General features: G+C 43.4%; 6 protein-coding genes across 13 annotated transcripts; 2 read left to right on the top strand and 4 right to left on the bottom strand.

The window, feature by feature from the left end:
- Positions 1–19,596: 19,596 nt before the first annotated feature.
- p2rx3b (purinergic receptor P2X, ligand-gated ion channel, 3b) lies at positions 19,597–30,401 on the top strand (the record flags this gene model as incomplete). The annotated part of the gene is made up of 12 exons (XM_079998528.1): positions 19,597–19,718; positions 23,663–23,798; positions 24,794–24,865; positions 25,484–25,553; positions 25,782–25,875; positions 26,236–26,313; positions 26,468–26,609; positions 27,097–27,233; positions 27,621–27,714; positions 28,530–28,595; positions 29,855–29,932; positions 30,282–30,401. 12 exons carry the CDS (start codon positions 19,597–19,599, stop codon positions 30,399–30,401), a joined length of 1,209 nt encoding a protein of 402 aa, XP_079854654.1.
- Positions 30,402–43,844: 13,443 nt separating this feature from the next.
- On the bottom strand, positions 43,845–53,632 carry LOC307229550 (uncharacterized protein; the record flags this gene model as incomplete). The annotated part of the gene is made up of 10 exons (XM_079999550.1): positions 43,845–44,054; positions 44,303–44,384; positions 45,986–46,141; positions 49,313–49,463; positions 50,046–50,171; positions 50,434–50,497; positions 51,803–51,939; positions 53,002–53,071; positions 53,169–53,252; positions 53,462–53,632. The coding sequence occupies 10 exons, from the start codon at positions 53,630–53,632 to the stop codon at positions 43,845–43,847; spliced, it is 1,251 nt and encodes a 416-aa protein (XP_079855676.1).
- Positions 53,633–60,220: 6,588 nt separating this feature from the next.
- Positions 60,221–67,131, top strand: ndufs8a (NADH:ubiquinone oxidoreductase core subunit S8a). Of its 2 annotated transcripts, XM_079999770.1 has the most exons (9): positions 60,264–60,300; positions 61,831–61,870; positions 63,134–63,190; positions 63,446–63,511; positions 63,650–63,739; positions 64,143–64,251; positions 64,459–64,522; positions 65,707–65,835; positions 66,060–67,131. In XM_079999770.1, exons 3-9 carry the CDS (start codon positions 63,145–63,147, stop codon positions 66,189–66,191), a joined length of 636 nt encoding a protein of 211 aa, XP_079855896.1. In that variant the 5' UTR covers positions 60,264–60,300; positions 61,831–61,870; positions 63,134–63,144; the 3' UTR covers positions 66,192–67,131. The 2 variants fall into 2 exon arrangements, with proteins under 2 accessions (XP_079855895.1, XP_079855896.1); XM_079999769.1 differs by lacking the exon at positions 61,831–61,870 and having other exon boundaries at positions 60,221–60,300.
- A 7,222-nt stretch (positions 67,132–74,353) lies between these two features.
- Positions 74,354–105,301, bottom strand: kdm2aa (lysine (K)-specific demethylase 2Aa). Of its 7 annotated transcripts, none has more exons than XM_079998388.1 (26): positions 105,185–105,301; positions 99,280–99,418; positions 97,227–97,305; positions 96,744–96,790; positions 96,469–96,647; positions 96,135–96,241; positions 95,413–95,506; positions 95,121–95,274; positions 93,346–93,461; positions 93,130–93,256; positions 92,666–92,925; positions 90,608–90,685; positions 89,910–90,037; positions 89,031–89,154; positions 87,998–88,126; positions 87,625–87,708; positions 86,952–87,203; positions 85,541–85,576; positions 83,851–84,010; positions 82,780–83,391; positions 80,714–80,885; positions 80,221–80,466; positions 78,746–78,918; positions 77,786–77,932; positions 75,807–76,025; positions 74,354–74,928 (listed from the first exon to the last, which is right to left on the bottom strand). In XM_079998388.1, exons 1-26 carry the CDS (start codon positions 105,188–105,190, stop codon positions 74,747–74,749), a joined length of 4,050 nt encoding a protein of 1,349 aa, XP_079854514.1. In that variant the 5' UTR covers positions 105,191–105,301; the 3' UTR covers positions 74,354–74,746. The 7 variants fall into 7 exon arrangements, with proteins under 7 accessions (XP_079854514.1, XP_079854512.1, XP_079854513.1 ...); XM_079998386.1 differs by lacking the exon at positions 105,185–105,301 and adding an exon at positions 104,345–104,853; XM_079998387.1 differs by lacking the exon at positions 105,185–105,301 and adding an exon at positions 104,345–104,853 and having other exon boundaries at positions 78,755–78,918.
- A 2,771-nt stretch (positions 105,302–108,072) lies between these two features.
- stx3a (syntaxin 3a) lies at positions 108,073–116,701 on the bottom strand (the record flags this gene model as incomplete). Its single annotated transcript, XM_079998677.1, has 10 exons — positions 108,073–108,150; positions 109,119–109,229; positions 110,084–110,218; positions 110,905–110,978; positions 112,930–113,038; positions 113,914–113,984; positions 114,201–114,275; positions 114,445–114,544; positions 115,384–115,458; positions 116,672–116,701. The coding sequence occupies 10 exons, from the start codon at positions 116,699–116,701 to the stop codon at positions 108,073–108,075; spliced, it is 858 nt and encodes a 285-aa protein (XP_079854803.1).
- Positions 116,702–125,814: 9,113 nt separating this feature from the next.
- LOC307229549 (V-type proton ATPase 116 kDa subunit a 3-like) lies at positions 125,815–143,728 on the bottom strand (the record flags this gene model as incomplete). The annotated part of the gene is made up of 22 exons (XM_079999549.1): positions 125,815–125,953; positions 126,675–126,846; positions 126,973–127,090; positions 128,394–128,495; positions 128,904–129,020; positions 129,199–129,406; positions 129,692–129,810; positions 129,954–130,044; positions 130,279–130,424; positions 132,318–132,460; positions 132,717–132,873; positions 135,457–135,597; positions 136,023–136,094; positions 136,475–136,568; positions 136,703–136,785; positions 136,972–137,098; positions 137,468–137,544; positions 137,938–138,387; positions 141,789–141,884; positions 142,023–142,171; positions 143,254–143,332; positions 143,612–143,728. The coding sequence occupies 22 exons, from the start codon at positions 143,726–143,728 to the stop codon at positions 125,869–125,871; spliced, it is 2,943 nt and encodes a 980-aa protein (XP_079855675.1). The 3' UTR covers positions 125,815–125,868.
- Positions 143,729–144,179: the final 451 nt, after the last annotated feature.

Genomic DNA, 144,179 nt, shown 5'->3' with positions numbered 1-144,179 from the left:
CCTGTCCTTTGCTCCCAGCTACCGTCTCCTGGGGGGGTATAACACTCTCTTCCTCCGCTCTCATAGATTCCGGGGCGGATGCAAGTTTTCTCAACCTGGGACTAGCACGCCAGCTAGGGCTGACACCCGTCCCTCTCCCCACACCGCTCGAGGTCAAGGGGCTGACCGGGTCACATCTGACCCGGATTACCCACCAGACAGCCCCCCTCGAGCTGCTACTCTCCGGCAACCACCGTGAGTCCTTGAGGTTCTTTCTCATAGATTCCCCACTGAACCCCCTGGTTCTGGGGTACCCCTGGCTCCAGACCCACAACCCTCAGATGGACTGGCGCTCGGGCAGCGTGAGCTCCTGGAGCACACCCTGCCATGCCCACTGCTTCCGCTCGGCCTCAACCCCGCCGCCGTACGCACCGCCGGGGGACCCCAAGAGCCCTGACCTGTCCTCGGTTCCTTGACAACATCTGGACCTGGCCCCTGTCTTCAGCAAGCAGGGCGCACTATCCCTACCACCTTATCGCCCCTACGACTGCGCAATCAACCTCCTGCCAGGCGCCCCCCTCCCCTGCAGTCACCTGTATAACGTCTCCCGGCCCGAACAGGAGGCCATGGAAACCTACATCCGCGACTCTCTCGCTGCCGGAATCATTCGCCCTTCGTCGTCTCCGCTGGGCGCAGGGTTCTTCTTTGTTGCCAAGAAGGACAAGACCCTCCGTCCCTGCATCGACTTCAGGGGACTCAATGACATCACAGTCAAGAACAAGTACCCTGCCCCTGATGGACTCAGTCTTTGTCCTCATCCGGGGTGCCACCAACTTCTCCAAACTCGACCACCGCGACGCCTACCATCTGGTCCGCATCCGTGAAGGGAACGAATGGAAGACTGCATTCAACACCCCACTCGGACACTTAGAGTATCTGGTAATGCCTTTTGGTCTGTCAAATGCCCCAGCGGTCTTCCAGGCCCTAATTAACGATGTCCTCCGGGACATGCTCAACCTGTTTGTCTTTGTGTACCTCGACGACATCTTGATTTTCTCCAAATCCCTCTCCGACCACGTAAAACACGTACGCCTGGTGCTGCAGCCGCTCCTGGAGAACCGTCTCTTCATTAAGGTCGAGAAGTGTGTCTTCCATGTTCGTTCCATTTCCTTCCTAGGATTCATCATTGGCCGAGGGATGCTGGAGATGGACCCCAAGAAGGTGGCCACCGTGATGGAGTGGCCAACCCCAACCCCCGGGGAAGCGGCTCAACTCCCGGCAGGCCAGGTGGGCGTTGTTCTTCGGCCGGTTTAACCTCTCTCTATCCTACCGCCCAGGCACCAAGAATACCAAATGCCCTGTCCCATGTGTTCGTGCCAGAGGAGAAGACAGGGGATCCAGAACCTATCCTTCCACCCCTGTGCCTTGCCACCATGCTCACCTGGGAGATCGAGTCCCTTGTTACCCAAGCACAGGAACACCAGCCCGACCCAGGTACCAGACCCCCTAACCGCCTGTTCGCTCCTGACTCCACAGGCTCCCAGGTTCTGCAGTGGGCCCATGACTCCCGCCTCAGCTGCCATCCCGGGATCACCCGCACCCTGGCCGTCGTCCGCCAGCGATTCTGGTGGCCAACCCTGCTCCCTGACACCCAGTCCTTCGTCTCTGCCTGTCCCACCCGCGCCCGGTCCAAGACCTCCACCCGACGCCGCTCCGGCCTCCTCCACCCGTTACCCATCCCGACTCGTCCTTGGTCCCACATCTCCTGGACTTTGTCACCGGTCTCTCACCATCCGGGGGCAACACTACCATCCTCACGGTGGTGGACTGCTTTTCTAAGGCGGCCCACTTCCTCGCCCTGCCCAAGCTACCATCGGCAAGGGGGACCAGACCTGCTGGTGGCCGAGGTGTTCCGCCGCCATGGCATCCCGGCAGACGTGGTGTCGGACAGAGGACCCCAGTTCACCTCCCAGGTCTGGCGTGCCTTCTGCTCGGCCCTGGGGGCACGGCTCAGTCTCTCCTCCGGTTTCCACCCCCAGACCAACGGCCAGACGGAGCGGGCAAACCAGGAGGTGGAGGCCATGCTCCGCTGCCTGACAACCACCAGCCCTACCTCCTGGAGCGACCAGCTGCCATGGGTCCAATACGCCCACAACACCCTGGTCAACGCCTCCTCTGGCCTGTCGCCCTTCCAATGCTCTCTAGGCTACCAACCCCCCTGTTCCCTGCCCAGGAGGTTGAGCTCGCCGTACCCTCCGTCCAGGCCCACATTGGCCGCTGCCGGAGGACGTGGAGGAGGGCCCGCTCTGCCCTACTCCAGGCCTCCACCAGGTCCCAGTGGCAGGCAAACCGGCACCGTGCGCCCATACCCACAAACGTCCCCGGACAGATGGTATGGCTCTCCACAAAGGACTTGCCCCTCAAGATGGACTCCCGAAAACTCGCTCCCCGGTATGTTGGTCCCTTCCCCATTGTGTCAATCATCAACCCCTGTGCCATACGCCTCCGTCTCCCTCCCTCCCTCCGTGTCCACCCCACCTTTCATGTGTCCCTGCTTAAGCTGGTGGTTTCCAGCCCTCTCTCCCTTCCCGCCAAGGCTCCACCACCCCCCCGCACCATCGACGGTCACCCGGCCTACACAGTGCGGCGCCTGCTGGATGTGCGGCGCCGGGGGAGGGGCCTCCAGTACCTCATGGACTGGGAGAGGTACGGTCCGGAGGAACACTCCTGGGTCCCCCGGAGACAGATCCTGGATGCCTCCCTCATCCGGGATTTCAATCTGACTCGCCCTTCCAGTTCCAGATGTCCGCCAAGGGGCGTCCGTAGAGGGGGGGGTACTGTTAGGCCCACGGCCTCCGAGCACCACTAGAGGCCGCTCTTGCCCCATCTGCAGCTCCCCCTTGAGCCAATTACACACACCTGGGATCAATTAAGTGCATCACTCCACACAGTATTTAGTCTCCAGCTTCCCAGTCATTCTTTGCCAGACCGTCAACTAGCTTACCTGAGTTGTACAGCTACTGGCTCCATTCCTAGTTCCAAGTTCCTAGTGCTTATTTCTAGTCTATGTCTCTTTGTTTCGTCTTCCCCTTACCTGCTTCTCTCCTCTCGTCGACCCAGTCTGTCCGCCCAAATCCAGCCAGCCAGGTTTACCTGCTTGTCTCCACTCATCGACTAAGGCTGTCCGGCCTTCTCCATCCAGCCCGGTTCCCCGTCTTTCCACCCGGAACCCGGACCCCTCCTCCCGGTCATCATCATCCCTGCCCAGCCCTGCTCCATCCCTACCTGACCGGGTCCCGCCGGCCAGCTCCACCGTGTGGGCTAATAAACATCCTTTGTCCGCCTCCCGTCTCCCTGTGTTGTGTGCTGTACCACTTTCATACACTTCTGCTCGGGTTGTTTGGTGCCCCAGCCACCTTTCAGAGACTCATGGAGCGTGTCCTGCGTCCGCATGTAGCATACACCGCAGCCTACCTAGAGCACGTAATCATTTGGTCTTGTGGCAGGAGGTGGAGGGGACCATGCAACAGGTTCTGTGCCTATGCCGCAAACTCTCAGAGCAGGAGTCGAGTTACAGCACAGTGGAGAAGGAGTGTTTAGCGATCAAGTGGGTAGTGGGTTCCCTCCACTATTACCTCCTGGGAGGGGCTTTCACCCTCTGTTCGAAACCACGCCCCGCTGCAGTCGCTCCATCGCGTGAAGGACACAACTGCCCGGATCACCCGGTGGTACCTGACTCTCCAGCCCTTTAACTTCCGGGTGGTTGCAGATGGTCGTGGCTGACTTTCTCGCCCGCTCTGCTGTCGGCCTGATGGCTTCCTGGCCTAAGTCGGGGGGTGGGGGTATGTGGCAGACCAAGGGGCATGGTCAAGCACCAGCTGCAGGCGACAGCATGGTTCTCATTCCTGCGGCCGCCAAGCTGCCTCGAATCAGCCTAATCAGTGCCTGCGTGGCTTCGAGGCAGGGAGATTTCTTAATGTTTGTCTGTCTTGCAGAAGGGATCGCCGCATGGGCTCCTCAGCCGACCAGGAGCCAGAGCGGAGCACCATTCCTCCTGCGCCTGAAACCACCACCACCATTATTATTATTATTATTATTATTATTAGTAGTAGTAGTATTTATACTTCTGGCCTGCAAGCTTCTTGTTGTTCTGTATAATAAAACTGTCGCCATGTTGGCCCACCACGGCAAAAAGGACTCCGTCTCCCTCCCTTAACTGTCACCTGTGGGCAGAGACTCCCACAGTATATTTTTTTCTAGTTTTGCTCTTTTGAACAATTGAAAATCTTCTTTCAATGCTTTTTACGTAGTTGTCGCTTGCCTTGTCACAAGAATTTCAATGTTCAGAATGACCCAGTGTAAATGGCATTACATACTTGTAGACCTGATACCAATAATAAAATAATTTTTTCACAATGTATTTAGACTATTCAAAACATGAGGTCTCAATCCTCGGACATAATGTGTGACTTCACTTAATCATTCTTCATTATGATTTTGTGCCGGCACTGATTGCTGGATTGCTGGTGACACTAATGAGTGATGCCCATAGGCTATGGACGCACGCACATGCACACGCACGCAAGCACACACACACACGCACACACACACACACACACACACACACACACACACACATCCACACACACACACACACACAGGCAGATTAAAACGACAGCAGGGGCTATGCAGATAAGCCCACATAGTCCGCTACCTGCATTCCATGTGCAAATTCAAGACTTTGGTGTGGGATACAGTGGTTTGATGTGATGTGATTTAGAGGAGGGTAATAATGATGATTTTAATTAATCATTTTATGAATCGTTCTGATTTATTCACGTCATTCAAAAATAAAATTGAGTGTTGATTTAAGTCCACATAATCACAACTAATCTTATTTTCAAAGGTTTGTCTAGATTACTATAAACCACCTATAACTGAGTGTGTGTGTGTGTGTGTGTGTGTTGTGTGTGTGTGTGTGTGTGTGTGTGTTTGTGTGCGTGTGTGTGTGTGTGCGTGCATGTGCTTGTGCGCCTGTGTGTGTGTGTTTGTGTAAAAGACAACCAGAGTTTGAGATAGACAGACAGACAGACAGTAACATCCTTACATTAATATAAATCCAGAAGGAAAAATGCATAAACTCTGTGTTTATGGGGCCCAGGGGCATTTCTCAGATAAAAAGACCTCTGAGAGAGTGTCCCCGTTACGCACAGTGCTTTCTTGGTTTTGTTCAATAAGGAAACAGAGTAAAATAAAATGCATATAAAATAAAAACACAATGTTTTGTTATTTGCTTTATTTAGAGGAACGGGCTACGCGGACGTGCAGCGGAGCGGAGATTTCTGGCGCAAAGTTGCACACTGATCGCTCCCTCTCAGCCCAGGCCAATAGGCCTATAGGAAGTGCCGGCTCTGCTGGTTGCCAAAATAACAAGCCCTGTAACCCCTGCTCTCTCTCTCTCTCTCTCTCTCTCTCTTTATGCTTCAATTGTTATGTCATATACTGCCTTCATACTGTTTGCTTCCATTGAAACAATCCACCACGCTCCCTAGTCATTTAAAGTTGTATTTGTGAGACAAGGCCTTTTTATTGAAGCATATAATATGTGTATAATAAGTGAATATCACAAATATCAGAATATACAAAGCCTTTTTATAGGTTTTTATTGTGCACATATGAGACTGAAACTGTGATATCAACGTCGGCAGATTCGGCCAGATTACAGTGTTTTTTACATTTGCTAACAAGGGTTTATCTATACTTATGATGTTCAGACTTTTTCTAAACTCTTAATACAGAAACACATCTACACAGTAACAGACCATTATACAATTCGCTAAATCGTAAATTTTCTGCTCAAAACCCCATTTTGTTTGTTTAAATACTCCACATTTCAAAATGCAAAAAAAACGTTCTCTAAATACACTAACTCTATCAAAACATGACAAGCCCTACTCAATATCAAATCATTCTTTAAAACACTAGCACATGTTTTCTATCCAAGAGGAACATGTAGTCAATCATAGTAGAACGAATTTGAAAACAGTTGATGGCATCACAAAAACTGCTTTACTTTTCATGTTTTAGTTGTACCTGCATACGAATAGGCAATATAACATCCATCCAATAAACCACTCTACATGTTTTGGTTGAGTGTCGAATATGTGCATTGTTTGGCAACATACTATCTAAATGTGAATAAGCCATCTTTACTTTATAGAATGTATAGTAGAAAAAAATGTAAGTGACAGAATTGCTGCAGTAAAAGCTCAATTAGCAACAGGAGATTGCTGCCAGTGATCAACAAAGAATCCCAAAACAAACTTCAGACATCAAAATGCAGCCATATAACCCTGCGTATTTTTTGACTTTTCACCAAGACATTCTTCTCCTCTTTGCAAATGAAATAGCAACGCAAATGTAATATCGGGGTAATATCAACTGCTTCGAATATTGACGCCAGGGAGTGCCATGGATGCAAATAACTTCCTCAATAGAAAAATATCCAACTCCTTCTATTTAGAGAGATATGTTTCCCAATGTATCAGGCCAACGTTACCTACTCATGTACAGTACATGAGTCAGTTTAGGACAACTGCAAGGGAAACCGTTTAACCGAAAGGCAGCAAGCCTTTCAGATCCCCCAAAACTTCAAGGTGACCCGTCAGGATACCCAGTGGTGAGACGCTTTGTCATTAAGATATCATACAAATTAAGTTGAAATATATGTGTCTGTATAGAGTTGTGAAACAATACTATTTCATGAATAAATAAATTCATGAATAATCTAGCCACACCAGCACAAGCCAGTGTATCATCAGTGCCAGTCCCAAGCCCGGATGGATAGAGAGGGTTGCGTCAGGAAGGGCATCCAGCGTAAAAACCATGCCAAATCAAACATGCGGACAACAAATCAGATTTCCATACCAGATCGGTCGAGGCCCGGGTTAAGAACGACCGCCACTGGTGCTGTTAGCCAACAGGGTGCCAGTGGAAATTGTGCTACTGCCGGCCGAAGAAGAAGAAGGCGGGGAAGACGTGTCCGTAGACAGCAGGAGAGGAAGAAGATTAGGAGAGTAGAGTTGAGACGAAGAACTTTGAACGTTGGCACTATGAAGGGTAAAGAGTGCGAGCTGGCTGACATGATGGAGAGAAGGAAGGTAGATGTACAATGTGTACGAGAGACCAGGTGGAAGGGGAGGAAGGCCAGGAGTATCAGCGCCGGGTACAAACTGTTCTACCATGGAGTGGATGGCAGGAGAAATGGGCTAGGGATAGTCTTGAAGGAAGACAAGACAAGTTGGGTGTGAGATGGAAGAGAAAGGAGAATTCTTAAGTGGTGAAATCCTAATTCTATGAACAACACTGACCAGAATGACTCTAATATCTTCGTGGGCTCAATTAAACTCATGTATTCAGCTGGATTTATACATAATAGTTGCATCTTCTTGTTTAGATCGGTTTGCTTTCTTTCATCGCACTACGAAATGCACTACTATTTCAGCATCTTTAAGCTTATATACATTTGTTTTTAATTATGTACGTTTCAAATTCGGTCATATCTTCCACGCATGCGCAATAGATGCACAGGGACAAGCTAAAGATTTGAGCGACAGGCACAATAAATACGCTTAGTAAGCCAGTAACTCTTAAATTCAAATATTGTACCGACGTTCAAATATTTATTGGTGGGAGAAATGGAAGGAAGGAATTAAAGTGACTTTTGGCCCTCATTCCATTTTGTTTTTCTCATGAGATATGTCACCAGCCGCTAGAGGGCATTAGACCCCTGTTTTAGTTTCACTGTCCTCAGTCCTTTTTTAAAGCTTTATTGAAATAAAGAACAATACAAAAGACAACGAATCACATAAATGGTAAAGTGAAGCCAAGAAAAAGACAGTAGGAAATATGTTGCACATCTTTAAGACTCAACAAACAGGCAAACAAAAAAATATTCAAGCAATACATAAAAAATATTTTGAAAACATTACAAAATATTTCTTGGTAATTGGCTAGAAATTAAAACAAGGTTGGTTATTAGTAATATTCCTTATGTGATGCATTATATTATACTGAGAAACAACCAACCAAAATTCCCTTAATCCCAATTGATATTATCCGTTACAATCCTTCACATGTATCTAATCAAGCCATCATTTGAAGGTATATTTGAGTAAATTTCTTAAATGAGTGGACCACTCTCTGATTTTGCGAAATACAGAAATGAATTGCCCAATAACTTATACCAAATGATTGTTTGCGCGAACCTAATTATGGCCAGAACTGTCACAGTTGTTACATGGTGGCCTGATCGTAGTAAATTGAGCTGCCCATGCTTACTTTGCAAAATTGTTCGATTCCACAATTGTTTCCATCCAATATGAAAGGCAATCTCAAATTGAAAACCAATTTGAGGAAGGCTGCAGTGAATAAAATGTTGGCGTGGGCTGATATTCGATAGTAATCAATATCGCTATATTTGCCACCATATGCGATATTTTCACAGTATCGAAATATCGGCATCGCCTCCACGCCCTTGTGTCCGTCCGTATGTATGTGGACATGTGCGTGGAACAGCGGGGAAGCAGATGGAGCGTTTGAATGTGGTGGCGCACGTGACGCGGACGGTCCGGATTTGCGGGTCCAGGTTATTACTGGCTTTGCTAAAATTATATTAAAAAAATGTTTTTTAATGATTGTTATGCAGAGTTGCCAAGTCTTACGCTTTAACCGTGAGACTCAGGCATCAACCAGTTCACATGCTCACATGCCACACCCCGTATTTCTCACACTGAGAAACCCAAAATAAGTAAAATTCCCATCTTTTTCATCTCATTCACGCGTGAATGAGATGCCCCCCAGAGGAAGGACAAGGCAGGATGGGTCAAAAGCCGGCACCTCATTTCACTGGCCACCATTCAAAGTGTGTGTCGGTGAGTGCATGTGTGTGACAAATAAATATTTTTCTTCTTTTGTGTGTCATGATGGTAAAATACATGACTCCATTTGAAATAAGAAAATCATTTGCTAAGCAACGATTGTGATCCTTCATGGTCTCAATTGATGACCCCACATCTGAAAATGAGTGTAATGTCTACCTTTTTTATTATTAAATGCATTTTTTGTATATCTACTTTCATTAGCTCATTCTTACCCTCTTTTTAATTTATTTACTTATTTTAATTATTTTATTATTCAATGCATTTAGTTTTGCTTGCTTTGCTTTTATTGTTGCTGGCCTTATTTGAGTGTAAAGCACTTTGTCGTGTTTGAAATGTGCTTTTTAAATAAAGGTTATTATTATTATTATTATTATTATTATTATTAATAATATTATTAATTAATAATAATTAATTATTAATAATAATAATCACTGAATAATCTACTGATCAAGAAGGATAGAAAAAAAAAAACACGAGGACACCCCCACCTCCTCCCCTCCTTCTTCCCATCTGCCTTGCCCTTCAGCTCTCAGACCCCTGAGATCTGTGGTAGTCAAGGAAAAAGTCGATACAAATGTCTTTGCTTCGCCAGTCGTTCAAATCTTTCTCTTCTCCGTTATCCATCCATCATGCAGGACCACTTACCACATAATATAATCTCATAGGTTTATAGTGGTTCTGGTGGTGGGGAGGGGAGGGTGGGCAGATGAGATGGCAAGTGAAACATAAAAATCTGCTACAAATCTTTTTAGCAAAGGTGCACTGAATGTAGGTATGCATGACTGAAAACTGTGAAACAAGGTGACAAAGCAAGACAAGGTGTATCTCTTAAATAACTCTTATGCTTTTAAAGCCTGCTTCACAACGAATCCGACTAACAGCAAGAACAAACCAGAAGTCTGTTCATCTCTTTGGAGAATTTGATTCCGGAATTTCTGCGGAATTTCATTCGATGCGTTCATATTTTTCACTTTTCAGTCAGACTCTACGGCCGGAAGTGAGTGATCAGTTAAGTCATTTTATAGTAACTGGGCTTAAAATCAAAATTAAATGTGTTCTGAGTTTGTCAGGCCATAGAACAATGTGTCATTAACCACCCAGCCAAATTTGACTGATTGAAAAAAATCCCAAGTATATAAAATTTGGTTTCAAACTCGTGGGGGAAAGAAAAGGCAGTTCCCTTTGCTCTGAGACGATGGGAGCATGTCTGGGAAGGCGCTGAAACCACACCCGATCGTGTTAATCATGTATAAACAGCAGAGCAGAGATCCCTTTTACTCCAGGTGTTTATTCCCAAAACAGTGTTTCATCCCAAACTCCGGGCCGTTAGCTTCGCTTATTTCACGACTGATGCTCAGATTTTGACCTAGTGTTTATATTGTGTTGGGTGCAAAGTCACCCAAAGGTCATGGTCATGCAAAGTATGACCTCATATACAGTATGTAATCTGGTCATTATTTATCCCCCCCAAAAAACTATGGACCACAAATGAGAAACAGTTTAACAGTCTAGCTCCACAATTCAGTACTACATCATTCAGTCTTTTCACACATTTTCAGCAATTACCAACTAACATGCATAATATGTGTAGAAACAAATCACTGAATTTACTTTACAGAGACTTCAAAACTAAGTGATAAGTCATGTATATAAAATGATGATGTTATTACTGTTAACCTTGGGTGTCACCATCTTCACTATCAATTAATCTCTTTTTATATAGGTGAATTGTGTGTATTTTTCTCTATTTTTGTTTGCACTTTTCAAACACTACACAAAGGGAATTTCTAACACTCATTTATAGAACATGGTAAATTTCCAGCTGAGCAGACTTGCTGTCAGCATGCAGCCCACACTACTGGACAAACAGTGATTAAATTGAAATTTACCTTCTCTTCTGAATCTGGATCGAGATAGTTTCTCTTTGAGCATCACATTGTGATTGAGACCATGAGATCGTGGAGTTGATTCATAGAAATGTAGAACTCTAGAAAGAAGTGCGACAAAAAAGGAATGTGCCCATTTTTGAGAGCAGTTGAAATCCATCGGGATTTTAACTGCTTTCAGCTTTGCTCACGCAGGATTTAACATGGACTACACACACAGACACTCAGGTGAGAAAGGTGAGGCAGCATCTTTACCACCTCAGGCAGCTAAAGAAATGTAGCGTCTCGGTGAGGATCCTCAAGTCCTTCTACTCTGGAGCAGTGGAGAGCATCCTGACAGGCAACATCACTGCCTGGTTTGGGAACTTTACTGCTCAGCACAGGCAGGCCCTGCAGAGGGTGGTGCGTTCAGCTGAACGTACCAATGGAACTACCCTCCCCCCATGCAGGACTTATACACCAGGAGGTGTAGTAGCAGGGCACGCAGGATCATGAAGGATCCTCATCTGTTCCCGCTGCTGCGGTCGGGCAAGCGCCTCTGCAGCCACACAGCGAGGACAGAAAGACTGAGACAGAGTTTCTTTCTGCAAGCCATAAGGACTGTCAATGCTGAACTCACAAGGGGTCCTAACAACAGCACTGAGTCACTCACACTGCCTTACTGTACTGTATGTAGCATACTGTACTGCAGACTGTATCACTGTTCTGAGTTACTGCATACTGCACTGTATTGCTGTTCTGTTTGGTGTTACTTTATTGCTATGTCATTTTGTTGTATACTGTACTGAATATCTCCATACTCACTTTATTCACATGCACTTTCCTGCACATATTTGTATATACAAATAGCCTATCCCTTATACATAACTCTATTCCCTTCTATTTTGTACCCCCACTTTGTATTGTCTTTTTTGAGTCTTATTTTATTCTATTTTAAATTGTATTGATATTATTCTATTCACTAACTGCATTTCATTTTAGGAACCAGTTTGTTTTAGTTAGACAATAGCCTTTTTTGTATCTTACGTAGCTTTTTTAAAACACATTGTCGTTTTGATGACTCACTCAGAGCTCATATTGAAGAGACACTGTTCTTTAATATAATACTGTATATTTGAGACCAAACCACATTCCCTCTTCACTCAACCTTGTGTGGAGATAAGAATAACCCCAGGGGGGCTTGACCCAGTATTGTGGCTTGTAAGATTGTTACTGTGACCGGAGTTTGACTGTTAAATCATTGTATGAGAGAAACACCAGGTGATGTGATTGGGGGGCATAGTCTTGTGAATGACTCCTTTGTGCCAATGGCACACAACCTCTCATGGTATATAGGCCTCTTCGGCAGAAGATAGGGTAGAATGGACAGCATCACTGTTTTGAAGTGCCTCTGTATCTTTCTATTTTTTTCTGTAGAATAAATATCTTTATTACTCCCAGTTTGTTTCCTGTAGCAAAACAGGAAAACGTGGTTTGACCACACAGTAAGAATTCTCCAACAGTATTCAATAACTTCAGATATCGGCGTAATGAGCCTCCAACTGCTTCTTCTTTTGTCAAGCGTGTCATCAGGCCGACTGGCCGCAGACGGAAATGAGGCTCCACTTATTCTGCTGTATCTCACTGTGTGTATAGCAATTCATAGCACAAACTAGTCACTTTTAAAAAGTTACTAGTACTTAATAACAGTTACTGGTCACTATTGCAATGATACTAGTAATATTTTGGACAAATCTGCCTGTGATGTGGGGAAGGTGTGGTTTGAGCAGCCACACTTGTCTTGGGTCTAGGTAATTGGGCCCAGGATCAGTGTAGCTGAGTTGTATTTTCAAATATTTTGTTTTAAAATATTTTCTTCATTTTTTGATTCATCAAAAAAATTGAAAGTGTTCAGAAATATAGGCTACTACTCAAATAATAAAATGGCACTCCAGTGTTTATCTATGTGCATATCAGAAGTTTTTTTTAATCTTTATTTATTAATCAATAATACACAGAAACACAGAGACACAGGCAATGGGGTTGAACACACATTAGGTTTATTACAGATGCTGGAACAAGCTCAGAGCAGATGGACAGCATGTCATGACAAAGACCCACAACAGTTGTGGCTGCTTAGACCACACCATACTGTCATTGATTGAATCCCATGGAGCTTCGTATTTGAGATATCAAATATTTGCCTCCAACCTGTTGCTCCCATTGTTACTAGTATCTATTTAAATGTTACTAGTCAATATTAGTGAGAACAAATACTCTTTCATTGGTGACTAGTGCCTTTTCCTGTTGTTTCTAGTATCATTTTAATTTTTGCTTTTACTGTAACATTTTAAATTCAAACATCAACAAGCTTTTTGGACTAGTAATTCCTCAAGAGAGGTAAAAATACATTGTTATTGGTTAAAATAAAAATGTACTAGTAACATTGCGATTGAAGTAGGCTAACAACACAATTGGAGTAGTTCCTATTATCTTAAAGTATAGGTTTATTGTATATGAGCATATTTTTTTTAAACATTTGTTTTGTTACATTTTAGGTTATATTGGTTGTTTATCCTTAGATTTATTGTATATCTATCTATCCATCTATCTATCTATCTATCTATCTATCTATCCAAAACCTGTTAGTTTAAAAAAAGGAGAATAGGGAGTATTAGTATAGGGAAATTTGCAAAAATGTATGTGAGAATGAGAGATAGGAAGTAGGAGAGGGAGCAGAGAGAGCAATCTTGCTCTTTAAAGTTGAGTGCCAGCGGGTCAGATTGAAGATATTTCACTCCATGGTTTCCGTTGCACTCCATCAATCTCCCCCCGACTTCGCCCCCTCGTCATGAAGCTACTGTGCTTTTGATGGAGGCCGACAGGGAGTCATTAGATTAGTACGAAACGCTATCCCTCCAATAGAGATAATGTGTGTGTGTGTGTGTGTGTGTGTGTGTGTGTTTGTAAAGCATGTGGACAACGTACAGTTGTATTTTGAGATAACTGGTGAAAGCCCAATTAGTGAACAAAGCAACAACATATTCCACCCTTAATTTACCCTTAATTCCACCTTAATTAGCAATAAAAATAGGGTGCAGGCGGGAACCCTATTGTTATTGCTGGGATTTTAAATAAATTGTAAACTGTATTTTACCGGAAGTAGAAGAACGTTGGCGCGATTGGATTAGTTTCAGGAGCGGGGCGCTTTGTGACACCATCATCTGAAGTTAAATAAGTCCAAGCTTCGTCTCTCGGAAGTCATTTGCATCCAGCGACTTGCACGTTGTGGACTGCATAGCGTTTGCTACACGTAGACAGACACCTTGAGCCGATGCTGCGTTTAAGGAAACTAAGTGAACTGTAACTTGTGCTGCAATTTCAACTATAATCGGTCCCAGAAGGCGTCTTTGCACTCTAGGAAGTTTGAAGAGCCTTTCTTTTGTGACCGCACTGTATGATCCAGGAACGATCTTAATTGTTTAAACACCATTCTCAAGATTCAAGAGGTTTATTCGTCACATACATATACATACTTTCATACTTTCATACATGTATGCAGTGAAATGTCTTTAGGGACATTTAAACTGAACGACACAAGAGGAACATTCAGGGACGTAAGTGCATGGTGATTGGTCTAGACGTAAGTCCCCAGTTACTGGAAAAAACACATGAAAAATAAGAATCTTCATTTAAGGTAAATATCTCCTTAATAAGGACAGGTTTACTTTAAATGAAGCATCTTATTTTTCAGGACAGGGACAGCTTGGACACGGAAGGGAGAAAGGCAGGTTAGCACGATGATTGCATACAAAAATTCTCATAACTTAGCCAGAGCGGTACTAACTGAGTTAGAAAAGCTGACGGTGTGGTGATGAGTGGATGGACGGCCGGGGAATAAATACTGCAGGCTTGATGAGTGATGAACCTCAGGTGTGTAGGACAGTTCAGGAGGAAGGAGTGGCAGTGGCAGTGAGACAAACGAAGACATCATTATGGAGGGGGCGTTTACCAACGTCTACGATCGCAGAAGAAATCCTGACGTCACTGACGTCACTCCGTAAACAAGACGAGGATCCGGTTTCACTTTTCTGTGAAAACTTTCGCCTCCTTGTTGATATGGATTGCGGGTGGAGGACCATTGCAATAGATCCAAGTCATTTTTTTTATTGGCTTGCAGGCCAATATACAAATAGTCCATGCGTTTCCCGCTGTTGTGTCGCCGTTATTATTTCCTTTTTTGGTATCGGACAAATCAGCGGAGTCCCTCCGTTGATTCACCCGATCCACAGCAGCTGAGCGGCCCTGGCATGGGAGCCTGCACAACCTGTCTGGAGTGGCGGCTTGAGCAAGGCCACTTTGTCTGCCACATACCCCCACCGTGGCACTTAGGCCAGGCACTGTCCGGCTGACGCACCTTTTCAAGTTAGGTCGGTCAACGCCTAACGCGGGGCATCAGGTAGGCATCAAACTTTAACATCATGCTCACCTTTCGCTAATCTACGCAGAACCGCACCAACCCCTCTGGCTTACCCTGGTTGACCATTCGCTCGTAGATTCCTCTTTTACGCCCAAATTCAGCCTGCACTATTTTTTCTTTGTTTTCAGGCAGGCGATAAGGCCAAGAGTGCACCTTCACCCCCGGGGTCGTCTCCACCTGTTGAAGTATGAGGGGTGTACAACCGGCCAGGGGAGAGAACATGTTGGCAAAGTGCTACTGTAGCGGCACGACGTCTGCACTCTGGCAGGGAGAGAGATGGTCACTTAAGAAGGGCGCGGTACATTCTACCAGCTTTGAAACCTCGAGCCCCAACTCGTCCCTCTAAATCATCGCTGTGGCCAGTGCTACTGGCACGCCTTCCCTCCATTCTTTTAAGACGGTAAATCTGTGCGTTCGACTTCATGATCGACCTCCCGCTCATGTCGTGTGACCACAAATAATCGCTTGAACTTGAACTTGAACTTCAAGGGCCCTTGCCACTTCGTCAGTAATTTCGAGCTGGACGTAGAAAGCAGTATTGACATCTTGTCTCCCGGTGAGAATTGTCTTAGCTGAGCCCCCCTGGCTTACAGACGCCACTGACGTTCCTGGGCCTGGAGCAAGTTCTCCCATGCTTCCTGCCCTAACACGTGTAGCTTTTCTCTCAGGTCCAGGACGTACTGGACCTCGTTTTTACTGGTGCTGGAACCCTCCTGCCAGTTTTCCTTAATCAGGTCGAGCACTACACGAGGTCTACTGCCGAACAGTAGCTCCAAGGGGGAAAACCCCGTGGAGGACTGGGGAACCTCCCGCACCGCAAACAACAGGGGGTTCAGCCATGTGTCCCAATTTCAGCTGTCATCGTAGACGAACTTCCGGATCATGTTTTTCAACATTTTGTTGAAGCGCTCGACCATGGCATCCGTCTGCAGGTGGTAAATGCTGGTCCGAATTGAGAGGATGCTCAGTAACCCATACAGTTTGCGCAGTGTGCGTGACATAAATAAAGTGCCCTGGTTGGGATATGACCTGAAAAAGCGCCTGCGCCACATTTTTGGCCGTAATACTGCACAATGGCACTACTTCTGGGCGCGTAGTCCACAAGGACTAACACAAATTGATAGCCCTGAGCACTGTGGTCTAATGACCTGATGAGATCCATAGTGATTCTCTCGAATGGAGTCTTGACTAAGGGGAGGGGCCTCAACGGCCCTCTGGGAATAGCCGCTGCACATCCTCCAAGATCCCGGGCCAATGGAAATGGGCCATTATCCACTCAAGTGTTTTCTCGTGTCCTAGGTGACCGGCCATCAGGTTATAATGAGCCGCCTCGAAGAATAATATAATAAATTTATCCTGACGGCTTTTAGGGACTAACAATTGGGTTACCTCGATTTTATCTACCCGCTCAAAGGCCCCGCAACGCCCGCGATTGTTCCAGAGGAAAGTCCTCCATGGGATGGACTGGGGGTTCCGGGGAAGTTCCCACCTGGGCTCTCCCTCCTCCGCTCTGGTGACCTCTGCCGGTGTGAACTTCACGTCGCCGTGCGCCACGCAACACTCACATATGCCTACAGACCGTGAGCGCAACCCCTCTGCTTCTTTCATTAAGACATCGAAATCCGGCCAATTTGTACCCAAAATCAAAGGGTGCGACAGGTGGGAACTAACCGCAGACTTGATATGCTTTGTTCCCTTATAGTGAATTTCAAACCGCAGATATGTGTGAATATCCCCATGCACACAACAAATATCCACCCAAGAGGCCTCTACCAAAGCCTTGGGTCGACCCAGATGTTGCTGAATCATCATCTGCGAACAGCCCGACTCCAGCAAGCCTGATGTTACCCCCTTGTAACCTTACCGGAACACAGTAGGCCCCTTCTTGACCAGGGGAGGGATCCGGCGGACCGGCGACCCAAATGACCTGGCCGACCTCCATGATTGGGCAGTCCTGGAAGTCGTGGTCAGGTCTCCCGCATCGCCAGCATACCTGCCCAGGCATCTGCCCAGCTTTCGGTTGTCCCGATGCCACGCCACCCAGAATCAGAAGAATCAGGGGGTTTGCAGCAGGGTAGGAGGTGGTCTCCCTCAGGTGGTCATCCTTCCTTTGGTAGGGGAAGGGGTGGGAGGTGGACACCTCCGGGGGCCCCTGAAGGGAGGAAGGGAGGATGGTGATGACCGCCAGGTCCGTGGGTCGCTGGTACCGGCCGGTCACTCGATGACTCCCGCGCTGGATACAGGCGCGGGCCCCTCGCCGATCCCTGACGGTCCCTCGGTGGGCCCCCCCTCTGGTCCGGTGTTGTAAGCGGTGGTGTGGCCTCGGCATGGTCCTATGCGAGGGCTATGGCGCTTGGAGTGAGGCTGCTCAGTGGCAATGTACCCAGCTAGCGGCGCAGGCCAGGAGATTGTCCACGAACTGTTCGGTGGCCACCGCCTCAGCGATCTGGAGCGGGGAACACTCCTCCGGTAGTGGCCACCTCTGGGCCGCGTCCAGGAGCTGCTGGGCGTGCAGGAACAGCCGGCCCACAGTGTCGTAGGGGAGTGACCGGAGGCGCAGGCGGTGGCCCTCAGGTGTCCCTCTGGCCTGTTCCATCACCCCCCTCCAGACGACAGCGGTAGGGCATGCATACTTATACACTTATTTTATTTCCAGAACATTAAATCTACAAACTGCATCCCTCTGGCCGACATCGCAGTGAACAAGGCAGACTCGGAGCGTCCCTCGATCACGACAGAGGTTGTCACACCCATATAAACGAAAAGACATAAATCAAGACACAAAAACGAAACAAATGTCAGAAAACCTTGAAAAAAGTTACGCAACGAGTGAAAAAAACAGTGCCGCGTTTAACGTAATTTTTGACTTGTGCTACGTTTCACAGAACCCGGAAAACTAATGTGTACCTTACATGATTAAACTTGACCCTGTGTATTTTTGCCTGCAGCTATATATTATTTCAATTGGGTTTTTTTTTGTCCACTTTTAGATATTTTATATGATCTTGTATTAAATGTTATGTCATATATATATCTTTGCATTACCATTCTTTCTCCTCTTTAGGCATTTCTGCTTCAATGTTAGATTTATTTAATTAGTTATTGCATATGGCCAAATTCTTCTCTATTTATTTTCTGCTTTTTTAAGGTTATTTTATTTATTATTTTTTAGTTTATCATAAGCTTTAGTGTATTTTATCATATTTTATTGAGTGCAGTTAACTTACTTTATTGTATATTTCCAAATCTTTCAGTATATTTCAATTTTCTTTTTGATAATTCTTATTCAATTGTTTTTTATTATTGGTTATTTTTTATGTGAGCTGTTGATGACACTGCAATCTATCTATCCAAAGGAGAAAACCCACCCCGTATAGGCCTACTATACCTTCACTTTCATCCTATCATATTTTATAATTCTCATTCAGTTTGCTACATGAGCGAGAGAGAGAGAGAGAGAGAGAGAGAGAGAGAGAGAGAGAGAGAGAGAGAGAGAGAGAGAGAGAGAGAGAGAGAGAGAGAGAGAGAGAGAGAGAGAGAGAGAGAGAGAGAGAGAGAGAGAGAGAGAGAGAGAGAGAGAGAGAGAGAGAGAGAGAGAGAGAGAGAGAGAGAGAGAGAGAGAGAGGGGCAATCAATCTCTACAATGAAATACAATTATACCCATTTTAAATAGAAAAAAAAATAGAAAATCAATATGTGGCGGTCAATGTTAATAATTTAAAAATCAACCTTAAAAATACATGAGAAAAAAAACCTGCAAATGCCTTGGCCCGACGGGGGGTGAACTTAAGAGAGAGAGAGAGAGAGAAAGAGAGAGAGAGAGAGAGAGAGAGCATGAGAGAGGAGGTTTGACCACTCAAACTAGGAGTTTGATCGGCAAGGATTAAACACCGACGTCAGCTCAAGTTTGGATCAAAGCAAGTGACGGAGGTTCAGAGATTTTATTTTATTTTTTCAAGAATTACCTTGGATATACTGTATATATATATATATATATATATATATACACGTTTTTATTAATAATAATTAAAAGAAAGAAGAAATTTGAAGATGGTTCACTGTGAAGAACAGAAGTCGGGCCAGCCATAATAAAGCCAGACAGGTGGGAAAAGATTGCTTCCAAACACAGACCCATTCACATTGGATTGCAAAACTATACATCAAATTCGCACCGACATCATGCAATTAATCGCAATTAATAACAATTGTTTGACGGTCCTACTTTAAACACATATATACACAAACAAATGCGTACAATTGCACATTGAGCAACTCGAAGGTTTGCTTTCATTCATCCACACATTCACACACACACATGCACGCACAGAGGATGTGGTCTTGCATAACGGACTTCTTCACCTACGAGACCACCAAGTCAGTGGTGGTGAAGAGCTGGACCATTGGCATCATCAACCGAGTTGTTCAGCTGCTGATCATCACCTATTTCATCGGGTCAGTATTGAGTCTATCTTGAGTAGGATGCATGATGTCACTAACGTTACATTTTTTGCTCCGCAGTCGAAGGGCTTAGTCATTCATATCAACAAGAAAGCCCTGAAATTCCCACTGTAATAGCTTAGGCATTTATTTTGGAGGTGTAACCATGGCATTTTCAAAGTGAGCGTTCCCCTCAGTTTATCTGTAGGACTTAAGCTGTAAAGCGCTGCATTATAGTCTAAGGCAGAGGTACCCAAACTTTTTCCCGTGAAGGCCACATAACTTTTCCATAACTTTGCCTAAACGTAAACATTTATTGTTTTCCAGAAAGCCACAGATAACCAAATATTGATAACCCTTTCCGGGATCTTTACAGAAAAAAAAGTCAGAAAATAAATAATAACACTATTAATGAAATAAATAACACTATTTATGAAATAAATAATAACCAAATAACCCTCTCTGAGATCTTCACAGAAAAAAGTCAGGAAATAAATAACACTATTTGTGAAATAAATAATAACCAAATAACCCTCTCTGGGTTCTTCACAGAAAAAAGTCCATTGATCATTAATCTCTGTTGTGCCGTGCACAATCTTAACAGGTAAAAGTTTAGCTTAGTTGTCAGAGCAGAATCTCTTACTCAAATGACTCATATGAGCAGTCTCTCAAAGTTCTTGAGTTCCTTCCTTATAATCCTTTTGTAGGTTCCAGTATGCTTGTAGACGCCGCTGTTTGCAGCTCTCTCTCATCAACTTCCCTGTGAAAACCACAAAGCAAGCAGGCTGAGAAACCAAACTAAGTGATACAGCACCTACAAAGCACAATACATTTCACTACCAGTATGGTTGTGGACATGGATTTTATCCCAGTAGATTTTATTATGATTAAATTTGTTTATACTGTGACTCATTGACTCATGGGAGACTCATTCAAGTCAGAAAAGTGAGCTTACCTATGTATGTTCATCAGTGTGAACTGTGGGCCTGCATCTGGCTGGTGAGAAGTTGAATGTCAGGTTCCATTCTAGTCACAGCACTGATGCAGATGTTCATCTGTCAATCTTGATCTCATCTGCGTTTTCAGGTGTTTCATGTGTGAAAAGGTTTGCTTGCAGATATACGTGCTGCCAAAAAGTGTAAACATCTTCATTGCGTGTTTTTCTATGTTAGGGTACGTGTCATTTGGGAGGGCGGCATAGAAGTCAATGAGACTGTTGGGCTTGAATGCGTCTTTCAGAACATCACAGTTCTGTAACTCGGCCAACTCAAACTGATAAGAAGGCTGGGCTTCATCGATGTCGGCAAGAAAGGGGTTCTGGAAAAGACGGATTTCTTTTGCATTAACAAGTAGTTGCCGGAATCGCACACCGAACTCCGCCTTCAGCATTTCCAGTGCTTCCACACACTTTTCAGCTGGGAACGGGACCGCTGGGTTCTCTGCAGAGAGGTTTTGGGTAGCAAGGAGATTGAAGTTGTGCTTTTTCACTTGTTCCAAAAGCAGCGCAAGTTTCACCTCAAATGCTTTTATGTGAGAATACATGTCGCAAATGAGTTTCCCCTGGCCTTGTAGCTGCAAGTTAAGGATGTTCAGCATTTCTGTCACGTCTATTAAAAATGCGAGGTGCCATTTCCATTCTGGGTCAATCAGCTCTGGGACCGTTTTGTCTTTTGAATGAAGAAATGCGTTAATTTCGGGTAGCAGCTCGTAAAAACACCTCAAAACTCTGCCCCGGCTCAACCATCGGACCTCTGTGTAGTAGAGCACATCGCCGTGCGCAGACTCCAGTTCAGACAGGAATTGTTGGAATTGCCTGTGTTTAAGTCCCTTTGACCTGATGAAGTTTATGCATGACACCACAACCTTCATGACAGAATCCCACTTCAACACTTTGCAGCACAGTGCTTGCTGGTGAATTAGGCAGTGGACTTGTAGCGGGGCAGTGAGACCCCGTTCTTCCATCTCCCGGTTCATGCGTCCTATTAGACCCCGAGACGCGCCCACCATACTAGGAGCCCTGTCAGTCGTGATGCTGGCAAGCTTTGACCAGTCTAGGTCCAACTCTTCCATGGTTTGGCATACTTTGCCGAAAATATCCTCCCCCGTTGTAGTCCCTTTGAGACTTTGGAGGGCTGCCAGCTCCTCGCACATCTCAAAGTTTGTGCTAACTCCACAAATAAAAATGAGCAGCTGCGCTGTGTCTTGCACGTCCGTGCTCTCATCCAGTGCTAATGAAAAAAAGTCAAATTCTTTCGTTTTCTGCTGCAGCTGGGCATATACATTACCCCCGATTTCTTCAATGCGTCTGGTGATTGTACTCGCCGACAGACTAACGGCATTAAAGACATCGTTCTTCTCGGGACACACCTCTTCCGCGACAGCATTCAAACATTTCTTGACAAACTCTCCATCAGTGATCCATAACCGCATCAGCCCCGTCGAATCCAAATCTAAACGAAACGCTTTCGTCCTCTCTCAGGTGAACCCAAACACACGTACCGAGTAATTAAATACTCACAATTTACTCACACAGCATATTAAAGCGAATTAAAACACAGAATAAAATAAATAGGGTGTGCTGCTTGCTATCAGATGAGCAACCCGAAAGCTGGCCCGAACGGATGACTGGTTCATGTGAGCTTGGCGTACAAATGTATTCTGCTGAGCTAACAGTCCGCTTTTTAGCTTTGAGAGTTTGTCTGCTCGCATTTGGCCTTGCAAGTTATCATACTTGTCTTTGTGACGGGATTCATGGTGTTTGCGCAGATTGTATTCTTTGAATACCGCCACCGCCTCTTAACAGATGAGACAAACAGCCTTTCCTTTGCATTGAACAAAAAAATTATCGTTTGACCACTGCAGGTTAAATACCCTGCATTCTGAATCAATTTTTCTCTTACCTAACCTTTTCGTCATTATTCCGTTCTATTTGACAGGGGCTAGTCTAGGATTCGCGTGGCCAGACTGAAAAAAAATCATAATGCGTCTCTGGTATTATTCAGGGGGCCGGGCCAAATGTGGAGGCGGGCCGTATCCGGCTCATGGGCCTTAGTTTGGGGACCACTGGTCTAAGGCCTCTAATGTAAAGTCATGATTCATGAAGATGCCAAAATGTTGTTTTCCACTCCTGATCTGTCTCAATAGGGCCCCCTGAGTCATGTAACATGGGCCTTCCTCCAGATCAACAACTGTGTGGCCATACTTTTGATTTTGGGACAGTCAGGCTGTTGATGTTTGATGGTTGATGTGTGATGATGTTGATGACTGTGTTTGATGACTGTGTCAATGATTTAAGAAGCTGGGATTAGACTTGGCAAACCACCACAGACAACCATATGACACTGCCAGTAATATGTCTGGAAAATATGATGGATGCAAGCTCATCTTAAGAAGAGGAAGTGATATAGAGCTTAATGCTGCAGTTAAGGCATTAAAATCCTTATGTGATTTTGTGGCTGCGCAGAGAGACCTATTTTAAAGCTTTGAGACGGAAGTTCTCCTGAGGTAAACCAGATTTATAGACATGACAACCATCAGAAAAAGAAACAAAACATTTGCTGATGAGCGTGGGAGGAGGAATTTGAGCTTGATGGAAGACGAAAGCTTCAGGAAGAGACATTTACTGTTGCCATTAACGTGACACACTTTGGGGTTACATAGGACTGAATAACCTTCATCTTCATCTCCTTAAAAAACGCTTAATGTGGCTTTAGTGCTGCTTAACATATTTGATACGGGCAACGCACACAATAATTATAAACCACAATACTACTGGTGAATCACTTAGAAACCACTAATGCCCTTTATTGGAACAATAATCAATCCCAGTCCCAGATCATAGAGTAGATGGGAAGTGGCAGAAAGCACCACTGGAACTCTGCAAACATTTATGTGTACATTTATAAGCGACTATATGTGTATACAGTATGTGTGTATATGTGTGTGTATATATGCATCAGCTGGGTGTTTGTCCATGAGAAGGCCTACCAGGTGCGGGACACAGCCATAGAGTCCTCCGTGATGACGAAGGTGAAAGGGTTCGGCATCTACAACAACCGGGTCATGGACGTCGCCGACTACGTCACTCCCACGCATGTACGTAGGTCATGTGAAAGGATGGAGATGCCGAATTTAGTAACGGCTGGCTTGACTGATAGACAATAAGGGAAGAAAGACTGCTGGGTGGAGGCCAGTGGAGGGAAGTATGGACAGGCGGATGATGCAAGAGATGGATTTAGAAACAAGGAATAAAGGAAAATTGGAAATAGGTTGGAATTTAGGAGATGAAGTCACAGGTGGATTCACACATCACCTGACACCTGAGTGACATCATTATTTTTATTTTATTCTATTAAATAGTATATTTAAAGTTTCACTTGACCCTCTACTATTATCGGAAAATAATAATGAATAAATAGATAAATAAATAAACAAATAATCATCATTGTGGTGTGGGGGTGGTGTGGTTTAAGCAGCCACACTTGTCTTTGGTCTGGGTAATTGGGATTCCCAATCTGGTTTCCCAAGTGTAGTGGCACAACTTCTGCAGCAAATGAGACAGAGTGCTTGCATGCATTTCATGCATTTGCAGTTGTTGTCTTTTATTCGGACAGTTAAGATGTAAAACTTTCTAGTGCCGCAAAGAAGACCATAACTACCTCCTTATTACTTCTCAACTTACTTATTTCTATTCCTAGAAGCAGCACATAATTTTTGTTTTTTCTTCTTCCCTGTTTTCAAACCAATAAAAATTCAAATACAGGCCAATGTAGATGACTTTCTGGCGATTGGGGGAAGTCACCCAAAGGGAGCATAAAATAAATAATACAAGAAAATTTGTAAAACTGCAAATGCAAACTGAATTTAAACCGGCACAAAAGACCCTATGTGCCCTCCCTATTCCCAATACAAATTTAAAAAGGCCCCGACAATATTTGTGTGATTAAAAGTTTTAATGATGGTTGTTAATGACCGATGTAAGCCTAACCTTCCCTTGTGAAGCCTCTGAATAAAGTTTGCAACTTTATTGAGGGGTATCTATTTCTTTATTAATTTTTATTGCTTTATATTTTCATGCTTTATCTCTGCAGGGGGGCTCCGTTTTCTGCATCATCACCAAGCTGATCACCACAGAGAACCAAGTGCAAGGCTACTGCCCTGAGGTCTTCCTACGTCCATCACTCACAAGCACACCATGAGCAGTATTGACATTTTTGTGACCACCATGATGGCGACGCTAACCCGTCTCTTCTTGCTGAGTCGCCGTTATTCTGACTACTATCATTCCTCCAAGCTAGTATCTCTATCTCTAGAATGAGTTATATCCATAGTACCGTAATAACACAGATAGTTGCACAGCGGTCCAAACTTTTAGCCAACTCTGACCATCTTCATGGGAGTGCTGTGAACTTCTAAGTGAGTGAGATCCTCTCCAGAAGGCTTTTGTCGAAAAATATTGCAATGTCAGCAAGGAAATCCCTTCAATATCATTTAACGCCCAGCCACGTCAATCTCCACTTTAACCCCTTCTTACATATCACCATCAACACCAAAACTAATAGTATTACCACTACTATTACTAACGTCAATAGAATTGATAAGTGCTCGCTTCTGCGAGAGCATGCATGAGAGTGTATGAATTTGCTTATATTTGTGTGAGTGTGTGTGTGTGTGTGTGTGTGTGTGTGTGTGTGTGTGTGTGTGTGTGTGTGTGTGTGTGTGTGTGTGTGTGTGCGTGTGTTAATCTCATGTCAGCAAACATGCGCTTGTGACTTGCCCAGAGTGAGCAAAAATACCGCTGCACCCATGACAACAACTGCACCAAGTACATCAACAAGCCAGGAGGATATGGTGAGACACACACACACACACACACACACACACACACACACACACACACACACACTGAGGAAGTTTTTTGCTTGTTGCAGCTGCATCTGAATTCCACCTTCATTCCAACCCATACTTCCTCTTCCATTCCTCTTTTTCCACATCACTTTCCAATCCCAATTACAAACCTACCCTCTTCTTTTCGCACCCATCTGACCCATATTTCCCCCTCTCCTCCCCCCTCCACAGGTATTCTGACGGGGAGGTGCCTTCGATTCAACGACACCATGAACACATGCGAGATGAGAGGCTGGTGCAATGCTGAGATAGACTACGTCAAGACGTGAGAGAGAGAGAGAGAGAGAGAGAGTGTGAGAGAGAGAGAGAGAAAGAGAGAGAGAGAGAGAGAGAGAGAGAGAAAGAGGGAAAGATCCTGATTGAGTTAAGTGTTAATCAATGGTACGTCTAGGTGTATGTTCTGTCCATGCATGAATTTGATTTGTTGAAACTTTTATTTCTACCTTTTATAAGTTTGTACCTAGATTTCCAACCAGATGCTAATTAGATTCAAACTTAAGATATATTTTTTTCTTACTGCCTGTCTTTGTAGTCTTTTCGTATCTCTCACTTACTCCTGTCTCTCTCATTTGACCTCTTTCCCGCAATCACATTTTCTACCGCTCTTTCTCCTGCTGTTTCTCAGTGAACCAATGGGGGAGGTGGAAAATTTCACCATCTTTATCAAGAACAGCATCCGTTTTCCACTCTTCAACTACAACAAGTAGGAACGGACTGTTAAAAAAACATCTTTTGTGTGTATTATCCCAAGCAAAATTGCGTATGTGTTAAAAAATTTTCCTGTGCAGGCATGCATGTATGAATGTACATTTTAGAATTTTATAGGCACGTTAATGTCTTTGTGTATGTGTGTGCAGGGGGAACTTCCTCCCCTCCATCACTCAGGAGTACATCCATACATGCAACTTTGACATGATCAACAACACCTACTGCCCCATCTTCAAGGTTGGGGACGTGGTCCGCTACGCAAAGCAAAACTTCACCGTACTCGCACAAAAAGTATGTATCTTCACATACTTTACTTGAATTTATTATGCAACGTTGAGTTTGCCATCTGGGCTGTACTGCTCAACACTCCCAATGAGGTGAACAGCAAACATAGGCATACTTAATGTTATATAAGAGTGATGAGTTTGAATCCCCCCCATTGGATAGAAGAGTACCAAGTAGATCCCACAGGTGGATGCAAGGGAGGTTGAGGGAGCGCAGCAACACAACAAGCAAAGTAGGCAGCAAAGCAGGTAGGGCAGGAGGGATTGGCTGCTTAAATAGGCTGGCTCATAAGGGCGTGTGGCGCCGTGAAGTTGTCTGACAGAACTAGCTCCGCAGGCTACGCATCATTATACTGTATATACAGGTACCATATGTATACACATAAACACAATACACACACACATGCATATATACACATATTTCGATTATTAAATAAACACATGGATGTGAAAGACTAATGATTTTTTGGTCTCTCACTCCCTCGCTCTCTCAGGGAGGAGTGATAGGCATAAAGATCGGATGGATGTGCGATCTGGACAAGGCAGATGACCACTGCAACCCCTCCTACTCTTTCACTCGCCTGGATGCCATGTCACAGAACAACGCCGTCTCACCTGGTTACAACTTCCGGTACCTGCTAACATAGCGTTGACAGGCCTGGCCTATTTTAGCTTTTGCTAGACAAGTAAAGGTACTGAGACAACTGACCTGCAGCCTGTCCATAGGAAACATTAAGTATAGTTGTCACTCTCTGGCTGACATTTTACTGACACATTGTTTAATTGTGGGGTATGTTTAATCAGGTTCTGCTTTGTTGCAGTACCTTAACAGACAATATCAAATATGTGAACAGTATATAATATGATATATAATACAATCCATATTGAATACAAATAAAACCCCTTTGCTTATAATTGGGGGATGGGGAGGGTTTGACCTGTTTTGAGAAAATAAATATGAAGAATTGGTCCTTCAACTCTTTAAGGACAATATTTGTACACATCTTTGTTTATAAAGGTTTGCCAAGTACTATAAGATGAAGAATGGAACTGACTACCGTACACTGGTCAAAGCGTATGCTATCAGATTTGATGTGCTGGTCAACGGAAATGTGAGTATGCTCTTGTTACGAATGCGGGGGGGGGGGGCCCAAATGCAGGACACAGGACTCAGAGACATAGGGAGAAGGTAAAAGCAGGTAAAAAGTGTATTTGTGGAGGAGGGTCTGACATGGAGGTGAGGTAGGGGAACGGGATGGATGTGGGAAGACGGGGAATGGAGGTGCGTAGGGAAAGGGAAAGAGCGGCAGGCAGGACGGCAGGGAGGAGGAAAGATCCACAATCTGGCGAAGAGTGGGTGAAAAGCCGAGGGTTTAAATGCTGTAGAGGAGAAGAGGCACCTATTGCCTGCAGGCGTGCCAGTGGAGAGGGGAGCCGGGAGAGTGGGGATGGGAAGCCACGTCCACGCCAACACACACACACACAGACATACAGGGGGAGACAGGAGACACAAGGGAACGCATTGAAACACAAGGGAAACCAACAACCGAAGGCACAGCCAGGGCCATGACAGCTCTAGTGGTTTATTTATTTATTTTTCAGGGTTCTTTTTTTTTAAATTTAATTATGATAAATCTTTAGTTTCAGTCATTTTAGTTCTGTTTTAGAACATCCGTTGAATGGTTAAAGTAGGCTTTTCCATATTAGTGGCCTACAAGTCAGAGGCGGGTACATAATCTGAAGTAATGTGAGGGACTAGACAAATATATATTCATATCTATATTTTTTAATAACAAGATCTTCTCTTGCAAAAAAGATTCAGGGAATTTTGTGGACACGCCGATTCTGACCAGGGCAACATTTTAGGTAATTTTGGAAAAATGTGACAAAACTACCCCAACTAAACCTACTATTTTGTCCTCTCCAGGCCGGGAAGTTTAACATGATCCCCACACTCATTAACATGGTGGCAGCCTTCACCTCCGTAGGAGTGGTGCGTTCTTCTCACTTTCATTTAAATTAGACCTCATATTATAATTTCACTCATCTGCCATCACTCTTGTCTAAAGCATCTTCAATTAAGTAGCTTGGTGCTATGCTTAATGATGCTTTAAAAGGAAGGCAACATTAAACTCAGATTAAGACAACTGCCATGCTATGGCCCGTGTAGGCTCAGCTCATAAACATGTACTTTTATGTCTCTGTGGGTAACCAACGGTATATACCTCTACCCTTGCTGAGTTCTGGTGGATGACTAGGATAATGGATAATGTCTGTGAAAGAGCAGAATAGAAGCTGAATTCCGGGCTACATACGAGAGCTGATTGAGAGCTAATTTTAGTCTGTAGGTAAGCAACTTTTTCAACTCATCTAGAGAGTTCTCCTTTGTCTCTGCATTTCTTTCTTTATCGAGAAAAGTGGATAAGAAATGACAAAGGCTTCACCACACTGTCTTAACCAACCCAAATTGTTCTTACCCTCTGTACATAGAATGTAATGACGCCAGACTCGCAAATGATTTGCTTGTTCTTAATTCATATTAAATGTGAGTGACAGAATTAAATGACTCAGAATTCCATTCACAACTCAGAGCAAACCAATTATTCCGATTCTCATTACACCATCTGAATCAAATGAACGTAGTGTCAGAAAATGGAAAAAATCTGTATACTGAGTCACTCATAAAGAGCTAAATCTCCAAAAAGGGCCAAACTAGTCAAAGGGTCATCACTAGTTCAATGATGTACCTACTCAACCTGGAAGGGCGGGGCCTACATTTCTCATTAGTCTTATTATATTGATGATAATTACTGTAGATCTTGATCCATATGCATCTCCTCCTCTGTTTAACTGAGCCAACAGGCCATAACATTCAAAGGTGGCAATTTGAAACGATTCATACATCAATTTCTGCAAATATAACTGCACAATCGTGATTTTTTGTGTTAAGACCCTTACACATAACAATCAAGTGCAGTGTTCAAAGCTAAGTGCAGCGCTGGCTTGCAAAGTTGCATTCTGATTGGAAGCATTTCAGAAGACAAACTCAAAGAGTTTGGAATGACCACAACTGGGGTAGTATTGCCTTCAGGTTGAGTGTCAGTCTTCTCAAAAGTGTTATTAAAATGGATTTCAGCATTTAAGGAGGGCTAATTTTTTTTTTTTAAGTAAGTGCAGGTTCAAAGTGAATGGTGCTTCCCTAATATTGAGTAAAACGCCTATTTGTCTGCATGCCTATTTGTCTTGTCCCAGGGAACGGTTATTTGTGACATCATCCTGCTCAACTTCCTGAAAGGGGCGGAGCAGTACAAAGCCAAGAAATTTGAAGAGGTAAAGTATCGTTCACTCAAGCGCTGCCACCTGTTTGCCTCCATCCTTGTTTAGCAATTATGACACCATACCAAGTATATCTTCACAGACAGAGAGACAGACAGATAGACAGACAGATCCAAAACAAAGTTAATCAGGAACAATTCCTCATTAATACAATCCATTGAGGCCAAACACAGAATATATAACTGAATGTATAGCCTTGTATGTTGTTTTTAAAACTAGACTTTGCTGTTGTCAGTCATAGGGTTAAGGGTCATAGTCATGGTTGTTGTGGATCCTGTAGATTCACATTTGAACTTGGGGTATTAAACATCACTTAACAGCAAAATGCCTGGCTCTTTTACAGGTATCAGACACCGAGTTGGACTTCCATGCCAACAGGTTGTGTCGCTCCCAGCTGTCATTCAAACATGACGAGGAACAATCCAACGACTCCGGCTCTTTCTCCTTTGGACATTATGGCTAAAAGATTGGGCTAACAGCAAATGAAAGGGCGGTCGTGCTTACATAATCACATTTGAATATATATAACTGGGACAATGACACTGTGGCCTGTGAAATAACCCTTTTGCTGGAACACATAGAAGTAGTTCTTTGGCTTTATCATAATATGTTGTGTTGTCATGCGGTTGTAGTGCTATTTTCACAACTGGGTGAGTGCAACCGATGGGTGTCTTTGTATGTTAAGACTTGGAACAAATACTTGGAACCTTCGGTTGGTTCTGTACCCCGTAGTAAATCAATACATTTGTGTTCTTACTATAGCAAATAATATAGCACGTTATATATCATGTTTTATATCGTTAAATCATTTCACTGCATTTCTGTAAAATAAAACAAGATAATCTTAATCTTTTTTAATAGAAGTTCAGTAAGTACTGCCTGTACAGGCAGTTGACAGAGCTAGAAAGATAGACAGAGATGAATGGCAGACAAACATATGAGATAGATAGATAGATAGATAGATAGATAGACAGACAGACAGACAGACAGACAGACAGACAGACAGACAGACAGATAGACCGATAGATAGATAGATAGATAGATAGATAGATAGACAGACAGACAGACAGACAGACAGACAGACAGATAGACCGATAGATAGATAGATAGATAGATAGATAGATAGATAGATAGATACATAGGTAGATAGAAACTCAGAGATGAAGGGATTGGGAAAAAGCAAAGACAAGCTCCTGGAGAGGAAGAGAGAGAGATGGAGATATCAAGAGGACACAAGGAAGGAAGGAAGACAAGACAACGATACAGAAGAGAGGTGGATAGGATACCAGATAATGCAATAAGGAGAGCCGTGCCATCTCCGTCTCGTGTTGCTAATGGGGTTTTAAGCATTGAGGAAAACCAAGACTCTGGTAAACCTACCAGCCATCAATAGGGCCATAAAGTGAGGAAAGCTGTGCTCATTCTATCGTTCAGCGTTCCATGGTCACATATCCACCAGATAAACAAATCACTGTAAAACTATTAGCTAACTCGATGATTAGGCATTTCCTATACAATCACTTTAATGTTACTGACAGGATGAATTAAATACATACCGGTAATACCATAGATCTAGGATAGGATAGGATTGACGAGCACACCTTACTAGAACGGTGTGCTATTAAGGTGTGCTAGTCTGTCCTATCTCTAAAATGTGTTAAGCATTCACTATTTCAGATCACGAAAGTCAAATGCCAATTGATAGGTCTACAATAAGCAATAAAAAGTATAACAACAATATTGTTGCTTGCTTGACAATTCCACCCATATTCCAGAGGAACTCTATCTAGTTATCTATCTATCTATCTATCTATCTATCTATCTATCTATCTATCTATCTATCTATCTATCCAGTATTCCAGACAAGCCATTGGGGAAAATAATGCAGAAGAAAGAAAAAAAGAAACTACTGATCATGAGAGCAGTGAAGTTCAAGTTTATTTTATAGCGCTGTAAAAAACAAACCAGGTTTTACCTTCCACAATTGTTTCACAACAGTGGTGGTGGAGTCAGATTTCAAGGGGAAAAAAACAAGTGCAGCGGAGGTGCAGTGAAAACCTCTCACTACATCTTTAGATCATTCTATTATAGTGAGCCTTTTACATTTCATCTGACATTGACAGGCTAGAAACACAACATTTTATGGGCACTTTAATTTTTCGAAGTGTTAATTCCTGACCCGGATGCAGTTCTCCTTCCCTTCGGGTCGGTTCTGTAATATCTTGGGAAAAAACTTCTTGGGACAAATTTCCTGGGTCCAGTGCCGGCAATTGAAACGTGCGTCTTGCCCACCAAATCAAAGGTTAAACATGCGTCTTGCCCACCAAATCAAAGGTTAAACGTGCGTCTTGCCCACCAAATCAAAGGTTAAACATGCGTCTTGCCCACCAAATCAAAGGTTAAACGTGCGTCTTGCCCACCAAATCAAAGGTTAAACATGCGTCTTGCCCACTCAATCAAAGGTTAAACGTGCGTCTTGCCCACCAAATCAAAGGTTAAACGTGCGTCTTGCCCACCAAATCAAAGGTTAAACATGCGTCTTGCCCACTCAATCAAAGGTTAAACGTGCGTCTTGCCCACCAAATCAAAGGTTAAACGTGCGTCTTGCCCACCAAATCAAAGGTTAAACATAAATGGGCAAAATATGTGTCTCGTCCATCCAAGCGTAACAGGGATACTTCAGTCGCTATCTTATGTTTTCTTTACTAACATCACAAATGGAAAAGGATTGAATATGTCAACATAAATGATACAGTATGCCGTTGTGGTGACATGATGTTGAGTTTTGAGGCCTCGCCCACAGCAATGTTTGTGACAGTGGTATTTTCTACTGAATTCAAATTATTTCAATACGATCAAGATATGATCAAGTCAAGTCAAGTCAAATTCAATTTATACAGCCCTTAATCCCAATACAGTCTCAAAGGGCTTCACAAACCCACATTTCAGAATCAGAATCATAATCAGAATCAGAAATACTTTAATAATCCCAGGCTGAAATTACTTCATTTCACATAGAAATCAAGGGCATCCGCCGGGCTGAACCCTCATCCGGGCAAGGAAAAACTCACAGAAAATGCTTTGGGGGAAAAGAGGAAGAAACCTTGAGAGGACCACGGAAGGAGGAATCCCCCTCTTGCGTAGAGTCCAACATCTGTTGCAAAATCGTGGTGTTGACCATAGTGCTAGGCGAAATAGCCAAAATCGTTATCACGATAACAATTTTCAAACTATTCGATAACGATATGTATCAAAATATATTTATATATATATCGTGATAAATGTAATTAAATCACAATTTCAATTAAATGCTTTTTATTCATTTATAAAGAAGTCAGTTGTATGTCATGATGCATTTTAAAAAACACATTTATTGGTGGAATTGTCCGAAATAAACACAAGTCTTGAAAATAAAAATCTGCTTGTGCAGAGAAAAGCAGAAAGCTTGTAAACTTAGCAGCAAAATAAACTTACCAGCATTTAGCATCCTCTTTCTTTCACAAAATAAATATTATAGGAAAAGAGGGGGAAAGAAGTAACAAGTGTGGCTGCTTTAATAAACATGTCACTTAAAATTAATACAATTAATAAAATAAAATTTAGATAAAATCAAAAACAAAATCAATATGGGAAAATCAAAATAAATAAAGTTTGTGGTGTTGCCCGTCTTTATCGGCACGTCTCACCGACATGTTTTACAATGGACATTTACTGTCTGCTTTGGGTCGATCGTTTTTTTTCGCCCAGCACCAGTTGACCGATAGCAAAGCAACTTTGCCTGTATTGACTTTTGAGGGGAGGTCCATTGGAGAGCAGCTATCATTGAGAAGCTTTAAAATGTGCCGCCCGCACTGAGAGCGCCAGAGAACAGGTACCCAGACTGCCAGGTGCAACAACGGGAGTCAGCCCCCCACCAAAGGAGACCACTTAGGGAACCCGCACCGAGCACACCCAGCCAGGCTTAGGTCCCCGCTCGGCTCACAGGACCAGACAGAATGTCCCCCCTACGGGAGGCAGAAGGACACAAAAGCCCCACTACCCCACCCACAGGGTGAGCAACCCCAGCGGCGCGCTGACATACCTACCACCGGGCCAAGACCCAAACCCGCAACCGGCACCCCCCGCCCCCGACCCCAGCCCCAAACCCACAACCACGCCTCAAACCAACACACGGACGCCAGCCGCAGGCTACCCCCGGGGGCACTTGGTGATGGTGGTTGTTTGGTTAGGTGGGCAGAGCCAGATGGCATGAAAGTAGTCATCTCTGGTATTAAGGGAACATAGAGAACAAATGTCTTTATCCACAAAACCCATTTTGAACATTTTGTGTTGGGGGTTATGTGCTATGTGCTCTGATAAGCTGGATTTTGGAAATGTGGGTCATAGAAAAGGTGTTGTTGCAAATAAGCTTCCACGGGTTGATATCTGTGAAAACAGCAAGGTCTCTTTCCCATTCCATGGTAGGTAAGGATATATCTATATATATAAGGATATCAATTTGTATATTCTGGAAAAAGGGATTTTTTTAAATTACCTTTATGAGTGAGATGTTCAATCATCAGAGGTGGTTGTAGGATGTTGTTCGTTAATTTGATTTGACTTTTGGAGACTGCTGTAGTTGAAGGAATTGCAGGAAACTGACCACCGATATTATACCTTTGGATTAAGATTGGGAAAGATATAAGCAAATTGTTTTAAAAAATGTGTTCCAGATGAGTAATTCCTTGTCTTTTCCAAGACCTGAAGATTATTGGTCTGTTTTTAACCAGAAAATCTGGGTTGTGCCAGATTGAAGTGTATTTATTAGGAGATAAAGTGTAACCACTAAATTTGTTGAATCTCCACCATGCTGACAGTGTTGCGATGAATTGGTTTTTAAAGCAGCATCTTTATAGATTCAGTAAGGAATGGTGGATCAGATATGGCTAAATCCTGACATTCTGTTTGCTCAATCTCTCCCTATCCATGGCCCAATTGTTGCTCTGGTTGTAATCATTTAATTAAAAATTGAAGATGGTTCGCTAAATAGTAGTATGTAATGTTTGGGGCTGCTAGGCGTCCACAGTCTCTTGTTTTTCTGTTGCATCGCTAGTTTTATTCTCTGTTTGTTGTGTTTCCAAAATAATTTATTGATTATTGAGTCTCGAGTATTAAACCAATTTAATTTAATTTTTGATTGGACTTGGGTCATTGAAAGTATATGGTTTATTTTTGGTAGTATATTCATTTTCACTGTTTGCTATTGTAGTTTCTTGATGATTTTGATGTGTTTATGAAGAAGGAGTGACCGCTGATGCTGACTTGAGTAAAATAATAGATTTATTACAAAAGAACAGCATCAGACCAGACTTGCCATGGACGTCAAGGAACCGAGCCAGATGGATTCTCTGTCAGATGAAACTCGGGCGGGTGCTTTTATGCTTGACCAGAGACAACGTTGACCATCTGATTCCTCTACATAGGTCACCGTTCACATTTCACCTCCCTTATCACTGGGACCCCTGACAATGGGCTCTCTCTCTTTTGAGACCCCTGGCACCGTCTGTTAATAATTATCTTATACAATGGGTACTGTCTTGGGACGCCACACATTCGAAGACACCTCACTCTCCTACAATTAGTGAGACGGGTAGGTTATTTCATCGGGTAAGGTATTTTTCAATGTCTTTGAGCAATGGAGTAAAGTAAAAGTTAAAGTACAGGGTAAACAAATCTGACAGATTGGCAGAGAGATATCAATACCAAGGTATCTAATGTTGCCTGTTGTGATGGTTAAGGGACATTTCTGGGTTACAGCATTCCAGTTTTCCCTACTGAGTGGTAAGACCATGGTTTTAGTCCAATTTATTGAATAGTCTGAGATGGCTGAAAATGTAGACATAGGATTGAACACCAGGTAGGGATGATATTGGGTTATAAACTGATTTTGTGTTTTGTGTTTTGAGTTTCCTGTCTGTATGCCAATGATATTACGGTTTTGAAGAATGGCCACCGCGAGGGATTCAATAAAGATAGCAAATAGTAAAGGGGAGAGTGCACGTCCTTGTCTTATGCCACGTTATCGAGTGAAACGTTGTGAAGTGTAACCATTGGACAGGAGCAGATGGTGAGTTGGTGGTGGGTGAGATGGTGAATTCTGATCCATTGAATGAGTGACTCTCCAAAGCCAAATTTGTTGAGGGTGGAAAAGAGATATGTCCAATTAACTCAAATTATTTTTCTGCATCTAAAGAAGCAGTAACAGTATTTAAGTTGTTCCTTTGAGATATGCTGATCAGACTGAATAAACAGGGCATATTGCTAGATGGGTGTCTGCCTTTGACAAAGCCTGTTTGGTCTGGGTGAATTATAAATATAATGACTATTTTGATTCTATTGGTTAGTGTTAGTTGGCTCATTATTGGGTTTGAGCAAAACCAAAATGAGAGCAGTATTCATGTGCGGAGGCATGGTGGAGGTTGACTTAATCTCCGTAACCATCCTGATGAAAAGTTGGGATATAAATGGCTAGAAGTGTTTATATAATTCCACTGGTTAGCCATCTAATGCAGGTGATTTATTGTTAGGCATAGGAAAGAGGGCTTTCCTGAGTTCTTCTAGAGTAAATGGTTGATTTAATATGGTAGTCTGCTCTGTGGAAAGTTTAGGGAGGTCGATATCATCGAGGAATGAGTGATGATTTGATATATTTAATTGATTATCTGAGTGATATAGCTTATTATAAAAGTTTTTGAATATTTTATTGATTGCGGGGAGTGTGTTATCCTACCCTGTGGATCTTTGGTGGCTGTAATAAGTGTCTTTTCTCTATCGCGTTTCAATTGATTGGCAAGAAATGTACCTGATATGTCATTAAATTCAAAATAATTCACTCTTGTTCGTTGCATGAGGAATTGTGTCTTTTGATGGATGATATTTTCAATTTGAGATGTAATTCTGTGGATCTGCTTTTGGATTTGCTCAGCGGGTGAGTGGGCTTGTTGGAAGTGCAAGTCATTTAATCGCTGTTCTAGGTTATTTTGGCATTCTTGTCCTTTCTTTTTCTTGTGGGCGGAGAACTAAGTAATACCAGCTCTCAGAACTGCCGTAGCCTTTTCCCAGAGGAAAGAAGGTGAAGGAAGAACATTCTCTGGAAAAGAAATGGTTAAATTCTTTAGAAGTCTCAAGTGTCAGAAGAGAGGTCTTAAACCGTTACCTGTCGGTTTAGGTTGGTTTCATAAAAATGAACCAGCTTGTGATCGGAGATTACAAGTTGGTGGATTTCAGGATTAGTGATTTTGGACATTATCGAGTTATTTGTAAAAAAAAAACGACAATTATACAGAAGCTTTTGTGGGGTGGTGAGTAATATGTGTATTCTCTATGATGTGGATTATTTGATCGGCGACAATCTCCAAGAGCAAGATTCCTCATATATTGTTTCATAATGTCAGAGGACCGCCGGGACTTGTAATTATCTCTGGATTGTGAACAGTCTAAACTTGGATCAAGTATTGTGTTGTAGTCTCCTCCCAGTAAAATAGTTGAGTGAGAGAATTGCTACCAGAAATCAAGAGTTTTGAAAATATATTGTGAAAGAACTTGGGTTGTCCTCATTGGGGCCATAAATATTAGCTATGGTTAATTGGATGTTTCCTAAATTTCCGTTAATCATTATGTATCGCCCTTCTGTGTCTGATATTGTGGTTTTCTTCTGATATGGGATACTTTCATTGAGCAATATAGAAATGCTTCTTTTTTGTTAATTATATGATGCAGAAAACATCTGATTAACTAATTTAGCTTCTTGCAGTAGACAGAAACTGGGGTTTATCCTGCTGAGATGATTTAGGATTTTGCTATGTTAAACCCGAAAAACTGGGATGAGGAAATCCCATTTGTGTTGTTTGCAGCCCGTGAAGCCGTTCAAGAATCCCTGGAATCCAGTCCCACAGAGCCTGTTTTTGGCCACGCCCCATGGTCCACTTCAATCCTTAAAAGATTAATTCCTGTCGTCCGAATCTACTACCGAGCCAAATTTGTGACACTGTCATTCTGTTTCGTGAGCATTCACACCAGACCAATAGTCTTGCATAAGAGTCCCTCTCCGATTCCCAAACATTGATGAAGCGTCATAATGACCGCTCCACCACCCTAACTGCAACAGGTACCAAGTCAGGTACTCCACTATTGAAAAGGAAACCCTTGCCAAGCGATTGGCACTCCAACATCTTGAAGTATATGTCAAGTCCCTTGCCTATTGTAATCTTCTCTGATCATAATCCCCTAGTCTTTCTGTCTCGTATCTACAACCACTACCAGCCTCTCATGCAGTGGGCTCTGATCGTGCAAGATAACAACTTGGAAATTCATCACAGAAAGGGTTCAGAAAATGTGTTGACATGCATTTTCCAGAATGAAGGTTGATGGCTTATGTGTGTTATTAGGTTAAACAAAAATAATTGGTTTATCTCTTAAGCGGAGGGGTGTTATGCCCGCTGCCAGCTCCTGCTTTGGGTGGGATGTTTGAGTATTTTTGCCTTTGTTGACTGTCAATCTTTGTGTGGTCCAAAGGCTCGGCAGCTCCTCCCACTTCCTGGTTGGCTCCTTCGCTAATCCTTATTGGAGGTGATTGGGGTGGAGGCGATTGGAAGATTTCCCTTGCTGCCTGTGTCAGGAGGTCTGCAGAAGCAGGATCACCCACGGCATAACCACGATGAGGGACCTCAGGTCCGTGAACCAAGTCTGTATCGGCCACCAAGGGGTGACCAGAACCAGTTCCATCCTGTCCTCCATCACCTTGTCCAGCACCTGCTGCAACAGTGGGAGGGGAGAAAATGTTGGAACGTATCAGTACATGGTGTCCCCTCCCCCACAGTGCGAGGTGTAACCGGGCCATCAAGCCCAGCAGGACCATAACCCGACGTGCCTCGGCAAACTTGCGCAGAGACAGTGTGCGAGCTGTAGTGACCACAGCCAACCTCCTTGCCGGAGTCAGTCGTAAATGCACTGTGAGTCCAGATCGAGATCCAAGTACACAGTGCACTGGGCTGGAACCAGAATGCTCTTTTTCCAATTCACCAGAAATCCCAGGCTGCGGAGATTGTCCAGCAGCGCCCGGTGTGGAAGTGTGCCACGACCAGTGTGCCATTCCCTCGACCCGGCTATTATCAGGAGATCTTCGAGATATGACAGAACCTTTATTCCCTGGGTTCACAGAGGGGCAATAGCTGCCTCCACACAAATAGTGAATATTTTGGGGGCCAGAGAGAGACCAAACAGGGGAAACACAAAACTTGTATGCTTTGTCCTGAAAGGCAAACCTCAGATATTTATGGTGCCTTTCTCTAATTGTATGTGAAAGTAAGCATCTTTCAAATCCACTGACGTAACCACTCTCCCCGTCAGATAGATTTGAACAGGTGACGGTGTGTTAACATTCGAAGCTGGCTTTCTCAATGTTTTGTTTAAAATTCTCAGAACCATAATTGGTCTCAGAGAAGAGCTGTATTTCTTTGGGGAATTAGGAGATATTTGCTGAAAAAAACATAATTTCTCTCCCTGTCCACTGCCGGGCGAATGGCGCCCTTCTCCAACCAGGACAGAATTTCCTGTTCCAGGATGATAGACGTTGAGTCGAAGACTTCTGTCTGTGTGACTCCAGCGCACACTGATGGATGAATGGCGAACTGCAGTGCATAACCCTTTCACTCGTCCTCTCTACCCAGGGGGAAACTGCCCTTGCATGTCTCAACACGCTCACACAAGTGGAGAGGCATACTGTGATTTCTGGTAGCAATGACACCAGGATGGATTCGCCCACAAATTGAGCACCCAGCACCATTTTCTGGGCAGGGAGCCTCACACCTGCGTTCATGTGTTCAGTGACATGTCCCGTCCTCACCTGGGGCTTCTTTTTGGACAGGGGTCCTCGATAAACACACAGGGAAAACACACTGGAGGGAGGGAGAGGAAATAAAGACTGTGTGTGTATTTTGTGTACATACGGCGTTCGCTGGCACAGGACTCGGTACAGTAAAATGTCTTTCATGCCAAAACGAGATTGAGCAGATGCTCGAGGTCGAGCAGATGTTTCAGCAGCACAAATCTTCACTCCACCTCAGCTTAGATCCTCTGCGCCTTCTGCCCCTCACCGCTGTAGCCTGCAGCTGCGAGGGACGGCGGAAAGGTTTCCTGTTTCAGACCCTCGTCCCATCAGCGCGAGGGGGGTCGGGACATCCCATGGGCCGGAGCCAGTCTGCTCTGGGCCTGCAATGTTTTTGGGGGCCATCTGGATCCCGACTAATCTGGTGATGAGCAGAGGTTCTGCCGGGCCTTGTGACATGAGAATCGGGTTCATCGGGTCATGAACTTATTCAGTGCCCCCGACTCCTTCTGCTGCCACTTGAATTTGTGGGTCATGGTGTCCAGGAGCTCACTGTTTCTCCGTCTCACATATCTGAGACAGGTTCAGCCATAGACAGTGCTGCATTACCACCGAAAACCTCTCACAAGCTCTGCGTCTTGCTTCGCACTCTTGGCCATGGTGAGACAGAAGTTGGTGGCTTTGCGCAGTTCCACATATGCCTCGGGGGTAGAAGGCAAACGTTGTTAAGCAGTGCTTAAGCCTGATTTGCCTACACGCCTCGGACAGTAGCTTTGGCTTTTCCACGGTGAGGGAGGGGTACAGGTGGGCAGCTACCGATTCCTCTGGGGTGGGCATAGCCAGATAGCCCAACTCTGGCTCGGTGTCTAGGGTCGACCACTGGTTAAACGCTTAGGTTAGGAGTGGGTCTTAGGCATTTACCCTAGCTGGAAATACTCTTCTTGGTTTAGACGAGGCTAGAGCGTGCAGTAGGAAGGACGTGATACAATGACGCTGCAGAGTTTTAGCACACCCAAGATGGCAGACAAGGCTACCGACTAATCTTTTTAAGCATTGATACTCTGTGTATTTGGAAGTAATATAAACGAAAAGGTAGAAAGGAAAATTAAGGAAAGCAGAAAGGAGTACGAAGCAGCTACGCGCCGTGCATGAAGTTCTGCACGAAGGTAAATGGCTGGCGCATGATAGAGATGTCATCAACATGCGTTACGCCCACTGGACAATCACCTGCTCTGTTCACACATACTGCTCAATCGGACATTACGCGGACATTGTACTAGGGTGCTGGCTGGGTAAAGTCTGGGTAATGTCCAGTCCAAATGATTCACACATTTGCATTCACACATTCAGCTCCTCCAGGTAATGTCTGGATAATTTCAAATTTGCCCAGCATGTGTGAAAGCAGCTTCAATTGGTTAAAAAGGGCTTTCAGCTTTATTCAGTGGAGTTGTCTGGAGACAGCTTAAGGCATAGTAAGAATTCAATTTCAAAATGAAGTAAAACCGGTACGCGGCAAATCAAAGCGGTCGTGATTCACTGAGGGAAGGAAGCAGTAGTTGCTTCAAACGTCATCATTGACGAGGTCATTTCCATCACAAAGCAAGTTTAGAAGCAGTAGTTCAGTTCGAATTACGTGCAAGTTTGATACACGCATCGGAGCTTCAGTGTCAGACATAACATCTACCTACCAGTCACCTGTTTGCGTGTTACCTCTTCCAGTGTTACCTGCTCCCATGCTCCCTGTTCCTGTGTTACCTGTTCCAGTGTTACCTGTTCCTGTTACCTGTTCCAGATTAACCAATCCGTCCAGCTCCAGTTTGTCAGCAACCAGCTTCCTTTGCCAGCTTGTCTCTTTGCTCTTCGTGGAATCACCTAAGCCTATACCATTCCCATGTCTGTAGTAAAAACTTGGAATAAAAAATAGAAACTTCTATCTGCCGCCCGTGTCTGCATCTCGGTTCTACTGCCAGTACACATCATGACAACTTTATCCACTACAGCAAAACTTTAAGAATTCTAGTTTTGGAATGAAAAACCATCAACAAACACAAGTATAGTAAATTGCTGTTTCATATATTCAAATGGAAAGGTTTGCGTCTTTCTCAGATCAAACCTTAAACTCAGGATTATTTTGCTTCCTATTCTAGAGGTTAGAAGTTCTAGAAGTTATTTGTCTGTATTTATACTTTTTTTTAATTGCAATGTCTCTGTCTACATTGTGTGTGTGTGTGTGTGTGTGTGTATATACATATATATATATATATTGTATATGTATGTGTATATATGTATATATAAATATATTCCTATATATTTATTTATTTATTTATTTATTACCGTAATGTTTGAAATTTTCCCTTTTTATTTGAGCTTATTGTTGTTTGATTTAGTTAAATTAATATTAATGTAAAGCACTTTGAGTTGCATGTTGTGTCTGAAAGGTGCTATACAAATGAAGGTAATCATTATTGTTTACCTATATATATATACACACAATTCAGGAAATAAAGCGAGGAGAGTCGCTACGTAAGGCAGGTGTTCGCAATCATGGCGTTCTCTACACACCTCATGCAGTGGACGCGTGGACCAGCGGGTCACCTTCCTGACCTTCGCCCGGGTCCCGGTGTGGGCTGGCGGCCGTGGTACGCGGCGACGCTGGCTGCACGCTCGTGGATTCGAAGTGGCCCACGCGGTGCTCGTGGCCCCCGCTGCTGGCGGTGATGTCCTGCACTTCTCTTCCAAAGTGTGCGACATCCTCCAGTTTCACGGAGAAGGCGCAAGGAAGGCGTTAAAAGCTGATTATAAACTGCAAGAACTGCTACAACGGAGTGCTTTGAAATATCATTTAGGTAATTTACTGAGCAAATTAAGAATTAAATATAGCAACAGAAATATTGTTATATTATTATTATTATTACATGGCTCTATGGCATACTGGATTCTGATTGGTCAATAGTGACAATCAGTGGTCGTTATTCCTGCATTGACCTGTCTGTTAATAATGGCCCCTGTGGTGGGCTAGCTAGTGGCGACATCTTGTGACGCTACATAATAACTACAATGCAGGATTTGAGACGAACGTCCAATTTCACAAATTCACATTAATAACAGTAAATAGTTTAGTCATATGTGGGCCTAATAGTGTGCTTCATCCCAGTATTAGCTACGTCATTGTGGACTATTTTTCATAGCGGAAGCTCCCAAACCAGGCATATTAGTTATAATATCAATATTATGTCTCAATGTATATCCTTATATTTAGTAAGTAGCCATGTAATAGACAGGATAACGTGCGGTCAGCTGGTCATTATGGTGAAATATCCCCTGAAGCGGTGAGTCCTTGTATCGATCTGAAGGCTGAACATTATCCCTTACTTATTGTCTTAATCCAGAGGTCCTGGAAGTCCTGCATTGAAATTACTGAATTATATATATATATATATATATATATATACTTTTTTTTTTATCAATTCCATGTGTGACGTATTCTACAACCCAAATAGCAATTAAGTTCATAATTTTACATACTGTCTTGGAAATATATCTTAATATTTCAGATCATCTGTCAGATCACGGCACGATTCCATGACATGCATTTTTGTAAATTCTGAGGTTTTCCCTGCTTGTTATTCATTTCAACTGGAAATCTTCCAATAAACCTGAAAGAGAATGTTGTGGACTGACCCAAATGTCAGATAGGCCCAAGTTCACGTTAAAATATTTTTTCATGGACCATGAAAAATTGTATTAACTGAAAAATGTTATGTCAGTTGGCTACAAGTATTATTGTTAACATTAATGAAAGTGAGGGATCCTAAATGGATATAAGGAAAACACATCGTTTTACCCTTTTATTGAAAGCTCAGAAAGAGTGGTGATCTATGACAATTCTGGTTAGAGCTATTCAATAACCAATCCAATTACATTAGACAAGGCTCACATTAAAGGAAATTGCTTTTTGAAGCATCCCCTTTTGAAGCTGTTTAGATTTGCTCTTTCCTGCTGCTCAGTTTTGAATTATTAAGGAGAAGACCCATCTGCGCCCTAAAGCTCCAGTTTCGTAATGCCCGTCAGGACAGGGTCAGAGAAGGGCTTCCTATTGGTCCACAGCAGGGCGAGGCCCGCCTCCCAGAAGTCCTGGTGACAGCAGTAGATGAGGGGGTTGAGTCCGCAGTCCAGGTATGACATAACAGAAGAAAGTGTCCTCAGCCAATAAGGAGCTGGCGACAGGTCTAGCCTGCCCAAGAGGATCAGCTTGAAAGAAGAAAGAAGGAAATCAATTTAGAGAATAAAACCAATGTATATTGTATTTTGTGTAAATTGAACTCAGCTTGTGCATGTATTTTTTTGCATGAATATCTTTAAAACTACCTCAATACCTAAAGTGTGTGTGTGTGTGTGTGTGTGTGTGTGTGTGTGTGTGTGTGTGTGTGTGTGTGTGTGTGTGTGTGTGTGTGTGTGTGTGTGTGTGTGTGTGTGTGTGTGTGTGTGTGTGGTCTCACTTCAGACACAGCAAAGGGAGTGTAGCACAGAAGGTAGAAGGCAACCAGCAGTGGAGTGACTGAGCACAGGTCATCCTCGTCACTAAGAGAGACAGACGGGGGGTGGCAAGAAAGTAAGTAAATAAGCCTTCTATATCCACATTGGCTGGTGGTGTATTCAAAATATTTACAAGCCACTTGAGTTATTTGAACAGATAATAATTACATATGCACAAAACTTAATAACTTAAATTTTATTTTCAAAGAGGTTGCAATTCAAAGTTTCCCCCTATTTTCTCACTACAAGGGCAGATTAATGAAAGTTGAGCTGTTGGGTTGCACATGTAACTTCTCGATCAGGAAGCTTACAGTACAGTTGATTTTATCGGCTTTATGTGTACTCATGACACGCATCCAAAAAAGTATTTTTTTTATTTTAGTCCAGGAAACCTCTACAATCTTTCAGCCTTTATTATTTGTTTAAACTTTAAAGGATAGGTTTTTCAACCCAATCAACTTGTTGGTTCCCAGCATTTCTGTTTCTAGGACAAGCTCGCTGAACTCTTTACTGTTGAAGAACTTACCACTCTGCTGCAGCTTCTCATTGTGCTTGTATGCAGTCCAATGGGGCAAACGTTTAAACCTTTAAAAAAAATGTTGAATCTCCTTTTCGAAAACCCTTAATAATGCAATAAAGCAATAACAATAATTAGCGCAATATTTTTTACCCTCAATGTCGAAATAAAATAAGCATGATGATTTTGATGATGTCTTCCACAGAATTGTTCATTTATAGAAGCGTTAGGCAAGTGGCAACTAAAAGCCAATCAATTAGGACGATCTTAAGCTGACCATTCAGCTCTAGCCAATTACATTTGTCGATATAGAAAGAAGCCCCGCCTCCTCCCTCCTGGGTAAGATGCGTTTGTGAACATGTCGCAGCGGAGAAAGAGCGGGAGCGTCAAGAATGAGCGACTCGGAGGAGAAAGATGACACAAAGCAGAGGGTAAATATCATGTCATCATCAATATCATTAATATCAAAACAATGTCGAGGAGCCAACAAACACTACAAACTTTATTTAGATTTCATATTTTGTTTTTGATTTAATCAAACTTTTATTTAAGTGAAGTGTTAATTAAAACAGCTGCAGTTGTTACTTCTTAATTACATTGTGCATATAAAAATAATGTTTAGCATATTATCTTGAGATGCCGCTGCTAAGTTTTGTCGGCACATTTGTTTTACAATGCAAATTTTTATTTTAAGACTAGTGTTTATTACGGACAATTTCACCAATAAATGTATTTTTTTAATTGCATCATGGCATACAGCTGACATCCTTATAAAAAAATAAAATAAAAACATTAAACAGAAATTGTGATTTTTTTTTTTAATTACAACTATCGTTATCTAATGGTAGAAAATATTTTATCGTTATAAAATGTTTGGCCATATCGCCCAGCACTAACCCTTAAGCCCTTTCCGAACGGTTTTAGTATTACGTGGCTAGGTCTAGTAATATGACTTTTATTTGGCACGTCAGTAATTTCGGGTACGTTTTTGTAACTGGGGAATTTGTCACTTTAATATTGACACATCAATCCCATCACTTCTTCCGTTCAGTATATAAAGTGCTGGGGGATTGTCCTAAATTCTCCCTCGAGGGCTTCCTTGAAGTCACAGGTTCTCCGCGTTGCTCACCTGCGCAGGCAGCCTGCAGTGGTCAGTAAAGAACAGAGGAGGATGAGGAGGAGCGGGAAGAAGATGCAGACGGAGAAAGCGCAGAGGATGTACACCAGCATGTCGGAGTAGCTGCTCTCCCAGAACACGGCACACAGCATCTCCGCCGGGTCGTACCTGCCGCGGGGTTTGGCTTGTGTTTAGGTTAATATAAAAGATATTGACGAGTCTCCGACGATGCAAGAGAGTGACTGATTGGGGACTGCCCATTGTTCTGACGGCCCATTAGTCCGAGACCCCAATAGGTTGAAAAATGTGGGATTAGAGATGGTTTAGGTATAAGGTTTGAGATGGTTAGGGTTAGGGTGTCGTCCATGTCCAATGGGCCATTTTTCTCATTATTGGGGTTTCTGAAAAATGGGGCGTTGGAACAATGGCATGGCGCCGGCTGATTGACATTACACATATCAGAAACAGCCATGTTTTTTTCCCTATAAGAGCCATATGGACAAACAAGGTCAAAAGATCATTTTAAACATTATATTTTGGCCTTGTTGCGTCCTTCACTGGTATTCCATCTCTGGCCAAATTTAGCTCACAGGCCATTGCAAGAACATTGCTACTATCAAAAACAATGGGAGCCACTAAGAGAGGGCAGCTGGACCATAACAGGAACCAGGCAGATCCATGGCTGGTCCGTGGCTGATCTTGCCAGTAATGATATCCCCCTCAATGACGTAATGGACGCGCCAGCGCCTGGGAAGGCCCCCAAGCAACATTTGTGTACTGGTTCAAAGCTCAAAAAGCAACTCGAGTATACAGGATCATTCTGCATTTGTTTAATGAAAAATATACATGTTTTGGAACGGAACATACTGATAGGGGTGCACAGTTAATCGTATATCAATCGCAATGTCGATATTGGCCTCCACAATTAATTTGGCTTTTGTTGGATTCACAAAAGATATCGCGCTAATGATCTGACAGCGCAAACACGCACATAACTTTTTGCTGCTGGGTGAAATTTGTACTTGTTTTGTGTTGATTGCAATTATCCATGTGGAAAAGAAAATCATCTTTAATAATAATCTGCGCCACCTGGGGCCGTCAGCGGGAGTTGCAGGCTCCGTGGAACACACACAGACACACACACGTCCTTTTTTTGCTTTCGTTCAATTTGGAAAAAGTAAATACATATAAAATAATGAAAACACAGTTTTTTTATTTGTTTCGATTTGATAAATGTGAAACGAGCACGCGGAGCGGAGTTGTGTATTGTAGTCTCCATTATGCCCTGGACACAACAGGAACGCAAGCGCACACGTGTATTGCGCGCGGAAATGTGTTTATATATATATATATATGATAAAATGCTTACTTGCAAAATCTATGACTTGATTTAACTTCATTCATCTCACAATGGTTATTGTCTCTGTTCCCTTTTTTATTAGGGCCTATATAAAAATACAATATATATTAAAATAATTTATAACAATAGTAAAACTATTAATAGGTTGAAAAACATTGAAATGTGGTGATATGACGCAGATGTTGTGCATATACAGTATATTTTTACATTCTGCAGCATGTGGACTCTCCAAGTCCGCGAGCGCTTGGCCGGTTAGAACAGCAGCATTCGTTAAAATGGGAGCGAGAAGTGAAGCGCAGCAGTGTGTGGGCGTTTGCTTGTGCTTGTGCATCTGTATGTACGGGGCGTTACGCCACTGCTCTACATTTGCCTGTTTTACGAATTATCGGTCTTAAAATAATATAAAACTGAAAAGAATTGTTGCACAGTAGTTATTTTGATTGAAAGTGCTTAACGAAATTGTGTAATTGTAAGGAAATCCTTGGTGGTGCTGCGCAAATGAGATGAGAGAGTTGCAAATGCAGAAATTTGTTGCAATATTTCCCAATTTTTAAGTGAAATAAAATTTGATACAGGCACTCCTCATTTAACGACCAAGTTCCCTTCCTACAACCAGGTCGTTAAGCAAATTGGTCGAAAAGCGAGGACCCGCCAAATGTGAACGCTACTGTAGTGAATACTGACTGCGGGAACGAGACTGAGAACGGTGATGAGACGAGATGTATACAGTGTATATAGTATATATAGTGTATATACTATATAAAGTATTAAAGGGTGATGCGCGATGAGACGCATAATGCTGAGGAGCCGTACACGTAGCCTGCACGCCGCCGTATTGTTCGCAGCGCACAATAAAGGCTGGTCGGAGAGCTGGTAGGTTGTTAAGTGAGGAGAACCTGTATCTCAGGTCCACTGAAATCTCTCTCCGAAATATGAACGTACTTTTTTGAACTTAGCGCCATCCTATAGTGACACACTGCAATTGAATGAATGGGCGGGTTTGCAGTTGAAATTAAACACGCCCTGTCAGGACACACCAGAAGGGCAGGGGGCGCATAGTAATCGCATGGGATTTGGTTTCAAATTCATCAGCCATAATTGACATCTCGGCAGATGCCATGAGACTGTCAGCCGAGGCTGTCCCAGGCTTCCGGTTGGATTGAGAGGCTCCCTATCCCAGGTTTTGAGGAAGACAACCTGAACTCTAAGCGCATTCAAACGGCAGTGGTTTTCTACTGGTCTAGGCTCAGGTTCCATATATGTCCTTAGTCATTGAGTCACGATTTATATAGTTTTTTAAATTAAGATTAAACAGGACAAGCTTAGCTTGTCTTTTTTGTCACAAACACACCACAACACATGCATTAGATGCAGCTACGGCCAACACACATGCAGATGGAGGCCGGGAAAAGTCTTTCCCGCATTTATCCCATCAAGACTTGTCCTTCCTCCGGGGGGTAGGCCAGGAGCGATGGGCACAATACAGCACCCAGGGACCAACTTCCATGTCCATTGCAGGTCAAACGATGTTTGTTGTGCGTGTTTTTAGGGGGGGTTCTTATGATGTCATATGGAGGAAACCCCATGTGAGCACAGGGAGAACATGCAAACTCCACACAGAAAGGCCCGTAATCAGGAGATACCCAGGAACTTCTTGCTGTGAGGCAGAAGTGCAATGCACTGTGCCACCAATTTACGCCATTCTATTTTATTTCACAAAATTAATAGCACAGCAATTCACAATGCTTTTCTTAGCTTTGATGTGGAAAGGTTGAGTGTGAAGGTGACAATCTAATGAGATTTACTTTGATTTAATTTGACCTTGAAACAGAGCTTCAAAATAAAAGCACAGCATCAAGCCCACGACTCAGTTTTGGATTGTTATCCAACCAGTTGAGAACTACTAATCTACAGTGCAAACATATTTGACAAAAAAAGAAAAACATCCCTAAATGACACGGGACCAAAGCAAACAAAACAAAACCAAATACCTGATCCAAGCGTAGACCACGGGGACACTACCAAACACCACGCCTGACACCCAGGAAGCCAAGCAGCTCGCCACAAGGATTGAAAAGAAGGTGCTTCCTTTGGTGGCGACACCCATCACCCGCTGGACACATAGGAGGGCTTCAAAGACAGACGGATAGAAAAAGCAATGTTTACACTGGTGCCTCGCCACAATTGTTCCAGTTTGCATACAGCCTATACACAAAAACAAAACTGGTTGTTTAAAAGGCTGAGTGGGCCCACAAAGAACCTTCTCCAACTAAGGATTTACTTTGTGCATTGATGGTTCCTCATGTTCCTTATACTGTAAGGATCTTTGGGATATCAAAAGTTATAACTTCTAACATGGGAGGACCATAGTGTAATTTTCACTTCTGGCCAACACCCATAAGTTTTAGCCGACCGCAATGCTTCAGGTAAATTCTGTAACATCCTAATGAATGTTATAAATGTTCAAATACCAGATGTCTGTGAAAATCTAGATTCAGGTAAATTATGTGGCCAAAGGTTCAACTGGAAAATGACACATGAGACCGGTAGGATCCTTCAAGCATCATCCTGTCATGGCTACCAATGCCACACATGCACTAATCACGTAACATTAAAGACTACTCTTGTGCCACTAATGTAGAATTTTTACACTACCTTAACATTTCTATGTAGACAGTACAGTAGAGTAGCGTATATGGGTGCACACGTTACCTATGCTTCCTATGGAGGAGGTGATGAAGGCAAATTTCAGCAGGCTGACAACCTCGCACCACGGTGACCTCTGACCTCCCGTCAACATGGCCAGCAATGAGCCCGAGATGATGAGGACGGAAGACCCTTCAGTACACATTTTGTTTCATTATTACAAAAATATCTGCAAACACATGCTTCATATGATGAAAATAGTTGATGTATGGACATTATATTTTGTAATATTCTTGGAGAAAAAAAAACGATATATTGGCATATATTGCTCAATATATGTGGAACCCCTCCTAAGAATCAACTATCTTTTAATGTATAGTGTTTTTTTTGTACACGTCACTTTACTGTGTATTTGTACCATAAGGGCAATATGTCAGTCAGCTGCATGTTTTACCTAGATCAGACAAGGTGAGACTCACGAAGGGCAGCCAGTAGCGACAGGAGTACTGGCCTCTGCACTGGAATTTAAAAAGCGAAGGAGACAAGGGGACAAGGGGAGAGCGTGTGGCATAGAAAGAGGCAAATCAGGTGGAGAAAGGATAAAAGTGTAGAATGAGAGGTGAGAGGCTAAGACTAAAGCCTACTTCACAATAACGAACCGGAAGTCCATTCTTTCCTATGGAGAGTTGGATTCAGGATGCGAAAAGCTATGAGGTGCTACGGTGCAGAATTTCCTCATGCTTCCGGGGCGCATGAGGAAATTGTGTGTTAAAATGGGGGATGTGTTAAAATTTTCCAACTCATACGACAAATTTTGGCCCCACAGTAGCTCCTACCGGAAGTGACATCAGCCAAAACAATATATTAGAATTGTGATTAAAACTAAGTAAATATGCCACAAATAAAAATTATGTGATAAACGTTAACCTTGGATGTCACCATCCAAGGGGGGGGATCCGACCGCCGGATCCAATCACGCATTCGGTGCGTATCAGGCTTAAAGCAACATTGTGTCACTTTTTTACCTTAAAATAACAGCTTCAAAATCAATTTGACAGTACACTGACATAGAGAATGGGACCTCTTTCACCCCCGCACTATGTAACTTGTGTGTTCTGGTACAAAACTGATGTTTGGCTCTGGTAATTACCTTTTTTTTTTGCAGGGGTAAAATAAAAATAAAAATAAATTATGATGTTGCTGGTCAAAATGTCCGATAACGCTCATATAAAACGGAGCTGCTCCACCTCCCCGACGGTGCGAATGAGACTGGCCAGTGGTGTGCTCAGCACCCGCACCTCGGTCGGTGCACACCACCCCGCACATTCATACATCTGGTACCTACACCAGTAGCAGGGGGCCTTCCCTGTGCGAGAGGCTCCGGGGGAGCCACGGACTGAGGGTTCGCTGAAGTGGCAAGGTCCGTGCAAGGGGCGCTGTAGCCTAGATGTACATTATTTCTGTGTTTGTAACAGACTGTCATTCAAATGTGACCTATAAAGGCTCAAATTTCTTCTGGTAAAATAAATGAATTTTGGGTACCAGGCCAAGTTTTACGACAATGGTGTAAAAGTTCAATTGTACTCAGAAACTGTAAGGGTGCCAAATCCATAATACCAAAAGTTAAATGGTGCTGCTTTGAGGCCTCAATTTGATCATGCTGAAGTACAATCGTGTACTAAGAGATCAGATAAAGAGGATATCAAATGCACATGAAGCTAAACAAATAAACATGGTTGGGTCCTTAATAAGTCCGGGGATGCCCTCTTTTTTAACAGAGAGAGAGAGGGTGAGAGAGAGAGAGAGAGAGAGAGACACCATACCATGACTTTGACGAGCAGGACAAGACAGTTGCCCACTATTCCCATTGCCATCTCCACGCCCAGCACAGCCACCAGCACCCATTTCTCTACCTCCGTCCATGACCGCTCCAGTGCAGTTCCATTAGACCACTCACTCACTGAGGGAGGAGAGAGAAGCAAATAGAGATATAGAAATAAACAGAATAATTTATTAAAGTTTCAAGGTGGCAGTATAAGCATAAAGTGATGGAGAGAAAGAGATGGCGTGAGAAAGAGATGAGCAATAAATGAGGAATAAGGGTTATAAAATCATGCTTCCATAAAAAAAAAATAAAGGCTCTAATAGTAAAAGAATACAAGATTCAAGATTCAAGAGGTTTAATAACAATATATAAAAGAAAATGGTTATATACAATAAATCTCAAAGTTAACTACAAAATAGAAAAAAATTTAACATTTAGCAGACGCTTTTATCCAAAGCGACTTACAATTATTCATACACCGACGGATGCAGCCATCAGGAGCAATGAGGGGTTAAGTGTCTTGCTCAAGGACACTACAGCATGCTAGCAGGAGGAGCCTGGGATCAAACCAGTGACCTTTAGATTACTAGATGACCAGCTCTACCTCCTGAGCTACCACCACCATTTAAATATATAATAAATAAATAAAAGCTATACAAATTACCTTGAGAAATAAGTGAGAAAAATCCTAGAAGTCAGCTCGAAGATATAAAAAAAAAGGCAATATGTTATAAAAATAAAAATGAACAATAATAAATAGAGCGTCTCCTGGTTGTCGTCTCCTGCTTGCTCATCTCTTAAAGCAACCACTATGTGGTCTACACAGTGCAACCCTCCCGTCTTTAAAATAATATCATTGTTATAACTCACTGTGTGGTCTGTGGAAATAAAGTTGCACTCTGTGACGGCCAGGTGACCGTTTAGTGCCGCATCGGGCAATGAAGATGTAGTGACGGAAACGTGACCGTTTGATGCCGTGTGGGGCAACAATGATGGAGTGGCATAATGATGTGGTGACAATATGAAACGTATCATGGACTCCTACCGCTGGACACCACGAGATGTCTGAGATCCACGTACAGAATACAGTACGTGGAAAGTATAGAAGGTTTATTTACAAAGGGGGAATAAGATGATGTGGGAATAGAATAAAGGACAGGTGGGTCATTCAGGTCCGAGCAGGCAGGCTGAAGGCACAGGGATCCAAGTGTGGACAGGCTGGAGGTGAGGCGTAGGCAGACAGGCAGGCTGGCACGAGGGAGGTTTTCTGAAGACGAGGGGTGGACAGGGTCAGACAAGGGGCAACAAATTCATAAGAATTCAACGGAGACCAGTCTGGAGAATACCAGACTAGGTGACAGTACGATCAGACGAGGTCTGGATGAGGAGCCGGGGTTCTTAGGGAAAGTGGTGACGAGTGTGATGAGGAGCAGCTGTGCCAGCCAGGCCTGGAACAGGCAGCCATGCCCACTGTCAGGTATAGACATAGATATACTGTGACAGTACCCCCCCCCCCCCCCCCCCAATGGGAGGCCGCAGGCGACCCACAAAGTCTTCCGGGGTGGGCCAAGTGGAACTCCCTGACGAGGGAATGGTCCAAGATGGAGTGCCGTGGCACCCAGCTCTGTTCCCCAGGACTGTAGCCCTCTCAGTCCACCAGGTACTGGAGGCCCCAGCCGCAGTGGCGGATGTCTAGGAGCCGGCTGACAGTGAAGGCGGGGTGGTCCTTGATGATCTGGGCGGGTGGCGGGTGAATGGTCTGAGGGCAGAGGGTGCTGGGGGAGACTGGTTTGACCTGAGAGATGTGGAAGGTTGGATGGATGCGCATAGTGTGCGAGAGACGGAGCTGTACTGCGGTGGGATTATTTATGCAGGTTATTTCAATAGAGCCAATTCTCCACGTACAATTTCTCGTACGTGAATTTCAAAGGGATGTCTCATGACGAGAAGGGCTCAGATAGCGGTCTGCAAGGCGCTGGTTCCACTGGGCAGTCTGAAGCAGGGCGCCTTGGTGTCACTCCAAGTCTTGCAACAGCCACGGATATGGAGCAGCACCAACGGCACTGCCACTTCCTCCTCCTGGGCCGGGAACAATGGGGGCTGATAACCTAGGGAGGACTCGAAGGGAGAGAGACCAGTAGCAGTGGATGAATGGGAATTGTGTGCGTATTCTACACAAGCTAACTGGGAACTCCGAGAGGAGGGGTTGGAGGAGACAACACAGCGGAGAGCTAGCTCGAGGTCCTGGTTGCGTGTTCCGACTGTCTGTTGATTTGCGAGTGAAATCCTGATGAGAGGCGGACCGTGGCTCCCAAGGCCCGACAGAATGCTCTCAAGAACTTGGAAATGGTGACCTGGGGGCCACGGTCAGAGACGATATCTACCGGAAGGCTGAAAACATGGTGGACCATGAGGTCGGCGTCTCCTGGGCGGAGGGAAGTTTGGGCAAGGCGACGAAGTGGGCCGCCTTAGAGAAGCGGTCAACCACCGTCAAGACAACTGTGTTGCCCTAAGAGAGTGACAAAGTCCAGGGCAATGTATGCCCAGGGGCAGCTGGGAGTGCGTGAGGGATGAAGTAAGTCTGCCGGGGGATGGTGTGAGGCCTTATTCAGAGTACAGATGGTGCATGCCAGGACAAACTCCCAGGTGTCTGCAGCCATAGAGGTCTACCAGAAGCTTCTCCTTGAGTTGTGCCCGCATTGGAGAACCTGGGAACGAATGGAGTTCGGGACAAACAGGCGGTTGGGAGGCCCACCTCCAGGGTCGGGTTGTGCCCTCTGAGCCTTCTGTACCACCGACTTGATCTCCCAGGACAGGGCCCCCAGAACACAAGTGGAGGGCAGAAAGTTGTCGGGCCTAGGTAGAGCCTCTCTGAAGTCAAACTGGTGGGAGAAGGTGTCAGGGTTGACGTTCTTGGAACCCGGGCGATACGTGATGGAAAAATTAAATCGTCCAAAAAACATGGCCCCACGGGCTTGATGTGAGTTCAGTTATTTGGCGGACTGAATATAGACAAGGTTCTTGTGGTCTGTCCAAACTGTGAATGCCTGTTCAGTTCCCTCAAGCCATACCTCCACTCCTCCAGGGCGAGCTTTATAGCCAGTAGCTCCCTGTTGCCTACATCATAGTTGTGCTCTGCCGGGGAGAGACAACGTGAGAAGAAGACACAGGGATGAAGCTTGGAGTCAGGACCAGAGCGCTGGGAGAGGGTGGGTCCCACTCCTACATCGGAGGCATCAACCTCGACGATGAACTGCTAAGAGGTATCAGGCTGAATAGGACGGGAGCTGAAACTAAGCATTTCTTGAGCCAGCAGAAGGCTTCTTCAGCAGCAGTGGTCCAGGCGAAGGGAGCCGCAGAGGAGGTGAGTCTTGTGAGAGGGGCTGCAATTCGGCTGTAGTCTCTAATAAAATGCCGGTAGAAGTTGGCGAAGCCCAGGAACTACTGCAGCGTCTTGCGGGTGGAGGGAACCAGCCATTCAGCGACCGCGCAGATCTTCTCCGGGTCAGCCCGGACCTGCCCACACTCAATGATGTACAGTTGTACGAGTACAGAAGCCCACGGAGTTCATGTGGAACTCGCACATTTTCCAGTTTCACATAAAGTCTATTTTCCAGGAGCCTTTGGAGCACCTGGCGGACATAGAGCTTGTGTTCTGACGGGTCACGAAAGAAGATCAGAATGTCGTCTAGCAGACAAAGACAAAGCGGTTCAGGATGTCCCTCAGCACGTCATTGATGAGGTCCAGGAAGAAGGTGGGGGCGTTGGAGAGGCCGAAAGGCATCACTAAATACTCCTAGTAGCCTAGCGGGGTGTTGAATTCAGTCTTCCATTCATCCGCCTGCCCGATGTGGACCAGGGCGTTACACAAGTCCAGCTTGCTAAAGACTGTGGCACCATGCAGGCGTTCAAAGGCAGAACTGATGAGAGGCAGAGAATACTTGTTTTTAACTTATGTTATTGAGTCCACGATAATCAATCCAGACTTGTAGGGACTTCTCCTTCTTTGCCACAAAGGAGAAGCTCCGATGATACCTGTAGAGAGTGACTCGGTGATGTCCCTCTCCATGGTTTCACACTCAGGATGAGACATGTTGTAGAGACAGCTGGGGGGCAGGGAGTCACCAGATCAATCACACAGCCATACAGGTAATGGGGTGGCAGAGAGCACCAGTTCCTTACTAAACACCTCCCCTAACTCGTGATATTCAGGAGGTACAATAGACATGTCCAGAGTAACAGGAGAGACAGCAGCGGGTTCAACAGGGGGAGGAGCGGAACAGACATTTTGAATGGCATAAGGAACTCCACCCAACGATCTTGTTGGCAGACTAATTGATGTGAGGGTTGTGCAGTCCTAGCCAGGGGTGTCCAAGGTCCAGGGGGGTGTGAGGTGAGGAAAAAAAAGGTATGTATTCTCGGTTCCCAGACAATATGAGCAGCAGGGGTTCAGCCTGGTGGGTGACCTGCGCCAGAACGCTACCATCCAGAGCACCAACATTCATGGGACAATCAAGGGGCTCCATAGAGATGCCATACTAGGAGACTTAACTCAAGTCGAGAAAACTCTTTTCGGCTCCAGAATCCACCAAAGCTAATAATGCAAGAGCTAGAAGGTTGTAGCACAGGGTGGCTTGGACCTGGAACCTAGGGGGTGGGGTCTTAGGTTCGGTAGTTTCGCTCACAAGTCTCCCCACAGCTACGGGTGAGCATTGTCTTTTGGGCGAACAGGACAGGAAGCCATGAAGTGACCTGACTGTCCGCAATATAAGCACTCCCCTGCCTTTATCCTGCAATTCAGCAGGTGTGAGGGGGGGCTCTCCCTACTTGCATTGGCTCCTCCTGTGGAGCCGCGAGGGTACGAGGTCAGCTGGAGACAGCCTGGGTACCAGGAGTGACTCTCGTAAGAGTTAGGGAGGGAGCACGAGAGCTGTAGGTGGAGCTGGAGCTGTACTCCCTTTCGCAGTGTCTCTCCCATAAGTGGTGGTCCGGATGGAAAGAGCTCAGAGCGTCCAGAGAAGTTAATGCATCCCGCAGTGCTAATTCATTCTTGAGGTTTTCATTCAAACCATGAAAAGATATGCCACAAAGGGCCTCCTCGTTCCACCCGGTCTCCGCCGCCAGAACCCGGAAATCTACTGAATAGTCAACTACGCTTTCCGACCCTGTCGGAGGTTGAGCATGTCTCTTTGCGGCGTCCCCTGCACAGACCGGATGATGAAATACCTTCTGGATGAATCAAGGAACTTAGAAAAAAGGTACAGAATGTCGGTTATTCCTGCTTAGGGTTGCTTGTGTCCAATCTAAAGCTTGGAATAGTCTGAAGCGTAGGTTGTTGGTTGTTGGTAAAAGACCAGCGTACACTGGAGGAGAAAACCTCGTCACCTCCCCAGGTCCCCTGCGTAGGGTTTGGGTGCGGGGTTATCTTAGTTGACAGAGACTTTAGCATTTCCCCAAGTTGTACTACCTGAGCACCCAAGGCATGTTGTGTGTCCATGAGTCCTAGAATGAATTGGTGGTGCCAGTGGAGAACCTTGTCGTGGGTGGAGACGGTCTGATGAATGGGGGTAGTGGCTGCTGGGTCCATGTTGGGGTCTGATTGTTCTGTCATGAACAAGGCGGATAAGACCCAGACGCAGCACACAATACAGGGAAAGTATAGAAGCTTTATTTACAAAGGGGGAATAACGTGATGTGGGAATGGAATAAAGGGCAGGTGGGTCATTCGGGGGTCAGAGCGAGCAGGCTGAAGGCATAGGGCTCCGAGTGTGGACAGGCTGGAGGTGATGCGTAGGGAGACAGGTAGGCAGGCAGGCACGCTGGCAGGTTGGCAGGCATAATAATAATAATAATAATAATAATAATAATAATAATAATAACAATAAAAAAAATAGCTGCAGGCAGCAATACACAGGGTCCAGGTTAGTCATGTTAGATACAAATTACAGTTTTACGAGTTCCCATAAAACAGACCATCACCTCATATTGACACCTCCAAATGTTCTTGGAACTTACTGCGGTGCGAAAACGCCTTCTGTGACTGATTATAGTTTTCAGGGTTTTGTGAAACGCAGCATGCGTTATAGTTTTCCGAGTTTCCAATAAACGCAGCATCGGTTGGGTTGTCTATGAAAGCTTTGCTGTCCACATGGTGCAAGTCGCCGGATGTGAATGACTTCCGAGAGACGAAGCTTGGACTTATATAACTGCGGATGATAATGTCACAAAGTGCCCCTCTCCTGAAGCTAATCAAATCACGGCAACACCAGTTTTTCACAAATTTCTGCTCCAAATGTACATCGATTAATCAAACTTAAATGACAAGACGTCTGAAACGTCCTGGTTCTAACGAGAACTTAACCATGTCTGTGCCTTGCCGTGTTCTAGACAGTTTTGGCCGGAGAAACGCCTAGAATATTAAAAATAATAAAATCCAAGCAATATCAATAGGGTTCCAGCCCTGCGGGCTGTACTCCTAATAATAATAGTAATAATAATAATAATAATAATAATAATAATAATAAATAAGCAGGCAGTAAGATGTGGGGTCCAGGGCAGTCGGCCCTTCCTTAAATTGTGACGGCAGAAGTTCCGGCTTGGTGAGGTCTGAGCCACTGCGCCTTGACACCTTGCCAGCGGCCCCTAAGCGACACAAATCTAGTGGGGGTCTGGGGGTCCTTTATGCACCAATTTGTGCTTTTTATGCATCAATTTCAAAGTCCTCTCTGCTGCTCAACATGAATGTAAAGGAAATGAAGAGTCAATAAGAGTAAAGCACAGTTGCATCAATTATATTATGGATTAAAACATCAGATCATAGACATTGGCAAAATATTTTGTCTGTCAAAATAAAGTATTTGGTATATTTGTAAGAAGCAAGATCACATTGATAAATTGGGAAATAGCGAAAATGACCTGGTAGGCCACAGAGACCACTATGGTGGATGACCAAACAATACATATATATTCTGACAGTGATGTTATTGGGTTTTTAATTTGTAGAACTCTGGTACTCTGGTACGTGCCAGCTGTCCTTAGCCTTGACCTTGTTTAATTTAATTATCTTCTGGTAATACTTTAACTTGTTTTTTTTCAAACATAATAAAGGTTATTAGTAATTTAATAATACCTGTCACTTTGTAACCTTTTATGGTCAAGCGTTCGTATCTTATATTCCTTTCGTTTAAGTCCAGCTGCGACGATATTTGTGCGTTGCAATTGGTGTACTCCGTCCTCTTGTGCATACAGGCAAGGATTTCTCCATTGCAGAATTCATCTGTGCGTGGCGCCATCTTGGTGAGGTTGCAATTGTTCTAACATGGTTGCATGTTAGAACTGCCACAAATACAAATCTTATTCAAAGTCCATAGACTACTGACGACAGTTTTTCTTTAACAAAAACAATAGGGGGTGGACCCCTAATATTAAACCTATTAATAAAGAGTAAACTGAAAATATAAACAGTACACTGTTAAATATATCATCGATCGTCAGTATACCTCTCAGCAAAAATGTATAAATAAATAAACAAATAGCTCACAGCCAAATAGTTTTGCCCTTTTCAGTACCCAATAGGTTAGATTATTAATATCACAGTAGACGTACTTACTTTTAGAAGCAGCCGGTCCTCAACCTTCAATAGTGCTTGTGTGCTCAGACAGAGAGAAAGTGTCAAATTGAGTATATTACCAATTAAAACTCGCATGCTTCATTAACACAGCAGGAAAACACCTACAATGCACATTGAGTGCGTGCATAGCAGCTGCCAGAAAAAAGTACAGCTACATATAAGAATAGTTGCCATAAAAATCATTATACAGTATAGTAATATTACTATATAATGGTATAATGATAAATGATCGATTTTAAAATAAAGTTATATGAATTGTGTAGAACACAGTCGATAAGATCAATTATTCATGATTCATTTATTGATAAGAATTATTATTGCAAAAATAAATTTCCAACATAATGCGTACTAATTGAAAAAAACTTAAAATGTTATCAATACTACATTGACTGTATTAGTTACTTGCATTTTTTTTTTTACTAAACATGAAAATGCATATACATATATTTATAAATCTTGCAATTGATTAATTATTGTACGATGGAATATACATTTATGAACCAACAAACGTGCGTCTTACAGACAAAAATGACTTTACTGATGTATAGAAATGTAACATCACAAAAACACAGGCGATGTTACATAGAAATAATCACCAAATCAAAAATATCAAAAACAAAACATTCAATGAATTAAAATTGATAAATTAATCTCAAAAATAATCATATTTAAAAAATACAGGCAAATAACGTGCAGAATTGAAAAATGAAACTTTTTTAAATGTACATCTTGCGTCGTGCGTGCGTCTTTAAATCTGGGATTTATTTTTGGTCTTGACGTTATGACGTATCTTCGTCACTTCCTGTGCACGCAACGTCCCTTCCGAGTCGTCCGCTGTTCTGGTTGAGAAGGCCAAATAGCGACAGGTCGGTGACTTCTAAAGCTTTTAAGGGCGCACATCGGGTTTTGACTAAAAAATAAAATTGTAATTTTGACGTGGAGTGGAGGCATAACTTCGCTGCTGTGCGTGGCTCGGTTTAAAAGTCGTAAAATTTGTTGTGCATTTACATTACGCGACCTCAAGGAAAAGTCCTTGAGGTTTTTGCCGTTGCCGGGTGCTCGAGCGGCATTGCTGTGACGTCGGCTGTACACCTGCGATTCAAAATAGCTGATTTATTCCAGGTAGAATGGGAAAACAAAACGATCGACTGAGTTGCAGACTACAAAGCCTGTCAACGCTACTGTCCCTGACGTCTGTTGACATTGAACTGCTGCGCTCTCATTTCGGAAGGTGCTCAACGTGGGCTCCGGGGATCACAACAGGGCTCCTTCAGGGGGTTCCAGGGTGTCCCCAGCAAAACGATGAATAGTTCATGTTCACCATTAGAGAATGTAGAGTAATGCCTGTTTGCTCGTTTCACTGGCATCTCCCTACTAGAGATAAGTCGAGTAAGAGAGAGTAGATTGGGCTTCCAGAGACAAAATCATATGAAATATCAAATGTGGGTACGTGGTCTAAAGTAAATTGATATGATCACTATTTGAAGCAATATGAAATATGCAGTTAGCCAAGATGTAAACATAGGCATATAGCGAAGATTATGCTCTTAATACGTGCAGGCAAAAGTTCTTAGGGCAACCAAACGTGTGTGTGTGTGTGTGTATTAGGGATGGGCATTTTCATTTTCTCTTTTTTAGTGGTCTACGACGAACAAGAATTTGTCTACTAGCCATCATTCATTCATTAATTCATTACCCCCCCCCCCCCCCCCCCCAAAACCAAACATAGACCATTACTTCAACCGCACATAAAATCTGCTACCACAGCCCATAAATAATACAACTACAACAGGTGCTTTTCAAAATGATTCTTTTATTTTTCCAAAGGGGCCAAGTCTTAGCCCAAGTTCGCAGCTTGTGCATTCTAATAATTTAAAGAAAAATTGTGCTCTGGACATATTGTAAAATATGATATATTTTACAATATGTCCACTTGATTTGTCCACTTAAGAGGGCAGAACAGAGTACCGGCAGCTTGTGAGAAATGCCGGTACGTGCACCATAAGAGTACTTAATGTTACGGATATGATTTGGATTGTGATTTCAAAAATAAAATAATAATGTTGAACGGAACATGATGCTGCGATATGTTATAATTAAGTATAAGTCAGATTAGAGTGGGCGGTGGAGAAGTGATGCAGTTGCAGTAGTGTTGAAAAGTCTGGCTCTTCAGTGAGCCGACATTGAAAAGAGCCGGCTCTTACGGCTCCCAAGCATTTCTTTTAACTATGAAATTGATTTAATGTGACAGGATTCTATAGTGACAAAACGAAAATAAGTCTTACAAGATTGATGCAATTTTGTACATTTTCTTCCATTTGCATATTTTGATCCTTCTCTTTGAACTTGATTTTATTCATGAATGCATTGCATTTTGCTTTTTCTTTTATTATTAGATCGCCTCCGTAAAGCGGATTGATCTACATGTTGTATATGGTAAAGTGCTATACAAAAAAAACATTTTTATTATTAAAATAAGTATGATTGTATGGTCTGTAGCCGACTCAACAATTCATATTTCAAATGTCAGATTTTTCTGTTGCATTACTAAATAACCTCAAAGGTCCTCTTAGAGTCAACAGGACTTTGACATTTAAAAAACCGACAGCTACCGTACCATGACTTTGATAGCAGTAAGTAGGGGTGCAAAGGATCACAAAACTCACGGTTCGTAACACAGTTTTGAGTCACGGATTGGATAATTTTTCGATCAACAAAAAAAAAAAAAGAAAAACAAATATAACTTTGCTTTCCATGTATTCTGTAACACTTAAAGCAAGGATTTTTTGCCCTGGTCTTAAACGAAAAGAACATACAAGATTTCCAGTGTTAAAACCTGGAAATATATAAAATATTCAATACTCAATTGTTAAATTAAAGTGTCATATGAGGCACGCATGATAACTTCTTTGAACATGGTAGTGAATGGAAAAAATATGATTCGATTCGCCCCCAGTAATTGGATTTAATTCCAAAGAGAAACCAGTATCATGTTGAGTTTCTCACGTTTTTAACAAACTACATTTCCTGAAAATATGTTCAGAATTGAGCGAGTTACTGTACATTTTGTAGAGAAGTCTGCATCTCTCAATACACATCGTATTTGTTTACTAGTGGCTCTTGACTGCTCCAATATGGCGACGAGCAGACGCATAGCGGGACGTACCGTAAACAAATCATTGCGCTTCAGAGTAAAACACAGCAAGCATCTGTCTTGTTCCTTTCTCTGCAACAAGATTTATGGAATTTTTACTTTAAAAAGTAACCACAGCATTAAAACTGCATTTCACTATGATGGTATAATTTTGCAATTGATCCATGGTTCACATGCAAGCCAAACCGTTAGGGGTGACCCATACGGATCACATACAGCACATACTGCACATACAGCAGTTAGACATCAACAGTGCTCATCAGATTAATGCTATTGTCATTTAGCAATTTAAGTACCACTACAATTTAAAACCCACCAGCCTAAGTTAAAACCTCTTCTTTATTGGAGGACAATTTATATAATATTTTTTACTTTACTAGTCGGGGCGATTCTGCCTAACGTGTGTGTGTGTGTGTGTGTGTGTGTGTGTGTGTGTGTGTGTGTGTGTGTGTGTGTGTGTGTGTGTGTGTGTGTGTGTGTGTGTGTGTGTGTGTGTGTGTGTGTGTGTGTGTGTGTGTGTGTGTGTGCGCGTGTGCGTGAGATAGGAGTGAAGCACATGATGGCCGCATCGTTGCGTTTACTCTACTCTGCATCCAGGCAAGGTAAGAGTTCCTATGCAGTTAAAAATAACACTGTTTCAGTTAAATCTTCAGTTCAAACTCATCATGATCCAGAATATGTAGAAGAGTGTATAAGACAAGATCATTTACCTAGTAAATTGTCCCTTCTGGAACAGCTCTCTTTTATATATAACCCTGGCAATTGCGACCCCGTAAGTAATTGTGTGATCAAGGACAATTTCCAGTGTTGTGCTTTCTTAGTTTTGCACTTTTGTTTCTTTCTCTTGGTTCCTGCAGGTTCACTGGTGCCTAGCCAGAGTTTAGTGAGGTCCCTCAGTGTTTCTGCACCGAGACAGGCCTTCAGTGAGTACAGCGAAGACTTTCCCCCATCTCCCCTGAACTGCCTTTCCTTACAAGGACCTCAAATGAACCAGAGTGACTCTCGGTGTTCTCCAATTTCTCTCTCTCTCTCTCTCTCTCTCTCTCTCTCTCTGTGCACAGAGTATGTGAACGCCCAGGAGGTTCCTACAGATATGAAATCCATTACAGATCGGGCCGCTCAGACACTGCTGTGGACGGAGCTCTTCCGAGGTAATTTCATAAGTCCCCCCTTGACTATTGGACTATTGTTGTTATTATTTTATGAAATTAGCTTTGTGTCTATTTTACCCAGATTCAGATGCGATGGTCAATACCGATTTCATCCCTGTGTCGAGTACAGCGATAATGCATGCTAACTGTGTTAGCTCAATGCAAGAGGGAATCAACGAGGCTAGCTCCTGTGAGATTAAGGAAATAAACCTTCCAGCGAGCAATTTAAGTGATTTATGATAAGTTAATGTAAAAACACCAACAGGATCCTTGTCGTTTTGAATCCGGCTACATTTTCCATGTATAACCAAAACAACGATTATCCGGAGTATCCCTTTTAATAAACTCCCGTGTCATCTAGTCCTCGTCCCACATAATGATTTTTTTCTCCTTCCACATTCAGGGTTGGGTATGACTTTAAGCTACCTGTTCAGGGAGCCAGCAACCATCAACTACCCCTTTGAGAAGGGCCCTCTGTCCCCGCGTTTCAGAGGGGAGCACGCCCTGCGCAGGTCAGTCCCGTGGTTTCATCCCCCGTGGTGGTTTAAGGGGCTTAGTTGCTGTTATTTGTTAGGGGTCAAGTGGGTTGTGAATGGAGTTTGATAAGTAAATGTCGTCCTTTTAGGCTTTTGTTAAAAATGATTCTTGTGTTTCTGCCAGGACCAGATGTTTAATATGTGGAGCTTTGTAACAGTCCTTTGTGCTGTTCCTTTGTGCAGGTATCCTTCTGGAGAGGAGCGTTGCATCGCCTGCAAGCTCTGTGAGGCCATATGCCCTGCCCAGGTGTGTGTGTGTGTGTGTGTGTGTGTGTGTGTGTGGGTGTGTGGGTGCGGGTGCAGGTGAGATATGGATAGGTCAGTTAAGTCATTAAATATTTAAAGTTTAACAATCGAGGGCTGAAGGGAAGGCAGACCAACTTCAACTACATTGGCAAAGGCTCCCATTCCATCTCCCATTAATAATGATAAATATAGCTGCAAGCAGCAATACACGGGTTCAGGTTAGTCGTGTTAAATACCAATTACAGTTTTCCGAGTTCCCGTAGAACACACCATCACTTTGTATCGACACCAATTACAAATTGGTGTTCCCATCGAATGTAATATCAGTTTGTGCTGTCGCTGGTCTTCATATCAGCAATTACTACTAAAACAAGTTTAAATTTTCCGAGTTTCCATTGAACGCAGCATTGGCTCCTATAGTCTGTATGTTACAACTGGCTCAAATGCCGCAAAATAAGAAAGGACACAACATCGCATCCAACACCCGGACAGATGTGAACAGAATGCAATTATTTACAAAAAGGGCAAAGGCGATAAAATATCAAAAGAAAAGCTTAGTGTTGTGGGGTTTTCTTGACCCAGCGCAGATACTGCCCGAGACCAATTGAGTCTACACCTCGCAAGATCCGAATGCCCTCCCCAGAGCCACAACCTGCACATATAACGAATTGGATGATTGTCACAAAGCATCCTCCCCCAAGGACTCCACCATCCAACCGGAAGTTGTAGTAACGTTGTGCAACTTCCAGTAAATTTTCAATGGTTTTTCACTAATTCCTGCTCCAAATGTAGATCGATATGGATCAAACTTTAACTACAAGATGTCTGAGACGTCCTGGTTCTAACGAGACCTCAATCATGTCTGTGGGTTCCGCTGTTGTCGTGGGACACTTTTAGCCCGAATACCAATGAGCAAAATAATAATAAAATCATAATAAATAAATATTCAGATTCTAATATTATATAAATTCTTTATATAACATTAGAATTATTTAATTAACTCAAATGCTTTCATTTTTAAAATGCTAATTCCATTTTGAAATACCAAGTACGTCAGTACAAATTCTTCCCCAATTTTGAACCGTGTTCTAGCCAATTCATAGCTACATGCTTCTTGAGGTAGTTAGCTACCTTACCAGCTCAACTTACCTGACCACACCCGACCCGTCTCTCTTACATGCGTAGGCCATCTCGATCGAGGCGGAACCACGGGCCGACGGCAGCAGGAGGACCACACGCTACGACATCGACATGACAAAGTGCATTTACTGCGGCTTCTGTCAGGAGGCTTGTCCTGTGGACGCCATTGTGGAGGTGTGTGTGTGTTGCTTAGGAGCTGAGCAGCATAGCAATTGTAGTTGTAATTAATAGTTAATTGTAGTCGTTGTTGTAATGCAATACACTGCAATGCTGGCAAGACGCCGGTAAGTTTTTATGCAGTGCCGTTATCGTCCCAGCGATTTTAGTTTATTTATTTTTTGACTCCTCTCATAACATCCTCTTCTAACTTTCCTCAATTCCCCCGCCCTCACCCCCAGGGCCCCAACTTTGAGTTCTCCACGGAGACCCACGAGGAGCTGCTCTACAACAAGGAGAAACTACTCAACAACGGAGACAAGTGGGAAGCCGAGATCGCTGCGAACATACAAGCTGATTACCTCTACCGATAATACACCAGGGGCACACACACTGTACAGATACCCTAAAATGTAACCTCTCTGACACCCAGACGTCCATACTGTAAATAAAAAATGTTATAAAACAATAAGCTCCTTGCCAGCTTCACATGTGATCGCGCTACTGAATTTAACGTAAGCAGTTCACCTCTAGATCCTGTCTGGTTGGGGGCGGGGCGAGGTGAGGCAGGGGTTAAATATTGCTGATGGCAACCATCCTGGTCCTCTCAGGTTATAAGTTGTCCAGGGGAGTCGCTGTGCTGTAATAACCGATACAATTTGGATGCTTTTTCACACTGGATTAGGACCTGAGTAGGTTGTTTGGACTTATATGACCGGGCCCATTCCATCTCAAGCAGCACCCAGTCAGATTCTCTAGCTCTTGTAAACCTCCACTCTGAACATATTTGCTGTTTGTAAGCATTTAAGAGAACCATAGAGCCATGCTTATTTATCGTGATTCATTTAAACAATTGTTTTTGTGTCATCTGGTATCTTTTTTTTTTTTACCTTTGCATATGGAACACTTGCATTTCGGTGCTTAGTAAAAGGGAAGATTGAGAGAATCTTCCACGGTGCTCCCTTGAAAAGTATCAATATGTGTTGTGTGAGTAGGATTCAATTAATTATCGGAGAAACCCCCAACATGCCAAATATAAGAGCTTCACACAAGATCAGTTTTAAAGAGTATGAAGGGGATGAGATGTCTTCATCGTGTACTTTCAAGAATATTGTACGGAGTTGAACATATTTTGTGGCAACTTCAAATGAGGAAGAGAATAAACGTGTGTGTGTGTGAGAGAGATGGTATTTCCCTCCACTGTGACTCCTGGGGTTATCTTTTGAAAGTGAACTGTACAAAGTTGAGTATTTGTGGACTTCAGAGCGATGAAGAAAATAAATTATCATTCTGTCCCAAAGGGTCTATAATCTTGCGGTTTGTAGGTGTGACCCTTGTGTCTATTTTTTGCAATTATAACTAGATGCTCTCGTCGATGTCATAGCAGCTCACATCAGGTTAGAATAAATGAATAAGTGAATAAGAAAAAAATGACAATATGCCATGAACCTGAGAAATTGGCAATGTACAATAAAGCTAAACTTGAAGATATAAAAATAAGGAATGTCAAATAAACAATCGTAAATAAATATAAGATTAACAATAAAAAGACAAACTGGCTGTTACAATAACCAACTGATGAAAGGTAAATATACACTACTCACAAAAAGTTAGGGATATTTGACTTTCAGGTGAAATTGATGGAAAATGTAAAAAGTTCACGCTACAGTGATATTATATCATGAAAGTAGGGCATTTAAGTAGAAGCAGGCAATGGTGATTTCCTCATCTCAAACAATTTATTGAAACAAAAGCCAACAACAGTGGTGGGTTTACCACAACAAAATATGTCAATGTCTCAATAACTTGTCATGTGGCCTTGAGCATCAATTACAGTTTGACAACGACGTCTCATGCTGTTCACAAGTCGACTTATTGTCTGCTGAGGCCTGGCACCCCACTCTTCTTGAAGGACGGCCCTCAGGTCATTGAGGTTCTGGGGTACAGAGTGACGAGCCTCTACACGGCGACTCAGCTGATCCCATAGGTTTTCTATGGGATTCAGGTCTGGAGAAAGTGCAGGCCACTCCATTTGAGGTGCCCCAGTCTCCAGCAGCCGTTCCCTAATGATGCCACCTCCATGAGCTGGAGCATTGTCGTCGGTGAAGATGAAATGAGGCCTGTGTTGTTCATGCAGGGGCACAATGACTGGATTAATAATGTTATTCGGGTATTATGGGCTTGTCACTGTACCATTCACAAAGTGAAGGGCAGTTCTACATTGACTAGACACACCTGCCCACACTGTAACACCACCACCTCCAAAGGCTCGTCTGGTGACAACAGTAGCTGATGCATAGCGCTCTCCTTGACGTCTCCAACATCGTTGGCGGCCATCATTTCTGCTCAACGTGAATCGACTTTCATCAGAGAGCAGCACTGAGGCCACTGGTCCCTCGTCCAGCGTAAATGCTCCCTGGCCCGTGCAAGACGATGATGCCTGTGCCTGGTGGTGTGGTCAGGTACCCTTGCAGGTCGTCTAGCTGACGTGACACTTGGGTGCCTCTCACCTCCCTTAAATGTGGGTGGAGTTGAGTGGCATTCATCATGTGGTTCCGCAGGGCACTGTTCACAATGAAGCGGTCATCAGTGTGGGATGTGGCCAAAGGACGTCCACTTCTATGCCTTTCTGTGACTCTTCCAGTGTCTCTGTATCTCTGTTGCAACCTGCTGACACTCTGTGACACTCTAAGCTCAATGGCCACTTCCCTCTGAGAACATCCTGTTTGAAGCCTCACAATGGCGCGGTACTGTTGATCAGTTGTTAGGTGTCGTCTTGGTCTCATGAAGTCAAAATGTGAACAGCATGATGAAGAGGACTGTTTAAATACCAATTCTAATTGAACCAGGAAATGTTTTGGTCGATTCATGGATCAAACACATGTTGTGAATTTTGCCGTTCAGCTCCTTGTGAGAGAACAGCAAGTTGTGCAAAAAGTACTGAAACATTGAACAGTTGGACATGTGCATTCAAAAGTTTAGAGAAGGTCAAATTAAGTTCACCTGTAAAGGTTATGGTGCATTTTAGGTTCATCCTGAAATTTTACCCGAAAGCCGAATATCCCTAACTTTTGTGAGTAGTGTATATAGCCGCAAGCGGCAGGTAACTGATTCAAGCCTTTTTGCACTCAAAAGAAGGAAGCTGCTCAATTGCCCAAAATTAAAGCCACGAGCGGCAGCGATGGCGGCCATGTTTTTGGACCGATCTTCCTGATTTATAATAGAAATGTGCATCTTAGTCCCCCCCCAATGCTGTATACCAAATTTGGTGTGACGACAGTCAAATTCCCAAAAAGTATTCACATTACTGTTTTTCACATCAGGCAGATTAGCAAAAAATCATCATGGCAGACTTCTATGGTTCATGGAGGCTTTTTTTGTAGAGCACATTGAGCTGGATTTCATATTTCAAGTCTATCAGATTCAGGGCGTGAGGGGCTTGGCCTTTCCAAAATTGCGCTTTTGGGCCTTAATTACAGCACCACCATCTAGCCGATTGTGCTCATGTTTCTTGAGAACCATTTGCACATAATTTGCAGTTATTGGGTCAAGTTTCATGTTTTTAGCTTGTTCCAACTCACAGCAATTTGAGGCGCAGCACAGGTTTACAAAGAATAATAAACCGGCAGGAAAACGACACCCCTTCAAGGTTTGAACCCTGAATACAGCCGCAAGCGGCAATTGACGGGGTTCAAACCTTTTTGCACTCAAAATTAAAGCCGCAAGCAGCAATGGGCGAGTTTTAGGCATCTCGTTTAATTCTGTTTAAAGGAGTGTGAGACCAATCACACACTTGTATCATCACAATGTATGTAGCATTTCAATAATTACGCAAAGTTCTGCCCCCATCTTTATCCGATTTGAACTTAATCTGTTGTGTTCGTTCAGGACGTTGTGTGCGATGTCTCTGAGTTTAATCAGGATCGCTCTAAGACAGCTTGAGTTATGGCTTATTTCCTACTAAGCCCCAAGTCATCCTACCTCAAATTCTTTCCACGGCCCCACTAGACAGAGAAGCAGCTCCCTGAAGCCAGCGACACCATGCTCCATGGCGGCTGGGAAGATATAATGGACCTGTTTATGTTGAAATTCAAATTTCAGTCGGACTATGTAATGTTTATTGAGGAATGTGTCGAAAAAGAAAACCTGGAAATGAGTGCCTCTTTTGAGGAACGCGGTTGGATTGAGAGGCTGAATTTAGTGAAAAGGATGGAGATGAAGGAAAATATTGCATCAGCGAAACCTATAACTGTTGTATGGATTTTTTTTTATTGTACACTTGCTATTTGCTTTTTCTATCATTCTATGAAATGCAGTGCTAAAAATGCATGTGACTTTGGGGTAAACAATGTATTTGCTTTATATCTACATTATATGGACAGTATATACTGTATGTGCTGTTGTGGAATTTTTAATGCGGATCTGGTGAAATTGACCTGGCTCTGCTACCAAGAACGAAACTGGGTTCTATTAATGGAGTTCTTCTATAGAATAAAACGAGAAACTCAGACACACTTCCAACAGTGCTTTATCGTAAGTTCTGACATACATTTCCTGAAAAATGGCATTTATACAGAAAGTACAGTCAGGGGAGTCCAGAGATGTATATTGAGAGGGAGACTGAGTGGCAACATAGCAAAGGGGGTTCTTCGTCCAAGGGAATTTAAAAAATTAGTGTGTGGATGTGAAATCCCCCTGTTTCTTCCTGGGGGATTGATCAATGCATGTCTGAGATCTGATTGTAATTAGTTTACAGTAGGGGCATCCTGTTTTGTTTAAAGTTTAAGAAAGATTTTTAGAGGTAATTTATATTGCAGTGCATAATAGTACCATGATGCACATGTGGTATTAAAAAGGTATATTTAAATATATATTCATATATATTTATGCTTTTAATTATTAGTGAAAAGTTGTTTTAAGTATAATTAGTCTCCATTATATTTGAGCAGATTTGTATTTGTACTTCTTGCAGTCGTCCAGTTGATGGTGCTGTTTGTCTCATTAGGCTGTCCAGCCCCGCCCATATCTGACCCCGCCCCATTCCGTGTGCTGCATTCAGGGGTTGTTGGGTCTCTTGAGTGGTGCAAAGGCAGAGCAGAGCGGGGCTTTTTTGGGGGTTATTTATAATAGGCATATATAAGCGGGTGCCACTGTGTGGCTTTTCTGGGAAAACATTTGACAAACTCCTTCCCCAAAATATTTTCATCAGCCCTGACTTGCATCAGGTATACATGTATAATTATTTTAATGGACAACTATTTTCTGCAAGCTATTAACCATATTTGGCAGATATAATGAAAAATGTCTTTGACCTTAGTCTAGGCTATTCAGTGATGCAGGCTTTGAAGCACATCGTTATCATGGAGCACAAGGCCATCATCGTGAGACTCAAATGCCTTTACTGGTGAATAAAGAATGAGATTGCTACCCACGCCAACTGCCCTCGGCTGTCAAGTCTAGCTCTGCATTCAGGTTGTTATAACTTCGACAAGCTGAAGGTAAACATTACAAAGTGGTGCTTGTGAAACTAAGAACTTGAACCACAGCCTTGCAAAATGTTAAATGACCTCATTTTTTCAGGTGGATCCAAGAAACTATTTCCAACCACACAGAACAGCGCATGGAACGCTGGAGATCCGGTCGTCTCGAGCAACCAGCCCAGAGGTTGACCAACCGCCAGACGTGCCCGTAAGGCGCCGGCTGGATTGACATGTGCCATACATGTGGTGTATTTTCGAAGGAATGCTGTGCATTTGAAAAAAGATTTAGGCATAGTTGATACTTAATAATATGCGTGAAAACCTGTTCATTTGATTTTACGCACCTGGTTAAAAATGGATATTTTTTAACAATTTCCTTGACATGGTAACTCTGGAGGATGGGAGAGAGGACAGGGTTGTTGCTGCCATCACGAGTGTATGACAGATAGAAAGAGTTCCCGGTGGAAAGTTCTTTATGGACTCATCACAGAGAGTACAGCAGTGATGACAGGTATGGACTTTATTGTTAAACCTGGCAGACTACACGATTATTTGTTTAGCCCTTTATCACATTTAGTCTCAGAGGGCTTAATAGGCCCACATTTAACAAAGGAAACAAAATGACACCCCCGACACTGGAGCTCAGTTTTCCAAAGCTGGTTTCTGTAGCATGTGCTGCTCACAGACGAGCAGGGGCGTGCGAAGATGCCTCAGATGCTTTCAGACACATGGCTGCCTTCAAGGACCTTCCACAGGAACTGCACCTGCAGATCAGCCACAGAGATCCGCTGCGTTTTCACAAATTTTCAGATTACTATGGTGGTGTCATATTATATATTTTTAAACTTAGCAGTGTTCTACTTGTTGGTAGGAAATTAAAGATACAAGGTGGTTATCTCAACATCTAGCCATACAAAATCTCCAGAGGAGCCTTCCAGCCGTGCTGGCTGCTCTTGCAGAGGAGGCGAGCACAACTAAACCCTAACGTGCCCAGTGGCCAAAAGTCTATACACCTTCTGTGCCACACCCCGCTTTGTGACCTGGGGTCCTCAAACCTTCCACAGCCTAGGGACCAATCTTGAGTGCAAGTTCCAGCACATTGAAGTGTTAGGGGCCCCTCAGTGCCCTGAGTCACCTCAGATGAAATGACCAACATTCCAATGCTGAACACCCTGTTGGAGCCAATAAAGTATTAAATACCGTTAATGTACTGTTAACTGCCAATAACGTAATAATATTTTTTTTCTTATTTTAATAAAAGTAGATAACATAATAACTTACCAATAATGTAATAACATTTCGGAACCAGTAATGTTTTGCGCAAAATGTAATAATCAGCTACAGTACTTACATTTTTTAAGATTTCTTTAAACCCAGCTAATAATGTAATAACCAGTCAATAATGTAAAAGCTACTGCATTAGCAGCAAAAAGTTACGTTATTGGTTCAGAAATGTTATGACATTATTGCCAAGTTATTACATTAAGAACGGAAAAATAACTACGGTAGGTTACTGGCAGTTATTACATAAACGGTTATACATTATTGACTCCCAACACACCCTAACAAAGAGAATGATCCCAGGACAGGAAGCCACAGTTCTGCAGGAATTCACCTCCTACAAGAAGCATGTACTATCAGGATCATATAAGGAGGATCATATTGTCTAGTCTATCTTGGCGGTTAGAATTGCTTATTTTGACATCTGTAAAGTAAATAACATAAAAGTTATTGTAAAGTTCTCAGTTTAAGTAAAGTTTGTAAAGTTGTAAAGTTTTCTGTAAAGTTTTCAATTACAGTGTAGGCTCTTGTGCTCTGCCTTGGCTAATCTCTGAAGGACAAGACGCAAGCTCAGATCACATACCTGCTGGCCAGTGAAACCAATGATTGAGCAAAAATAGACTTAAACCTCTGCCTTCTAGCTGCAGCAGGGCTGGTCATCCCTGTCTCCAGTGTAAACTGCGAGAGATTTTTCTTTTTTACCTGTGCTATCTAGCTAAAACAGTTAATCTGCGAGTGGGATGCAACATCTCAACCTGCAATGCCATTTTTAATCATCAAGAACTGCTTGCAACAACTGTTATTGCAACTCAACTCTCACCCGAGTCCCGTAGAAGTAAAGACACTCCACGACTGCAGGTAAACTCTGAGCACCATGCGCCACAGCCACAGAAGACGCTAAGTCCCCAGAGAAGCAACGAACCCGCGGTGCAACACCCACGCATGGCCCCAAGGAGCAGAAATCAGTCCCAGAGAGTGAGAGGAGACCCTGCAGCGCACATACAGCCCACCTCCACGTGTAGGCACAAAACGCACCCACAAGCGTAGAAACTGGGCCGCGGGCGCCAGGCATGGAGCCAGGCCCCATGCTGCCAGAACTGCGTACCCCGCAGGCGAGCAAACGAGGCCCCCATACCCTCCAACACCTGAAGAAAGGCGAGGCCCGCCATACGGCAACTGGTCTGATGCACCACCCGGCCACAAGCCCCAAGAGATTTTTCAACCATCAGCACTAAATATATTTTGCATCTAATTTCTGTATAGTTAATTTAAAGCCAAGTGTCTATTTTTTAGGTCAAAACTGACCAAGAGGAGTTCCCATATGCATAGGCATTAAACCTATAAAGATTAAGTGCTCTGACAAACAGTGCCATCTTTGTACACACTAAAGAGTGTTCTGTTCTTTTTTTACTTTGTCTTACTCTTCCCATGCGGGCAGATGGAGGGGAGGGGTGGATCTGTGAAATATATTATGTGAAATTATTAGAAATATTCAATAAATGAAAAGAATGTGTTTAAGGTCACACATATGTTGTTTGTCACATGTAGTAGACCATTTTTGTGTCGGCAGGTAACGCCGGCCCTTTCCTACCACCACAAGTATATTTCCGACATGTAGGAAACACTGGATGTTGTTAGGAAACTACGCAGTGGCCAAATGACGTGGCCATGCAATAGTGCTAGACTGATCTGGAAATTTCAATGCAAGTTTTATAGAAGCTAAATTAAATATGCAATTGGCTGAACATAGGCAGCAGACATCACAAAGCAAAAGCTTACCTGGTGACACACCCACTCCCATTATTTTATTAAAAAAAAAAAAAAAAAAAAAAAAAAAAAATGACAGGACAGTGATGAGACATCTCCGATCTAACAAAGCGAAAAGTTGTTACATCATGAAATATATATATTTTTTATCCATTCAAAGTAAAAAACAAGCAGACACGCGGATGGGAAAAGTCATCCTGGAACCTGGGTAACGTGTGATAGAAAACAGTTGCAGCCAGTTTGCTGCAAAAAATACAATATGGCGATATTGGTTGAGAACTGAGAAGTATATAAATTAAGTGTCTGGGTCTGGACAAGTCACAGTTCCTGGACTGGGGAGTGAGACTCAAGAAATCCCCCCCATGAGTAATGGCCGTCGATGCCGAAAGCTGCCACTGGCCCTAGTCAAGCCGCTGGATGAGCTTCTCCTCAGTCATGCAGTAGAGGGCGAGGTGCGACAGGTCCGAGATGAAGGTGTCGCATGCACGCCTGCTCACGTTCTTGCAGCTGCGGAGGTCGAGCAGTGCCAGGGCCGAGAGGCGCTTCAGGTAGGACAGGCAGCCGTCCGTCAGGTGGTTACAACCTGTAAGGGGAGGGGGGAAATTTATCAAGTATCTGTACTTAAGTATATACTGTTTGCAAATTACATATTTGGGATTCATAATTATACATAAAAAAAGGTGCAGTAGCATGTTGAATTATAAGCTGTTATATCAGGGCAGTGGATATTACAAGTACTTGTACTTTTAATACTTTGAGTGAGTACTTGTACAATTTTACTTGAGTAGAAATATTAATGCGGTACTTTTACTGGAGTCATTTTGTGTCAGGGTACTTTACTTAAGGGCTAATAAAATACAGGTACTCCTCACTTAATGACCTACCTGTTTAACGACCGTTCGGACTTGCGACCAGCTCTCCAACCAGTCTGTGTTGTGCACTGTGTACAATACCACTGCGTGCGCACTGTGTGCGTGGTTTCTCAGCATCAAGCGTCTCATCGTGCATCACCCTTTATACACTAAACAGTACTGTATACATCTCATCACCATTCTCAGTCTCGTTCCTGCAGTCTGTCAGTATTGACCACACTAGCGTTCACAATGGCCACGCCCCTTACCGTGAAATAACACTGGTCCTCAATTACCAACTAATTCACTTAAAGACCTGTAGGATTATTTCACATGCCTAATATGCTAGCCCCTTTCCCTGACAGTCCTTCAAAAAGTTCAATGCAACAAAGCTACTTTGCTGCTGTTATTGGTTAATGCATTAAATTTCAGTGTCGAAGTTCACTAAGGTTAAACTCTATACAGACTTTGGTTGTCTTTCACAGATTTTTGCCTCCAGTATCGAGCGCTCACACTAATCGAATGCAAATGCACAGGTTTCTGACAAGTTCATTTTCATCGATTTCAGGTATTTAATGACGCTTGGGTAAACAGGCCATTTGGTGCATACCTGCGAGGGTGAGCTCTATGAGGTTGTGACGTGTGTGTGTCCCGGGCGCGGCCAGCTGGGCGATGGAGGAGTCGGCCACCTCACTGCAGTGAGCCAGGTCCAGTCGCTCCAGCAGAGGCAGGTGGCGCTGCAGCAGCCGCAGGGTGGACTCCCCCACCTCCAGGCCAGAGAGCCGCAGGGTCGTCATGTTGCGCAGCCTGCTACGGGATGACTCCAGACCTGCAGGACACACACACACACACACACACACACACACACACACACACACACACACACACACACACACACACACACACACACACACACACACACACATACATTACTACTAAAGCACTGTAAAAGTTAGTAAGTAAATGAGTAAGCAAAGTAAATGACAGAGAGATGTGATGCATATCATTGTCGGCAGCGACACACAGGCCAATTATTTGCAGAGTTTAATTCTGGAGGAGACGGACCATTAAATAAGTAAACATTGTGAACATTTTAAATGTATCTATTTAATTAAATAAACCAATCGCTGATTGACTGTCGATATACTTGTCCAATCGGCCACATCTAGTTTCCGATAAACAGGTTTTTACTCTACTCTGAGCTCAGGAGTTGCCCAATATTTCAATCTGTGGGTTTAAGGTAGAGATGCACCAATCCATCGGCTGTTGCCAGTTTTCAGCTTGATCAGCTGTGACCGGTGACCAGCCGATCAGTGTCAGATATATCCGATTCTGTTCCGGCCAAATTTACACGCCCGGTTGAGGCTCATGTACTCATAAAAACGCTCCGGTACCAACGCAATACAACGCAATTGCGTAGTTGTAGCTCAAAAAAAGAGCAAAAGAAAGAAAATGGCGGCTGTTTGGAAGTATTTTAAGATTAGCTAATAAGATTAGATAAATTAATTATCTATACCCTGACAATATTCCAAAATTGTGCTGACTGTATCTATCACTGTCACTACAGCGGCACGTCTGCTTTGATTGTTCCTAGTGCATGTCACCACTTCTGCTCATGCTACTCTGTGAGGTAAGTACTGCAGGTAAGTTAAGGTAAGTTTCATTTAGGAGGATTTAAATGTATATTTAATACAACAGACAATTAATTCTATTATTATACAATTATAGAACCCAGAATCATGATTGTGGCGCCACCCCTGGAGGCCGCCTGTGGGAGCACCTCCTGTTGATTATACACATTTTAGTGTTTTAAGTGCTTGTGGAGCTTGTTGTGCGTAATCACTGGGTGTCATGACATTTCACTGGATATATGTACGACCGTATGCATACAATATGTATGTGACAAATCTCTTGAATCTTGACCTTGATGAACGGTTCAGAGACTCTGTTCTTGACGAGTCATTTCACTTGGTTTAATGCACGGTGAGCGAAGGAGGACTTCCAGTGAATGAGAGTGAGAAGAGGCGGCCATTTATTATTACATTTTTTTTGCAAATGTGTCCTACTAAAGCTCAGTGGGAGTTACGTTAAGTTGAATTATACTGAAACTTGGTGACAGTACCATATACTATTTTATTGGAACTCAGTGACAGTTTCATGTTCTATTATTGTTCCATTGTAAATAATAAACAATAGTAAACACAAATCAGCAATCTCACTATTGTGGTAATTGAAAATTGCAGTAGTAGTCACTATGTGCAGCTGTCAGATCACATAAGTGTGATCAGATCACGGGATGTAGTTGTCATGGACGTACAGCAGATATACCCAATGAGACTAAATTATATTAGATATTGATATTTGATATCATATCCGATCATGGATATTACTCAAAGTGAGCAGACTACAATGTAAAAGTTATTTAATAGTCAATTTTTATTATGAACATACAATTGAATAAAAAACGGAATACGCCAAGATCTGAATCGACAGGTCAGACTTATAACAGACATTATAATCGGAAATCAGAATTGACCAAGAAAATTGCAATCTATGGATCTCTAGGGTTGGGGTGTGTGTCACACTGACCTGGCGGGGTGACGATGTCTTTGAGCTGTGCCTCCTTGAGGCCATCACACCAACGCAGGTCGAGCAGCCGCAGGCATGGCAGCGTGGGAGACACCAGGGCAGACAGACAGGACCACGGCAGACCAGCCACGCTCAGCTCACGCAGACCTACACACACACACACACACACACACACACACACACACACACACACACACACACACTTTAAATACTATACTAAGACGTCTTCAAGCCATGTGTGTGTGTCCTGGATGTAATCCCGACCAGAGAATTACCCCCATTAGCATGAAACCAAAGCCTTACCCGGTTAACTTCTATTCAACATAGTGCTTGCCAATTATTCTTGTATCTGGGAAGCACTGTATGTCTTAGCTCAATGCAAGGCTGCAGAGGGAATCGACTAGCCTAGCTTCAGTGGAAAGTATCAAAATTCAACTTCCGGCATCTCAAAAGCTATTCAATTATAAGTTGTTTAAACTATACATCTAATAAAGTAAAAATGTTTCGCAGTTTTAAATACAGCTACATTCAGAAACTATTTGATGTAGCCACCTGCTTTGCAATTATTGTAAAATCCAAGATGACAAAATACAGCTTAACTTTAGCTTTTTTTTGGCCGTTCAGCTCTCGTGCACAATTATTCAGTCAATGAAAGGCTCAATCTTTTTTTTTATAGGTCACTAAAAGTCTTAAGTAATATACACTACACAGTATGAATCAAATATAGTATTGTTAGTTATTCATGCCAACAACCACTTCCTCCTTAAACTGAGGTCCATAGTCAACGCATAGTTTGACATTTCTTGAAATAATAACTCCTGACCCCACACACACACACACACACACACACACACACACACACACACACACACACACACACACACACACACACACACACACACACACACACACACACACACACACACACACACACACACACACACACACACACACACACACCTTTTCTACCTGGCAGGCGGGTGAGCAGGCAGTTGAGCTGTTTCTTGGCCAGGGGGGTCCAGGAGAGATCCAGAGAGGTGGGATGGCGTTTGATGATGCCTGCCAAGGCCTGGTTGCTGAGTGGACTGCACCTGCTAACATCCACGTGGCTCCACAGGCGCTTGTCGCAGCTCCTGGCGGTCAAAGGTGAGACGTTAGCGGGTGAAACCAGGCTCGCTCTATTTTTGAGAAAATATATTTTTCGTAACATTCCCGGGACATTTTACGGGGAAGGAGCTTTTGTGATTATATATTCAACTTAATTATTTCAATTATTCTCGGTTACCAGCTCCTGCCTGACCCAAAACTCTCTCACTAACATGATTCAACTGGGAGACTTTGAGCAACTGATGAAGTAACTGGAAATGGACTCTATTAGCACATTCACACACTCACTGTCACTTGTATTTTTATATGTATTTGTTTTCTGCAACCTAAACATTTGTGGGATGCTGCTTTTTTGATCAGGACTCTTGTATGATATTTCTTGTCTCAATGAGACCTTGTTTTTATAAAGGTTAAATAACAATAAAATATTAACAAAAAACTACTTAATGTAATAAAAAAAGAATAAAAAAAATAAACTGAAAACCCACAATATAGCCAGACAGTCGTTATATGTTAAACCAGAAGAAAATGGTCGCAAACAAGACATTTTATGAGGTTTTGCAATTACAAGACTAGAAACAGAAAGTTGTGCCACTTCTTATTTGCAAGCTACTACAGACAAAAGTAGTTTTAAATAAAATATGATACCACTGTTGTGTTAGAGAGTTGGCTAGTTTGAATAATCCCAGGAGCAGATGGACATGACAGGGCTCCTCTCCTGAGTGTGTGTGGGGATGAGGGTTTTACCTGTTGCTTGTTAGACCAACCAACAAGCAAAAGGTATGCAGCCACTCTGATCCTGGGCCCCAATTACCTAGACCCAGGACAGGTGTGGCTGCTCAAACTACACCATCCCCACACTACAACTGTTATTCCAAACATGTTCAAAAAGAGATTAAGACATGTGTGACACATTACATGTGTGTGTAATGCCAGTTTCCCGGTTTCAAAAGGAGATTTAACATTTATTTAAGGCTTAAACATTTTCCCCAATGGACTGCATTTATGCCCAGTGAGAAGCTGCAGAAGAGCGGTAAATTGAAGTAAATCTCAAAGCTTTCAGTGAGGTTGTACAATGAAAAGTTATAAATGATGGGAACAAATATTAATAAGGCCTTGGCATAAAAAATAGCCAACCTACCCTTGATAATGTAGGGTATTTTAAATCAAATATTTGGATTGACGTATGAACACTTTCCTTGTATTTACATTTCTCTTTAGGGGGCAAATAAAGCAAGCTTGCACTGAATATATAAACAGATATATCATGGTTTCCTTGCAGAAAAATCACTGTGGCGACTGAGGTCTGTTGGTGCTGTGTTGCTCACCACTTGTACCAGGCCTTGCAGACGGTCATGCAGGCCAGCAGCTCAGCCCGGCCCAGGTACTGGAACACGGCCACCCACACCTCCTTCTCACCCCCCCGCTCGTTCCCCACATCCTTAAAGGAGGGCAGCGACAGCAGGGAGGGGGAGGAGAGGGAGGGAGCGCCAGCACCTTCATCTCCTGAGGAAAAGGACGATGACGCAGACAGATCCCTGCCGCCTCGGTGAAGGTTGCCCCGGAGACGCGGCCTGCCGGAGAAGAGCAGAATGTTGGTTGGGGAGATATATAAAAATAAGGCCAGTGTCATTATCTTATTCCAACATAACTTTTTTTAAAAGACCATAACCAACAATGCCTTTTCTCCTGCTAACAATGTAGAAGATATGGGTAGTTGGTTTTGGTCTTTTTATAGGCTAATGAAAATAAACCCCTGTCTCCAGGGCACCTTCCACGAGTACTGCTACATCTGCAGCATACACTACAAAATCTATACACCTGCCAGGTCCTCTGGTGGCTGTGGTTACAGCGTCTGGGGTGCCGTCGCCGCCTTTCAATCGGGAGGGTTTGGCGAGGGCGGACTTGCGCTGGACAAAGCCCTGCTGTCCCCCAGGTCCCAAGACGGCCGTCCTGGGACCCATGGCCGCTTCCAGCTTAGGAACTATAGAGCCTGTATGGTAGGATGTCAGATGTAGGTTAGGGCTGCTGCATGTCGTGAAGGGAACTCATTTAAACTTTAGGGAAACCTCAACTGACTTCTGAAAGCTATAATGTTCATGTTATACTCCAAGTTTGCCTTCTATTAACCAATAAAAATCAAGCAATCTTGAAAACATATATATTTGGCAAACCAAGATAACACTTTAATAATGAACTTTATTTACTTTGCTAGTGGCAACCAGAAAAAAGATGATTTCAACTGCTAAAATATTTTCAGCATGTGGTTTAGAACTCACATGACAAACAAAGGTCAAGTTCACTCGCAACAATATGGGTCACAGAATATCACAAAATAACCTTGCACCTTTGGAAGAAAATATATCATAAGATATCTAGAAATCTTCCTTTCTAATGACGTAAGAAGGTTAAATTGTCTGAAACTACCTGCTGTAAGGCCAAACAAAATACCAGATTTGAGAAGCCTTGAAGTGCTGTTGCCTGTGAGTTAGTCCCAACGGTTGTCAGTGACCCAAACCCTGCATCAACCCAAATTGATGGTTTCTGGTTGGCTTGCTTCATTGACTTATGAGGTATAAAAAAGGCCACTAGAGAACATCACACCTCTGTCTGCTTTTGTATTTGACCCCTACCTATTTGCTCCAACACCATAAATTGAGGAATATTTTAAAGGAGATGTTTGTTTCATCTGGAAAATTGGCATTGAACAACACACACATAACACATCTGCACAGAACAATTACCTGAAATTTTTGCAGAGGCGAGAAACAAAAAGTTTGTTTGTGTCTAAAAGGCCTCAAAGACTATGAGAATGTCATGTCTTTTACAATGACCAATGGGCAGTAGTGGTCGGCCAATATGGGTTTTGCAACGGCCGATATATATAATGCTAAGATCATGTATTTTAATTTTTTTTGCATCTGATAAAATACAATTTAATAATAAAAAATGGCACAAAATTGCCGAACTAAAACATTCGACACTAATGTTATTGTCTGCATTGTCTCTGCAGTATACTTATTGTTAATAAAAAATATATCCACTAAATAAATGTCCACAGGCACCTGCCCCTTGATGTCCATCATGCCCTTTTTATGTGCCGTGTTTTTTTCTTCCCCCCCCCCCCAAACCATGAATGGGCATTGAGGTAGCCGATTTCTGCGATGGGAACGCATCGGGGCGCCCGTGATCTGTGCTCCGTTGCCTTATTGAACCGGGAAAAAAACAAAAAAATAAAATAAAAATAAACGTGCTGTGTTTAAAAATTGTTGTTTCATACAAGTTAGAAAACACGCAAAAATAAATAGATCTTAAATAAAAAGACAGGAAAACCGCCATGGGAACGCATGCACAGTGCAGTGCTGTCTGGAGGAGGGAAAAAAATACTTTACTCTAATTCTCAGAATTAGGTTTATCTTTTGCCTCAAATGCGAAATATTTCCAAACAGCACCCCTGCTGTTTTCTTTCAAAACCGGTCACATAGGCTCAGCTCATTAAAGATGGCAAGTGCAAACACCATAACAAATGAATGAGACAGCGAGTGAATGAGAGGAAGCGGGGCTATGTGGGAACCACAGCAGTGTGTGAGACTCACTGTGGGAGAGAAGAGGGAGTGCAGCTGCTACTAGTATATCGATAGTGTGGAAAATGAGTATTGAAACAGTTTCAAATATTCTGAATCCATATGTTTAGAAAAATCAACATTTTTTACAACACTAGTCATTTATCAGCCTCATGAGCGCAGCCATCGGCCGATGCTGATTATCTCAAAATGCACAAATATCAGCTCAATTATTCGGCCGACCACTAATGGGCAGTGATCGACACTTTGCATGGCCTGAGAGTCTAAGGAGCAGATGCTAGTGATGTGCATTGTAGGCCCTACCTGAGTGTCTTTTGGCCTTGTGAGGCCTCTGCAGGGTGACTGTCAGGTAGGATCCACTCAGCAGATCGTCGTTCAGGTCAGACACCAGGAGGACAGGCGGCTCAGGGTCTGAGTCCCAGCGACTCTCCTCGCCCAGCTCTCCCTCACCATCCCCCAGCATGTCCATCTCCTCGTCCTCGTCATCCTCCAGGTCAAACTCCTGACCCTCACTGTCCTCGTCTTCCTCATCATCATCCTCGTCCTCATCCACCCTGCGCCGGAGTCTCCTGCGCATGCGGTGGTGCCGATCCCTGGCACCTTCCTCACTGTCGCACAACTCCTCCTCTTCGTCATCCTCATCCTCATCCTCGATGTCATCGTCGTCCGACTCCTCGGACTCCTCCCCCCTTCTCTGCATCCGGGAGCCCCCCCGAAGCCTTACCCCCCGCCCCCTCCTGCCGTCCCGCATCCCCGTGCCTCGCTTCAGCACAGCTGAGCTGCCAGACGCCACTACCCCTCGGCTGCCCCGGTGGGCGGACGCCCCTCTTGGCAGCCCCCGGCGGTACGAGCCGTAGCCCCTCCGGGAGGCATGGCTTCCGCGAGCATGCAGTGGCAGCTTCCTTCCCCGAGACCCTGCGAAGAGAAAGGAAAGGATGAGGATAAGTACTGTAATGCAGTGACATGACTTGTGACAATAAGAACATTTGTTTTACGCACTAATATTTTTTAAGATTTGGCATCTTTGGATGCTTAAAATAATGAAATGTACTCAAATATGGCAGCTTGCAGCAACTATATTCAACTCTATGGAGCCCACTGTCTGGAGCTCAGTGCACTGCAGCTCAATGGAGTACTGGAGTGTTCATCAGTTTGACTGGCAGCTTGTATCACAGGGGATGCCATCTCACCAGACAAGATATATACACTCATACAATATGGCTACACACATTCACGATACCAGCTTATCACCAGCACCCAGCACTATCATTGTGTGTTATTCCTACACACTGCCGCTGTATACTATCTGCACTGAAGCGCCACCTGCCCAGATTGAAGATCAAACAATAAAAGATGCAACAGCTGTCAACAGACCTTCATCATCATCATCATCATCATCGTCGTCATCATCATCATCGTCATCATCGTCATCATCGTCGTCATCACTGGCTGAGTCATCTCCATCGTGGCTATGCCGATGACGCCGGTAAATCTTGGCAATACGTGCATCGAGGAGAGAGGAGGACTTCCGCTTCTGGAGATTCACAGATAATGGAGGTGTTATAAAGTGGCAGGTAAATAAACATGGGATGAATATCAAATATAAACACTACATGGCCAAAGGTATGCGGACACCCAAACACCACACCCACATGTGCTTGTTGAACAAAACCATGGGCATCAATATGGAGTATACTGGGAGGGCTTTCCACTAGACTTTGGAACATGGCTGTGGGGATTTGCTCCCATTCAGACACAAGAGCTTCAGTGAGCTCAGGCACTGATGTTGGGTGATGGGGCCTGGCTTGCAGTCAGCGTTCCAATTCAACCCAAAGGTGTTCAATGGAGTTCAGGCCTGGGCTCTGAGCAGGCCAGTCAAGTTCTTCCATACCAGAGTCAGTAAACCATGTCTTTATGGACCTTGCTTTGTGCACAGGGGCATTGTCATGCTGAAACAGAAAAGGGCCCTCCCTAACTGTTACCACAAAGTTGGAAGCGCACAATTCTCTAGAATGTCGTATGCTGCAGTATTAAGATTTCCCTTCACTGGATTTAAGGGGCCTAGCCTAAAGTATGAAAAATATTCAGACCATTATTCCTCCACCACCAAACTTTACAGTTGTCACTATGCATTCAGGCAGGTAGCCTTCCACTGGCAACAGCAAAACCCAGATTGGTCCATCAGACTGCCAGGTAGTGAAATGTGATTCATCACTCCAGACAACACATTTCCAACTGCTCCAGAGTCCAATGGTGGCATGCTTTAAAGCTGCACATTTGGTATTTGGCACCCCTAGAGTTCGAGTGCAATTGCACCGTTACACCATTATCGTAAAACTCAGTCGGGTGTCCGAAAAATAATTTCTTTTACCAGATAAATTTGAACCTTATTGGTCACGTTTCAAAGCAAAGCCACTGCCAACTCCTCTCGCTGTCGAGTTTGTGCTTCTTTCACTGCCGAGTTCTTATTGAGTGTGCTGACTTGCTGACTGTGTTCTGTGACATTTTGGTTCTTACGTCTTTTTAAGTGCACCTACTGTTTTACACCACTCCAGCTCGGCCATAGAATCCCAATTCATGAAGCTCACAAAGAACAGTTCTTATGCTTATATTGCTTCAAGAGGCAGTTTGGAGTGTTGCTATCGAAGACAGACTATGCTGATACTACTGTAAACGCGTCAGGTCCCATTCTATGAGGTTGTCTGTTCGACTGCTTTGTGATTGAGCTGTTGTTGCTCCTAGACATTTCCTTTTCACAATAACAGAATGTACAGTTGACAGTTGTAGCGGGGCAGAAATTTGATAAACTGATTTGTTGGAATGGTGGCATCCTGTGACAGTGCCACGTAGTACCACCCATTCTACTGCAAATGCTTATCTAAGGAGATTGCATGGCTGTAAAAAAATAAATAAAAATTACACACAAACAAAAAAATATATATATTACAAAGTGTGTGTACTTTTTAATATATATATATATTTTTCAATAAAATAGTCTTACAGATTATCTTTAAATATTTAGTATACTCAGAAAAAACAACATTTTTTTTTTTTTTTTACTTACCATAGGAAGAATCTTGTTTTTATCTCCTTTAGGTTGCTATGAAAGAAGAAGAAGAGAAAAAAATATTGTATACTTTTCTTTTTTTTCTTCAAGTAGCAATACAACGACAGAGTTATTTTTTTTATCAATTGCTCAGCTCATTCAACTTCTTCAAATTCGCAGTTTCTGTGGCATCAACATCAATTTGACACCCATGTGCAAATGGATGGATGGATGCAAAAGCAACAGCAGACAATGTAAGGTATCCCCCCCCAGCGCCACAACGCCCAGTCGCCCTTCTATGCATGCAGAAAAAAGGAGACATGTTTGACAAACTGTTTTCATTTGCCATGGACTAAATGTTGTGTTGTCGAGTCCCGCACATCTCACTCCCTTCTTCATCCTCTACCTTCCCTCCTCCTCCTCACCCTCCCAGCCGACTCTGACAGTTGGGCAGGCTCCATCGAATCAGCCTATTAAGACAGCTAATGGCTGATTGGGTCAGCACCGGAGCCAGTGAACAGTATGTGGATGGAGGCTTGTTGAAATTGCGAAAGAAGATAAAGAATCAGCTCCTTTAATTCCCTTCTTTTGAAAAAAATTAAGAACAAATTAAAAAAAATAAAAAATAAAAAATTATATATATACACACACACACACACACACACACACACTTTAAAAAATAAGAAAAAAACGATTTAATGTGTTTCAGGTGCTAGAATGCGAATTGCTGAAATGGCTCTATTCAGGAAGCATCACACACACACACACACACACACACACACACACACACACACACACACACACACACACACACACACACACACACACACACACACACACACACACACACACACACACACACACACACACACACACACACACACACACACGCTTTACCCGAGTTATTTGTGCCAGGTCTGGATCAGGATTCAAAACTGAGATTGCGGCTGGATATAGATCCTCAATAAATAAAAACACAAGACGGGGCTACGGTCGCGCACAATTCTACGCCAAATGAACACACGTCGTGACCTCTTCCCAAATCAATCCGAGTGACGTACTTAAACTCCACCATAAACAAACCTACATGAATATCTTGTGTTTCCTCGCAGTGCGGTCCCAAAACATTAAATTAATACATTCACGTCCGTCAGAAACCAAAATATTGGAACATCTGATGACACAACTTTAACTGTAGCCTGTGTGGGGAGCCGTGAAGTTTGGAAGATGCGTTTGACAACTGACACTTTGCACTTTGCAGCTACTGATGCCTGGTAGCTGACCAACGTAAAACATTTTTGGGCTGTACAGTGCTTGTCTACACTTCGGAGCATGCTGGAGAACGTGAGAGAGAGGGGCAAGAGTGTGAATGCAGCAGACCGACAGACAGATGAATGGGCGTGTACGGAGAGTGGGCAGCGCCTCTCACCAGTCTCGAGCTAACTGGCTGAGATGGCAGAGGGGCTGCCACCAAGAGGAGGGAGGCGGAGGAGGAAGAGCAGGAGGGAAGAGCAGGAGGGAGGAAACTGCAGTGGATCGCCTCTCCATCCTGCTGGGAGCCCGCTGGGCCCCCCAGCGAAGACGAGGGCCCGTGACCCAGCCGCAGGACCAGGGGCCGCTGAGGGCAGTCGTGATGCTGATGACGGGGGCTGACAACCAACGACTCGTCGCTGCCCGACGACTGGCGGACAGCAGTTCAATTAAAATACATAGACAATCATCAGCAAACAAACAAAAACGAAAATAAATACAGGAACCAGACAGGCGCCAGAACACCTGTTAGCTTCCACACGCAGTTTTCATGATGGTGTTAGTACTTAGTTTTGACACGGGCAGCAGTAACTCTACGGCCTCCTCCTGAACCACTTCACTCTCATTAAAATCATCGGCTCGTTCTTACAGCATCGGCGGTTGTACATGCTAGAAGCAGTAAGCTTGTTCTGGTCAGCGTCGGACAGTATGTGTGTGTGTGTGTGTGTTTTTATTTCTCTATAAAACTCTGTACATTTCAACATCATCGAGGATAAGCTCAATGATTCTTTTTAGACATGAAAGTGAGAAGGTTGAATGTGTGTCGGTGTTGGCGTGTGGTGAGCTGATACCTCTAGGTCGGTGATTCCCTGGACACATTTTGGGCACTCCCAGCAGCTGGGCAAGTCCTTATTCACCACCCCGTCTCCCTGGACCTGCAGAGAGGTTGGACACGCAATTTGCAGTTGTAGTGCCTCTAGTCACCATTTGAGTGATATCATGATGAGTCAAAGTGTCACGACATGTATATATTGTTCACACATAGACAACAGACTAAGAAGTTGCAATTTTTCGTTCTACATTTAATATAGCATAGGGAAAATTCATTTTTTTGAAGTGGAGCCAAAAACACAAAAATATTCTATAAGAGCATAAAAGTGCAATAACTTCTTAAAAGCTATAGTGCACAAAGACGTGGACTTCAGTGCATTGTGTGTCTGTTACCGTGAGGCAGGCGGGGTGGATGATCTGAGCGCAGTTGGAACATTCCATCAAAATGAGGGTGGGGTCCCCTGTTTCCTCCTGGTTAGGCTCTTTGCACACCTCACACACCGCAGACAGAGGGAGGCCAGGCTGAAGGATACAATAGGGAGCGGGGGAAGCCGAGTAATCGAACATTGCCAACGCAGAATGCATAATAGAAAATGTAGGCAAGACAGTTGATTTGCATTATATGTAGGATATATTGAATTTTGAACATATGTTGGAGTATATGTGGAAAATATATATATATATATATATATATATATATATATAAAAGACATTGAGATACTAAAGAAAAACAATTAATCTATTTGCTGCTTTTTTTAATCACACTGTCTTCTGATGTTGTTCATGGAATTTAATTGATTATGCCAATCCTTACGTCCTAAGAGAATGTGGTATCCATACATGACTAGTTGCACTAATTAACTATAATGCAGTGGTGATAATTACACCCAAAAAAGAAATGTCTTTAACACACACACGATATGAAGTCCACAAATACTCTACTTTTGTACAGTTCACTTTCAAAAGATAACCCCAGGAGTTACAGTGGAGGGAAATAACACACACACACACACACACACACACACACACACACACACACACACACACACACACACACACTTTAAATACTATACTAAGACGTCTTCAAGCCATGTGTGTGTGTCCTGGATGTAATCCCGACCAGAGAATTACCCCCATTAGCATGAAACCAAAGCCTTACCCGGTTAACTTCTATTCAACATAGTGCTTGCCAATTATTCTTGTATCTGGGAAGCACTGTATGTCTTAGCTCAATGCAAGGCTGCAGAGGGAATCGACTAGCCTAGCTTCAGTGGAAAGTATCAAAATTCAACTTCCGGCATCTCAAAAGCTATTCAATTATAAGGTGTTTTAACTATACATCTAATAAAGTAAAAATGTTTGACATTTCTTGAAATAATAACTCCTGACGACCGCACGCGCGCGCGTGTGTGCGCGCAACACTTACAGCCAGACACTGTCGCAGCACGCACGTCTGCTTGAGTTTCCCTGGTCCACCAAACTTCTTCATGTCCCTGCAGAAGTTACAGTCACCGCACTCAGCCCTCAGACAGGCCTCACAGCGCTTACACCTGTCCGGGAAAGAGAGTGCAAGCCAATGAGTTCCTGGTAAACTGTTCAAAATCTTATGTGTAGACTTAATGTGACCCCCTCATGAATAAATATTTTTTTTGTTTATGTAATATTGTATTAATATGGAGTTGGTCCCCCCCCATTTGCTGCTCCAACACCCTCCACTCTTGAGAAGGCTTATCACAAGATTTTGGAACACGGCTGCAGGAACCTGAGATAAAAGAGCATCAGTGAGTTCAGGCACTGATGTTGCGTGATGGGGCCTGGCTTGCGGTCGGCATTCCAATTCATCCCAAAAGGCGTTCAGGTCTGGGCTCTGCACAGGCCGGCACAATTATCTACCATGCCATTGTATGCATTACAATTTCCCTGGAATCACTGGAATTAAGGGACCTAGCCTAAAACAGTTGGATGCATTCAGGCAGGTAGCGTTTCCGCCGCTTGCTTTAGAACACTCCAATTGACACTTGGCATTGCGCAATAGTAATCTTTTTTGTGCTGTTCTTGTGTGGATGTCGCTTCCAGAAATCGGTAGCGAGTGTTGCAACAGAGGACGACTATTTTTACTTGCAAAACGCATCGGCACTTGGCAGTCCCGTTCGGTGAACTTGTCTGTCCTACCGCTTTGTGGCTGAGCTGTTGCTGCACCTGAACGTTTCCACTTAACAATAACAGACCCCGGATGCCACGGTGAGGAATTTTTCCACATTCACATTTTATTTGATGAAGGTGTGTGGGGGAAGGATGATCTTACCTCACCCTGCGCCTTCTCAGCACCGACATAGAGGAGGCTGGTTTCTGCGGACGTGGTGTCACCAGGGTGGGGGTTGGCTTGGGGCGAGGCAGGGGAGGTGTGGGAGGAGGGGCCTGATACCACGACGGCTGGAGGAGTTAATAAAATAGTTCACGTTGACAATAAAAACGAAGGAACACAATAGGAAACTATGAATAAGAACCACAATGCACAATAGAAAGAGATAAAGAAAGCGAATATAGGGACAAAAGCGCATTTTACTGTGGCATAGAATTATAGCTTTGTAAAACAATACTTGGTAGCTCCCTGGTTGTTCATTTTTTTGTTCTCAAAATGTGAATATTCATCCAAGGCGGTCGCAGCGCTGTTGACAGTTTTTAGCACAGTGACTAAAATATCTAATGTTTCTAATTCAGTGTTGCAGTGCAGAGGGAAAAGGGAAAATACAATAGGGAGGTAGGGAATAGGGGCGTTGTTTTTTCAAAAAGTGTAAACTGATCAGAGTCTCAGATTGCTCCAACAGTAATATTGTATTACATCATTGTAATAAAAGTACTACAATGTATCTTGAACACTGCATCAAGATCACTATCTATTGCCAGATTTTTCAAAATACACAGCTCTGGGTGGATATTAGAGGAAAGGAAGCCAGATGAAAGACCGATTAAAAAAAATGTGCTTAATGTCAGGTGACTCACCCTCTTTGGCCACTTGATGATGGGTTTGCCGGTGTAGGACAGCTTCGGAATGTCGTTGGCATGCTCCTTTAGCAGGGCCTTCAGACAGGGATTAAACAGAGAAGGTGATAGAGTAGAAGACCTGCAAACTACTACACAACATCACGTTGTTTTAGACACAGCTGCAAGCTGCTGTGCTGTTGGAATAGAGACACAATCGCCAGAACAACATTATAGACCGTATTTGGCTCGGGCAGATTTACGATTAAATCGTCTATCGACTCCATTGATCATGATGGACCCCGAGCTCTGGTTCTTGGCATTTTTCTGCTCTGAGCAATCGGAGAAGCACAGCAGAGTTGCTTTGCGCACATCGCAGGTGCGCCGAGGTTCATTCATGAGGTGTTCCTCATGAATATATCTTGCCCAGACAACCGCTACTTCAATACCCATTAATTCTTAACAAAAAAAAACCAAAAAAAAAAAAAACGCATGTGCTCGTGCCCTCCACCCCTCCCTGCACGTACCTGCTGCTCAATAATCAAATCTTGTGATTATAATATAGCAATATATAATATAATCTCATAGTGAAAGATTGATTTATTTTGTTTCCATAGTTTCTTACTTGTATGGAAAATGAAATAGTAATGCTTCCGAACAGGTTTTTAGCACTGCTAAAAATGTCACTCCCACCCTGCTCGTGCCTTAAACCCTGCTCGTCTTCTTGGCACGGAACCTCGATATAGTCAACTGAAAGTCAAACAGGCATTTTCTTTTATTGTTTGTTTGCGTGTTTATTTTAGCAGAATAAACGGGGGCTGTCCTAGAAAAGCACATTTTTTTAATCCCTTCAGGCAATGCTGATTTATTTGATTTTGTTTCATTCATTCCACACGACCATACTTAAATGTTATATTGTTCCACATTTAATATCTGAGAATGTTAAGAGAGGCTATTTCATTTTATTTGACTTAATTCAACCATCGCAAGTCAGAAAGACACCCCCCCTCGAACGTGCCGTACTGTTTGGGCATGTGCAAGAAGTGACCAAGATAAAACGAACGAATCAATCAACCAGAAGAAGGCATCATTTCCAGGAAAGAATTTAGCTATCTGGGACCGAAGAAAAGAGGAAAGCAAACATTGTAAACTAATGGAAGTATGGGACTTGTGGTCTAAAGGTTGCTTTATAGTTGCTGCAGCTGTAGTGTAGTTTGCATGCCATAAATGATGTCATCGCGGCAGTACAGCATGGTGATTTGGCTCAAGGGCGCGCACCTCCTAATTTTTGGAACTCCGCCATGTGCGCTTCAGGTAATTCAAGATGGATGGATGGGCAAAGAGGTCCACAGTTTTGTGTTTCCTGGTCATAGGCTTCATGTGCGTGATCTGAAATGGTCCACTTTCTTAAAAACGATCATTGTTATGAAACAATAAATGCAGGAAATGGGAATGTTTAGAAGTTACAGAACTATCGAGGGGTCATGCTTGTTTAGTGAGCATGAACTTAGAACGAAAAAACAAACAAATCAACCATGAACTTAAAATTAAAAGGATTAACTTGAATTATGCCTCTTTTAATAATTTTATAAATTAGTGATTGGAATAACTTATTGAAGGAGTACAGCGCTATACAAATGTAACAATTCAAAGCACTAATTGTGTTTCTAAATGTGTATTTTGTGCTGAAAAAAATCTAGAAATGCTTTTAAAACTTTAAACATACATTTACCACTTTCTATTTTAATTTCACTGCTCTTTCCTAGTCGTTCAGATCCTTCCCTCAGGAATTCTTTATAATGTGCACTGCACTTCTTTCAGTTTCCCATGGTTTTTTGTGCAAATCGCTCTGTCTTTCAGGAGAATATCGTCATGGCAGCTATAAGGTACTGCGTCAACTAAAATGCTCGTGCTCTCTGGTAGTGCGCGGGCCATGAGTGGCACGGATTGCTTACGATAGTATGGATTGCCACATTGAGGTCGACATCCAACTCTAAAGCAAGGCATCTCTGTCTGCCAGAGAACAGGCATGTACTAGTTTGGACAAAACACAAAAAAACAAAACACAGCATTTTCTACCTTGATGTGTGAAAGCAGGGCAGGGGCGTTGTGAATGCCTGACGGAACACACTTCTTGTTGGAAGGCAGGGCCTCCAGTTTGCCCAATAGGTTCCATAGACCCTCCAGCTCAAAGGGGGACAGGTGGACCTTGACCCCAGGATTGCTGGACACCTCATCGTTACCTTCCTCCTCCTCCTCCTCTTCCTCCTCCTCCTCCTCCTCATCCACCACCTCATGGCCCTCTGAAGCTGGTTCTGTACAGGACGGCTTCTTTAGCCCTGGGAGGGGAGAAATAGAAAGGGGGTGGGGGGTGGACGACTCATTGACCAAACTTGTTCATGACAAGAAGAACCATGAAACATGCTTTAGTTGAACTAGATCATGAATGGCAATTGTTCCTAAACTGGATGTGCCAGTTGGTTGATGGTAATTTACACAGGCAAATATGTGCATGTGTGTGTGAGTAAGAAAGAGAGAGATACCGATGCCCAGGGAGTACTTCTGGAACTCGGGAGTGAGGTGGGAGGTGCTGGTGAGGTTGAAGACATAGCGCTCCAGCACGTACCAACACATCTCATAGTAGAACGGGTAGCGAAACTTCACTGGCACCTGGAGGGATGACAGTGAAGCAAATGTTCACCTGCTGTGTGTGTGTGTGTGTCTATAATGTGTGTGACTGTGTGTGTTTTGGCACTGACCCGCGTGCGGTCCTCTATATTAGAGATGTTGAGTTGCATTGGGATGTTGAAGCTGTGAAGGAAGTTCCCTCCAAACACCAGAGTATCCACAGGTGTATACACAGCATGGATCCATCCTGAATTTTATATTATAAAACACACATTCTCAAATCCACTGATACATGTATTGATCTGTATTATAACTGTTCCCTCTGTAAATCTATAGGTCTCCTAGTGACAATGGCCTTCCAGCTTCCAGCAGGCCTTCCATTTGTTTTTGTTTTTTTTAAATGTACAAATTTACTTGTGAATCTGCATTTCCTGCTTTTGTAGTTATATTCTTTATTAGGGAGTAATGGGCATTGCATTTAATTTAGAGGGTCTTGTGAGGATTTTTTTTTACTCTTCGCAAAAGTGAGAATCTCAAATTCAAATTAAACGCTCCACCAATGCCAGTATTTGGTGTTGGTGCATTACCAGGTAAAAACCCACCATTTATTTACTTAATTATATGACCAATAGAGCACTCACAAATACTACATAATCCCCTAATCCAAATAGTTTGAGGGGGCTGTGATCGTTTTGTAAAATCTGAATCCACAATCATATTTTTACGAGGGGGTGTCTGGACTTTGAGAAAGAATATGCTCCCCCCTGACACCCACAGTTAGACAATGGCAACATCAAACCAATTAACAGTTGAGACTGATTAGAATAGCAGACACAGCCAGCACAAATGGCTGGGACAATGAACTGCAGGCCACTTCGGCACAGAAGATTTACATGACCTGAACTCTGTTTCCTTAAAAGGGGGATCGGACTGAAAATGTATCTTAATCAATGTGTAACTACTGTAACATTTTACCTTGGGTGATTGTGCAAAGAACGATACCAGAACACCCGACTTTGGGAGCTGTATAATAAAGCTGTCCTTCCATTTGCTGAGCTCACTGGCCACTGTTGGTGTGACCCCAAGCCAAGATTTCCACTTTATACCAACCATTCATCCTCTTGCATTTCGAATGGACTCATTCCGTTTATGATTTTTACATGAGCAGATTAAAGACTTGATATGTACGATTTCCCTTCTTGAATCTCGATTTACAAACTTGTGCAATGCTACCTTCTTGCCCCAGAGATCTATTTACGTGCCATTTTGTATTTTATTTTCAAGATCTATTTGACAAATACAAATTGATTACTGACTAACTGATTACCAGTGTGGCCATAAACTAAATAAAATTTCCGAGTTCTTATACAAAATCTGTGGTGCCCAACCTAAATGAAAATATAAAGATTAATTATAGGTCCATATCTACGCTACAATTTGTTTCCAACAAAAAAGTTTTAAACGAATGTTAGCAATGTAGCAGTAAACAGAATGAGAATTCAGTCCATTAGCATCAGTTGTATTGACAAAAATCATTACTACCAATTTTTTTTATGTTCCGATGTCAATAGAATCTTTCACAATATATTTGTACATTATATTATAAATATATTTTTGAAATTGTAATGATTTGTATGACAATTAATCATCAACTAATATCTCATCATCGTGACAGCCCGAATGCCCAACACCAAGATACTAACATCGAGCCAAGAGCCATATAAAATATACAATCCCGGAAAGTGACTTAAGATTCCACTTGGCAGGATTAATATCTCGCTTGGGAAAGATTGATTACGTTTCACATTGTTATGTTGTAATGAGCTCCAATTCCATTAACAGTCAATGTTTTGTTGGAATGAGTGCATATACTTTATTTTAGGTTCTACAATGAAAGAGCGCATACCTGAGGGTATAATGAAAGTGTAACCCTGCTTCAGTTCGATCCTCTGGCAATCTGACACCCGGTCTCCCAGGAAGACATCACCTTGTTTCCCGGACAACACCCAGTTCTCGTAGAGCTCCAGGTTCTGAGGGGTTGGTGGTATGAGCCAGAACACCTGTTCAAGGTCGAAAAGCAGTATTTTTTTACTCAATACTCTAACAGATCCAGGAGTCACAAAGATGTTTGAGGGCGTAGAAGAGTAGGTTTATATTCTTGAGCTCCTGTGTGCATGCATGTGGCAGTTTATTCTCACTTTGCATCCTCTGAGTATGTGGTACCAGACAGAAGTTCCACCAAAGTCGATGTGGAAGTCTGTGTAACACCCCTGTACACTCATTAAACAGTACCTACAGAGAGACAGAGACACACACACACACACACACACACACACACACACACACACACACACACACACACACACACACACACACACACACACACACACACACACACACACACACACACACACACACACACACACACACACACACACACACACACAAATAGAGGGAGGGAGATAGATGAGGGAGCAAAAAAGTTAGTTCAAAATAATAAACTTCTGCACTATTTACTTTTAAATGCATGTGGAATTTTGACCACTAGAGAGAGCAGTATATTTTTTATTCTTTCATTTTAACCAGAGTTTTAGACCTTTGTCTGATATTCTTTTAAGACACATTGAGCCGTCATCTTGAAATTCTCACAGAAAAAAGTCCATGTCCAGGGAGATAGACGGAGACAACAGACTGAGCCATCTCCGTTAACATAAAATAAAAGAGGCTGAAATTGCGACGGACCAACAGGAGCACTTATAATGGGCCAAGGACAAAAATGATCACTTTAACCTACAGTAGAACACAGTTTATAAGCGTGAACGGCGCGTCTTTCCTCTACAAGCAAATCTATACACGCACATCAGGTAATGACTCATGAAAACAGCTTTACTTCTCATTCATGTAATTAGTGGCGTCTTACTTCTGTACTTTTGGATACTGCATGTCGGTGATGGCATTGGTCGAATCCCTCTGTCTCTCTTTCAGGTGACGGGGCCACATGTTATCCACCCAGTCAATCAAATCCACCTACACACACACAGACACACAGACACACAGACACACACACAGACACACAGACACACAGACACACAGCCACACACACACACACACACACACACACACACACACACACACACACACACACAGGTCTCAAACAACACAGGTCTCAAACAACAAAGTGGCTACTGGCCAGGTTTTCCACTCCCCAGGATTCCTCAACTTTCCAGGAATCCCATGGCCCATGTCCCACGTACCGTGGCAGGCCTCTTGACCAGGTTCTCCAGCTTTGTGTGGCTGAACTCTAAGCTGATGACGTTGTAGAGCTTCTCCCTCTGGGAGGGGGGCGTCTCATAGTAGCGTCTCCACTGGGCCATGGACATCTCCGTTCCCTTCTGGGTGCTGACATCCATCACGTCTACCATACGTCTGCTCCCTGGACAGTGTTGGGGTTAAAATATGATAAGTCTACCTAACAACCATCTGTTAACTGAATTCTATAAATCTCCCCCTCTCCCTCTCCATCGCTTACCGACGAAGATCTTGATATCGTTGACAGTAAAGTCGGGGTCTGGCATTCTGTGTTGCAGTGAAAAGTAGAAAAGGAGAGAAAGGAACAAAGAGCGGTTAACTTCAAAAACATATATAACAAGACAACTTGTTACTCTAGATTGACCTTATTTTTTTTAACAGTTCCGCCCAAGTAGTGTGCACTGTGTGCAACGGCTTAGCTGGTCAAAGTCAATGATCAGCCAATAAAAACATGAGTGCGTAGACTTCCCTCAAACGCAAGAATTTACATGATTTGGACATGGCTCGAGTTTAAAAAGTTGTTAACAACAATTGCAACAGTTGTTGGGTTAATACAAGCAACCTCATGACAAAAGGTGCGTAGTACACAAATACTCAAAACAAATTATTCAAAAAGGAAAACAGAGTATGCAACTAACGATTAAAAATAACTGTATAATTAACTCCAGGCAATAAAAAGGCAGAAAAAAGTAAGGTTGCATACTTGATCCCCAATCCGTCGGGCTTCTCAAAGATGATGGGGTCCCTCAGGCCTCCTCTCTGAACGTACTGGTATGTAAGGTCTGAAACCACGCACAGCGAGGTACGCAAGATGGTACACATTTGAGAATTTAGAATATTTAATAACCCGTCTACATCTTTCCCCAACCCCATACCAAAGACAGTGTTATTATAGAGGGGATGGAGCGCTCTCATTAGTTTGTAGTATCTTTCAGTGACTTTGTTCATACTACGCAAGAGATTCTTGGAAACACACCCCCTGGCGTGACTTGCCCATTTTATTTACAGAGGACTTTGTTTTGGAAACAAAAGACATGGATGAGAGTCAACACCGTAAACATTTATCAAAGACTCAGACGCATATAACACGTGATTTAATTTGTCTACCCCTTTAAATCATTTGTTTGGTACAGAAAAAGGCTGAATACAAAAGTTTTAGTTTAATTTTAAGGACATGTTTAATTTGGTTATTTATTTATTTGTTCGTTTACATTTGTTATTTTACAGGCTGTGTTAATTGTGAAGACATGTTAGCGGACAATGCCCTTAATTTAAAGTTGAATTTGTATGTGTACACGCTTGCATTCATTTTTTTGTAATCTTTTAATTAAATAAAGAAGTTTATAGTTTTGTTTGTTTAACCAGAAATACTTGTGTGCTGCCGTCTCATTATTGAGACAAATATACATGTATGTAGCGATGCGGTCAATCAATTCAAACTAGCCATTTGGCATTATATGCTGCTGTCTTAATGCATTTGAGTTTAAAGCCTAAAAATGCTATGGCTGTTACACTTGACTACGTTAATGGGGTCTAAAACCACACTGAAACCCTATGTATTTTCTATTGCCAGAAAGAATAAAAAATAAAGTTTAATATTTATATTAAACTGTCAAATCCTATTCGACTTCAACTCTGAGTCGGGTACAGCCCTAGTTGAAACTGAGTGCACTTACTAACTATACTGCAGCTTTTGAAGTTGATTATAAAACATTTAGTTAAGTTATTATTTTCCATTGTCATCTATTGCACATCTGTTTTGTAGATGTGCTAAACACATTTAATGTGTAAATGCTCTTTGATCATATCTTTTAGGGCTCTTAAAAAAACACACATTAACGACCAACCAATAGTAATTGAAAATAAATCCATTCATAATTCTAAAAACCACCCATTCAAACAACGAGTTTCAACGCTGAGTGTCATTCCAAATGAAGGGGGATTGTTTAGGGATCCGATTGGACGGAGGGGTGTGTGTGTGTACATTAATGAATGTACATTAATTACTTTATTTTATCCCCCAGGAAAATCCTGTCGAGCATTGAAACAGTGTATGTGCAATTTAGCGTCTTTGATAATAGTCTATGTTGATTGTCAAATGACTATCATATATATATTTTTATATCGTTTCTATCGCTATGTCGCAAATCAGCAACAGAAACGCTTTACGGCAATATTTTAAGCCACTGCGTTTTACGTTATCTGCATGTGGGAGCGAGTGTAAACAAACACGGAGGGAAATTACTCATTGGATGGACTATAACACCACCTGGCGTCTGCTACTGCGCCACAACATAAGGTGAGGGTGACGTTTACATCTTTCATTCTGCAAATAGGATTTTGGGATTTTGACATATGTCCTCATTTTGCCTCTCCTGTGAATTTGAGAGCCACGACAAGCGCCTCCTCGTGGTGCGCTGCGTCACAAAGAGGCTTTACCATCTTGTCTTCTTTTTTTAATATTAACAATTTATTAATTAAACACACAGAAAATGTGCTAACTTAATATGTCATTATCGAGATATGAAATGACGTATATCAGGATAGAAGATTATGGCCATATCGCACAGCCCTAATGTTCATTGTGTAAAAGTGTTCTTGTATTCAACTACGGCCACAGAAATAGTGACTACTTTGTCGCATTATATAAGGTTCTATGCGCGCGTGCCCCCTCCGAATTGTCTATCGGCAATTGCTGGTAGGGCACGATCGGACGATTGAAACTTTGCTCGATTGTTGAAGCCTAGTGTCCATACCTTTCCCTTCCATGCGCACCACCCTGTCTGAGCTGAACCTCTCGCTGTGCACTTTCTCCTCCAGGTCAAACATCCTTCGTCCGTCAATCTCCTCGTCTGAAATACCGTCGTCATGGTAACGCCGCCGAGTGCCTGCTCTCTTTTTAGGGAAGGAGGGGCGATGACAAAAGGGAGGGAAAAGTTAGATGGATGGAAGTGAGGTAGAGACAAAATTCTTATTAGTCTTATTCACACAATTGTGGACTAGACTGATTAAATTTTTTAGTTGATATTACTTCTAGCCATCACTGAACACATTATACAGTGATAAAAACCCTTACAAAAGGACAAAAACATTTTGTAATTTAATGGAAAGGCCAGTGAATTGATAAAGACGCTGTGGGGATTTTTGCTCATTGTCGACTTGCCCCCTACTTGTCTTGTAAATCACTTCCAAAATACATTACTTGAGTCGTGCATTAAACCATGTTAACACTGACAAGCATCCCTCTAAAACTTTTTTCTAACTGCACCAAGAACCTTGAAACATCCAGCATTTGTCACCAGTGGGAAAGGAAAAACCCGGGTGACTCACCAGAGAAAACAAAACAAATATTCAATAAATTTTAGTAAAACCACGGCCTTACCACTCAGTGGGAAGGACTGGAATGCTGTAACCCAGAAGCCTCCCTTAACCATCACAGCGGGCAACACTAGATACCTTGGTATTGATATCTCCACCAATCTGTCAGATTGGTTTACCCTGTACTTGAACTTTACTCCATTGCTCAAACCCATTGAAGAAGACCTCATTTGATGGAACAACCTACCCATCTCAATAATTGGTAGGATAGCAGCAGTGAAGCTGAATATACTACCAAAAATAAACTATATATTTTCAACGATCCCCGTGCAACCAACAGTACATTGGTTTAATAATCTAGACTCAATAATCAATACATTTTATTGGAAATACAAGAAAAGAGAATTAAACTAGTAACATTACAGAAAAACAAAGCAGGGGAGGCCCAGGAGCCCCAAACTTCAGATACTATCTACTATCTAGTGAACCGTTTTTGTATTGTTGTACCATTTATAATAAAATGGTTACAACCAGGGCAACAACTGGGCCATGGATGGCAAGAAACTGAACAAACAGAATGCCAGGAGTTATCAATATCTGATCTGCCATTCCATACTGAATCAATAAGGAAACATAATTGCTTTAAAAACCTATTCATCGCAACGACTGTCAGCCTGGTGGAGATTCCTTAAAGTCAGTGGTCACACTCTTATCTCCAAACAAATTCACCCCAATCTGGCACAAACCAGATTTTCTGGTTAAAAACAGACCAATAATCTTCAGGTCTTGGAAAAGACAAGGAATTACTGACCTGGAACACATTTTTGAAAACAATTTGCTTATATCCTTCCCAACCTTAACCCAAAGGTTTTACATTGGTGGTCACGGCTTCCTTCAACTACAGCAGTCTTTAAAAGTTAAAATCAAACTGATGAACAATACTTACTCATATCTGTATTTAAAAAAAGATAAAAAAAAATCCCTTTTCCAGAATATACAAACTTTTATTAAAAACAGATGACAGTATATCTTTACCTACCATGGAATGGGAAAGAGACCTTGCTGTTTACACATGTGTAAGCTTATTTGCACACACCTTTTCTATGACCCGCAATTCCAAAATGCAACTCATCCAATATAAAATTCTGCACAGAGCTCATATCACGGAACACAAAATGTTTAAAATGGGTTTTGTGGATAAAGATGTTTTCTCTCAGTGTGCTCTTAATACCAGAGATGACTACTTTCATGCCTTCTGGCTCTGCCCACCTATCCTAGCATTCTGGACCAACATCACCAAGAAGCTATCAATCCCTCTGGGTCGCAGCATTCCAGTCTCCCTGACTATATGCCTCCTCGGTGACCTCTCCTCAGTTGACCCACCACTTAAACACCCCCAACACATTTTGGTTGCCAGTTGTGTCGGGGCTGGTTGGGCGTTCCGTCTATTCCTGTGACCCGGGGGCCTGAGCCTGGCCAGGTGTGCTCCGCACAGGGCTCACCATGTGGCCTCCACCAGGCTGCCGGGGTACCTGTCCTCCTGCGCTCTCAGTGCACGGGGCGCTAGTCGCTGGGGGGAGCGGACTGTTTAGGGGGCCGCGTGGCCGCGCCCCGGCCTGCTGCGCCACTGCGTTGATCTGGTTGCGCTTCGCCTATCTCTCCCAGTGCCAAAACTAATACTCAGTACATACTCCACACAATAGGCCTAGGGCTTTCCGGGATGGGTGGGGTGCGAGTTATGTGGGTGGGGATGTGGCGGGCAGCTGCCATCTTGCCCGTCACGCTCCTGCCCCGTGCTTCTCGTCCGTCCCGAAAATTTGATCCCACTCATATTAGCTTCGAACACATACACTCGCACACCAATCCTACTCCGAACAACACCAGGGTCTGCGGGGCAGGAGGGGTGCGCGAGTTTTGAGGTTCGGCTTGCTTGAAGGACTCACATCCTCACACCCCCAAATTTTTAACTGCAATTGCCAACAGCAAGCATTAAGCATTTCCAGGGTGGCAGATCTCTGTTGGGGGGGTGGTTGGCCGGGGGGCGGCCGAAAGGGCCCCCTGCCCACTAGGCTGGAGTCCTGACTGCTTGTACCTAGTGGCTTAAGGTGTGCTGCAACCTGGCAGGGCTGCGGAGAGCGCCCACCGGGTGCCTTCGGGGCCCCTGGGGGGCTGCTTACTGTTGTGGTTTTGGTTGCGGAGGGCAGCTGTCGCCCTTTGCTCCTGCTGCCGGGGGTAGAAGGGGGCCCATATATCGGGCAGCCTGCTGGCATCGGTGGGGTGGGCTAACATCTAGGTGCTCTGCACTGAGCGCACTCTGCTTCTTAGATGGGCACTCGGGGGTCGCAACCAGGTGGGGCCTCTGGTCGGCTGTGGTTGGACGGGCCTTGGCCTGGCTCCGGGCCTTTGGTCCGTGCCTGGCGCCCGCCGCCCGGGTTCTGCGCCTTGTGCCTGCACGTGGGGATGGGTTGTATGTGTGCGCCCCGAGGGTGCGGGGTCTCGTCGTGCTCCCTGGGACTGGGTTATACTCCTCGGGGCCGGGCGTGAGGGTTGCTCTGCGGGCTTCTGGCTTCTCTGGGGGCCTGGGGGTCTTCTGTGGGCATTCCTGCAGCCCCGCTGCCCCCCCAAGCTGCAGCGCTAGGGGGTGGGCTTCGGGGCCCTTTCCACTGCTTGGAGACGCCACAACATAATACCGACCTTATACAGCAGAACCAATTGGGATAAGTCCTGTACACCCACCGGTGGACACCTCACACACACCACCAACACCTGCTTTGAACGCACCACAGGCACCACGTATTGACATAATTTGCACTGAAATGTGGAGTATGGAAGATTGTTTTCCACGTGTCGGCATCCCCTTGTGGGGCACATTTCCTGGGGCCGTGGTCCCAGTTTATGAGACGGACAAAAGCCTGTCCTGTACCCACGGTGGTGTTAAGGCTATATTGCTTTGCCGACATAAATGTAGAGTCTGCATTTGGTGTTGCTTATTCTGGGGTTGAGTGTGTTCACATTATTATTGTTTATTGATTAATATCTCACTATGTGTGCAGCACCCTCCTTGTTCACAGCCTACCTAATGCACGAAGTTCTGCTCTCTGGTTAAGTCAGCGATTCCCAAACTGTGGGCCGCAAGGGTATTGCAAGTGCACCGCCAAATCATGGCAAAACACATAGATTTTATTGAAAAAATAATAATAATAAAAATTAATTACAACAACGTTTTTAAATGTAAAAAAAATCATTTCATGGTATTTTTTCTTTAAAACCTTCAAAATGCATTATTACTAATAGATAGGAACTTATGTTAGGGCATACTACGTTCAAGACGGACCACGATCGATGTGCACCTGTACATTTTTTAACTTGCGGTGATAATCAAAATGGATGGTTGGCTAGCATCTGGCACACCGAAAAGTTAAGACGCCATTGGTTCATCATCCACAAGCAAAGTCCCGGCAGGACATCGGACAGGCGGGACAGTCCCGCCTGTCAAACAAAAAAGAAAGGTTGGGAGAAAGTATAGCGCTCAATATTTATCATTGGGATTTTTTGGACAGGCATGGAAGACGAACCGTTACCGCTGTGTTCTGAGATTTTATAAAACAAAGCTCTGAAGCCATGTAAACTGTGCCGTCACCTCGAGACAAAACACCAACAGGGCATGTCCAAGCTGCTTTCATTTTTTGTTAATAAACTCACAGTGTATCAGGGCAAGAAGAAAGTAATCGAAACATTGTGCATGGGCACCGAGAACGCAAATCCCAACCTGTCCAACAGAGCCGTTTAATTTCTGATGCCTTTCCCGACGACATATCTCTGTGAGACTTGTTGCTTTTCGGCGCTTGTGGCATTGCAGACGAAATACAGTGAACAAACTGAATGTTGAGCCAGATCTTTGCCTGAGACTGCCATCCCTTAAGCCAGACATCAAGCATTTGGTGTCTGCCATGCAACATCAGCCTTCTCATGAGGTGAGTTAATATTAATGTGCTCCTTATTGCACTGTATGTATGTGAATACATATGATTGTTGAAATATACATCCTCTGAGAACGCACGGTTTGGCACCTGTATTACTTCTGGTCGGATGTCATAATAATAAAAAAATAAAACACCAAAGGGCTGATAACCATATTATCAACACAATCAATTTAACAAAACAATCACACATGTATCTTTTCCATACCATATCACTTCAGCATGCATTTGTTGAGCGTAATTAACTTTTTGGTGCACTTTGTAGCAACTAGCCACACTGTTTCAACAATAGTGCACTACACCAACAATGTGGCTACATGAGTCCAGAGCCAACGTGGATAAAGTTATTTGATTTTACTTGAACACACAGATCCTCAGATCTATATTAAATTATTCGTATTACTATATTATATCAGTCTATAGTTTTGATGTGAGCTGCTGTGACCTCGCAATTTAATTGACCTTATTCATCCGCGGACGAATATAGTATCTATCTAAATGTTTAACTCTATTGTAAACTTACCAGACGTCTGCTGTACCGCGACTTGGGATCATCCATTAGAGTACTACGCCGCACCTTGGGTTGAATGGCAAAGAGCTGTCCAAGTGCTGAACACTCTGCGGGGGCTTAAATACGCGGGAAAGGAACGAGGAACAACTGGGACCTAACGCTCAGTGTCGTGTGACCCGAGTGTGGTTTTATATTACGAAATTGCAGCTGTTATGGCTTCTGTAAAATCTTAACATTGCGACAGCAACTCAACGAAATCCCTTCGTCCATTACGACGTTTCGCTTCGTTGCACTTTATTGAGATAGAGGTATAGACTAAATAAAACAATATTTTTGAAAGAGCCAGGGCGACACTTTCCTCGTCTTTAAAGCTTTGTTCCTCGGCTTCACGAATAGTCGAACAACTTTCCTCTCGTACGGACACAACGCCCCCGTTAAAATAAAACGCACGTGTAGTTAAAATACGCACATGCATATGTGTGCGTTTCGTTTAGTCGGACGTCGAAACGAAAGAAAACGGTTCCTTGTTAGTTGTGAATCCTATTTTAAAGTTAAGGTGGTCTCTCCCGATCGACGCCATTTTCTTTCATCACAAAACAAATAAGCCCCGCCCACGTCCGTCCATGAGACAATCACAGAGCGGGTAACGAAGCGTGTACGGGCCTGGCCCCCGTCACTCGCAGGAACCGCGTGTGAGCCCTGATTGGACCAGAGCCTCCAATAGGACAATAAACTGGTGAGGCGGCCTATCAGCGAGGCAACCAGTCTTCTGACATCCCCCCCCACCTCGACATAAGGGGTTAAAAATCGCGAATAAGCGGAATTTCCACAGCAACGTCTTTTCGCACTCACCACCATGGCTGAGCGGAACGGGGTCACTTCCAGACGAGGCGGCTAATCCAAATTGTGTGTCGTACTTTCCGCCCCGCGCGGAGGCTCCGGCAGACTTGGCATGGCCGAGACACGCTTGCGTCTGTTGCTCCGACTCGGAAGAGCCAGTCAATCCATACATGGACGCGTATATCCGGAAACGGCAGTCTATTGGCCAGGAAACGTTGCAGGCCTGTCGTGATTGGTTGCACCATCCAGTCTCTCGAGGACTGAAGGGCGTAAGACGGCAAGAAGAAAGGGTCCAAATAGGGTGGGCACGGCAGCTAAAGCGAACGCGTATATATGTTAATAAACAAAACATTGCCGTTCAAACTCACGGAAAGAATTTCTTTATTCGCGTCAAAAGGGGGGTTAAAGCTACAAAAACCGTGATATTTAAATTACACAAACGCAGACAAAATCCTTGAATGAATGCCTACCATACTCTAAAATCATTGGGATAAGTTATTGCATGAAATAACACAAACTATCTACGTTACCCGTTTATAGGTGACAGCATAGACTGTCCTATTGGATTAAGGTTCATCCTGTTGTCGCACTATCTTCCTGTAATTTTTGTGTTGTGTAGGCGATTAACCTGTCCCGAAAAAGGACATGAAATCATTTCTTAATCTCTAGCAACCCCGGCCAAGACAACAGGTACAAGTTAACTTGAAAATAATATTAAAGTAAAGGATTAGGTCAAGTTGAGCAGCAACAAACAACTTGCAATGAAGAAGACTGTAAATTCAGCCAAACAGATATAAATCATGGCATGATAACGACACACACAAAAAAAGGTCTTTGGACGTATAGTTAGTGGCATAAAAAATATAAGAACAATAACAATGAAAACAACTTCTGATAATAAAAAACAAAACAAAACACAAAAACACAGGGCCAGCAAGGCAGTGCAGCTTTGAAACTGAGCTAGATACATCGTTGTGCATTTTTCACAATTGCTTTTCAACCAGTTTTGTGCAAAGTATTCTAATATGTAGCCTTGTAATATATAGAATGAATATTAAGCATGTCAATTTTTAATAATAATTAAAAAAAATAAAAATAAAAATCACCCTTCAGAGTATGCTATGGTACATTAAATCAATTATTGGTACTTTATACTTTTCAATACAAAGTACAATGGTAGTAGTGGTTTCATCCTTGACTTGACTTAGTTATGCAATCTTAAAGGGGACCTATTATGCTTTCCTTTATTTTCTGTCATACATAATGTTACAATGTTAGATGTTCATATAAGATGTGGCCAAAGTGTCAAATAATGAGTTACTAAGTTACTACTAAGTTAGGAGTACCTGTATAACATAGTAATCGCTGTGAACAAAACACTGAGGCTTCCGACCACTCTGAGCGCTCTATTTTCAAAGGTTTTTTCTACTCCCTGCATGAGCTGATGTCAGCTCTTCATGGATTCCTATATATGGTCATCTGCTCCATCCCATCCGCTGTGCGTTTCTCCAAACAAAACCAATAAAAATATTGTGTTTTTATTGTAGAAGTACTTATTTTATTTTATTTTCCAACATGATACAAAAAAATCTCCACTCAAGAGAGTCCCAGTGCGGTGTCTGCGTCGCCGACAAGCTTGGAGCACAGCACCGAAAGTCGGAAAAAGTGTTTAAATCAGGCCTTGTAGATCGAATATGAGTCAAGATTCAACAACTGGATTTCTTATTTCTCGCGTCAAATTTGTTCAGAAACAGATTTTTGTGGACTGATAAGATGAAATCAGTAAACGTTACGGTGTAAGGAGAACAGAAGCCATGCACAAACACCATTGGCTCACAGAAGTCTCAGAAGGGTGGCTCCTTCCACTTTAACAGCGCGTCAGGAACACAATGGATTTAGAGGTATGTCGGAATGGCAGTGGTATTTTCGGAAAAACCATTTCAAAAACAGGTTTTGGGGACCTCAGAGACCTATATTAACCTGTGTAAAAAGGAGCATAATAGATCCACTTTAAAGATACACCACAAGAAAACATCCCACATTACTTTTGTCTGGGAATTTAAAAATGGGGCGGAAAAATGTAGTCCGCCTGAGTCTAGATCTGTAGAAATGAAGAAAGCTTGGTATTTGGATCGATTTTGATTTGAATATTATAAATTTAGGAACAGTATGTTTTTAAACCCGCTTTTTCTTACAGCCTGCCAATATAGAAAATAATATCAGTCTCTATTTACAATTAAAGAGGCTTGAATCGAATGAAAGACTTGAATTGACGTTACACAACCATAAAGGCTGGATTATACTTCTCCGTCTGCATGTAGGCAAACGTGCGTGGGTGTCGTTCGGGGACAATTGCGTGGCTATTTGCTTTTATACTTGGACAGATTTTGTGTATAACGTTATGTGTCCACTGGGGGGAAGTGTCGCATTTAGTGGACCACAATTTACAGAAAACGTAGAAGAAATCTGGGTTTTTCAGGGTTTTTTTTTCAAACTCTGCTTTAGAACCTTGTAACGCAAAAATATGGATATGCAAATCGAAATCCAAATTCGAACCTCATCGGCAAGTCGGCTTCTATCTGCTACATTTTCTTTTTCTGTTTTGAACCTCCTGACAGGAAGTTGGACAATTCTACCAATTACCGTGTTTGACATGCAGGACCGTGGAACGTGTTGTTGAGATTTGGGAGGTGTGCTCCTCTGTGAGACTCTACGACCTACACTTACCCAGATGTTTACGTGTTCCTACGGAGAAGCATAATCCAGGTTCAATGTGACGACCAGTTATCCTGGAATCTTAAGCGTGTGTGTGTGTGTGTGTGTGTGTGTGTGTGTGTGTGTGTGTTTGTGTGTGTGTGTGTGTGGTAGCGAGGCCTGTAAACCAGCCTCAAGCAAAACATCTATTTGATGAAGCTGTAGAGAAAGGAGCCCAGAATGAGGGCCAGAATGACACAGCAGCAGAAGATCATCATTTGCTTCTACAGAAGAGGGAGACAGACAGACAGACAGACAGACAGACAGACAGAGGAAAAAAAGAGAGAGCTCAGAAATGGATAAAACGGGCTGGATTGAAACCTATTTTTTCTCGATGTTCTAAAGCCTGTTTCACACAAATCCGACAAACAACAAGAACAAACCCGAAGCCCATTTATTACTATGGAGAGTTGGAATCTGTGACTTTCCACGCCCAATTTGAGTTTCAGGATGCGTTTTCCCAACCTCTCAACTCATGTGAGTTCAAATTTTGGTCCGACACTACTACCAGAAGTGACGTCAGTCAAGTTTTTCATTGGAACGGGGCTTTAAACTAAGTAAATTGGTCATTTATATAAAATAATGACATCTCATTTTAATTAAATGAAATGTGAGCATTTTTTTTTTTGCACTTTGCAAACACTATATGAAGTATATGTTTTAATCTTTCATTAATGGAAAATGGTAAATTTCCGGCTGATCAAACTATTCACTGTTGTACTGGAAAAACGAGCACTCCCATTTTCCGACATACTGTATATTATGAAGCGAAACACAGACGAGTTCATCCGACTGCCACTAGGTGAGGATTCGACTGTCAGATGCAGATACACATCCGGTGTGAAGCAAGATTAAGTGTAAGACTATAAGGTGCTGAAGTGATATCATAATCTACCCACAAGATAGGGGGAAAATTAAGCTTTATAATTATTGCAGATTAGAATGGTGTGTCAAAGGAGGACAAAACATTTTTCTGCACATGTTAAAATGAATTTTTCAAGAGACACCTGAGGATTAATAACACGCACAAACAACACAACCGATACAATTCAGTCACACCTTGTAGAATCACGGTTCACACAACAGCAATATGCTAGATCAATCCATAATGAGTCATTAAAAATGTCTACAATTAAAACCTTGAACATATGTCTATTTTCTTGCCTGCATGTACAGTCGGTTCCTAACTCACCCTGCGCGCCTCCTGCTGAAACTTGGCCGCCTTTTTTGTGTCAGCTACTGCTCTCTCTACGAAGCCCACTGATTGGTCCATGTTGCTCTCGATCCGATCGATCATGCCGCCCTGCCGGATGGTGGGGGGCAAGGCAAAGGAATTGAGATTTAAGAAGAGAGTTAAGAAACAGGTACATATTTTTTCTTTGTATGAATCTGACACCTTTTCGTGCATGTTTGCTAAAGCGTAAAACATATTGCAACTCAGGCCTTAACAAAATGTTGGTTCGTGGCACAACCTCACGGTAGAACAACGCTTCAGTCTGCTGCGGCTCCTCACTGTGATTAAATGCAGTCCAATGGAGCAAACGATTAAGCCTCCTGTAAATTGTTACATCCCCTTTTCGAAATCTGGGAAGCTAAAATTACTTTCAGATACTCTTTATATGTTATCAGGGTTACCAGGGTCTTATTGACACTTTTGCACTTTGAAAGATCTGCTCTTTTAGCTATTTCCGAGACTAGTGTAACAGTTAGGATGTTCTACGGCAATTGCGAAAAGTAGTTCTAAATAAAACTGGGGTGGACAAATGGGCGTGGTTGAGCCGCGGCTGCAGACGGCAGCATGATTTTTTTTTAAGATTTAAGTGTTTGCCCCATTGGACTGCATTTAAACACAGTGAGAAGCTGTAGCAGAGAGTGTAGTTTCCCAGTGATAAAGCGTTCAGCGAGGTTGTGCAATGAACAGTTGTAAACGATGGGAACCGACATTGTAAGAAGGCCTGGGTTGAAAGATTGCTGACTCATCCTTTAAAAATTGCTATTACCAATCTTACAAAGGAAGGGTGACATCCACTCTTTAGTCTTTCCATACATTTATAGGCTCCACAAATCTACATGGGAACCAATCTGTGCATCTGTGTGTGTGTTTGTGTCTGTGTGTAAACATGTATGCCTGCATGTCTGTCTATATGCATAAAGCACCTGGTTTTCAACCAGCATGGCAATATCCACAAACATGTCATGGAGCTCTTTGATGCTGCTCTCCAGCCTCACGATGTCTTTGTGCCGTGCCTCGATTTCATTCAGAGCCTGCTGGTTGATCTTAGAGTCCATAATCTAGAGGGGGAATGGGATATAGTATATACAGTATATACAGCAAAAACATGTAAAAACAGAAAGAGAGGAGTGTACGGAAATGGCAAATGCAAAAAGCCCAAAATTAGCTATTACTACTCGCTAATACTACTAATAACATTTCCAATGTAACATTTATGATATTAACACAATGTAAATACATATTTATAATAATAATAATAATAATTGTGATTATGATAAAAATGATGATGACAATAATAATAATAATAATAATAATAATAATAATAATAATAACATATAACTTAAATATTAATATAAATTCTGATATGGCAATGTGCATAACAGTAAACTTTTAACACTTTTAATACAAATACAATAACAGACATCATTTAGAAACTGCATTGTGAGTTGTTCTGTGATTCGTCCAGTCAGTTATGGAAAAACATTGATTTAACTTAACCAGCTGCAATGCCCCTGCCTGTAATGCAAGCAGGAAACTGATTTCTTCTACGCAGTGTTTCAACCCACGCACATTAACTTTGAATCGGGGATCTGACAATGAGGGAGACAAATGGAAGTTGGCATGAAATAGGAAGTTTAATTCACTTTATACCAACCATTCAATAAACTCACATGCACACTCACACACACACACGCACGCAGGCACACGCACACGCACACGCACAAGCACACATGCCCTTCCTCACCCCAGCACTGAAGACAGCCGCATTGCCTCCCTCCAGCATCTCCTCCAACTCTTCATCTGTCGTGGCTTTCCCCGCTGGGTGTGGGCAGAGGGAAACAGACGCGGAAGTATTCTATAAGGAATTCCTTTCAATTTTTGAATTTTGATTTTCACCCCGACACAAAAGGTTCACACTCAATTAGTACAAATATCCCTCCCTATGCTGAATATTGAACACAATATTCAAACCTCGCACTAGAGTCTATGCCACTTTCGTCTTATTTTGCACAACCCGGGCCTTTGCTACCGACTTAATCTTGCTGTTTGTTCCATGTTTTTTTTTCATGTTTTGAGATATTGTCTCTGAGGTACAGTAATTACTACCATGTGGGTGTATGTTCATATATTTTGTAGTTAGTTTGTGTGTGTGGCATGCCACTTCACAATGTTGTCATAGCAGGGTAATTACTAGTGTGATTGGGTCTGTGAATAAATTTCCCATGTTGGATGTTAAAGGGCTGAAGTGGCCAAATCTTTTTTTTGTTTTTTTTTTAACCTGTTCTGTCAGCATGCTGGGCATACAACATAGAGTATTTGTATACCATTGCATCTCAGACAGAGGTAGTCTGCAAGTAGAGTTCAAGTTCTCAACCTGCAATGCAACTATTTATTAATTCTTAAATCATCAAGAACTGCTGCAATAACTCTGTCCTGTGGATGACCTGTAGAATGACTAGAGCACAGTTTTTGTTATAGAGAACCACCACCAACCCCCTTCTTTGGAGAACTTTTTATCATGTTTGGGTCTGTAAACAACTGGTCACTACTCCAAGAGGGGGAGAATCACCACGGGTGTGACAAATAAACATAGAACCAAACAACATTTACACAAAAACATAAACATGTATTGAAAAACAGTTAATTAGGTCCAGGAAAACTGGAACTACAACTGGTCATGTGGCCTCTTAGATATGGCAGTAAATGAGGGAGGAAAGGAGAGGAATGCAACCAGGAGGGTGCTGGGCTGCACTCGAAGCAGGTGTGGTGGTGTGAGCTTGGGTGAAGGGACCGCCTGTATGTGTGTGTGTGTGTGTGTGTGTGTGTGTGTGTGTGTGTGTGTGTGTGTGTTTGTGTGTGTGTGTGTGTGTGTGTAAGATGTCCACAGGTGAGTGCACATGACTTATTCCCATTAGTACTAGTGTAGAAGGTCATTATTATGGCGTGGCGTCTTCAAGCACCAGAAAGGGCCCCGAAGTCCCCTGAACTCCGCAGCCCTGTAGACACCCTACAGCTGCAGGAAAGCCCCGGGGATCCTGCCCTGCGGCCAAGGAAGACCCCCGGGCCCCCAGAGAAGCCAAAGGGCCGTGGAGCAACCCCCACGCCCAACCCCGAGGAGCATGACCCAGTCCCAGGGAGCACGAGGAGACCCCGCACCCCAGGGGTGCACACATACAACCAAACCCCGGATGCAGGCACAAGACGCAGCCGCAGGCACAGAACCCGGGCGACAGACCGCCCACCCCGCGGGCAAGCCGGCAGAACCCCCATGCCCACCCACGGCCCGCGCAAGGGGGCCGTGGGTGGGCATGGACCCGCCCAACCCGCCCGACCCGCCCGGCGTGAGAGCCAAGTGCCCATACACGTAACAGCGTGCGCCCAGCAAGGGTCACCTCGATAATACCCCCCTCCGCCCCGCGCCGCCGGTGCCAGCAAGCTGCCAGTGAAGTGACCAAATTGTTGATTGTTGATTGGTCTGGAGAAAGTCAATGTAAAGAGATGGACCAATAAAACAACATATTGTTAGATGTAGCCCAAAAATGCAATAGAAGATTGAAAACGCTCAATGAATCCACGCAATTTTAGATTATGTCTTCAGACAACAACATAGCATGTATGGCAAAGATTTTTTTTATGATTACGTGTCTATTTTTAAGTATCTTCTAAATACTTATTTAAATTCTTTGACTGTAATTAATGTATTCATTAATTAAATTATGTGACATGTTCAGCCCCCCCCCCCCCCCCACTCTGAGCCGTTGTAACTCACTGATCTCCAGCTGCCTCGCAATCCGCCCTTTGCTCTTGTCTCTGAAGTCGACCTGCGCCTCATTGTACTTGGTCATCACCTCCACAAATTTCTTTGCCAGGATAGCATGCTGGGAAATACGAAACAGCATTTGTGACAGTGATGTTCATGTATTTACAGGATTCAATTAATCTGTCAATTAAATCATCCTGATTGGTGGATTGGCTTTGGACAACAAAACATCTGCCACTGTGGGTGTTCCTGCCCACACATGCCATTTAAAGCTAAATCTCCTTGTCAAAAACAGGAAGCTCACAATATATAGTAGTCGCTCTACTGTGCATTTTATCAAGCTTTTCAGGATGTAATTAACTCTTTTGGCTATATCCGTGCTAATGTAAGAGACTAGAAACAGGAAGTGCGGTCGCCGCCTACTGACTTTAGCCAACACTAAGCTTCGGATGTACTGTGGCAATTGCAAAAAAATAGTTTTTAAAATAAAACTGTCATTCAATACAAACAAAAAACACATGTGTGAGTATGAGTTTCCTGTTTTCAAAAAGTGAGATTTAACATCTTTTTTTAAGGCTTAAAGTTTGCCTTATCGGACTGTATTTAAGTGCAGCGAGAATCTGCAACAGAGTGGTAAGTCTCTCAATAGTAAAGCATTCAGCAAGGTTGTCCCATAAACAGTTACAAATGATAGGAAACAACATTTTAATAAGAACTTAAAAATTGCTATTTTTAAACTATCGCTGTTTTTTAACACATCCATATTGTCAGCACCTTCAGTAGGCAACCCCCGTCCCTCAGGAAGATACAATGATGGCTGCATCCGGAGAACGTCAGAATTTTACAAGAGAAACTACCCCTAAAACATCCCATTGTAGCCTCACGGTGAGCTTGTGCATTATTGAATTAAGGTCGAAGGGGGAACATATTTGCAGGGGCGACACAATCCCAGAGAAACCTTGTTGGTCGACTCTACTCCTCAGTGGCCCTCACCTGCGACTTGCGTATCCGGAGGTCGGCCGACGCCCTCTGATCTGTGTTTGACTCCAGCTGACGCTCAATGCCTGACATACACACACACCCACACACACACACACACACACCCACACACACACACACACACACACACACACACACACACACACACATACACACACACACACACACACACACACGCACACACAGTATGGACAAGAAACAACTGTTAGCTATGGTAAGTTTGGAAGTATGGCATAATAGTATTGGAATAAGTCAGTGAAAGGAGATAAATGGAGACAAACTCTTTAGCTTGTTGCGCGCATTGTTGGCCGACTTCTTGATGTCATTGGTGAGAGCTTCAAGGTCATCTTGTGTCTCTGAGATGGGAAGCGTGAGGCAAAAAAAAATGAAAAAGAGAGGAAGACAGAAAGAGAGAGAGAGAGAGAGAGAGAGGGAGAGGGGGGGGGGGAGAGAGAAAGAGAGATCATCATCATGGAGAGAGTGTGTGTGTGTGCTTATGTGTGTGTGTGTGTCAGAGATAATTACTCTGTTCGGATGTGGGTGCCGATAGAATTGTTGAATAGAGCTTCTTGATTTCTGCGACGCTCTCGTCGATTTTGTCAATGCTGGCGCGGATGTCCTCGATCTGCAACACACACACACACACACACACACACACACACACACACACACACAATAGAAATACACCATAGAGAAACAAAACAAACACCAATTCATGCAATGTGTCGCAAAGTAACAACAAACAACTAATGCTTGTCTGCGCTGCTTAGGATATATTACATTTTAATTAGACTTTCTCAAACTTTAACCTCTAACCCTTCACAGGGGTGTGAATGGTGAGAGAGGGTTCAATTTGGGGTCGTGCAGACCATTTTTGTAGTATTTTTAGTTCCCAGCTTCGTTTAGTGTTCCATTGTGACTGATTGGTCCTTTAACTTATATGTTTATATTAAATAGCATAAAAACAAATGGGGGTTTGTATCTGACCTCCTCCTGAAGTTTCTGGCAGGGGTGGTCTTCACTATAAGGCGAGGTAAGCAACCACTTGGGGCCCCCAGCAGCCAGGGGCTCCCTATAGCACATATAACTTAGATATCAAGTGATGTTTTCATTCAGATTCATGGCCCCCGAAATATCATCCACAAAAATGCCAAGAAAACGCTTATTTCGTCAGTGTCAATGCAATATTAATGCATTACCCCAATACATTTTTAACGCGTTGAAGTTTTTGCCGTCGTTAACGCATTGAGTGTGACCCAAACGATGGGAAAAGTTGCTGCAGCCTGCTGCCAACTCTTTTTTCAAGCATCTACTTCCCCTTTGGTAATGTTTTCTGGAAAATTTGTGATTTTTACAGATATTTAACCTTTATTTTCATTTCTTTCTCTCTTTTTCCCTGATTGCTGCCACCTTTTCTGAAACACCTTGGCCCTTCCCACACCCACTTAATCAGAATGAACTTACGTGGGTGAAGAAATCATCCATGAACTCTTGGCTTTCCACCGGAATCTCGATGTCATCTCCTCCAGCGTCGCTTTTCTAAAATAACACACATTGTGTAGTTTGATAAGTTTCCTTTAATCCTGTAAATGGGTCTACAGTTTTGAATTTTCTATCAATTTGATCTCTGTGAATTGTTCATTTTGTAAGTATTTCAAGTATTTTATTTCCAATTTAAGTATGGACCCCACAAGACCTCTGAAGGTGTCCTGGGGTATCTGGCACCAAAACTTTAGCAGCAGATTGACACGGATTAAAAGAAAATGTGATTCATCAGACCACGGCACCTTCTTCCATTGCTCCATGGTCCAGTTCTGACGCTCACATGCCCATTGTATGCGCTTTTGGTGGCACTCTGACTGGCCTGCGGCTACACAGCCCCATATTCAGCAAGTTGTAATGCACTGTGTGTTCTGACACCTTTCTATAATAGCCAGCATGAACTTTTTCAGAAATTTATGCTACATGAGCTCTTCTGTGGGAACGGAGCAGAGTGGCTAGACTTCACTCCCCACACGCATCAGTGAGCCTTGGATGATTTTTAATGTCGGTGTTACGTCCTATGTATTGTATTCCTCTTTAGGTGTGTGTGAGTGTGTGTGTGTGTGTGTGTGTGCCGTAGTGCCCGTGTGCGTTCTGGTATGGCATGAGGTCACCGGAAGGCACCTCATGTGCGCTCGTCTCCCCCTTTTTTGAAATGTCACAGCACTGCTGTGAAAATCACAACAGAAACAATATTTTTTTACAGTGGAATTGGCCATATGGCTTCGGCTTAACGGGAAAAACTGAGGGGGAAAAAACGTGGTCGGTTCTTTTTTTTTAATGCTTCAATACAAAACAAATAATTTGAAATTGTTCTCTCAGTTTAAAATAGACAAATTAAAGAGTCATTTTTTTATGTTTAGACACCCTCAAGTGGACTATATCAAAACGAATGGGATAAACAACACCACAGAAGTAGGCCTATGTTTTATTCTTTTTCCTTTTCCTTTTCCTTTACTGCTGTGAGATAATTAATTTCTGACCTGGCCTGCGGGGTAAACGGAACGGCACAGAAGGCTTTTCTATCTAAAGCACAATAAAAACCTTTACCCCCGCACTACACTATAACAGTATAGCAGGCTGTAGTGGATCATGCAGCTTACAGTAAATGGCGCGCAGCCATAAGACCCTTTGACAGTAACAGGTGGTCAAACAGTCTGCTTTTCTCCCTATAAACTACCACAAATAGCAAAAGAAAATCTTCACATACCTCCTTCAGCTGGGCCAATCGGTCTTTCATTTTGATTTTTTTTTTTATAACAATAACAAAAAAATAAAATAAAATTAAAAAACCTTCACGTCCGGAAATGTTCGTCTAATCTACAAATTGTTATTAAAATGGCCGCCAAATCACAAATTAGCCGTGGTCAAATTGGTTAGTCCGAAACAATCTTTTCTGCTGAACGGAAACAAATACAATACCATAAAAAAAAATTGGAATCATACAAATTATCCTGAGGCAAATTTTTTCTCCTCCCCCCCTCACACCAAATACAATATCTCAATGTGTCAATATGGTCAATATGGCACCAGCCACTCTAACTTGGTCCCACTAAGCCTCTGTCCTCTAATAACGGATTAGGACAACAGTAGATAAACCTCTCTCTCTCTCTCTCTCTCTCTCTCTCTCTCTCTCTCTCTCTCTCTCTCTCTCTCTCTCTCTCTCTCTCTCTCTGTCTCTAATATATTATCGCATTTTGCACATTCTGTATTAGGTGGTATATATTACTTATTTCTGTTTTCAAATTTTTCAATACGATTTTTTATTCTATTCTCAGACTCTAAAGCTTTTTTTTAATGCTTGTTTTATAATATAATATGTAATGTATGGGCAATAAGACTGGTATTGCACTGTAATATAGTATAGGCTATTTAGCAAGTAGTAATAACACATGTTTATAATTTATACCCTATATACCCATAACAATAATGTATCCTGTGCATAGTATCACATTTTAAACATTCTGTATATTTTTATTTTTATATCTGACTTTTTCAGTTTATTTATTGTCTGTATTTTTTCTCCATTTGTATATATTTGCCATTTTTTATTTTAATTAATTTTCATTAACTTTTTTATTTTATTTTATTGTATTTTTTGTCGGGCTGGGTGTTGATACTCAATCGACAGAAATAACTCAATAACAGGTAGTATCAAAACTTCTCCAGTCAAACGATACCTGCATTTGATCCATTTTGTACACAGATCTAGGAAAAAAAGACTCTTTGTATGGATTTGTTTGCAGCCAATCAACGCAGGTGTTCTTCTATTTAATGCCACAAATTTTTCGGTTTAATGCGACACGTGATTTACTCACTACTCAGCTTCCTCAGCTCAGCTACTCAGCGGCTCACTACCACAGCAGTAGTTACAACAGCTAATGGATAAAGGATCAGTTAAAGGATAGGTTCACAATTTTTCATGTCTGTCTTAAAACAACAGTCAGGTTTCCATATAAATAGTGAAAGAGGTTTTCCTCGCTGTAATCATTCCTCCTGTACCAGCAATTTTTTTTTAAATTAAGTAATACTCAAGTCATTCATTGTACAGTTTTATAAAGTTATGTAAAATAAATATTTCAATAATTTCAACACTTTCAAAATGTATAAGTGTAAAACTAATTTGGATGGGAAGGAGTGGTGGTATTTTACGCAACTGAATGCTTTCATTCAGTAGGTTCATTCATGCTGGGTACTGTATAGTAGGAAAAAAAAGGTATCAAACGAAATACTCTATTGGTATCAGTATCACTTTAAGGGTACTTGTATTGGTACTGGCATCATACTTTTTTAAACAATATCCAGCCCTAATGTGTACTAAGCTAGTATAATCACATTAAAATTATAGGACAATCATGAGGCCTAAGCAGCCAAATGCAGAAGAGAGCGTTGTGGGCCAGATCACAACCGCCGATCACATCTCTACACAAATAGGTTACACCTCACCTGTCCTGCAAACCCGAGCCTGTCATACGGTGTGCGCTGAACTTATGTTTCAGCACTGGGAGAGACAGGCGAGGCAGAACCGGACCGAAGCAGGAGTACAGCAGGCCGCAAAGGGTCCCAGCAGACCCCCTAACCTGACCGCTTCTCTACCTCTTCAGTTCTACCTCTACATCAGTGAAGCGTTAGAAAATTGCTTCTATGACTGTTGATGCACTAATGAGGAATAAAGGGTCTCAGTGTGTAGATCCACCAGTGAGACATTAGACTGTCTGAACCAGACCAACCAGACCAACCAGACCTTAGAGCAAGGGTCAGACAATGTCTTCAATGTCGCAATGTTTACTTTTATTGTTTAGCTTTTAGCCCCTTTGTAGATTATTCTCTTGCTCTTCAAATTGTGGCATAGTCATCCTGCAGAGTTTAAACTTCTTTGACATGCAAATTTGTTGCAGAGACTAATAGCAGTTTACATGTACATGCCAACTCAAGCATTGTTAGGGGTCAATGTTCTGTGTTTAATATTTGCTCAGATTTTAAGTGAGATTGGGTGATGCGCCTGATTCCCTATGAAATATGAACTCAGTGTTCTGATACAATTGGCTATGTCTAACATTGCCATCCGTGACTCAATCTATGCCTCCCGTGGGCCACCCCAGTCAAACACTCTACCGTAGATATATAACTGACTCTACCCACCCCTGCTCCCAGCATACTTCACGGGAGAGTACTGATGGATTCCTCAGTTGTTTCCTGCGCTGGTCTTGAAGGACAGGTTTGCTATTTTTCAACCAAGGCCTTATTTTATATTTTTGTTCACATCATTTATAACTTATTTATAACCTCGCTGAACGCTTTTCTATTCAGAAACTTAACACTATGCTGCAGCTTCTAATTGTGATTAAATGCTGTCCTATGGGACAAATGTTATAATATATACATATTACGATCTTAATTCCTGCAAATACAGAGTAGGTGCCTACCTATTTTATATGTATTGATATTATATTGTTTTACAAGCCATTATATTAGTGGGACTAAACATACTGTAGGCCTGCCTTGGCAAAACAAAATTTTGCACACACACAATGCAGTTATTTACAAAAAAAGATTCTTCCTGTTAAAGAAAGGAACATGATTTTAAAAATCAGGAGTTTGAAAAAGCAGGTTGATTTACACTTTGCATCAGTTCTACAAAAAAACACATTGTTCAAGGGAAGTATAAATAGAACCTACAGTCATTTAGATGAGCTTAAATTGAAAAGCAATTATTGCAACATTATAAATTACAGATCTTTTAAGTAATTTGTTAAAATTCTTCATATTATTCCATCAGAAATTCTTGTTTGGTGGATGTGAAAGAAATCTCACGTTCTGTGTTGATTGTGCAGCACTCTTATTTGAGAAAGCCAAATTATTTACGGATCATTTCCATTTCTAATTGAGCGCAGAGGGAATAGTTGCACTGGAATCATGGCATGTCTTTTTACTGCAGCCTTGTGTGGAAAACTACACATGTCAAAATGCAGAGGCCTCATTTCACTGGCCTCCACCCCAAAAAGTGTGTGTGTGTGTGTGTGTGTGTGTGTGTGTGTGTGTGTGTGTATATAAATATATATATATATATATATATATATATATATATATGTGTGTGTGTGTGTGTGTGTGTGTGCATGGATCGGTCATGTGACAAATAAAGATTCTTAATCCTTCTTAATTCTTAGTTACCGTAAAAGCTGAAAGTGGGGGGAAAAAAAATCCCGGTGTCTTCCCTATACCGGTGCCCTGAGTCTCTGCACTGGCTACCAGTGTGTCATCGAATTCAAAATACTGTTACTTGTCTACGAATCACTCAATTGTTTCGGGCCAAAACATATAAAACGCCACATTGAGCTATCATGCCACACATAACTAGATTAAACTATTGGTTTAAATGGTTTCCCGTTCACTGTTTAAAGTTGTAGAGCAACTTAGCTTGCTAACAACCTTTGGCACAAGTACCACCTACTTCATCAATTTCTAATGACCAGTGCCTTATGCTAATTTTGAATTCTAATTATCCAATAATTGAACCCTTTAATTAAAAAAGAAAATCACCAAAAGGAAAAAGAACAAATTAGGTAGTAAATAAGGTAGTATTGGTAGATCGCACGACATTAAAAAAATAGACGTCAGCCTTTCATACATCCCGTCACTTGATTGATATACAGGGCAGCCAGTCAGATGACATCTGAATTTTTCTGACACTTAGGTCACTGCGCATTGCGCAAACAATGGCGCTAAGTGCAGCAAAACTAACAAGCTAGTCAGCGAGTTACCTCCAATTTTTAGCCCTCAGTTTTTTCTCTTAAACCTAAGAAAGGGTATAAAAATGAGTGGGGGAGCTGGACCAAGTAAGAAGACAAAAATGTATCACTTTCATACGGAATGGGAGGAGGACTTTTTTTTTCACCATGACATTTTCGAAGTGCGTTTCCCCCATCTGCCAGTCTACCATCGCAATACCAAAGAAGGGAAATGTGGAGCGACATTTTCGGACTGTTCATGGAGAATACGACACCGACTTCCCGCTGAAAAGTGAGCTGAGAAAGAGAAAGGTGAAGGAACTAAAATCCCAGTTGTCCGGACAGCAGTCATTTTTCACACAACAAACTTCAAAAGCGAAAGCCGCCACCGAAGCATCGTTCCGGGTGAGTCACGTCATCGTTTATAACAAGAAGTCCTTCCAAGACGGAGAGATGGTAAAAGAGGCATTCGTTGAAGCAGCTGACTCATTGTTCTTAGACTTTAAAAATAAGGCAGAAATATTATCTTCGATCAAAGCTCTCCAGCTGTCAAGAAGTACACTTACACGGCGCTGTGAAGCCGTGGCTGAGGATTTAACCCAGCAACTTTGGAAGGACATCGGAGATTGCGAGTGTTTCTCACTGCAGTTGGACAAATCTACGGACGTGAGTGACAGCCCAGATGTGCATTTTCATTCGTATGGTGTTTAGTGATATCACTACAAAAGAAGAGCTATTAACAGTTCTGCCCATGAAAGAACAGACGCGAGGAGAGGACATATTTCAGTCGTTCAAAAACTTTATTGAGAAAACCCAGCTCCCAGTGTACAAATTGGTGTCTATCACAACGGTTGGAGCACCCGCAATGGTTGGCCGCTTGAATGGATTTATTGCCAAGTGCAGGCAGGATGATGCTTTCCCGGACTTCCTAAGTTACCATTGCATAATCCACCAACAAGCGTTATGCGCTAAAATGCTCAACATGAAAGAGATCATGGATGTTGCAACGAAGATCGCCTGTTCAATTCGTGCCAGATCTCTTCAAAGACGGTTATTTCGTGCACATCTGGAGAAGGATGACTGCGACCACTCTGAGTTGTTGCTACACACTGACGTGAGATGGCTTAGTCGAGGGAAATTCCTGCAAAGATTTCGAAAGCTCTGTCCGGAGATTAAGGAGTTTTTCCGTGAAGCTGGACATGCAGACACGGTGGCACGGTGGCGCAGTGCATTGCACTGCTGCCTCACAGCAAGAAGGTCCTGGGTTCGATTCCCGCCTGGGGCGCTGTTGGCACCGTGCTCCGGCGGGTTATCTCCCAAATAGGAGCCTTTCTGTGTGGAGTTTGCATGTTCTCCCTGTGCTCACATGGGGTTTCCTCCACCTCACGTCAGTATGGACCCCCACCAAAAACATGCACCCATCATTGTCTGACCAGCAATGGACATTTATCACCTGGTCCCCGGGCGCGTCCATGTATGCTGCCCACTGCTCCTGGTTGTGCCCCCGGAGGAAGGACAAGCCAGGAACGGTCAAAAGCAGAGAATCCATTTCACCGGCCACCATTAAAGCATGTGTGTGTGTGTGTGCAAGCATGTGTTATAGTGTGGTGTGTTGCATGATAAATAAAGTCTGTTTCTTCTTCTTCTTCAGAATACACGCAACTAAATGACGGTCAGTGGCTGTTAGAATTGGCATTTTTAACCGATCTGACAAACATTTGGAATGACCTTAATCTAGAGTTGCAAGGAAAAGACAAAACAGTGATCAATATGATTAGCTCAGTTAATGCTTTCAAAGCATTAAGTGTTGTGTTGTGCTATATTGGCTCATGCGGTTATGCATGTACATCACCATACATTGTAGATATAAAGAATCCTCAATATATTTATAAATAAATATATGTTTTGCATTTTTGTAGTAGGTAGATCATTTTGACTTGGTCATTTTATAAGTAGCTTGCATGCTGAAAAAGTGTGAGCACCCCTGATCTAATATACAGTGGGGCAAAAAAGTATTTAGTCAGCCACCAATTGTGCAAGTTCTCCCACTTAAAAGATGAGAGAGGGCTGTAATTTTCATCATAGGTACACTTCGACTATGAGAGACAGAATGGGGGGAAAAAATCCAGGAAATCACATTGTAGGATTTTTAATGAATTAATTGGTAAATTCCTCGGTAAAATAAGTATTTGGTCACCTACAAACAAGCAACAAATGATGAAGATTTCTGGCTTTCACAGACCTATAACTTTTTCTTTAAGAGGCTCCTCTGTCCTCCACTCGTTACCTGTATTAATGACACCTGTTTGAACTTGTTATCAGTATAAAAGGCACCTGTCCACAACCTCAAACAGTCACACTCCAAACTCCACTATGGCCAAGACCAAAGAGCTGTCAAAGGACACCAGAAACAAAATTGTAGACCTACACCAGGCTGGGAAGACTGAATCTGCAATAGGTAAGCAGCTTGTTGTGAAGAAATCAACTGTGGGAGCAATTATTAGAAAATGGAAGACATACAAGACCACTGATAATCTCCCTCGATCTGGGGCTCCACACAAGATCTCACCCCATGGGGTCAAAATGATCACAAGAACGGTGAGCAAACATCCCAGAACCACACAGGGGGACCTAGTGAATGACCTGCAGAGAGATGGGACCAAAGTAACAAGGGCTACCATCAGTAACACACTACGCCGCCAGGGACACAAATCCTGCAGTGCCAGACGTGTCCCTCTGCTTAAGCCAGTACATGTCCAGACCCGTCTGAAGTTTGCTAGAGAGCATTTGGATGATCCAGAAGAGGATTGGGAGAATGTCATATGGTCAGATGAAACCAAAATAGAACTTTTTGGTAAAAACTCAACTTGTCGTGTTTGGAGGAGAAAGAAAGCTGAGTTGCATCCAAAGAACACCATACCTACTGTGAAGCATGGGGCTGGAAACATCATGCTTTGTGGCTGTTTTTCTGCAAAGGGACCAGGACGACTGATCCGTGTAAAGGAAAGAATGAATGGGGCCATGTATCGTGATATTTTGAGTGAAAACCTCCTTCCATCAGCAAGGGCATTGAAGATGAAACGTGGCTGGGTCTTTCAGCATGACAATGATCCCAAACACACTGCCCGGGCAACGAAGGAGTGGCTTCGTAAGAAGCATTTCAAGGTCCTGGAGTGGCCTAGCCAGTCTACAGATCTCAACCCCATAGAAAATCTTTGGAGGGAGTTGAAAGTCCGTGTTGCCCAGCAACAGCCCCAAAACATCACCGCTCTAGAGGAGATCTGCATGGAGGAATGGGCCAAAATACCAGCAACAGTGTGTGAAAACCTTGTGAAGACTTACAGAAAACGTTTGACCTCTGTCATTGCAAACAAAGGGTGTATAACAAAGTATTGAGATGAACTTTTGTTATTGACCAAATACTTATTTCCACCATAATTTGCAAATGAATTCTTTAAAAATCAGACAATGTGATTTTCTGGATTTTTCTTTCTCATTTTGCCTCTCATAGTTGAGGTGAACCTATGATGAAAATAACAGGCCTCTCTCATATTTTTAAGTGGGAGAACTTGCACAATTGGTGGCTGACTAAATACTTTTTTGCCCCACTGTATAACATCAGGAATGAAAGGCACCGGATTGCCCGGCTTTTGTGGCTGCTAAACCTGCACAAACTGCGCTCCTTTCTGGGCAAATGAGCCTAATTGCAAAAAAAAGTCCATTTCACAAATACCAGTGCTAATAGCCACATGCAGTAAGAGTGAAAATAATTCAGCGTCTTGGTAACCCAAGCGCATTTATAAGGGATATCCCATTTGAGAAGCTTGTGAGGCATTGTGATATTTTTTCTATTGTCCTGCACTTTAAATCATGCCATCCATATTACAGTCTGAAGGTGTGGCATTTGAAAACACCAACAGCACTGACAGACTGAGATATCCCAATACGGTTTCTCTGTGTCATGTTTAAATTCCTTGCCTGAAGTTTTGGGGAATGCCTCTTGTCAGTCAGAACTTTCATTTTTTCTCGTCTCTGCCATTATCCTGCCTACTGTGTTCTCGGCGCAAAGCCACCATTTATACTTTGCCACATGGATAATTGCAATCACAGGTAAGACAATGGCAAATTGCACTCAGCTGCAAAACTTTATGGCCGTGCTTGCGCCAGCATATCATTAGCGCAATATGGTTTGTGAATCGGACTTGAGACAGGGCAGATAGTGATTGCAATTGATGCACAATTCATGGTGCTATAAGCAGCCACAATCTATTCTTTGTGAATTCACCCCTCGATGTACTGAAATGTTTTCCCTGGTCAAGACTTTGAATCCACCCCCTCAACCGAGTTGTCTGATTCTTATGGTCTGGCATCATGACATGAAACAGTTATTTCCCGGTCAAACAAAAACGATCAGTCCAATAAGAGCTGGGAGGGAACTAACGATTAGCCAATCAGCACCATGGGTGGGCGGATTAACGATTAGCTATTGAGCATCAGCAGGGGTCTAATGATTAGCCAATCGGTGGTATGGGCCGGACTATTGCGGTTAGGGGAATAATAACATTAGTGGCCGGCAAGACAGACTGCTATCGAGGCTGTTCTAAATCAATTAAAACTACAAATTACTATACTTTTGCTTTTACTTCGCTCCGCTCTTAAAACACAGGGAAAAAAAAAAGGTATGTTGGAGTGGCTGCGCATCAGTGTGGACTTAAAATTACGTAAGATTCAGGCAGATGCGTTGGTCTCTAGTGTCAAATTGGAGATGGAAACTGAGTGTAACGAGTACACAATTCTGTCTGATATCAGGCTACTGAAATGTTGGTTTTTAGACAAGGATCAAGTATATCAGGATTCAGTTCAATTCAATTCAAATGTGGAATCCTTAAGTGTTTTTTTGTAATTTCCATCAAAGAACAACATAATCTCAGCAGAATTATGAAAACCGAAACCACAAAAAAATACAATAAGACATAAAATGATAACACAGTTATATCATGTGTGAAAAATGACAGCATGTCAACAGTTTGTACTGAATGCAGGATAAGGTGGGTAGAATAGGAAAACAAATTCAGTCAAAGAAATGTCAAGAATAAGAGAAAGAGGCAACATTAGCAAATTTGGTGTTAAGATGTGATTGTATATAACAGCTCTTCTTTTTCTCTCATCAATCTCCAGCCTAGTGACCAGAGTTGACACTAGAGAATGAGAATGGACTGAGCTTGTGGCCGGTTCCACTGTAGAACTTGTTCTGGAACTCCACCCTGACAGAGAGACAGAGAGACAGAGAGACAGAGAGACAGAGAGAGAGAGAGAGAGACCCAGTGCAAGATATTTAAATAGGTCGAAATTTTAGGAAGCATGGCCACTTAGGGGTGTCTCATTACAGTAGGTAGCATTCTAATTGAGTTCCTTAATTTGGCAACAATTCCAAGAAACATCAAGGTATATGGTTGTTTTAATGGCAGATGGAAATGTTTGACACATTCCAAAAATGAAATAAACCCAAAGGTTTATAGCAATTCCTCCTGCCCTGCCTGCTTGCTCGGTGCACTTCTGCACTCCCTCCACTGCATCTACCTGTGGGCTCTATTCTGCGAGCCAATGGAGGAATTTGAGATTATCACTCCTATATTTCTAACTCATTAAGTATGCTGATTTTTTCTGTACACCTTGTCGGGAGTAATGAGCAGCAGAGCCCAGACGCCAAGCTCAAACGGTGCTAAATCATTTAAAATTTAATTCTGTCAGAAATGTAGTTCAAGTTGACAGTTTGGCCCATCGTATGAATACACAACAGTGCTGATTACCATATCCTCGTAACCAGTTGTGGCCACATGACACTACCTCACTAGCTTGTTTTATCCTTTCGACACGCTTGGTTGTTGAAGGGACGGTTCTACAGGACAGACGCAGAGCCCAATATTTTAAAATTGTAATGCCAATGGAGAAAGCTTGATGTTTGTGCTTGTTTCTATCCCTCACCAGTGCAGTCGGAGGGCATGCAAGAAGGCTGACAGCCCCTCCATGATCAACAAGATGGAGACTGTGAGCACGGTGAAGAGGGGGAATATAAGGGCCAGGACTACAGATCCCAGCATGCTTTGCCAGGAGAGGGCGGTGCGCATCAGCATGACCCACAGTACGTCAGACAGCTCTGCAGGGGGAACACAACAAAAGTGCACTCAGTGGGTTTATAACATTGAATATTATACATTAATGCACGTGAATGAATTTTGTTGGTATTTTGAACTGCTTGTAGCTGTGACCGGTGCAGACTCACGTGCATGCGCCAGGCTAAGAGCCCACAATCTGAGGTAGGAGGCGGTGTTGGACACGCAGCCCAGACAGTAATCGATGGTGTGGATAGCCTGGTTCACAAACACCTCCGCTACATCAAACTCCACCACAGACAGAAACAGTCACTCGTCTGGAAGCGTGTTTAAATGAATCCCTGTGGATCATTTCATTGTCGATTTAAAGTGGTTATCCATAAGATTCTTTAAAAAATTCCATATTTGATGCTTATTTCAGTCGGTGTATACCCATTCAATGTATTTGTGTTATGCAGTGATCCTCTACATGGCGTTTCCATTGTTGATGGCCATGGCAACCTTTCCCAGCACGAATACAAAGATCAGGCACTTGCCTGAAGCAAAAGGCAGCTGTGGCAGATTTGCCACCACACGCCACTTGGGTGGAACAGGTCATGACACAGGGCTTCTCTCGTGACTGAGTGTATGGAAGGGGTTTTTAAACCTGACGCTCGTTAGCCCAACCAAACGAGCATCACGTGTGGCTACTGCACTGCTTCTCCCCCGGTGCTCCGCCGGACCCCCTAGGGGCTGCTGCTGCCAGTTGGGAGAGGGTTGGCACTGGGGCCGCCCACCAAACCACTGGTGGCTCAAGGGCGTCTTTGGGTGGCCCGTCTGTATCCCTTCCCCGTGCCGGAGAGTCCCTACTCAGGTGCTAGATTCGGCACCAAAGTGGCGTGTTCAGGGACCTCCGGCACAGAGGCACAGAGACACAGACAACGGGGGGGGGTTGATAACACCAGTTTATTGTGACGCTGAGGCTAGGTGGAATTAGCCAGGAGCAGATGGACCATATCATGACACAGGGCTCCTCTCCTGACTGAGTGTGTGGGCGGGGTTTTCAAACCTGATGCTCGTTAGCCCAACCGACGAGCATCAGGTGTGGCTACTTAAGCCACCCCATCCACCACAGCAGCCTTCGTGAATTTGATAAACCAGCGTAGCTAGTTGTGGACAGTAAACTATCAACAAGTATGAACATTCATCAAAAATGAACACCATTGGATAAAAAATATTTATAGATATCCCCACCATCAAGTGATGAAGAAAAACACAAGGAAGGAGAATAACGCTTTCAAGAAAATCATTTGACCATCTTAGAGTGAAGATTAGGGTAAACCAGATATTGAAACCAAAAAAAACCATTGCAGTTTCAAATGGAATTATTGGACTTGACATGTAATCTCACAACACAGACACTTTAAAGTTTGAATTTGTCACTTTGGACAGCTAGAGGGAGCACTGGCCTATCATAACCTGATCAAAACAATCCTAGAATGCCAAGTCAGATCCATTCCTTCGGATCTTGCCAGCTAGTCCAAAGCATGTTCTATGTTTATTAAAGTTGTAGGACTTTCTTTCTCCCACCCCCCAAATGATCCCATCTCACTTCCTGTTCCTCCTCTGCCTCCTCCTTTGTTCTGCCCCCTTCCAGATCCCCCAGCAGGGAGTTAATGGAGCTGGTGTCTCTCACAGGAGGGTGCTCTTCTCTCTGGACAACACACATACAGATACAGAAAGATTTTTGGGTCAGCCTTGGTTAATGGCCTGCAATACCCATATTGATCAAGGTCAAATGATGCTATTTTAGACTGGAGCCCTTTTGTGACGCCAACTGTTTGTGTTCACCTGTGCCTAGAATAAGCCCGCTGACTAGGTGCCTTGGGTTTTCTTCACCCCAGTTCCTTGTCGCCTCTGGTCAAACATTTCTTTGGACATTGTCACAGGTCTGCCCCCCTTTGATGGTAACATTACTGTTTGACAGTAGTGGACCATATTTCCAAAGCTGCTCACTATCCTGCTACCCATAAATCATTATTATGCTGATAAATTATCATAAAAAATGTCCAAGCCTTACACAAAAACAACATCACAAATCAAACAAATGCAAAACCTTTACCTCTGAGCTGTTGCACCTGCGTCTCCGGTGTCTGTAGCAGAGGTAGAGTGGCTCACCCAGCAACAGGACGGGAATCGATGCCAGTGCTGTGGCGACCAGGACTTGCTGGACAACAAACTGGAAGAAGAACAGTTTGGGTGGGGTGAAGCCAAAGATGGCGACACGGGCTAATCCCAAATCACTCCCATAGAAACTAACCCTTGTTTTGTATTGTGACATTCTATACGAAAGGGACAGTGAAGAAGGGTGAACACAGGAGTAGCTACAAACACCACCAGCTTTGGGACATATTCACCTGCCCTCTGTACAGTGGGGGGTGCTCAGACCCGCCATTAGGTAGGAGGAACATGTTGATGAAGCTGACGATGATGCTGGGAGCTCGGTCTGACTGGGCCGGACCAAAGGCCACCCACTTGTAGACGATGAGGAACAGCAGGTAACCAATGAGGCTGAGCAGGAACAGCAGCTTGGGGACCAGCAGGAACAGCACACTGCTCCACTCCCTAGACAGAAAGACAGGATGGTATGGTAGCTCAGGAGGTAGAGCTGGTGGTCTAGTAATGTAAAGGTTGCTGGTTCGATCCCAGGCTCCTCCTGCTAGCGTGCTGTAGTGTCCTTGAGCAAGACACTTAACCCCCCTTATGGCTCCGTCCGTCGGTGTTTGAACAATTGTAAGTCGCTTTGGATAAAAGCGTCTGCTAAATGTAATGTAATATAACAGGACTTGTCTGATGTACTATTTATCTGCCCCATCATGTTTGACAAATTGTCAAGGTTGGCTTTCGCACCTGTAGTTGAAATAGGAGAGGCAGACTCCAAAGGTCATGTGCAGCACCCCTAGGATGATGGACACCTTCATCTTGTAGGAGTTGAGAAAAGATAGCTGATTGTTCGCAAGGTGCCACACCTGGAGGGGAGACAAGAGATTCTACAATATCAAATAGAAGGAAATTAAAACTAGTCGATGATAAAAAAAAAGAAAAAAAAGCCAAAAAACCTGTCAAATAGCCAGTTTCCAAGAGAGGAAAGAATGGAAAAACTGTGTATTACCGGGTCAATACCAAAGGGGTAGGGCCCTAGGAAGACATCAGTGACGTTAGGGTCCAGGCTGAGGTACACACTGCCTCTGAGGGTCTCATTGCTGCACAGGGACATAGAGAGAAAGAGATGGAACACCCTCGATATTTGTTATGTTCACACTTTTCTGTACCATCAGGACAAGAGCTGTATGGCATCTACTGATTCACACATACACTAGCGTAAATGCTTGCATGAATGTACCATAAGTTCCACCCAAAGATGAAGAGCTGAAGAAGCTCCTGAACTTTTTTGTTTCTGCTACATCATGTGTACTCAGCACAGTATCAGAGCTCACCTCCAGTTCATGGGCTGTACACGCCACCCGGAGGGGAAGAGGTGGAGACTCCTGCTGAAACAGTCATTGTAGATGGCCCCCGTGTAGACCGAAAACAGACCCATCAGCAGGATGACGTAACGACCGCCGTACACCATTCGACACCACTACATGGAGGAGGGAGGCACCGCACAGGGAAGCAGAGTGAAGAGGTGGTGGTTAAGAAGACATTAAAATGTGTGGCTCCTCTCTTATAAAATGACCTTTGAAAAGGGGTCTAAGATGTTGATGTTTAAGATTTTTTTCAAGGCTTAACCATTTGCCCCATTCTACTGCATTTAAGCCCAGTGAGAAGCTGCAGCAGAGTGTTTCTCAATAAATAACCGTAAAGGTTGTTTTATGAAAAATTATAAATTATGGCAACCTACATTTTAATAAGGCCTGGGTCGACGGGTGCTGGCGTTGGTGGAGGGGCCACGCCCCACCTAATTCTCACCCAGGGGGGTGGGGGGGCTGACATTGGGGTGTCCTGCACCATGCGCATTCGGCTACGTGGGTGGGTGTTCAGGGCTTGTGTCCTGGTGGGGCATCTAGCCGGTTGTGGTATGGCGGGCCTTGCCTTTGCAAGGGCCGTTGGTGGTCATGGGGGCCCTGCCGGCTCACCTATGGGGCGGGCGGTTTTAGTGGGGTGTCAGTCTCATGGCATTGAGACCTGGCTCCTAGCCTGTGGTCCATGCCTGGCACCCGTGGCCAGGGTTCTGCGCTTGCGGGTGCGTCTTATGCCTGCATGTGGGGGTGGGTTGTATGTATGTGCTTCAGGAGCGCAGGGTCTCCTCGCAGTCTCTGGGACTGGTTTATGCTCCTCTGGGCCATGCGTGGGTGTTGCTCTGCGGGCTCCCAGCTTCTCTGGTAACTAGGGGGGGTCTTCCGTGGCTGCAGGGCAGGGTGCTCTGAGTTTTCCTGCAGACGTGGAGTGTCTATACGGCTGCGGGACTCGGGTGGTTACGGGGCCTTTTCCGCTGCTTGGAGGCCCTATGACATAATTCCGTCCTCATACACCAGAACAAATTGGGAGTCCCGTGCCCTTCCCGGTGGACCCATCACACACACAGCCATCCACCACCTGCTGCGAACACATCCCCGAACACCCCACTGCTCCTATTACATCCCTCTCCTTTTATCCTTTACTGCCATAGCTATCACAGGAAGAGGCCAGGTGCCAAATTTCTGTTCCAACTTTCCTGGACTTAAGGAATTAATTATGTTTCCAGATACATGTTGGTTGGTTTTTTGGTTATATGTTTATTTGTCTCACCCGTGGTGATTCTCCCCCTTTTGGAGACATAATGATGATTAGTTGTTTATAGACCAAAACATGATAAGATTGATCTCCAAAGAGGGAGATTGGTGGAGGTCTTGGGTAACAAAAAGCAGTGCTCTTGTCATCCCACAGGTCATCCAAAGGACAAAGTTATTGCAAGCAGTTCTTGATGATAAAAGAATGAATAAAGAATGTCATTGCAGGTTGAGAAGTTGAACCCCATTTGCAGATTAACTCTGTCCCACATGCAATGGCATACAAATACTCTGTTGTATGTCAAGCATGCTGACAGCCCAGGTTTAAAATAAATAAATAAACCTAAGGCCTGGGTCCTTTAAGTACACTGTTTTCATTTGCAGCATTGTTAAGAGAACTAACAAAGAAACCTATCACTTGTATAACTTGTATCTCGTAGCTTGCGGAGCTACTTCTGTCAGACAACTCAATGGTGTCACATGCTTTCACTCCCTTATGGGCCGGCCTATTTGAGAAGCCAATCCCTATTGCCCTAGCTGCTTTTCTTCCTGCTTTGCCGCCTGCTTGCTGCAGGCCCTCTACCTCCCCTGCATCCACCTTTTGGCCTCTACTTTATCCACTGCGGGAGTCAAGCTCATAACTCCAATATTTCTAGCTCAATAAGTATGCCTTTGCAATATTGGCAAAGTTCCTGAAGGAGGGCTTTTTTAATACGGACCTTCCCCTGAAATGATACCCATTGTGAGTGTGTGTGTCTGGTCACCTCGGTTTCGCAGTGAGCGCCCTTGTTGCCCGCACCCTTCGCCAGGATCACCCACAGAGCAACCGCCACAATGAGCAGGCCGTGGCCCACGTCGCCAAACATCACCGCAAACAGGAAGGGGAAGGTCACTGTGGTGTAGACAGCTGCACAATCGCAGACACGGCCAACCGCATTAAAGACGGAGAGAGAGAAATTGTCTTTAACCAATGGCAGCACAGTGGTTCATCCCTGCACACACATGTGGCAGATAGTTTACCTCATCCTATAAAAATCCAATGAACACAACATATGCTGTGCTTGACATCTATTGACATTTGTTTTACACAAATGCTGTTTCAGTGTGTTTTACCAATCTGATCGATTTATCCGTAAATTTTTAAATTGCCAATAGCTGATCACCTGGATTGGCCTCCCTGTACTTGGCCACTCCGTACGCATCCACAATGCTCTGGAACCCCGCTGTGAATGAGTTGGTGATGAAGAGGGTGGGAGGGGAGGAGGAGGCAGAGAGTGGGAGCCGGTTGTAGAAGGAGTCCACGGTGCTGGCACTCCTTCTCTGAAAGAGAAGGTAAGTGTTACGCTCACTGACTCAGAATGGATGTGAACCCATAAGCACGACACAAAAACAATCAGGTAAGAAGTCCACCAGCAATGGGCAGAGGCTGAAGGAGACCAGCTGGGGCTTGACAGGATTTCTTGTTCTGAGCAAACAGGATATGCGGCCACAAACTCCCGGGTGTCCCGATCCATGGATTTCGACCAACAGTGGTCAGTTCGCAGGTCGCAGGTCACCAGAGGAAAGGACTTGGGGAGTTCAATGCAGTGAGTGGTGCCACCACCAGGATATAGTTCTGAATAAAGGTTCTGTAGAAGCTGGCGAAACCGAAGAACCACTGCACTTTCTTCCTGGAGGCCGATACCGGTCAGTCGACGACTGCCTGAACCTTGGCTGGGTCCATCTGTACATTCCCTTCAGCAACCGCAAAGCCCAAGAAGGAGACCTTGGGCACATGGAATTCACACTTCTCAGCCTTTACGAACAGCTTGTTCTCCAGAAGCCTCTGGATAACACACTTGACACGGCGGACATACTCCTGCTTAGATCTGGAGTAGATAAGGATATCATCCAGGTAGACAAAAACAAATATATTGAGAAAGTCTCAGAACATCATTCACCATGGCCTGGAAGACTGCAGGAGCGTTGGTGAGCCCAAACGGCATGACTGGGTACTCGTAATGTCCTCAGGATGTAGAAAGCAGTTTTCAAGTAGATTTGTTGCCCTCCTTGGTGCGGACCATATGATAAGTGTTCCGGAGAACCAGGTTGGTGAACATGGTTGCCCCCTACAGGACCTTGAAAGCAGAAGATAAGAGTGGAAGGGGGTACCTGTTCTTCACAGTTATATTTTTCAAACCATGGTCAATGTAGGGTCGCAGTGACTTGTTGTTCTTCCCAACAAAGAAGAAGCCCCCTCCGGCTGGAGATGAAGAGGGTCAAATAATACCCGCCGCCAATGACTCTAGGATATAGGCCGCCATGACCCTTTTCTAGGAGATGGACAGGGCGTATAGTCCGCCTCTGGGGGCATAGAACCAGGGAGAAGCTCGATACTGCAGTCATAGGGCCGATGAGGCAGAAGTGGGGTGGCCTGAGCTTTGTTGAGCACCTATTTCAGCGGAAAGTACCAGGAGGTATCACAGAGAGGTCAGGGAATTCTGCGGGAGGAGGAGAAATAGGGATAGGAGACAGAGCGAATCTGAGGAATACTGATTTCCAATATGAACTCCATTGTAGAATGGAACCCATTCCCCAGTCAATCTATGAATTTTGTGTCAGGAGCCAAGGGAAACCCAAGATCACCGGTAGTTGAGGAGAATCTATCAGGTGGAAAGTAAGAGTTTCACATTTAGTCATTTAGCAGACGCTTTTATCCAAAGCGACTTACAATTATTCAAACACCGACGGACGCAGCCATCAGGAGCAATTAGGGGTTAAGTGTCTTGCTCAAGGACACTACAGCATGCAAGCAGGAGGAGCCTGGGATCAAACCAGCAACCTTTGGATCACTAGACCACCAGCTCTACCTCCTGAGCTACCATCCCCATCCCATCCCCATCCATCCAGTTTCATGATGGTTACCTGATATGTACCAAGATGTACAGGCACAGTATGATGAGTGACATAGCAGAGAAAGTGACCATCAAGAGCTCTGGCATCAATGGGTTTCGACAGAGGCTCCAGGGGAATGCCCAGTTGCTCTGTCAGGAGGGAGTCCAAAAATGTTCTCATCAGCTCCAGAGTCAATGAGAACCGATACCTTTTGGGACGGTCCGGCCAATCCCAGCTAAGCAAGGAGCTGGTCACAAGAGGGTCTTTTGGAGTAGATTGCACGGCTCACCAGCTACCTTTGATTGAATGATGAGCCCCTCCTTTTACTGGACAGTTGAACACGTAATGGCCCCCCTGGCCACAATTACAATCAGCAGTTCTCCCTCCAGTAGCAATATCTGTCCGCTGATGACAGCCTGATCCTGTCCAGCTGCATGGTCTCCGCCGAGTCGCTAGGGGTGCTCGAGGTAGAGTCAGACAAGAAAGAGCAGACGATGGTGGCGGAGTGGAAGACCTCGGGAATGACTGGTCAGCACCCTCTCACACCTCCGCTCCGATAAGAGTGTTCAGATCTGCTGGCGGGTGCTGGGTGCCAGCTCGTCCTTAATGACAATGGAATAGTCTATAACTTCTCCGCCTCCTTGGACCAGGTTAAAAAGTCCACAAGCAGCCTCGTGGCCAGGTGTAGCATTGTCGAAAACCCTCCAGAGACTGTCAGAGAAGGTTGTCACTGAAGAGCAGAGGTCCGACTGCTTCTCCCACTCTGCGGTACCCCAGTCCCAAGTCCTTCACGTGAGCTGCCACATGTGTGTTATACTGTTATCATACACATACTATTATAATGATGAACATTGATTCACATTAACAAGTACTACATCGAGGATATATTAAAAAATATTCTCTATTGTGTCCATCACATGTTCTTGCATGACGTGATGGGTTTTCAAGTATTTTTCGATATTATTAGTTAATTGTCATGCAAGAAAAAAAATGTCTGAACCTCTGAAAATGCATTACTCACACACTCACCGTCCCCTCAATCAATGCACTCTGCAGCAGCAGCAGCTTCCTAGCGGGACACCAGGCCTCCGCAATCAAACACTTCTCCGTGACGGAGGGGCTACACAGGTTCAACACAGTGTGGATGGCCTTGTATTTGCCAACACGCACCTAGGACATAAACAGGCAGAGGAAGGCCAGATGTGATTTCTAATTTGACATGTGCTCCTAAATGAGATACATCTCTGATTTTATAGTGATTTGATCTCAACAGTCTCAACAGTCATATCGGAATTTATTTTACTTTGACACCACTTCTTGTTGATTTTGGTCATAGCTCTGCATTGGCTGTTGACTGTTGGGAGTCAGTGGAAAGTCAGTGAGGTCACAGATGTAACTGGCATCTGAAAAGATGCTTGTATTTAATCAAATCTTGAAGGTACATACCGCAATGACCGGTTAACGAAAGCATTTCAGCTAATTCCATTCCATTGTTAATTTCCACGAGTGACATAAAAACATGAATGTGAAAAGTCAAACAAGGTAATAGTAATAAATCTGAGCAATGAATAAGAACCAAGCTCCCAGGGACAGACCTTCCACTGTGGCAGGAGGGACACACAGCTGGACAGCAGCTGCTGGAGGTAGCTCTCTGTCTGGGACAGCACCTGTTCCAGGATGGAAAACATAACACAAGAGTTTTTAGCACTAAACAAACCCTCCAGTGCCCCAGAGACCGTTGATTGTTAGACAGTTAAGACAGATCAGACCAAAGTGCCAGATCAAGTTCGTTGCATTGACATTTCACTGCATATATGTATGAAAGTATGTATATGTACAGTATGTGACGAATAAACCTCTTGAATCTTGAATCTTGAAAGCCGTCAAATACAGACCCAAGAGTTATTCATCATCTGTCAAGTACTATAGATAATACATTAACTAGTGAAGTTATTGGAAACGGGGCAGCGGACACAGGTCTCTAAATAACTGATAATGTGAAATGTTTAAAAAAAAATTAACCCTTTATTAGACTTTCCAATCTTACTGTTGTGATGTCTCCTATTCTGCCCTCTAGGCCTCGCAGTATCTCTTCTCTTTCAGCAATGCTTTCTGGATAGAAAAAGGTGTTGGTGTGGAAGCTATAAAATGGATTGAAAGAGAAAGGAAGGCACACAGACAAAATAAGTAAAGGGGCTAAGACGTGAGCAATAATAAATACTTTCAAATACAAGTCTGCTTGTAAAACAGCAAGGAAAATTTGATTAACACTGACCAATCACAGATCTTCTTGACTTTCTGGCCAATGGTCTTGCCCCAGAAAGAGATGAGAAAGATGGTCCATTGGACCATCTCCCCCTAGGATTAGAGGAAAATCAGGAAATTATAGGATAATCAGGTACACTTCAATCAGGTATGGACGATGATTCTTAGCTTTTGAATCTCACATCATGGACCCAAACTCTTATGGCTCACCAGTTTAACCAGCACTTAACAGGTTGTCGGACTAACGTACGCTGCAACATTCATGCCAGGTGGACGTACCGTTACAGGTGTCTCCAGTTTCTCCTCCATTTGGCGGAAATCAACGATTACGTAACCACGACAGGCTCGCCACAGCAGACGCTCGAAGGCCGTCACTTTCCATGGGTGCACCACACCGGCTACAAAGCTTCATCATAAGGCAGCAGGCCAGCAAAGGAGTGGAAAGATTACTTTTTTGATGATTTTTATTTGATTTGATAGATTAAGAAATGAACTAGATTGTTTTAATCAGTTAGTTTGAGTTTGAGAAACGGGGTAGATGGAAACAACTGAACCTTCCATAGCAGCAAGATTTTTTTTCTACCAAAGTGTTACACCCAGTGACACAAGCTTACGTTCCCACTGCAAGCCTTAGTGCTCAATTCGAATTCAAACAAACTCAGTTTGTAAAGACAATCAACACATTAGAAAACTCTCCCAGCAACCCCGACAAACCAGCGGCAGCAGAATGATAGGCCAAGTCGAAACAGCTGCCACATCTACAACATACTCCCACCACCCAACTAAGGCCAGGGAGCCGTCCGGCTGCCGCCGCCCCACCTGGAACCAGACTGACCAATCTGGATTGCGTACCTACAAGCACGATGGGACTGCACCAGTCACTTGTAGTCTCCTCTATCACCCCCAGGTCCAGCATGGCGCTATAATTCTATAAAAAAGTGCCCTGGTCGGTCAGGATTTCCTTCGGAATCCCCACTCGGGAGATGACCTGAAACAGCACCTGTGCCACACTTTTGGCCATAATACTGTGCAGGGGCACTGCTTCGGGGTACTGGGTTGCATAATCCACTAGGACCAACACAAAACAATACCCGCGGGCATCGGGCCATCGGGTAATGGTGCGTTTCCTGGTGGCTTTTCGGAACCAACAATTGTGTTATTTCCTCTCCTGATTGAGTGTCACAGCTCACTCAATATAACCTCGAGCAAAGCCTGATGCTTACCCCCTTGTACTCTTCCTGGTACATTGTAGGTCCCTTCCTGACTGGGGGAGGTGTCCTGCGGACCAGTGACCCGAACCACCTGTCCGACCTCCATCAGGGGGAAGTCCTGTGGTGCCCCTCCGGTGTTCTCCCCACACGGTCCAGAATCGCCCTCCTGAAAGCCGTGCGCAGATTGCTGTGCCTCCCCCGTCAGCAAGGGGAGCAGGCGCAGCGCTCTCTCCTCGGTGCTCCACCCAGTCTCCTCCGCCTTCATCTCTAACGTGGCGAGGAACGCCTCGTCATCCCCCTTCATCTTCTGTAGACTGCTGCTCAGAAGGGGGACAGCCGGACATTCCTCACCCATCGCGTCCGGGTCCAGCGCCCGGTCCCTCGCCATCTCCTCGAACTGGCAAGCCTGCCCCGCCTGCATGGTGGCGAGGGCGGCGATCATCTGCTCCAGCGGGGACGGTGAACTGCTATCCTCGCTGCCTCCCTCCATAGTGGCAGAGGGTGCCAAACCGGCAGTGTTTTTATTATGATTAAATAAACAAACAAAAAGGCTCGCTGGCCAAACTAAAACATAAATAATTAATCAGAGTTCATGTTCAGTGCATTAGGGCCCGTTCTGCGATCTGGTCCACAGGCTCTTGATACTGCACCACACGCCCCCAATGCAAGACAAACTACACATAAGAAAACTCTCCTAGCCGACCCCGTCGAATCGGCAGCAGCGGACTGACCGCCCGAGTCGGAGCAGCTGTGCCCGTGCTGGACGTGGCCCACCCTCTAGCCCGCAGACCCCGGATCCCTCTCATCTGGGGCCATGCTGACTTCCGTACGACAGCGTGCTGCTTGTTCCAATATGTTGTCAAACACAGACCCGTTACGATACATCCCCTCAAGTTTTGCTTGGACAGACCAATACTTAAAAAACGTACTTGACATTTCACTGCATATATGTATCAAAGTATGTATATGTATGTGACGATTAAACCTCTTGCAAAAATTTAAAAATTTAAAATAACCATAGGCGGCGATTTATGTTTCTGCTGGTGGTCGCAGGGGAGCTTTGGAAGAACGGTGCTTTTTTTGTTTAGTCAATAAGAAAATTTAGTAAAATGAAATATATCTGAAATAAAAATACAATGTTTTATTTAAAAATAAAAACACAATGTTTTTAATTTGCTTTATTCAGAGGAACAGGACACGCAATCGCACTCTCTTCAATGTCTCCATTATGCATGGATCATAAAACATCCACCCCATGCCCACTCCTAACGACGCCACTGCCTCCCGGGCTACGGCTACAGGTACTGTAGATAGGGTCTGAGCCTGCTGTCAAGAAGCCACATGGCTTATTTGGTTACGTTTATTTAACCAATGAAATACCAGATATTTATTTGACACCACTTTCAGCCAATAATTTGTTATACCACAAGTCTTAAAGGAATGTATACTTATACATGGCCTTTTTATTATTATTTATTAGTTTGTTTATTTGTTTGTTTGTTTGTTTGTTTGTTTGTTTATTTAGTATGTACCATTACATAAAGTTTAAAATAGTGATGATCTCTAAAGGAGGACAAATGAGTGTCTGGCTCAAGGCTGTGCCGCTAGATGGACACGGTTTTCAAAACCGGACTGTCGGACCTCAAACCGGATAGATGGCCATCCTAGCCCGGATTGTCGCCTGTCCCTCCACTAACAATCTCCATCACAGCTGTCTTGCATGTTTGTTTTCACCAAAAATCACATGAATTCCGATTTGACTGTTCAGATGTATCAGATTTTGGACCACATATGAAAGTGGCCAAAATCCGAATTGAAAAGATACGATTCCATGTGATTTGTGCTGTTCACCATGGATGAATTACAATTTAAAATGCATGGGTTTAAATTTTGTTCTATCATGAAATAATAGCGGGATACTGGTTTCACTTTTTCTCTATTGAATGGTCTATTAAATTCAAGGTTGGGCTAAAATAGGAATATAGGGTTTGTGTGCCTGGGCACCCATCAGCCAGTGCGGTAAACATTTCCATGGTAACAGCGTGCGCCACCAATCAGAGACGTCGCTGTTACACTTAGGATTATGGGTAAGGTAGTCTCCATGACATTGTGAATAAAACAAGTTTTTCTTAAAACAAGGTTGTTATCATACTGACTTGTTATGTCAGCACTGGCTGATACCCATCAGCCAGTGCTGACATAACAAGTCAGTACACACAGGCACTCAAACGCTGATATTTGGATAGAGTTAAATTGTTATGAATTTAATTCATACAGAGCTTATGACCCTATATCCCTATTCTCAACAAACCTTGAATCTAATAGACCATTCAGAGAAAAAGCGAAACCAGTATCCTGCTCTTAGAGAACTATAATCAGAACAAAATTTTAACCCATGCATTTTAAATATTAATACATCCATGGTCCCCCCACCTCCCTGCAGTGGCATACTTTCGTCAGGTAGGTTATTAGTTTTAGTGTATGTATCTGTGCCCCCCTCATTCCCCATGCCCCTCTCCCCATTCAAATGAATTGGTTTAAATGTCATTAACCCATGTAACCCGAAGAAAGTAAGACAATCATGCTCCAGGACACGATTCACTAGATTTATTTTCGTGACTATGAGCACGAAAAAGCATCAGACCGGGTTGGATAGATAGATAGATAGATTGATAGATAAATAGATAGATAGATAGATAGATAGATAGATTGATAGATAAATAGATAGATAGATAGATAGATAGATAGATAGATAGATTGATAGATAGATAGATAGATAGATAGATAGATAGATAGATTGATAGATAAATAGATAGATAGATAGATTGATAGATAAATCGATAGATAGATCGATAGATAGATAGATAGATAGATAGATAGATAGATAGATAGATAGATAGATAGATAGATAGATAGATAGATACCTGAGGTGCGTGTCTAGTGTGTGGTCCAGAAGTGAGGAGCTCTCCAGAGGCTGAGGTGTGGGTGGGGTCTGGGTACATATAAACACACACACACACACACACACACACACACACACACACAAACACACACACCTTTCAGTGGCCGACATGTCCATTGACATCCTGTAGAACTCTCTATAGAACAGTCAAATATGAACATTTAAGACCCAGGTTTTCGCCTACATGGTTGGTTACATGAAAATGTCCCCTGCCTATCTACTTGATCAGTGATACTTGATCAGGTTCCAAACGCACCACCAATGGCTCAGATGAAAATTCTCATCCCTGGCACCATAATGACGGAACAAGCTCCCCGCTACTGTAAGAATGGCTGAATCACTGATCTCCACTAACTAATCTCCACCTGGACTCCTCCTCCATTGAGCTCTCCACCTCATAAGTAACTTAAAACCCCTTCTATCTATCACTAATGTCAATTGGTTTCCTCTGAGCCAGCCCCTGCCCGCTTTCTAACCTTCCTCTCGTCTGTTTGTCTTATTCTTATAAAAAACTTCACTTACTTGTTCTTATTAAAGTGTCTGATGTGTGTGATGTACACTCAGTTCCAATACTAATTACGACTGTCCTTTTGTGGAAGTCGTTTTGTCAAGCATCGACTAAATCAGTCGTTCTAGAATGGGGGCACGTGAGCCACAGGGAAATTTAGCAAGAGAAATTTAACATGTGTCAGCAAGTGATTCCCAATGAATGTTTTACTACATCATCCTTCCAAGTCTAAATATTCTGTAAAAACCTGGTCAACCTGGTCAACTGTGGCTGAAGGTAAAACATAAAGAAAAAAAAAAGAAAAATGCAGCAATGTGCCAAGGGGAATACGTGTCTTAAAAACCTTGCAAGAGGGGTTACATGCATCAAAGAGTCAGACCGAATGGGAAAAATGGAAATGCTTGTACTACTGCACCTGTGGGATGGTGAGAGTGTGCGTTTGGATGAGGACGCCGCGATATTGGCTTAGCAGCATCAATTGAGTACTCAGGCTGACCCTGTTTCTGGACACCTGGAGGGCCACAAAGGTTAGCTACTGCCATATGAGCATACACAACACTAAAATACAAATGTCCTAACCCCAAATGTCTTTTAGACAAAGGAATCACATGAACATGCTCACAAAACAACCAAAAACAAGTGCAGAAACCTCTCTGAGTTCTCTGGCCACTCGTTTGCTTTCTTCCTCAATGGCCAGCAAGTCTTTGGGCTGTGGAGAGGAGAGGGCAGGGCTTGGTGCAGGCAACGGGCCAATGAGAGCAGGGGATAGGGAGCGACCGATCGTCTCCTGCAGAAATGCTGGAAAAGAAGGTACACTACATTCAAAATCACATGCATTTTTTGCATGTCTTTAAACCTCAGATATTATGCGACAAGTACCTGCATGACATCCCACATCAGGTGAAATATTGTAATGCACAACCATGGAATAGATCGCCAAGCGTATCTGATAATGCTTTGTGATTTCGCTGCAGCTACAACAAGCAATGGCGGAGGCCACCAATTAAGTAACTGTCATCAACCCCTAAAGTGAAGGAAGTCGCCCAGCTATATGTTGACCTTATGTCTAAAAGGTCAAAGTTCTCTTTACTTACATACTTAAGCACACTGGATGATAGTGTGCATACTGTATGTATTTTCAGTGCACAACCCCTCATTACAAAGACCGATGCAAATTTGAGAGTTCAGTGGCACTGGTCGGCAGAGACGTGGAAAACGTGATATGGTCAGATGAGTCATCCTGTGTGGGTGCACACCGAGAGAACGGTACAGGCTTAAATGCTGGACCCCTACAGTGGCTTTGTTATGCTGTGTGGGGCATTTTCCTGACATGGTTTGGGTCCACTTATTTGGAGGTAAGAGTCCCTGAAAATCAATATAGAGTTCAATCTGGATAGGAGTAGTCTCTGCCCCCTTGCATAAGTTGATCTTATTGGGGGAGCTGTCCAGAAAATAGAGTAATTGGCCGAGGTGTTGAGAGGGCGCATTCTGGGTTGTTCTATGCAGGGATTGTTTAAATTGGGAGGAGAGGAGTAAGGGATGTTAAGGTGGGCACTTGTTGCTAGTTGTCACAAATCATGAACAGCAAGATAAAGAGAAAAGTTCTATGAAAGTGACACAGCGAACCGCGGTTGTTGTTTTCTGTCTGGTGGCTGTGAGCCGCTAAAACCGGGTTTCGGCTACCAACCGAGCTATTGTCTGGGCCTCCTTCCCTGAGTCTTGTCTAATTAACACCACCAACTTCAATCTGCCCAATTGTCAAGCAACCCACCTGGGAAACACCCGGTACTCTCAATGTAAGCCTGGTAAATCAGTTTCATGCGCTAAATCAGTTTTGTCAAAATTGCCCGCATCAAGCAATGAATTCCAGCCACACTCACAGAATGTCTTCTCCATCTCCTCACAGCGCTGGACCTCATTCACAAACTTCCTCTGGAACAAAGTGACATGAGGGTTCACCTGGAGATCGACAGCGGGATGAATGAGTTTCAGGGACAGGAGACTAGAGTTGATTGACATGAAACTAAATCCACAACAAAGCTATCATTACTGGGTCAGAAATTTGGAAGAAGTATTCCATAGACAGCTTTTTATTTATTTACCCTCTTTAGCTTTGGATGTCAGCATCAGAATCAGAAATGGACATTGAAAAAATAAATTTACATCTATAAACTACTACATGAACAAACTCTCTTTCCCATCAACAACCTGACCAAAGGTAACAGGGGGACAACTCACATTTCTAAACTCGACCAATCCCAGCTCGCCAAGCTCGCTGACACAGTTGTAGGCCGATCCGGATTGGAGGAACAACTGGACCAGACACACCTCCTCACTCCGAAACAGCGCCCCCATGGTGCACCTGGAACACCTGGCAGTAGAAGCGCGCTGTGTCCGTAATGGCTTACAAGCTCGTTATTTAGTACGCCAAATGAGCATGCACAAGTTTGTAGTATGTCCCAAAGCAGTGTTTTGCAACCTTTTTTCTTCCACGACACACTTTATGTTAGGATGAAACGATCCCACGGCACACCACTATCCTGTTAACGGGGAAAGAAAGTGTCAGAAACATGTAGAACTGTGGTTATTATTAGCCTATTAGTAGTGATGCAAGACTTGCGAACAATTCTTAAAGGGGACCTATTATGCTTTTCCTTATTTTCTGTCATATACGTATAATGTTACAAAGTGTTGTTCATATAAGATGTGACCAGAGTGTAAAGTAATTGCTGTGAACAAAACGCTGAGGCTTCCGACCGCTCTGAGCGCTCTGTTTTCAAAGGTTTCTTTCTACTCTCTGCACGAG

This window comes from Zeus faber, assembly GCF_960531495.2.
Source record: "Zeus faber genome assembly, chromosome: 4".
Classification (NCBI taxonomy): Eukaryota; Metazoa; Chordata; class Actinopteri; order Zeiformes; family Zeidae; genus Zeus; species Zeus faber.
This window is presented reverse-complemented; position numbering and strand designations above follow the sequence as displayed.

Excerpts from the sequence above, each read along its gene's own strand:
- kdm2aa (XM_079998386.1), bottom strand. The coding sequence starts at position 104,380 with ATGGATGATCCCAAGTCGCGGTACAGCAGACGTCTG. Across the intron at positions 93,257-93,345 it reads ATATAGAGGACCGCACGCGG|GTGCCAGTGAAGTTTCGCTA; the intron begins GTCAGTGCCAAA and ends TCATCCCTCCAG. Across the intron at positions 87,204-87,624 it reads AGGGAATCACCGACCTAGAG|TCGTCGGGCAGCGACGAGTC; the intron begins GTATCAGCTCAC and ends GCTGTCCGCCAG.
- ndufs8a (XM_079999769.1), top strand. The coding sequence starts at position 63,145 with ATGATGGCCGCATCGTTGCGTTTACTCTACTCTGCATCCAGGCAAG. Across the intron at positions 63,191-63,445 it reads CTACTCTGCATCCAGGCAAG|GTTCACTGGTGCCTAGCCAG; the intron begins GTAAGAGTTCCT and ends TGGTTCCTGCAG. Across the intron at positions 63,512-63,649 it reads TGCACCGAGACAGGCCTTCA|AGTATGTGAACGCCCAGGAG; the intron begins GTGAGTACAGCG and ends CTCTGTGCACAG.